This window comes from Cupressus sempervirens, chromosome 4 (assembly GCF_028749045.1).
Source record: "Cupressus sempervirens isolate cs-2001-9-10 chromosome 4, ASM2874904v1, whole genome shotgun sequence".
In the NCBI taxonomy this organism is placed as follows: domain Eukaryota; kingdom Viridiplantae; phylum Streptophyta; class Pinopsida; order Cupressales; family Cupressaceae; genus Cupressus; species Cupressus sempervirens.
In genome coordinates, this window is record NC_143121.1 from 806,483,916 (window position 1) to 806,628,094 (window position 144,179).

The window sequence follows — 144,179 nt, forward strand, 5'->3', positions numbered from 1 at the left end:
GAAGAGAGATTCCCAAATTGAACTAAGATAAGTTTGCAGCATGGTAAGGACTTATGAGGTTACATCTAGCAACTATCAGTGATTTAGGTTATAAGTATCTTGATGTTGAATACAAGATTCCAACTAGAACATTATTAGTTGAAGACATTGCTGAAAAGAAGAATCATAACATCATTATGATTGATATTGCATCTACTCTTAATTATGTTGAATTTGATGAAGTAAAAGACTACAAAATTGCTCATACAATGTGGATCAAAATAAAGGACATTTATGGAGGAGATGAAAATGTAAGAAGAGACAAAGAAGAAAGTCTCAGAGGTCAATTTGATAAGATGAAAACATTGCAAAATATGTTGAAAGAATCAAAGCAAGTGCAAGTGCAATCAAAACATCTAGAGGAGACATTGATGACAAAATAGTTGTAAGCAAGGTACTTAGAAAAATTCTTCCTATATATAAAATTAGAGTATTTTTCATTCAAGAGATTATATGTGATCCAAATAAGAAAATATCGTTAGATGCTCTAGTTGGAATATTGACAGCCTTTGAGTTGGATAACTATGATAATTGTATTCCTAGTTTCAAAGGTATTGAGTCTACATTTGAAGCCAAGATTTCACTAAAGAAAAAGAGTAAGAAATCAAAGGCCAATCAATCAGGAAGTGATGAAGAAACAAAATAAAGTTATGATAGTGATCTTGAAGTTGTTGAAGCCCTACTTGCAGAGAAATATACTAAAGGTAGAGGAAAGTACAAAGTTAAGATTCCTCTAATCTATTTTTCTTGTGAAGAAGTTGGTCACATTGTTGTAAGGTGCCCAAATCGAGAAAACAAGGATGAAAAGAAAAATAATAAGTAAAAAGGAAAGAAGGAATTCAAAAACTACAAGGACTACAAGGACAAAGGTAAGCAATATTATTTTATGGCTAAAGATTCTGATAACAGTGAAGATAAAATTATATTTATTGTTGTAAAAAATGAATCTGATGATGAAGGAGATAAAATGACACTTATCTCTCATGTTAGCAAAAATGATACATGGATTATTGATAGTGGATGCTCTCATCATATGATTGGAGACAAAACAAAGTTTGAACATATGGAACATTATGATGGTGGTAATGTAAGATTTAGAAATAATGAACCTTGTTATATAAAAGCAAAAGGTTGTATCTCTTTAACCAATGAACTTATATGTGATAATTCTTATTGGGTTGAAGGACTAAAGTATAATCTATTGAGTGTGGCATAGTTGAATAACATTGGATTCAAGGTGGAATTTATGAATGGAAAGGCCAAACTACTGGATGAAAAAGGAAATCTGGTTGGATCTGGTAAACAAATAAAAGGTAACCTATTTTATCTTGATCTCAGTGAAAGTTCATGTTTTATTGCTCAAGTAGAAGAAAGCTTTTCATGGCACAAAATATTATGTCATTTAAACTTTGATAATATGGTTAAGATAAGAAAATGTTGCCATTTTTTGCCTCTTGCCAAAAAATTCAAATTTGTATGCCCAACCTATCCAATGGCTAGTTCCCAGAGTTAATATTATTTTAAATGCCCAAGAAATATCAAAGAATTTGAACGATGAAACCTTATGTTTTATTTTCATCAGCCTACAACTTTTCGTGCCATTAGATCTTCCATGATTTATGGTTCCTCGCTTCCTCACATTTTCCAAATGCACGACCCTTAAATAATGTGGGAAAACCTTTTTGCGACACGTGGCAGGTGGGTCGGTGTTCCTTCTATGGGTCACAGGTTGGATAGGGTGGCTGGCTGAGCTGGCAATTCTATTGGTGCCCGCTTCCTCGCATTCTGAGCTTTGCCAGACCTTCTGACAATGCAGGAAAGTGGGTTGTTGACACACGTCCAAGTGGTGTCACGGAGTGTAGTCATGCAGGTTCAAAGAGCGCATGTTTTGAGCACCATCAAATCTTCTCAGATCGAGGGCTGGGACTTCCTCGCATTATCAAGATGTGAGGAAATTAAAAAATGCGAGAAAGCGGGTGGAGGGCACGTGTCCCAAGTGACGTCATTTGCCTGCCCTCTTGGTAGGAAGAAACTTGATGAGCCCTCACCATCCAATGTGATCTGATCCACGGTTGGCATTATGTCACTATGGAAAGTTACACATTGTTTTGCCATAGCGACATAACACTTTGTCGCCATGTGTCTCTGAGGGACCAGTTTCTCTATGGATCACCTGTTGGATTCCATGTGTTGCCAAGTGTGTTACAAACTGTTGAGGTGGTGCCAGGTGTGATGGGCCCAAGGCAAGAAAAAGCATAGATCTTCCATGATCGTTGATCTTGTGCAGATCAACGGTGGGCGTTATCTTGCTATGGAAAGTTGCGAGAATTTTAACCATAGTGACATAGCACCTCGATGACGTGTGGCACGGATGATGTAATGGGCCCACCCTTCTCCAAAGAAATATTATGACTCATCCTCGGTGTCATGTTGTTAGGTGGGTCATAGTACGATGGCAATTTTTCATTAGTCCATTCAACTAGCTCGATGCTCAGTTGTACTTTTTGTTGATCATTGTAGATCTAAAGAAAATCCACGATGGGTGCTATCTCACTATGGAGAACTGCGAGGATGTTATCATTATCGACATAGCGCCATTTTGCCACGTGGATCAGTGGGGCCAAGTATTATAAAGCTGCAGGGATGGTACCAGTTTGGGCTGAGTCAGATGCCAGGTGTGTTGAGGTGTTTCATGGGCCCAGAGGTTTTAAGGAGATAGCGCAGTATCATGGCGAGTCTTCACGATCGTTAGATCTAAGGAAATTGACGATGGGTGCTATCTTGCTATGAGAAAGTGCTCGGAGGATACGCATAGCGAAATAGCGCCTCACTAACATGTGTCCTAGTGGGTTTGGTTAAGGCATTAATGGTTAGTAGCTGGCAATTATTGTGACTATCGTGGTCAGGGTTTGCAAGTTGGCGCAGTTAGTAAAGAAAGAGATGGTCAACTCAAGAAGACTTTGTAGGGTGGCAAAAAGATAGAAGACTGTTGGTCCATGTGGCTCATCCTGGTGCCAAGATAGGTTGACTTGCTGACTCTGCTGATCCATACACCAAAAAATGATAAGAAATCAAATTTTGCCGCATGATTTGATCTCTGTAATCAATCCCAACCAACCCAGAATGAATGCAAGACAAGGAAGAACACTCCACCACCCCTAGTTGATCCATCTACTTAGTCAGAGGAAAGTTATGGCACTGTCTCTATCTTCTCAAGGCTCTATTTTAGTTAACAATAAAATTTCATGGTACCAAAAGGCTATATTTAGATCAAATTTCTTTAGATCCCCATGATTGTTCTTGGTAGAGCCTTGATGGCGATGGTTGTAGGATAGTTTTGGAGGGAAAATCTTAGTTATGCCTGCACTATAAAGGAAATTTTTGTAGATTTTGTTCAGGTCGATCATCCTCTTTTGTTCTCTGTTGTTGCTCTATAATTCTAGTGTAAAATTCCCCTTGCCTCTAAACTGTATTATTTTTGCCTTCTCTTTCAGCCATTGGTGTGAAGTGCAAGAACTCTTTGCTTCCACTAGTGTTTTTTGGAAATCTGTAATCTGCATGACTGTATCTCCCTGGCCTATGAATGATAATATAAGTGAATCTCTCTTCCTTGTGTCATTCATCTTGGTCTTCTGATCTACATGTGATTATTAGATCAAAGCAAGTTTGAATCTATATATCCTTAGTTTCATTCTGGTTCAATAGTGCATATATGGGCAGAGATTGGTCTGAACACTCTATTTTGGTGCATCACCTCTTTAGATTAGATTAGGTAGATTTTTTTTCATACTCTCCTTCTCCCTTTTCCTCTCCAAGAGTAGTTAGGTGCATCCTAATAGTAAGAGGAAGCCGGCCTTCTCTGAAGGCTCAACCTCATAATTCAAGTCCCACAGCTTGGAGCTTGTTTCCATGTTTCACTGGGTTGTCCTCATGCATAGGCTTTGGACAAGGGTGCAAACCTAAGTGACAATAGAAAACATAGAAGAGTAAGAGGTATACCTAGCTTGAGAAAACCTAATATGGGTCTATGCAACAATTGTCAAATTGGTAAGATGGGAAAGACTAGTTACAAAAGCAAGAACTATCATTCTGAAGAATTGTTAGAACTTGTGCATATAGATTTATGTGAACCTATTGGAATAGATAGTTATAGTAGAGATAAGTTTTTCATTCTTTTTGTTGATGATTATTCTAGAATGATGACTGTAATGTATCTAAAAGAAAAATTAGAAGCTCTTCAAAAATTCTAGTGGTATCTAGCAAGAGTAGAAAAAGAAACTAGAAAGAAATTAAAATGTTTGAGATCAGACAGAGGCGGTGAATTCATCTCCAATGAATTCAATGAATTTTGCATTGAAAAAGGAATTAAAAGACAAGTATCATCTCTTGGTACACCTTAGTAGAATGGTATAGCTGAAAGAAGGAACAAATCCGTCATGGATTGTGTAAGAAAATTGATGATAGAAAAGAATGTTGCAATCAAATACTAGAAGGAAGCTATCAGCATCATAGTTCATACCTTGAATAGAGTAAAGTTGCAAAAAGACTCAAATCAAACTCCTTATGAACTGTGGTATGGCTACAAACCTAATGTAAGTTACTTGAAAGTATTTGGTAGCAAATGTTATATTTTGAAAGAATCTAGGAAAGGTAAATTTGATGTGAAAGGTGATGAAGGCATATTTCTAGGATACTCCTACAGAAGTAAAGCATATATGTGTATGAATTTGTCTACTCGTAAGATCATAGAAAGTGCACATGTGAGAATTGGTGAGTTTGCATAAAAGAGCAAAGAAGAAAGAAACGAAGAGCTTGAGGATTACAAAAGATTTTTTTACTATGAACCTAATATCCTACCAAATCTATTTGAAAGAAAGGAGGATTCACCTCCCGAGTCCCTAAAATCTCCAACAACTACCAAGTTGTAGACAATACAACCTGAGTCATAGTCTGAAGGACTTGAGTCACATTCAGAGGCTATCGAGCTAGAGCAATCTGAGTCTGATGGATCCGAGTCATAAAAAATGGGACTCGAGCTTGATACTAAAGTTCATAATGAAATTAGTGAAACTCACTCCAAATCCAAAGAACCTATGTTAGCAAGATATGTCAAAAGGCATCATGCACCTGATCAAATCATTGGAGACAAATAAGACGGAACAATGACAAGAAACAAATTAAAAGGTACATGTTTACTTGTTAAATTTGAACCTAGAAATGTTAAAGATGCATTGGATAATGAAATTTGGATTGAAGTAATGAATGAAGAAATATAATAGATAGAGGAGAACAAAACTTGGACTCTTGTTCCTAGACCCAAGGATAAAAATGTAATTAGCACAAAGTGGGTTTTTAGAAACAAGCTAAATGAAGATAAAGAGAAGTTTCCAGAAACAAAGCAAGGTTGGTATGTAAAGGCTATTCTCAAGAAGAAGGTATTGATTATGGTGAAACTTTTTTGTCTGTTGCAAGATTAGGTGTTAGAAGTTTATTGCTTATGCAGCTCATAGAGGATTTAAAGTTTATCAAATGGATGTAAAATTTTCTTTCCTAAATGGAATTATTGATGAGGAAGTCTACTTTGAATAGCGTGAAGGTTTTGTAGATCCTAGCAAAAGAGACATAGTCTACAAATTACACAAGACATTATATGGTCTCAAGCAAGCTCCCAGAGCTTGGTATGAAAGACTTCATAACTACTTGGTATAGATTAGTTTTCAAAGAACACATGATAATAGTAGTCTATATATCAAAGAAGGACTAGACAAAAGGATTGTATTGAAAAAAAAATTGTTGATGATACTTTATTCACAGGAAATGATGACTTGTGCAAGGCATTTTCAGAAGAAATGAGTAAAGAATTTAAGATGTCTATGTTTGGTGAGATAAAATTATTTGTTGGATTGTAGATTCAATAGAAGAAAGATGGTATCTACATTACTCAATATAAATATATCAAGGAGATACTAAAGAAATTTGGAATGGAAGATTCAAGACCATTCGGAACCCCTATGTCTACTAGACATAAACTTTCCAAAAATGATGATTCCAAAGAGGTAGATCAGACCACATATAGATCAATGATTGGAAAATTATAGTATGTAGTGCGTACAAGGCTTGATATTGCATTAGCAATCAATATGGTGGCAAGATGCAAATCCCAAAGAAAATCACATGATGGCAATCAAGAGAATCATGAGATATCTAAAAAGTACTGAAGAATATGGTTTATGGTACAAAATAAGAGGCATTTTGGATTTAAAGGTAATCACAGATGTTGATTGGGTAGGAAGTATTGATGATAGAAAAAGCACTAGTGGTAGAGCATTCTTTCTTGGTAAAAGACTAGTGTCTTGGACAAGAAAGAAACATAATTGTATCTCTCAATCCACAATAGAGGCAGAATATGTGGCAGTAGTAGTCAATTGCTCTGATATTGTTTGCTCCAAACAACTATTGATAGGTATGAAGGTAGCAATCAAGGATCCAATAGTCATATACTATGATAGCATTAGTGCAATCAATATATCAAAGAATCTAGTGATGTATACTAAAACAAAACACATTGCTATTAAATATTATTTCTTGAGAGAATTGATACAAGATAAAGAAGTTGGATTGGAATATGTGAATAAAAAAGAAAAAATTGTAGACATATTCACCAATCCATTACCTAAGGATGCATTTTTGTATCTAAGAGGTAAGCTAGGGGTCATTCCCCTATCTAAAGCTCACTAAATGAAGTTTAGTGATGCATCAACCAGAGCATGTTGAAGATCAATCAGTTGGTGCAATGTTGACAAGAGCATATTGAAAATGAATGAGTAATTAAGGTACATTATTATTCACTGATTATAGATCTCAATTTTGGCTTGTAATCAATGAATATTAATGCACCTTGTACTTAAGGTGTGACCCTATTAGAGGATTTAATCATTTTGACCTTTGGCTTTTGCTGAATAGAAGAATAGAACTCCTCTCTATAAAATCTTCAAACATCTCCTCCAAGAATTTTTTACTCCCCTCTTTGCAATTTAAAAGCATGTAACTCCTTCACCCTTTCATTGTCTTCTTTCTTCCTATCTATGCAACTTGTGTTACAAATCATTTGATCTATGATTTTCTATTTCAGCATTTTTCTATTCATAGTATAGGTAATACTTTGAGTTGGATAGCCATATGAATATGGCATTAAGAAGCAATCCAAGGAGCCTAGCAAAGGTGGAAGAAACAAAAACCATTCTCCCCAAGTCTATGCAAAAAGGGTCTTCTGTAGCTACGAGATACATTTTCTATCAGTACCTTTCTGCTTGGTGATTGGGATCTGCAATAGGCTACATACATTGGAGATGTTGATGGTCACGATTATTGATTTGGGGACTGGAGTGGGGTTACTCCTACCATTTTTCAGACATACGCCCCTTGGAATGTATGGTTTTCCATTTCTAAAATAGAAAAATGGTTCATTTGAACATTGTAAAGGACTGGGAATGGAAAAGGAATGACATGTGAGCTGGGAATTAGAACTATGGTTTAACTTTTTTACAGACTACCTCCAAAATAGGGCATAATGTGATATGCCTCAAAATTTTTATTATCCATGCATTTTGTCCTTCTGATAAGACTCATAGCAAAGTTGCCTAGTCACTTTGCCTTTGAAGTAATCACCACTTGGGATTGCAACTTTGCAAAAGAAATCTTAGCATTGACTTGTAAGTCTTATAAGATGCAAATCATTAAAACTCAATCTGTTGAAGTTGTGGCTCACCAAATCTATCTGGATAAATGTATTGGAGTTTAAGATAGAAATCTAGTTGATTGAACTCCATCGAGTTAGTGAGATGTGTTCAAAATGGAATGTAGTTAGAGCCTCCCAACTGGCTCACAATAATTGATTTAAAAAAAATTGAACGATACTCATCATTAGAAAGGATCATGACTAATTTTCAAATCCAAGTTGCTCCATAGAATTCCTCCTTAAAAAAATTTTAATCCCCACATTTTCTTATCAGATTGATGCAATTAGGCGAGCCCCAAAGTGGGTCCAGCTAAAAAAATTTGTTTTGAAACACCTGAGCTTTCAAATTGACTCATTGAACACTTGGTACTAAGAAAAATCAAATTTTACCACTTATTGATCATTTTAAAACTCACTTTACAACTTTCTGCAAACTACAACCTTATGTCTAGCTGCCTCTAAGACTGGCCTTAAAAACTAACTAAAACCAACAATCTAACCTTGAGATCCATCATACTAATTCTTTGTTCTGCAATCTCTCACCCTATCAGATCTCATCTCATGATGAATTCAATGTCAAAAGATATTGACCATCAAAGTTTCTTAGTTAGAACTACCTGCAAGTAAACATGTTACAAAATAGGAAAGTGCATTTGGTTTTGGCTTTGAAAATAGGGCAAACAAATACTTGGAAGCATGAAAATAGGAGCATTAGTTTACTTTCATGAGGGGAATATAATTATGTGATTTAGGCTCATGATGGATAATGGGGCGAGTTTGGCTAGCATGCGAAGTTAGGTAATCAGAATTGCAAGACTAGAAACAATGGCAGAACTGTGATTTTTGCAAATGGAATGGACTAGGGAAAGTGTGCAGATGGATTCGTCAAGATTTGAAAATTGGCACACTTGAAGAATTTTTTTAGTAAAATGAATTGATACAAACCATTCAAACTAATCTATCATGGATTCAGATTTATGACATCTTGAGCAGGGGTACTGATCAATCTATGTTTTATCACACTAGTAAAACCTTATAATTTGCATTTGGAATTGCATTTAAAAAATAATCAAATGGATTTTTCATAAGCTCAAATCTAGAACATAGCAACTATGTGACCTTAGAATGTAATGCAAAAGGAATTTTCTCAATATGGTCAACTAAGTCAAAGTTATAATTAGTCAAACAGGGCCTCCTAGAATTCAAGGCAATATGCATCAGCATGACAAAGATAAGTAACCAACTTTGAGGGATTCAAAACCTAGTCAAAACATATCAAAATGACATGAAAATTGAAACACGAGTTCGTTGATATGCATACTAAACACTCCCAAAGAAGTGAGTCATGAAGCATAACTGGGTGTGAAATGTTCAAATGTAAACTAAGCCTTTTGTCACTATTTGACACATGTAAAAAAGCAGATTTGAATAGTGCTCAAAATAAAATTTCATAGAATGACCCGGAATGACAATGTATCATTACAAAACACATGGATATGTTGAATGTAAGGTGTTAGAAACATAAAACACCTCATATGCCTCAAAACAAAGACCAGGTACATAAGTATTAAAATGTGCTTATAGGGCTCAAATGTACTCAAAAGTTTGGAATGGTATTCAAAACTGGAATACAATTTTGATTCCCATCACACAGAATCCTCATCTTCCAGATCCTTTCCCTCTTCCTCTTCCTCGTTGATCTCTATTGTTCTAATCATGGAAATGACTAGAATTAATTCCCCTCTAGTTTTGACTACTACTAGTGGCCTCATCTTTGTTCTTATGATCATTATTTTGGCCTCCATAAGATTGTCTGCCAAATCTTCCACTGTGCCTTCTTCCACCATTGTTATCAAACCTCTTATTCATCTTTTCCTCAACTTGTAGGGAAAAATGGTATGCCTCCTTAATCCTAGTCATTTGAACTAGACTCGGCTCCTCTTGAAACCTTGGCCTCAACCCATAAAGATAACATACAACTTTCTCCTTGTCAGCTTCTATATGGCCTGTTCTAATGAAAACTTGGTATAACTCTTCGGTATACTCTTGAATAGATCTTCCCACTTGCTTCAGCCCTTGCATCTTTTTTAGTTGATCAAGCTCATAATCCACATGAATGAATAATTGTTGCTTCAATTTAGCTATCATCTGGTTCCATCTTGTGATTTTGTCCTTCCCCCTTCTATTTCACTCCAATTGAATCTCCTACAACTAGATATTTGCATGACCATTTAGTTTGAGCTTTTCATATTTGACCCTATTTGGATCTTCAATATCTTCATACTCTAAGTATTCCTCCAATGCATTGATCCAATCGATCAATTTCTCTGGGTTAAGATTTCCCAAAAATGTGGGAACCTCAAAGTTAAGTCTTTTTCCAATCTTGGAAATGGTCCTAAATAACCTTTCTTTTTCTAGGTTCAAAATGACCTCTTCTTCAACATTTTGTTCTTCTTCTTTTTCTTCTTCTTCATCACCACTTTCATCTCTTATGACAAGATTTATTCCTCTTTGCATTTGTTCTTCCAATGCTTGCATCTGTCTCTTAAGGGCTCTAAAACCCTTAGACATAACACATGTGACTCTTCCACCATGCTCTCTTTGTGGAGGAATTTTTGCACTTCCACTAAAACTCTAGTTCAAATTATTTCACAATCGGCAATTTTTTGACACACTCATCCCAAACTATAGTCTTGGTGCAAACTACCTCCCAATTGGTGATTTGTTTACACACTCTGGAACTCCTTCTTTGATACCACTTGATGAAGGGTACTCCCCTTAAATACCATGACAAAAAATAGAAATAGAGAACGTCACAAATTGCGAGAACAAAATGTGGGCTTCTTATTATCATTGCAAATACAGAATTACAAAATCACAATATACAAAACCACATGGGCATCTTCCTTACAATAGTCTGCAAGATAGAGCTGTGACTATCACCTAGAATTTCCCTAGATATCCTAAGGGCCTTCCTTATATAGGTGCTTTTAACCACCCAATAAGGTTGTAGACACTAAGTCCTAACCCTTGAGGCTAATCAACCTCATATGATATTATTCAATTACACTTTATTGCCTATGATTGACTGAAGACAATTTACAAATTACATTTTTGAATGAGTCCACTTCTAGAGACCATAACTAGAAAACTGTTGACCTGATGGGCTATTATAACCCCATTCTAGAATCCTCAGCTAGAGATATACAATAGCTAATTGTGCAAGCATTCATTAGTTGATGTTTAGCCTCATTTTAGAATCATTTAGGCCTTCATTACTAGACCTAAAGTTTGGATACCCAAATTTCATACCAAAAATCTGCAATGAGTGCACCCATACATATGATATGACAATAAAACTCAGCTTGTAGGCTGGCATATCTAAGATGAACCTCCACTTATGAGATTAGAAAGATCTAAGCACATAATACCAACTTACTAAAATTAGCAAGCTCCTTCAAATAGAAACTCTATACAACAAAAGCCCTTATTAAAAATTGGAAAAGTGGAAATAGAAATATTTTTGGGCAATGCAAGATTTCCATTACACCCAGGATACTCATGCATCAATTTTTATTTTCTTTGATCTCTCTCTAAACTACTGATAGTTTTGGAGGCCCAATAATTGCTTGTGGTCCTTGTTTGGACTATTGACAGTCTGGGAAGCCTAATCCTATTTTTTATTCTATTAGGACACACACACACATCCTTATGACTAGGTCATTTTTTTATTCCTCTTTTTGGGTCATGGAGTTCCCTTGAAGTTTAATCATTTGATGGATTAACTAGCATGTCACACACACTTTCCATAACATTCAATACATCTTTGATGGGTTAGCTAGCATGCCACACACACTTGTTAGACCATTCAATGTCATCTCTTATAGTAGCACACCCTTTTTCCTTATTGTTTTTATTTTCTAGTTTACAATAATGAAAAAAAACTTATTGGGAAATTAACTAGACCCCTTTTTGTGTTGTTATTTCTCTTATTTTCATTTGTATATGATGAAGACTCAAGTCTCTTGTGGGATTGAGAGTTTCTTTGTCTCCTAAGTACTAATCAGATCAACTCTTTTCTTGTTATCTACTTTATTGTAATATCTTGAATGGAAACATCCACCTTTTAAGACCTTTTAGCACATGTCACATAGTGGCTTCCTGGACCATGGATGGATTTGTACTTGATGTCCTCTTTCTTTTATTTTCTTCCACCTTTTCTTGAAAACATCTACATTCCCTTTGAGATTTCTAAGGCATTCTTCCCTTCCCTAGGAATAGGTTGACCTTTTCTAGAAGAGGTCAATCCAAGTTGACCTATTCCAGAAGAGGTCAACCTAGGTCAACCTCTTCTCTAGTGATTGTGAGGCTTAGGGCCTAAAATGTCTCAAGGTTCCAAATAATTAACTCACACTCTTTGGTTGACTTGAATTATTCTCTCGACCAAAAAATAATATATACAGAGACTTGGAGGCTTCATTTTGAATATCGAACATACATGCAAGCTACATGTACACTTTTCAATCAAGTCATTCAAGATATTCAAGCATTCAAACATTTAAGCAAGGAGTTTTCATCAAGCATTAAAGGATTTTTTGTGACCATTTCCTCTTCAAGATCTAGCATATTGTTATCCATCAAGGGAGGAGATCTACATTAAGGCATTCATCATCTTCTTAATTTATACACATTTACATCCATGACTCCATGATGTGGTTATGGTAGATCCATTGAAACTTGTGGACATATCCTACATTTACATAACAAATTCAACATTTACAACATACAACAAGGAAAAACTCTCATTAACTGGGCTTTTAACAAGAAAGGTGAATACTTATATTTATCTTGTTTCACTAAAATACATTTACATTTCAATTCAAGGTTTATTCCTCAATCTAGGGCTTGATCAAGGAAAGCCCTCATCCACTCAACAACAAAAAAAATCAATTTTTAGTGTATAGGAGTAGGATGGACAAATTTTGGTTGTAGGTCTTCAAATAACTCCTTGAAATCTTTCTAATGAATCTAGGCTGACCTTGTTACAATGCCCTTAGATGATAATGACTTCACACAAATCCTTTTGGAAGGATTTCCACACAGTCAACCCATTCTCTAAGCCTCGACTGAAAAATTAGTTTCTAAGTTTTTCATTTTCTTCAAAGATCTATAGCCATATTATCAATTTTTGGTTCAAATCCACACTTTTGAAAGCAAAAACACACTTTACTCTATGTATTTCAAGTTGAGTATTTGTTGGTGTAAATAAGTATTTACTATTTACACTTACTTAAGTTTACTTAGGTTAATGCATTATTTTAATATTTATTTATTAGTCACCTAGGAGTATGAACACTCTTGTGAGTTGTCATGTTGACAACACAAGAGTTCTCACCTCTTTTATGCACATGGTGTCTACAACACAGGAGTTAGCACACTAATTAAGCACATGGTGTCTACAACATCTCCACTTGAGATACACCTTGTCATTCTTATCCTTTCATCTAGAATGATGGATAAGATGTGTGCTTAGTTGTCATGCTTATCTTATCTCCTGGTTCTTTCTAGAGACATTCTAAGTGCTTCCTGAGAGGCCTTTATATATAGGCACTCCTAGTGTGTACAATCATCACATACAATAAAGAACAATGTATGAGGACATACTATGATATATTGATCACACTCCTTTTTGGTCTATAGTTGTGCTTGTGTTCGAGTTCTTCAATCTTGGGTGAATCTTTCCCTAAGGAAAATTCTTACATGGTATCAGAGCTATACCAAATTCTTACAGTATTTTATCTTTCATTTTAATTCATAATTTTAGCATTATTTAGTATCTTAATTTAGATTATTTTATATACTTGACATCTAGATTTATATTACTCTTTCAATTAGTTCAATTTTGTATACACATTATCAACACAGGCCAAAGAGAATATTTCCTTATATTGTATTCATTTTATAATTCAAATTTAGTATTGGCATCTCTTTCTATATTTGGCTTTAGAATAATCTAATTTAGATTCAAAAGGCAATCATATTTGGAGTTTCTCTCTTTCTCTACTCATATATTTGAATGCTTTATTATGTAAATTAGAAGCCTACATCCTATTAAAGTGCTTCCACTTTTCACCTAAATAGTATGTACCATGAATAGAGCTCAAATCAAACAAGGCACTCATAAGGAACCTTATGAACTTTGGTTTGGGAATAAACCTACTTTGAAATAATTTAGAATCTTTGGAAGTAAATGCTATATCAAGAGAGAAGATGAGATAGGAAAGTTTGATCCCAAAAGTGATGAAGGTATATTCCTTAGTTATTCTTTGAAAAGAAAGGAATATATATGTTTATAATCAAAGATTTAGGACAATATCTAAGAGTAAAAATTTTAGAGTTGATGAAAAAATCAGGATACAAGAATGGATAATTATTTTTCAAATAATGAAGCAAGTTCTAGTCAAAGGCCTAGCCATCAGAATGAACAAGAACTATTATATGAGATAGATAATGACTTTCAGGTACAAATTGAATAACTTAGAGATGAACCCAAGACTAGAGAAGATAAAAAATACTAGAATATAGAACACCTAGGTATGTTTCAAGAAATCATCCTATTGATCATATCATTGGAAGCATAAACAAAAGAGTGATGAAAATGAATAAGATAAATGAAGAGTTATGTTTGATTTTAGAAGTTGAACCTAAGATAATAGATGAGGCATGTAAAGGTGAATATTGTATGAGTGCAATGAGAGAAGAACTTGATCAAATTGATAACACCAAGATTTGGGAACAACTCCCTAGACCTAAACATAAGAATGTTATTGGCACTAAGTCAGTAATAAAAAATAAGATGAATGAAGAAGGAGAAGAGGTAAGAAACAAAGAAAGGTTGGTATGTAAAGGTTATTCACAATACGAAAGGATTAGTTTTGAAGAAACTTTTTCTCCTATTGCAAGACTTGAAGTGGTAAGAATGTCTTTGGCTAATGCATCTAATAAGAATTTCAAGGTATATCTGATGGATGTTAGGTCAATATTTTTGAATGGCGATCTTGAGGAAGAGGCCTACATAGAATAACCTAATGGATTTCCTCTTATTGAAGAACAAGACATGATTTTCAGACTAAAGAAGACATTATATGGACTCAAAAGTCTCCTTCAGCATGGTATGTGAGATTGGACAAACACTTAATCATTTTGGGATTTAAGAATGGTAATGCACATAGTAACATCTACTTCAAATAGTTTTTAAAATAATTGTAGTATTTGTAAATGATATTATCATTAAAGATAACAATGAGGCTAGCGAGAATTTTTTGAATAAATGAAGAATGAATTTGAGATGAGCATGATTGGAGTGTTGTAATGTGGAGCCTAATTAGACTCAGAGGTTAATTTTTCCCCACTTTATATAGCATGGTTTCCCTCTATATTTTATTATGATGGTTTGGGGGAAGTACCCCCATCCTCTAGGGGTCAAAGGGAAGTGCCCCTTATGGGGTCCTAGGGTTAGTGGACCCAGGCACACTCATTGTCATAATATTGGATAGGTCAAGGGGAAGCACCCCTAAGTTCCAAAAATGAATTTACTATTGTAAAAGACATCAAAAGTTATATTTTTCTATTGGCCGTCTTATTCTAGCTCTACCGTCTTATTCTAGCTCTACTTTGTAAGCATAAAAAATATTGTATAAAATGGCTTAGGGTTAGGCATTTCATAATGTATGATGATATTGTAGCTTCTTGCGGCGGTATTGAGTTGTAAGGGATTACAGATTGTAATAAAGTTGTAATCACTAAATAATAAGAATATTGAACTCATTGTTTGGTGGGCATAGCCCATGGATTGAATGAACCATGTTAAATATGTGTGTCTTGTGATTTATTATTTTCCTAATATTGGTTATATTTGCATGTAATTGTTATTTCTATCTCATTAATCCTAACCTAGAGATAATTTTTTTTATTGAATTAGAGAATTGTAAGATAGTTGGTAGACCCATGGTTATAGGTAGAAAATTCTAAAGGATTAGTTGTTAGAATGATTGGAATAACTAAGAGGGGGGTGAAACATTTATCCTCAGGTCTAGATGTACCAATTCAACTTGTAACAACTTCAAAAAACTTAGTCAAACTCATAAAACTTACACATACAATATACTAATTCATTAGTAATTTAACTTATCATAACATCACTTAGCTCTATGTTTAGTAAATGCTAAATGACATAAACATATAACAGTAAATAGCATGGAATATGAAAACAACATTCACACAAGTATGACATTAGGATTAAACATGGAAACCCAGTTTGGGAAAAACCACCAAGTAACATTTTACCCCCTTTCACTCTTCTAAAATGAGCTTGGTGAAGAGTTAACCCTATTAAAGGTTACAAAACACATTATTAGGTACGACCCTATTAAAGATTTAATCATCTTGTTAGGAGTGACCTTGTTAGATTTCTTTAGAACATTCCATTAGAATGTCACCTTGATTAAAGGATTAACAATATGATTTTTAGGTCAACCTTAATTAAAGGATTGTACTACAACAATGGTTAGAAAGTAACAACTAGGCTGATCTGATAAAATATAACTCACTTTCAAAATTTAGATCTCCATTTGGCTCAATCCTAGCTCATTGACTAGACTTCATCACATTCTTCATCTCTAATATGCTTGGCAACCCTTCAGGCAATCTCGTTATCACCAAATTCTCACTTTTCCTCTACAATTTTGTTCTTCTCTTGTCCTTCAAAATTTTTATAGTCTAACAACCAACAACCAACATAAAATCATCTTTTGTGCCTCCTTAAATAGATGGGCTTGATCTTTTGCCACTTAAACATAACCGTAGATCTTAGAGTTTGATTAGATTCATTGAATTTGTCCATCATTTTTTCCTTCTCCTTTCTTGAAACTTCTAGAAAATTCTCTTTGAATCCTCACCTTAGATCACTTCACAACCTTAATTCATGCATTAAATAATCAAGCTCATCAATCCTTATCTTTTACACATTTTGACCAATTCGTAAATTCAATAGTGTCAGCCTCAAATATTGATTCTTTCACAAACTATTAATTTCTTGACACTCAATCATCACTATGTTCTTCAGCTCATAGTTAGCTTAGTCATTACTGATCTATCTCTCTTGGCTTACATTGGCTTGCTTGGCCTTCACTACACTCAATTGCTATTGCAATTTTCTTCTTCATCTTGCTCAACCATTACCATCACTTGTCTAATTCTATGTTTCTTGGCTATTACTTAAGTTCCTTGATCTTTTTGTTCAACTTCTTCATTGACCATAGGATACTAGGTCAAACTTGTGTTTTACTCAAATTCTTGTCTTCTATCAATCATCTCTTCTACACTACATACAATGATCAAACAACACATTATCTTGTTAAATACTAACTGATACAAGTGCCCATTGTAATTTCATCATAATTACTCCTCTTTACTCAATAAATTTACAAGTTTTTCTTTTTATCTTCTCTTTTCGAATCCTGTTCATCAATCAACTAATATGACACTCTACATTGTTAGAAAATGTCTTACCAGTAAGGCTTGACATCATTGGCAACATACCAATTGTTCCAATTTTAGTTTCCAACAATCTCCCTCTTTGGAATTGATGTAAACGCCTTCCAACAATCTCCCTCTTCGGAATTGATGTAAACACCTTTAGTTACCATGCAATGCCAAAAGTATTCTCTGGATTTTCACTATCAACTCCTTTTGTATTCATTGTGTTAGATCTTCATTAATATCCTTAGTTTCATTCTGATTCGCATCCATGTAATCTTTGACATGATCTCTCTTTTCTTCTTTACACTTCTCCCTCTATGATACCAATTAGGATTCTTCATTGTAATACCAATTGTAATAACTCCCTCTTTGATATATCTCTCATGATGATATATTGACATTCATCTTCTCCCTCACATATCTTTATATATTGGATGCTAACTTAGCACATATCTCCCTCTTGATTTACAACTTGTATTGAATGGTAACTTAACAACATATTCTCCCTCTTTGATAATAATGTCAAAGAAATCATCTTCTATACAGATTATTCACTTTATCACTTTTTGTACTAATTGATTTTTTAAATAATCTCTTCATCTTTCATCTTTGTCCTTGACTTTATCACCATGTACTTACTTATAGCTTCATCAACTCATGCTTCTATCCTTCTTTTCACAGCTTTAGGCATCTTCTAAAAATGTGGTATCTTGCATCAATCTATAAGATATTCTAATAAAATTGATGCAATGTTGCATCTCTTCTTAGTTTGCTTCAAATAGCCGAATGACCCCTAGCTTACCTGTTAGATACAAAAATGAATCATTAGGTAGTTTCTTAGTGAATATATTAGCTATCTATTCCTTTGTATTCACATATTCTAGTCTTACTTCTTTGTCTTGAACAAATTCCATCAAGTAATGATATTTAATTGAATTATTATTTGTCTTTGTGTGCATCATAGGATTCTTGGATATGTTTATAGCACTTGTGTTGTCACAATATATCACCACAAGTTCAGTAATCTCTTCCTTCATCCCTTCCAATAATTGTTTGATCCACACAATGTTTGAACAATTAATTGCTACTGCAACATATTTAGCTTCTATTGTGATTAAGAAATACAATTTTTCTTCTTACTTATCCATGAAATCAATTTCTTTCCTAGAAAGAAAGCTCCTCCACTTATACTCTTTCTTCCATCAATATTTCCAGCCCAATTAAAATTGGTGTAAAATTTCAGCTCAAACTTGTCATTCTTTTTTTACCATAATCCATAGTCTTATGTTCCTTTCAGATATCTCAATATCATTTTCACAACCATCATGTGATTCTCCTTAAAATTAGGAGAAAATCTTGCAACAACACCAATTGCTAATGCAATTTCAGGTCTACTATGAACAAGATTGTTTATATAATAGTCCATAGGTTACACTTTTTAAGAGGAACGAAATTCTCCAAAAATTGAAATGCCAAAAAAATTCTTATGGAGATTTGATAGAAACTCGTTAGGGACTTTTGTTAGAAATTTCTTTACTTCCTATCAAAAGTACCTTTTTAGATACTTCCGATCAAATGTAATGTACTTTTGATCAAAAGTATTTGGTTGAAATCACAAAAAAAATTGAAATTATTTCGATAGAAACTAGTTAAAATAGTTTCAATAGAAACTACTTCCTACAGAAAGTCCCAAGCATGTTTTACAAATGATAAATAATTTGTAAAGAAATCTTGGCTTGGGGACTCAATTTGAGGGCACAAATGGAAAAATTAATACTTGCCCATTTGCATGGAACAAGCAATCAGAACAGGCTTTCTAATGATTATAGATTTAATATATTTTGATTTCATTATGTACATGTTTTTTGGCGTGAATCAAACATAGGTTTACTACCCAAAATAAACCTTTGTATTGGATGATAATGGACAAATAGTGAACAAGACAATAAAAACTCTAAAAAATAACCAAAAACTCCAAATTTGAGTCCTCTTTCTATCTAAAAAATCAATTTCAAAATCAAACAAATACAAAATAAGTTGCATGCATCAAAAATAATGTAAGACTTGTGCTTCTACCTTATACAATTGAATTTTTTTTACAATCAACATAGTACAATTAATTAAACTAAGTAGATTTCACTTAACATAGTAATTGATCAATTAACCATTTATGTTTCAATTTATGTTAAACCATTAACCTTTGTGTAGGACACCAATTGTTACTCGAGTTGATCAAGCAGGATGAGGCGGTCGAGGTGGTTGATGAGGTAGGGCTCCTAGAGCTTCCCATTCGTCCAATGTTGAGGTAAAGAAGAAGGTTTAAATCTAAAGGTTGGTTTAACCGGTTGTGAGATAGTTATAAGCACCCAAAGCTTGGGTGTATCTAAATGCTTCTATAGGAAGATAACCCTAATAAGATAATAGAACTATTTGAATATGATGATAAATACAAAATTGAATGGTGAGTTGTATGTAACATATAACAACTCTAGTGATAAGAAGAAAAAAACAACTTATAGATAGAACTATGTGATTTTGGTTATGTTAAGACCTTGTATAGTGTGAGTGAAATAAAGGATTCTAATTACCAAGTATTTTTCTCTTAGACTTTAGTGTTTGAAGAGCTTATAGAATCACACATAACCCTATGGTATAGAGAAAGAATGCAAACTTAAGCCATTTATGGAAAGGGATTGTGAAATACTTGATATTGATAGAGGTATCAATATTAATTACATTCCCTTATGGTATATAATATTCATGCAACCTATTGAGAGATATGGAGTAAGGATATAATTATATGAGGGAACATGTCAAATCAGGTAGATTGATAATGTAATTTTAGTTGTAAAGGATGATCAATTTTGGATCTTAAAGAGTAAATGTTAATATTTTGGTTAAGTGCCCTATACTTTTCTTTTCCAGTAAAGTAAGGATGGGGGATGTTGTGATAGAACCATGAATTACACTACATTGGTATTGTCCATAATTCTCTATGTATTAGTTTTTATATACTTGAGTTGTATCAAAGATAAGACCTCCTGTGATAGTAAGATTCTTTAGAGCACTCATCCTATATCTATCCTCGCATTGGGACACTACTTTGGGATTACTAGTTCAACACAACCATTAGTGTAGCAAACCCTAGCCTTGGACAAGGTTAGGAAGATAGTTGTATTGATGATATGTAGACTGATGACGATGCCATTCATTTGGCTAGTGGACCACCAACTGAGTGCATATGAAGTCATCTATTAATTTACAAGTCCATCCCCTATACTTGGCCTTCTTGTTATTTATTCAAGAATCTAGTGGTCTAGTCCTTTCCTTTATATGCCTTTAAACCTAATTGGTGAATGCATACTTCTATTTCCAAAATACTTAATTACTATATAACTTTTATCTAAGTGAATTTGTTACCTTTATTTTTTATTTTCTATGCTCTTGCACAACATTTGAACACAGTTTCCTCATCTTGGTTGCATCTAATAACTTGAATCATTCATCATCAGATCACATTATCTTTTGCATCACTTCAATTCTTTCTAATTTTTATTTTTCTAGTTAAGAAAACCTTAGGCACCCTAGTTAACATGTAGATTACAAGTAGTGTGCATAAACTTACATTTTATGTTACTTGGGAATGAAGTTTCCCTTAATATAGTTTTACTAGGTGTAATGTTTTTCTTTTTAAATATATTGTTACTTGGGAATGAAGTTTCCTTATTTTCTTTATTTTTACTATTTTAAGAACTTTTGTCTTGGATCCAATTTATGTTTAATTACTATATTAAAATGGTTTTAAATCTAAGTTATAATTAATGATTATTTAAAAATGGGTGTTGGAGGCACGTCAAAATAGGGGCATAAAACAATGTAATATTATAATCTCATGATGATTATCTTAAAATGGGTTGTTGATGCTACCCATTACATATTTTTCTCTATTTTCTAACTTTCAAGGGAGTGGTCATGAGAAGAATAATTAATTAATGGCTCATTCTTTAACTAGATTAAAATTATTTTAATTTTAAAAAAATATTTAGTTAAATACATTAAGAAATTTTATTGATTTGATATGCATTTTTGAAGAAGTTTTGCATGCACATCAAAATGGGAGAAAAAAAAAGTAAAATTATCCCATATCATTTTCTCTTATGACTTGTGTCTTTTTTTATTAAAGCATTATAAATGCAATAAATAGCCTACAAGTGGCATAAATATTTGTAGCTTATGAAAAATAGATTGAAATTGTAGGAATAATCAAGCACGATAAATATTAATATTTGAAAATTTACGATCTTTGTTCAAATCAACTAAAAAAATCTATAATATTAATAATATTTTATATTTCATTATCACTATTTTATCAAACTCTACTATCTATATTAATTTATATTTCTGAATACATTCAATTTTACGAGCTCAAATAATTTATGTAAAGATTTATTTCCCTTTGTGGGTATTGAAAGAGTATCTAATAAAATAAAATAAATTAAGAAGATAAATATAATGAAAAGAACATTTAATTTCCAATTATGTATAACAAATACCATTCATTCTAATCAGGGAAACATGATCCACATAGCTTTATTACACCCATTCTCTGCGCCAATCATCAAATAGATAAAGCGATCATCTTTCCTCAAGTCAATTATTTTTGTTCTGCACAAAAAGCTCGTACGTTGGAAGAAAAAAAATGAAAGGCATTATCATCAGAGAAGAAACAGATAAAATAAGGGAGCAAACATGGCATCTCCATCAACCTCATCAGGTTCCGGACTTCCACATACTCGCTGGCTCTATGTTTTTTCTTTTTATTTCACGTTCTGTGATATTTCTAAATAAATTGTGCGGTAATTAACGGCCATTGAATTCATAGAAAACAAACTTTCATGTTTGCTCTCTACTTGTAGAAATAAAAGCATTCACAGACACTGGGATTGACTCCCTGGTTTTGCCGTCATCACGTTCCAATTTGTAATTTTATGAATTTAAAAGAAACCAAGAAAGTAAGGGAATTCTGGAATTAGCTAGAGAGGATATGATTAGTAGTTGCAAGGATATTGTATTATGCATACTAAGGTTTTTTAAGGCCGTTTGGAATTACAATTTTCATGCTTATAAGTTAATTTAAAACTTGATTACTCTCTCTTAAGTTGGTAAGTTTCACGTGTTGGGCAGATTTCTTCTTGGATGTCAGGACCCAGGAGTAGCTCTTGCACTGGATTTGAATGTTAGGATCAATGAGCACAGAATTTTGTTAGGAATAACTGGACCCACTGGAATCTTAAAACCTAAAAACAGTCATTGACAAATGCTCGATCTATACTATTACAATCATTAATGTCTTGTTGACAGATTCAGTCAGGTCAATTTTGATACTATAATTTGAAACTGGAGCTTTATTATGAAAGCTTGTTCATTAGTCAGCAGCCTTCAGTGGTAATTGTGTAACTTATAGACCAGAAAATCGTAATAGCCTACTAACATTGTTATCTGAGTTATTTTGGATTTGGTGATAGGAGAGCATTTTCGATATCATCTAACCTACTTAGTTGCTACAAGTTACTTAAATCCCAAATGCATAATCTAATTTCATTATGGTGTGTATCTTATAGGGAACTAGTTGAGAATGTGGTGGGAGTTTTTTGCACACCTAGTCATTTATTTGTCATCATATGTATTATTGGGTTGTGTAGTAGCTGACAGATGGCATGTAAAGCTTTCCAAAATCCTTAAGCAAATTCTAGATTTTATATTTTCTAGTTAGTATTCGTGACGAGTTTGGGATGCACCAAGCCAATATTATCGATGAATACGAGGTAGATAGTCCATTCTAGGGCAGCGGTTGTGGAATTCATTTTTTTCCTTTGGTTGCATGGGTACATGTACCCACCCTTGGTATGTGTACCCGATTACCAGGTACACATACTGCAAGTACCGGGTATTCAGGGGAGAGCATCATAGTTAAAGACCTTGATTAAACTGATTTTTGTTTCAATTTTTTTCTACGTATCAGGTTGTTGTTTATCAAGCTTAATTCAATACGTAATCAATTTGAAACTTATGATTCAATACTGATTAATAGTAAACTTTATCACTGTTCAAGTCAGAAGTTTATCATTTGCAATGTGGCATTGTTCTATGATTTATGATCTTCTTGTTCATGATTAAAGTCTGCTTTCTCTGTTATGCATCTACACATTTTTCATATATTATTATTACAAATATATTGCAATCTAAAACTGAAAACAATACATCACATTTGCAAACTTTATCACTGTTCTTTTGAAAAACCATTGTCATTACTCATATTTCAGATTTTCTATAAATATTAAAATTATTTTCAAAAAAAAGTTTGATGTACCCAAGTATCCATGTCCCCTCTTTTGAAAAATAGTCCTACCTATACCTGTACCCGTACCAGCACCCTAAGTACCTAAGTACCCCCGTCCCTGTGCAACCTTGTTTTTCCCTTTTTCATGGAAACATGTCAGTGTGTAGATGTTGGAATCTCTGCCCTTATAGGATTACAACATTATGAGGCAGCATAAATTTAAACTACAAGTCTCCTTTGGCTAAGCAGCCACATGTAGGGGATCTCGTCTGTCGCAGTCACCAAGTGTCAAACCTAGCCCAAATGCGTCTATGGGGGTTTGAACCTTGGTGGATGGCTTTCTCTATCTTGTGTCATCATCCTCACCAATTGTACTCAACCAATTGAGCTACCATCCTTTGGAATTCATTTTTCATTGTTTGTGATTTTGCTTCTCAAAAGTGGTTTCACTTTGGTTATGGCACAGTGGAAGGATTGGCCTCACTGAGTGACTTGCCAATGGGAGCTCATTTTTTACCGTATGGGGTAAATAGTTTAATGCATACATGCAATAGACAAGAACATGTAATGCAACAGTACTCCTTTTATTATTCGCATATATGCCTAAGAGATTACATAGTGCTTACAATGATGATTACAACCATGATCCAAAGTCCATTCCGAACGGTGTACATATAGCATTCCAAAGGGGTGACTCAACCGTTATTCGTCCTTTCGGATGCTAATCTACCTGTTGGCTATTTTATAACTTTACTGACAACATGCTAATCTACTCGTCGGCTATTTTATAACTTTACCAACAACATCATCCCCCCCAAAAAGAAAAGTCATCTCCGGACGACGATTACAAAATATCCACCCATGCCGCTTTCTCTGCTTCCAACTTCTGGGTACACTGAACCAAGTGTTGCAGTACTGCCTTCAACTGGATGATCAACTCCTCCCGAGCTCTCTATGCATCCACCAAGACAGCCTCGCATCTAACACCTACTCTGAGTGCCTCAAAGCGTATCACCCCTCTCGAAAGGCTTGCTCTATTGTTCCCTACTTCTCGGATTTGGTATGGTCTGACCCATTTCACTTTAAACTTCCCCGGTTTGATTTTGTTCTGTCCACTATACTTCAACACCATCTGTCTCAGTAGAAACTTGTTTAGTTTTAGGTGTTTATCATGCCACACTTTGCGCCTATTCTGCATCACCTCCATGGCCCATTGTGCCTGCAATCTTCGCTCATCAAGTTTATTTAAGTTACACGATCTCTCCCTCAGGATTTCCATATCTCCAATCTTGTTCTCGAAGCTTGGTACCATGAATTCCGTCAGCTACCACTCCTTGCCGTCAATAGTTGTATTCTTGATTTTAGAACCTTCACTCCGTATTGTTGAAGTTTTTATTAAGCCCTTCCTCTTTGTTTCTTGTGCAGACCATACGATGTGTTTTCCTTGTTGCCGGCACCTTTCTAGTAAATTCATGGTGTGTTGTAACCTTTTCTTTCCATGCAGTCTATTTATTGTGTACCGTACGATGGAATCTTTCTTTTTTCTAGGTTCGTACTGTATGTTCTTCCCTTCAGCTTCAGCCGTAACTGCCTTTCCTTCTTTCGCTTCTCTATATTCCTTTGGACATTCATTTCCCTCTTCTTTCTCACCTTCATCGACCCTTAACCCGTTGTCGAGGAGATTACATAGTGCTTACAACGATGATTACAACCATGATCCAAAGTCCATTCCGGACGGTGTACATATACCATTCCAAAGGGGTGACTCAACCGTCACGCGTCCTTTCGGATGCTAATCTACCCGTCGGCTATTTTATAACTTTACCGACAACATGCTAATCTACCCGTCGGCTATTTTATAACTTTACTGACAACACTCATCTATTGGAAATATGCCCCTCTTTTTGTCCTCCTTTAGGTAGTTTAAGTTTACTGAGATGGGGGGGAGTTATCGAGGCAGCACCTTTGAAAATCTGTACTATCACCAATTCAAATCCTACAATATTTAGTGAAACTATGATTTTTTATTTTTTTTAAAAAAAATTGTAAAGAAAACTTAACTGTATCAGCAAATGAAAACTGAAAACAACACTTTAGCGCTAAAGTCTCATTTGCTGATACAACTCTTCTTATGATCATTCTCATCAATTACAATTGCTGATATAAACTGTAGGTTACTCTTAACACTCAGATCTGAATTAAAATAATCATGTCGGCACAATTCCACATGCTATAGTCAAGTTTGGAAACTTCAGAGATCCGATTTATTTGCCCACTGCACTGGAAATGATTACATGTGTATTTTTCTTTTGGTCACAGAAGATTGTACCAAATGTCAATTTGGAAATGCCACAAAACCCTCATATACCTGTTATGAACTGTTGTAGGTTGTGGCAGGGATTTGGGACCTGTGGCAGCTGATAAAATGGCGTAAAACATTGTTTTGTGGCGGCATATAATGTTGGTACAGCACCCCCAAGTCTGATTGAAACCTCCTTGATGATGGTAAACAATATGTAAAGATGACAGATGGGTGCAATGGTGTCTAAAGGCTGTATGGCTGATACAATTCAACCCACAAGTATTGGTTTTCAACTGTTCTGGAATAATGTTTGCAAACAATGAACGTTGTGGGTTCAAATCCTTCATAAATAATTTCTATATTTTTGTGAAACTGGAGTACCTCCAAAAAAGTTGCCAAAACTCTCCAACAACATTAACTAGCTGTTGGTATGACTAACTCCTCAGATCCAGCCCTTCAGAATGCCCAAATTTTGCCAAGAACCTGAAACTCAACATATAGACCCTCAAATATGTATCGGTGATGGAAAGATGATTTTTCCTTGCCAAAAACTCTGTACTACTATTGTGGCATTGTGGTAGGTTGAAAATGTCTTCAGATCCTCAACAAATCAGTACAATAGTGATCCTTGGATGGCTTGAATGATCTGTTAATGGAGATAAGTTTCTCCTTGATATACCTTTTTGAATTGGGCCCTTGGGTCCTAAATTTCTCTCCAAGTTTATAAAAAATACCTTTATTTTAATACCAGTATTTAAAATCACCTTTTATTTTAATTATAATAATATTATTAAGTTGCTTTTAGAATTGGAAATTGTTGGGCCCAACTTAAATAATAGTATTAATTATCTTAATTTGATAGTGGTGACATGACACAATCAGAGTTGCCAATTCTACTCTGAAAAGAGAAAAAAGAAAAAAAGCCATGGTATTTCAAGCTTGAGGCTTTTGTGCACTTTTATCAGATATGCATTATTCAGAATAGTTATTCTTATTGGATTGGACTACTTCTGCTAATTTGACCAATTTTTTTTTTTCTTTGATTGGATTACAATTATTTTTTCAGTTTATTTGCTATTGGATTGGAAATTAGTAAATTACTATTTCTGGTAGATCTATTTTCCTTAAGCATATTAATAATAATTATAACAAATGGAATTCGAGTAGCGAGTTGTGCAGAGAAATTAAAAACTATAGCCCAGCAAGGACATTGCCGATTCTGTGTTTTTGGAATATTTCTTGAGTTCTTTCTTTATGCATCAAGAATGGTAGTGGATTAGAGACAACACACAGTTTTGGTCCATATCAATCCACAATATCCTAAATAACTTTTGTGGTTGCATTTTTGGAACATTCCAACCCCTGATACAAACAATATCTTCTAATTTTTTTGAGGGACATGTTTGCAAAAATGGGTTCATGCTTGGAGTACCTTACAGTTATATGCCATTCGTGCAAGATTCGAAGGACCACACTTTCCAAAATATCTCGCTTGCCCATTATAATTTATACTAGACTTTAGATCATTGTAGTATTTGCACCTCATGCTTGATTTTGGAAAGGACAATTCATCTATCCATTTTGTGTTTTGTATGATGTGATTTTAAAATACAATATTTTTGTATCAAAGTGTGCACTAATATCTTATAGAAGTTTAGTATTCACTATTCTTGCATTATTGTCCTATTGGATCTATTTGTTATTTGTGTGAAACAATGCTCCTTATCAAATCCAGTTGCAACCCTTTATCCATTTGGTCATTTATTGTAGTTCTTGTCAATTTAAAATTTGAAAAACAAATGTCAAAATTAGAAACAAATGGGATGAGTTGCTTTTTCTTTTTGATAGAAGGTGATCAAATATGTCGATACAAGTGTAGGATAGTTTTTAACAAAATGCCATAAGCCTTTTCATAGCTGGATAGAGGGCAGGAAAAACAAGTCCAAAGTACTGAAATTACTAATCCAGACTAAACCAAAGCTAATAGTGACCCCTGTAATGTCCCCATTATAAAATAATTAATTTAATCTCTGTAACGGGCCGATTGATTTATTTTTATCTCAAACCCATTTTATTTTGTTTGTTTTCGTAGTTTGTCTCGCCGTCGGCTAACTTTGTACACCCTCGGAAAGTTTTTCCCGATGGGTATTTAAGCACGGCTCATAGTACTCTGTAGGCATGCTTTGGATTATATCTCTCTGTACTATGGATTCCTGTTGGAGTTTGGCGTTGTTCGCCATTTCGGAAGTGAAAGACCTTCCCTATCTGGCTTGCATGGTTTCGGTGGGATTCAACCCTCACCCTATTCTGTCAGTGTTTCAACTAGTCTTTATCCAACAAATTGGAGTGCTCATATTATTTGCAAATTCTTATTTATCTGATGAATATTCATCCCTACTTGTTCAGTGTTTGCAATTTTCAGTGTTGTACCATTAACGTTTTGTGTTTTGTATGCATCTGGGTGTTTGCATTGTGTTTCCCTTGTAAGACATTCTTTCTCCCTCTATTTTGTACTGTACAGCCAGTACGGCTACTATTGCATTACCCCCTTCATCGTCCATCTCTCATCCTGTGTTTATATGCAAAACTGTAATTCCCTACTACATATGATCTGTACGGCCCACACACCTCTGCTCCCAACCTCCGTACGGCCCTTTCACCCCTTCAGCAGCCACCATTCGGTCTTCCTTTACATCATACATCAAGTTGGACACATATTGGTCACCGTACGGGCACTCTATTAACACCGTACGACCTTTATAGATACCGTACGACTGTCAAAGCAATGTACGGCCATTCCATATACCTCCCGTACTGCATCTTACCGTATAGCTTCCTACTCTTACTGTACGCCAACTGGCCTCCATAACTCACTGTACGAACATTCATATCAGACCGTATGGTCTTCTTCCTGCCTCCATAACACACTATTTGGCGTCTGGATTTAATTTTCCTTGCTCCTACAGGCCGTACGGCCTCATTTTAGGTACTAATACATTGATAGAAAACTCATCGCTAGTGTGGAACACTACAGTGGTATCAGAGCCCTTTGATCTTGCCAGCCTGTGGATAGTGAATGAGAGTTTATAGCTGGAAGAGAAGGACACATTCTGTTGATTGAATGGCTGACGAACGGGAACCAGCAGGCGCCGAACTTGTGGCACTTCTGAGGGAACTTGCCCGGAATCAGGCACAGATCACGGATATGCAGTGACTCATGGAGGAAACCTTCAAGAAGTTGGCGGAGAACAAAATATTTGGAGAACAAAATGGGCATAGGGCGGATTGAGTATCGAGTAAGCCACACCCTTAGCTAGCACGCTCTCAACCTTCCATGCCGACTTTCCCACCACGGACGGAAGCACATCATGGAGAGAGACTACCAACTTTTGAAGAGATAAGAGAGGACTGGAGGAATGCAAACCTTGAAGAGGACATTTCCTACAAAGATTACACAGACCTAAGGATGAGATACTCGAGAGGCAAAAACAGAGGAGGATACTTTAACGATGATCTCAGAAGAAAATTGAGTAAGGTGAATCTGTCTCCATTTGACAGACCGGGTTCCATTTCAGTACAGGCGTGGGTGATGAAAGCCGATACCTGCTTCTAGCTGAATCCGATGCCTGAAGAAGAAGCTATCAAATTTTCCGCATTGCACTTGGAAGGAGTTGCGCACGAATGGTGGCACCACGGCACCATCACATTAGGGCATGATCAAATAAAGACCTATGTGGAATTTACGAAGAGATTAATAGAATGATTCGATGGGAAAGATCTCAAGCTCAATTTCAAAGATTTGGCACAACTAAGGCAAATTGGATCTGTAGATCAGTTCATTTCGGAATTTCAAAGACTTTCTGTGTTGGTCACAGACATCTCCGAAAGAAAGCGGGTTGTGCTCTTAATGGACGGACTGGCAGAACCACTAAAGGGTTGGGTGAAGGGATTCAATCCTTCTACCCTGTCGAAAGCAATCAGTAAGGCACGAAGTATGGCATCATCATTGGCATCGACCTCATCCTCTCGAAGTCACTCACATCCGAAACCACCGACGTTTTCGAGAGACAAACCTCCGCCCAAGAAGCCGTAATTGGATGAAGCTACCCGACAGGAACTTCGAAGGAAGAAATTGTGTTTCAATTGCAAGGGCCCTTGGGAGCCTGGCCACCGATGCCTCGGGAAGGGAAAGATCCATTACATCAAGGTGGTGTCCGATGATGAGGACGAACATGAACAGGAAGAAATGCCGGTTGAAGATGACCAACCTAACACTGACACCAACACAGCCAATTTAAATCGTACAGAGAGGATTGCTGCCTTGGTACAACTCGGGGGATCCATTGCATTGGCTGGTAGTCTGAGGCGCACAGTTTTCCGTGTGTGGGGTACCCTTCAAGAACAAAGGGTTACGGTGATGTTGGATAGTGGAGCTACTTTGAATTTTATAAACTCATCCTTGGTAAAGCGAAGAAATCCATATGGAGGCACACGCGGGCTTTCAGGTCAAGGTAGCCGGAGGGACTTTCCTGCCTTGCATGCACCTTGTCCCTCAGCTAAGCATCACAATGGCGAATCACATAGCGATGGAGGACTTCTTCATAGTGGACCTCACTAACATGGAAGTCATTCTAGGCATACAGTGGATGGAGACACTTGATGAGTACACTTAGAGTTTCAAGCAGATGGATTTCACTTTTGTGGTTGATGGAAAGAAGGTTGTCCTCTGAGGGATGGAAAATGAAGGTCCGAAGGAAGTTTCCGCGCATCGGATGGAGGCAATTTTGCGGCATGATGACGTCGAGTGGGCTGTGCATTATTTTATCTCGGCAGAACCTATGAAGGGGCACCGACAGGATGATGAACTTCAGGATATTTTAAGTAGGCATGAAAAGGTTTTCATGGAAATTCCTCCTGGCATACCACTTCATCGGGGGTTTGAACACACAATAAAGTTGGAATCAGGGGCAAAACCAGTCATAACCACACTGTACCGCCACCCCAAGAAGTTCAAGGATGAGATCGAACGAACGATCCGGGAGTTTCTTGAGAAGGGATGGATCTGTCCCAGCTCTAGCCCGTTCGCGTCATCCGTGGTGTTGGTAAAAAAGAAGGACGAAATGATGCGCATGTGTGTGGACTATTGCACGCTGAACAAAAGGACAATAAAGAACAAGTACCCCATCCCGAGGATATATGAGCTGTTGGATGAACTACATGGCGCGGTCTATTTTTCAAAAATAGACCTTCGTTTCGGATACCATCAAATCCGAATGAGGGAAGAGGATGTGGAGAAAACGGCTTTTCGCTGCCACTAAGGACACTATGAGTTCCTGGTCATGCTGTTTGGTTTAACCAATGCACCTGCTACATTCCAATCGTGCATGAACCACATCTTCAACAAACAGTTGTGTAAGTATCTATTGGTATTCTTTGATGATCTTCTTATTTATAGTAGGACATGGGAGGAGCACCTGAAGCATCTAAACGAAGTTCTAAGTATCATGGAGGATCAGTCCCTTTTCGCCAAACAGTCCAAATGTGAGTTTGGTATGATAGAGATATTATACTTGGGGCATGTCGTTAGTCAATACGGGGTTCAAGTGCATCAGGAAAAGATTCAGGTTATCATTGATTGGCCTCCCCCAAAATCACTCACGGATCTGCGAGGGTTCTTCAGGTTATGCAGGTACTACAGGAGATTTGTCAAAAGTTTTTCTCAACTTAGCGCACCTTTAATGAATCTGATGAAGAAAGGGGCTTTCCAGTGGAGCGAAGAAGCACAACTCACATTTGATAAGCTAAAAGAGGCCATGAGCACTTGCTCGGTTCTTGCACTACTTGACTTCACCCAACCGTTCATTTTGGAATGCGACGCGTCCGAGGAAGGCATTGGAGCGGTTTTGATGTAGGACAAACATCCCATTGCCTATGAGAGCAAGAAGCTTACACTGGCAGAACGCCTGTATTCTATTTATGACAAAGAAATGTTGGCCATCGTACATGCACTAACCAAGTTCCGACAATATCTGGTTGGTGCTAAGTTTGTTGTCCATACGGATCACAATAGCTTGAGATACTTCCTGGAACAACAGGACTTGAACGAACGGAAACAAAAATGGGTAAGCAAGGTTCAGTCTTTTGATTTCGACATTGAATATGTAAAAGGGAAGAACAATGTTGTTGCAGATGCCTTGTCCCGAAAACCCACCATTTGCTCACTAGAACAGATCTCAGTCGACTAGAAGGCACAACTGTTGGTAGAATATTCCAAGAATACATTTGCCTATGAGATAATGGATGGTCACATCCACGATGATTGGTACAGGGTGGTGGATGATATCATCTATTATAAAGATCGGATCTACCTAGTGCCAGGATCCAAACTAAAGTAGAAGATCTTGAAGGAAGTGCACAACTCCCCTCTGGATGGACATCCTAGCTTCCTTAAGACTTACAGAAGTATACGGGAGAGATTTTCATGGAAGGGACTGAAAGGAGACATGTTGCAGCATGTGAGAGAATGCACTGTTTGCCAACAGAACAAATCCGAACACACTCTTCGTACTGGACTGTTATAGCCTTTGCCGATTCCTGAACATAAGTGGGAAAGTATAACAATGGAATTCATAACAGGTCTTCCCAGGGTGAATGGAAAGGGCTGCATCTTCGTAGTGGTTGATAGACTGACAAAGTATGCTCACTTCTTCGCTATTCCCTTAGACCTTCAGGCTGCACAAGTTGCCAAACTGTTTTTCAGAGAAGTCTTTCGCCTGCATGGTTTACCTCGAAACATCATCAACGATCGGGAGGATTCATCAGTATCTTTTGGACAGAACTGTTTTGGATGGCAGGGATAGAATTATCATCGAGCACGAGTTACCACCCGCAGATAGATGGCCAAACTGAAATTGTGAACAAATGGCTCGAAGGCTACCTACGAAACTATGTCTCAGCACAACAACGCGTGTGGGTAAAATGGATCCATCTCGGGGAGTATTGCTACAATACCACGTACCACATGTCGATCAGGATGGCGCCATTCAAAGCTCTGTACGGGCATGAACCACCCTCCTTCATCGACACAATTTTGGGCGACAGTCGTGCTCCAAGAGTGAAGGATTGGCTTAGGAGGGACAGGACATTTTGAGGAGCTTGAAAGAAAACCTACAGCAGGCACAAAATTGACAGAAGGTGTATGCCGACAGACACCGGATAGAGGGGAGTTTTGAAGTGGGGGATCTAGTCTATCTTCGACTTCAGCCATACCGACACTCTTCATTAAAGGGAACAGGAAAGGAGAAATTGAAGCTACGTTTTTATGGTCTCTATCGCGTGATCTGTCGCATTGGTGAGGTAGTGTACGAACTGGACCTTCCGAAGGGTAGCTACATTTACAATGTCTTCCATGTTTCCTATCTAAAGAAGGCTATCGGGCAAAACGTCACAGTCACTACCGACTTTCCACCACTCAGTGAGGAAGGGAAGCTCATTCTGGAAACTGCAGAGATTTTCAAAGTGCGTGAAAAGGTCCTGCAGAACCGCACCGTGGAGAGTACTTGGTATGTTGGTGACACCTACCATTGGACTACGCAACGCAGGAAGGCGAGTACATCCTCCAGCACCTAGCATTGCACTTGCTTGAGGACAAGCAAATTTTGGGACGGGAGGACTGTAATGTCCCCATTATAAAATAATAAATTTAATCTTTGTAACGGGCTGATTGATTTATTTTATCTCGGACCCATTTTATTTTGTTTGTTTTCATAGTTTGTGTCGCCGTCAGCTAACTTTGTACACCCTCGAAAAGTTTTTCCCGACGGGTATTTAAGCACGGCTCATAGTAGTTTGTAGGCATGCTTTGGATTATATCTCTCTGTACTGTGGATTCCTGTTGGAGTTCGACATTGTTCACCATTTCGAAAGTGAAAGACCTTCCCTATCTGGCTTGCACAGTTTCGGTGGGATTCAACCCTCACCCTATTCCGTCGGTGTTTCAACTAGTCTGTATCCGGCAAATTGGAGTGCTCATATTATTTGCAAATTCTTATCTATCTGGTGAATATTCATCCCTACTTGTTCAGTGTTCGCAATTTTCAATGTTGTGCCATTAACGTTCTGTGTTTTGTATGCATCTAGGTGTTTCCATTGTGTTTCTCCTGTACAACATTCTTTCTCCCTCTATTTTGTACCATACGGCTAGTACAGCTACTGTTGCATTACCCCCTTCATCGTCCATCTCTCATCCTGTGTTTATATGCAAAACTGTAATTCCCTACTACATATGATCTATATGGCCCACACACCTCTGCTCCCAACCTTCGTACGGCCCTTTCACCCCTTCAGCAACCACCGTCCGATCTTCCTTTACATCATACGTCAAGTTGGACACATATTGGACACCGTACGGGCACCCTATTAACACCGTCCAACCTTTATAGATACTGTACGACTGTTAAAGCAATGTACAACCATTCCATATACCTCTCGTACGACATCTTACCGTACGGCTTCCTGCTCTTACTGTACGCCAACTGGCCTTCATAACTCACCATACGGACATTCATATCAGACCATATGGTCTTCTTCCTGGCTCCGTAACACACTATCTGGCATTTGGATTGAAATTGCCTTGCTCCTACAGGTCGTACAGCCTCATTTCAGGTACTGATACATTGATAGAAAACTCATCGCTGGTGCGGAACACTACAACCTCGAATATGGAACAAATTAAGATTAGCAAGATAAGTAACGATACATCCAAGAAAGGACATGGTAGTTTAGTAGGATAAACTAGATAGTTCGGACTTTGTACACAGGATAAAAGAAAAAATATTTCCGATAATTTTTTATTCAGAAATCACCTGTGGTGTGATGAGCGAAACCAATTTGGAGGAGAGTTTAAAAGGAGACTTGAGTGGGTTGAATGAGAACACATTGCCTGCCAATAGTCTAGTTCCAAAGCTTAAATGACTTTGTTAAAATGGAAGATCATGGATTGCATGACCATTGACAATTCATGTATATTCAGATGATCATCACAAAACACAATATATAATATTATATGCTCCAAGACTTCTCAAGGACCAATGTTGTTGTCACTTAATGACTATTAACAAGAATAAATATTTCTTTTATGAGTTTTAGGAATGCATCAGTTACACAAGAGCACTAAGCACAATACAATACTACTCAGATGTCCGTAGTTTCCAGTTATTATATTACTTTCACAAAGACAGAGTCTGATATATGTCTAGGACCTAACCCCAGCTATATGTAAAAGTATATTGTAATTGTGGAATCTAAAGGATGAAATCATATTATAAGTCTGAAAATTTACAATTTACATGGTTTCTCTTCGTGATTATGTTACAGTCAACAATTGCTCTTTCTAACAGCATCAATGGCAAGTCTTCACCAATTGCTCCATTCAATTTTGGTGAAGGGGTCCCAAATTACTCAAATTTATAATTTATCAGTCCAGTGCATGTTAAGTTGCTATCAATTTAATTATGAGGTATTTAATGTTTTACGGTTTACCACAATAAACTATATGTTTGGGAACTGGGGCATTTTTAGCTAACTGACATTCACCAATACTGTTAAATTCAACATTCATGAGGACTAATTTTGTCAACACCATGTCATGCTAGCTGTAGGGACATAATTGCCTTGAAAATCACAACATATGTTTGGATCCTGGTTTGAATCACCCAGCATTTATATCAACTATTTTACAATAATATGGGATTCACCAAATTTTTACTCCAGCATGCCACCATTTGTCAAAATTTTGCCAAATTTGATTTTATATAAATACAACTAAAACTTGATTATGTCTTTTACATATTTTGTTCCACTCTCACTGCTGAGTGACTCCATTCTGGAATCTTTAAATCTGTTTTTAGAATGTCATTCTGGACTCCTTATTCTGTTCTCTTTTATGCCCAGTGCTTGCTTAGTGCTTGGTATCCTATTTGTAGTGAGCCCATAGATGACTACAGGTCTCAAAAAGTCAGCAAAATGAAAATGAAATTTTTTTTATTGTTTATAATATAATATTCTTGTTTATTTATCTATTTGGTTTCATTTTTGCATGTGATATTGACTAGTGGGACACATATGCCCCAAAGATATGTATTCTAGGACACAACACTCTATGCTGTAATGAGAGCCAACGGAATAATGAGCAGCAGCCACAGTCAATTGAAATAAAGAGAGAAAATAAAAACATAGAGTTTAGTCCATGAATTGCCCAAATGAAAAGTCTGATTCAAATAGAAGAATGTAATATTGCATGCAAGCTTTGCTATAAATGATTCTTTGTTAAGTTATCTAAGAGTTGATGAAGTTATTGCTAAGTTAACAATGAAACAATTCACGAAATGATATGGGGGTAAAACTCTAATCTTGTTCTATCATGTGAGTGGATGGTAATGATACAACACTGCATGCCAAATTATTAGTATCAAAGGAATGTTTAATCATAAAGATTGCACAATCATGCTGTGAAAACTTTGTCAATAAGACCTCAAAAAAATTGCAATAAACATGTCTGTATCCTAGTGGGCTAAAAGGAAAACACATTATTGTAAAATTTCAAGTACAAAACTTCAAAGAATGTATCTTCCACTTAAAAAATCTCAGCAAATCAATTGATAAAAGGATAACCATTTTCCATAGCAACATGAGTCAAATGGGCATGAATCATGCATAGATTCAAGGTATAAAATGAAGCCACACTCGAAAGCTTTGCTATTAAACCAAACCATCATCCACTTAAAAAATCTCAGCAAATCAATTGATAAAAGGATAACCATTTTCCATAGCAACATGAGTCAAATGGGCATGAATCATGCATAGATTCAAGGTATAAAATCAAGCCACACCTATTAAACCAAACCATCATCCACTTAAAAAATCTCAGCAAATCAATTGATAAAAGGATAACCATTTTCCATAGCAACATGAGTCAAATGGGCATGAATCATGCATAGGTTCAAGGTATAAAATCAAGCCACACCTATTAAACCAAACCATCATCCACTTAAAAAATCTCAGCAAATCAATTGATAAAAGGATAACCATTTTCCATAGCAACATGAGTCAAATGGGCATGAATCATGCATAGATTCAAGGTATAAAATCAAGCCACACTTGAAAGCTTTGCTATTAAACCAAACCATCAAATTTGGCAAAGTACTTACTCATATAAAGTAGATGTAAAAGATGGATACAACACATTTTTCAATGGATATGCATAGTATCGAAATAAGCATGACATCAAAATAAGAGTACAAAATCACAATGACCAAGATTTTGGTGTCATAAAGATTCAACATCTCGGTGCAATTTGGTTTAGAATGGTTAAACTTAAAGCACACACAATATGGATTCATGTTACCAAAATGAACATAAGAAATCATAACCAATGCTAAGCATACCAAATAATTGCAATGGAAACAATATTCTTTATTGATTACCAATAACAAAAAGTTCATCATTCATGTTCCAATGTTCTTAAATAGTGCTCACTTGGTTAGGGAGACCAGCCGACACATCCCCTCGCTACCTAACTACCCAAACCCAATACTAATTATCTTTAATTATATTATTGTTTTATTACACCCTATATTATCTGCACCGTCGCTTCCCCCCCCCCCCCCCCCCCCCGCTCCCCAAAAAAAAAAAAAAAGTAATCTAAACCAAAAGAAACTAGACTTCAAGATGTAGAGTGGGAGGACATCCCTGGACCGGATGCACGTTGGCGTAGAAGTCTTAGATTGCATTCCACCGCCATTTTCTTAGCTTGAACTCCTTGTAGCAGTTGTAAGGCTTCTTGTAGCAGTTGTAAGGCTTCCATCCCACCCTTTTCTGTTGATGGTAATTTCTTTGCTTGGGCTATTTTCTCCACTTCCCACTATTCTTCCATGGTTCTTGTCAACTCCTTGTCTTGCTGAAGTTCTAGGAATGTCCCCTAAACATCTCCTCCATCTGAGCAAGTAACTGCACGAGGGGTGGTTGCTCTATCACTGTAGCTATGGTATGTCCAGCCTTCCATATTTCAGCTACCTCTTCATACCCTACTCCACTCTGCATAAGTAAGCTCCAATTTGTATGACAGTCTTTTTTCATAAATGCCACAAGTGACTTTGCTGCTCTGACAATGGCATCCATATTCTGCCCCTTAGCCCGTTTTATGATCTCCTTAGCGGTTCACTCCATCACCTGTAAGTCCTTGAGAAGTTGTTCAACCTTTTCCTTCCCTGAGAGTGCCTTTTCCTCTGTCCCTACTAGTCTCAAGGGCTCACTCTGTGCTTCCATCTTGTCTTTGTTTTTCATCTCCAACTGGGTTACATATAAACATCAGTTTAATTTTTTAATGCAGCCAAGGGTTTTTGTAGTGCAACCTTGAGAGAATGACAATGTTATATAGACAAAGATGACCTACATGGAACATTACCTCTTCACTTCTCATAATGAAAATGTTAAAAAGGAAACTATAGCATTGTCATATTCATCAAGCAAAGCAATCATATGATATAGAGCCTAGATTAGCATTAAATTCAAACCATTTAGCCAAGAATATGGATTTTTTTTCTCAAGAACAAATTTATAAGGCTATCACTGTAGAAAAAGATAAGACCATCAAATGTTGTTTGGACCAAATAACCAACCAATCTTTACAATAACAATTTAGTTGTGCAGAAAATCAAGATAACAAGTAACACAAAATTAAACTATGATAAAATAGACATAAAAATGAAGTAATATAGCAAGCTAAATATAATCTCAAAATAAAAACCATGCCCCTGTTATAACAGTAAAATACTCTCTTTGGATGGACACCTCACCAAAATAAAATAAATTTAGTATTTTATATCTTAATTTAAATTGAAAGATCCTTGAGGTGTGCACATTGAAAATTTTATTTGACATTTGATGTAGGTAAGTAGACACAAAATTATACCATGTGCAAAAACAAATTGACAATATTGACAGAAGTCTTAGCATTTGAATATGATCAAATGTAAACCATGACAAAGAAAACACAAAAAATGAAGTATGAATAGTGAGGAAATTTATAACCTCACAATATTGACTGTTCACTTTTTAGAACATTAAAATACTCTCTCTTTGGATGGAATGCCAACCAAAATAAGATAGATTTAACATTTTTTATCTTGTTAATTTAAATTGGAATATCCTTCTAAGGTGCACATTGAACATTTATTTAACAATGTATTCATCTATCTGTATCTGTTGGTTCAACTTTGTGTAAATACTATTTATATGGTGTGAACTTATAGAATGCATTTGCAACAGTGTTACAAAAGAACATTACTTACCTTTGACTCAAATGCACCACTTTCCAACTCCTTACAAATTTTCAACTAGTCGTGTCTTCTATGCACGTCCTTACAGAGTCAAACTTTATCACAATGGGTAGGGCTCAAACAAATGAAGGGTCTCAAAGAGATAAACTAGAGAAGAGGCCTATGTTTGGGGTGTTATCGCAAAAGGGTTTTTTGATCCCTTTTAGATTTCTCAAAATGCCCTCTGCAGTTGCTCAGACTGTGGTTTGGAATCCTAGTTTAAATATCCAAGACTGGGATACAAATGCGTAGAGGTCTTACAAACTAGGCCAGTACCAAAATAATAAACCAGTCTTGAGAGAGATGTGTATATCTCAATGAAAAACAGTACAAAACAATCCTAAGACGTAGGAATGTTTGACAAGCCAAGTATGCAAGAAGGGGGAAACTGGCAGATATACTTCCAAGAACTATGTTGAAAGCTTTAGAAATGGTTAAGCAACACAAGCAAAGACAAATTAAAGGAGAGGAAAGTAAGAATATAGAGTCCCACTCCACACTGGTTTCAAAAAATCCTTCAGGGGGATCTCATGTAGCAGACAAGATAAAAGTTGGAGAAAACTGAACCACAAAGACACACAACCTCTTTTCAACACCTTTAACATGGTGTCCGGATCTGTTTGTTAATGAACTAATGTTCATGAAAGAGAGGCTTCAAGCGTTAGAAACAAGGAGTCATGTGGAGGATAGTAGATAAAGGCAGTCATCGAATGCAATCTAAAGCTAACATGTGAAAACAAGTCACTCAGAGAACAGGTTCAAAAACTGCAGTTCAATATGGAAAAGGGGATTACAGGCAATGGAGGAAATAAAAACGAGGATGCAAAGTAAATGAGGGCGAAAGATATGACCCGCAAATTAAATAAATACAATTTGCAATGGAAAACATGAGTTCAAAGAAAACTAGCTTAGGGAACAAATAGAAGAAGTCAAACCATGGACCCAAGTAGTGAAAGGACCATCAAATACACCAAGTGATTTCATAGAAAAGTGCAAATAAGGAGGCAGATTTGAGAGGAGAAAGACATAAACGATAAGGGAGAAAATGCCATCATTAAAGGGTTAAAAGACTATGGAGAAAAGGAGAACATAGAAGATTTGGTAAGAGATTTCCTTAAGGACCATTTAGAGTGGCATGGAATAATCCAACAAGCACAAAGGATTGGTAAATGAATGAAAGATAACATGAGCAAACATGTAAGGGTCATTTTGAAGAACATAGAAGAAAGGAACATGATACCGAGGAATAAGTGGCTCCTCGAAGGCACACCATATACGTTGATGAAGATCTTACCACTTTTCAGCAAGAAGAAAGAAGGAAAGAATGGGAAAAGGTAAAGGAAGCAAGGGAGGATGGAAAGTGGGCATGGTTAAAAAACATTAAGGCCCAAATTATTGAAAGAACATAACATAAGAAATAGAAACTCGAGCCCCCCAAGGAACATCTAGATATAGTTAGTTGGAATTGTAGAGGTTACCCATGGAGAAGAGGACCTGGTTTAGGGCCCATAGCTAAAAGTAAAGACATTATCTTGCTCATGGAGACACATGAACATGATGGATGTAAAGTGCTAGAGTTCGAGGGTTGCGAAAAATTCCAGTTTGGAATGAAAGAATCGATAGTGGCAAAGGACATGGTGGAATCACTATTTTGATTAAAGAGACTTGGGGTAGATGTATTAGAGAAATAAGACCCACACAAACAATACATATGGCTGAAAATCATAGAAAATCAGACTGAGATAAGAGTGATAGCTTGCCACTTTGCACCGAAGGGATAAAAAACATACAAGAAGAAGAACCTAGGTCGAGACAATCCTTACACATCGTTAAAAAAGGATATCTCTAATTTTAATACTCTAGGGAAGTCCTAATAATTGAGGATGTTAATGCTAGGAGAGAAAAAAATCAATTTGTCAATTTGAAAAGAAGCTATAAGGAAAGGAGTGACCCATTATGGTTAGAAGAAGAGAATGAATAGTTTTGGAAGAATATCAGTGGATAGGAAAGACAATGTCAACCATTATGGGGCAGAATTACTAGGCTCATGCAACTTATATAATATGGTACTATGTAATGGTATGAAAGTGTGACCAAATTATGGATGGATTACATGAAAAACATATAATGAGCAAAATGTTGTTGACTATGTTATATGCTCTCATGATCACATTAAAAGAGTTAAAGAGATAGAGATAAGAGAGTGCCCTATAGAGCTAAGGTTAGACCACAATCCAATTTTTTTACACTATCCTTTTACTGGAAGGGGAAGCAAGGAGAAGAAACCCACCTTAAGAAAAAGAAAAGATCCTTATATGGTAATATTATAATGAACCATGAAAATCAGAAAATACTTAGCGATGCTCTTAGAAGGCTGATTTGGAGCCCTAAAAGAGAAGTTGCATACATAGATCAGTGAAGTGTACAAAAAGTTACCATAGTTCCTCTAATTCACAAGGCATTAGAGAAGTTTAAAAGAACCAAACCCAAAAAAGAGGCAAAAAATACTTTCCCAACAAACCCTTGGTTTGATGAAGACTACAAGTTGGCTAAGAGAAAGTTGAGAAAGAGAATGAGTAAAGAGAACAAAAAAGAGTACGAACAGTTGTTAAGAGGTAAAAAAGAATCTTATGTGAGAATGAGAAGGATGGAGCTGATCACCCTAGGTAAACAAAATCCCAAGAAGTTCTGGAAAGAGTTGCAACAAAAGAGAAAGCAGATAGAAAACATTACAGGGCCCCAATGGCTTGAATACGTAAGGATGTTATATGAGAGCAAAAAGGATAAACATAAATCTTTGATAATCAAGACTACAAATGAACTTTTTATTATTGAAGACATCTTCCAAGGCATAAAGAGATTGGTGGTAGAAAAGGCCCAAGACATTGATGTATATCTAAAATGGGGCAGGCATATCTCGGTACCTCATATTTATCTCATCTTTGATGAATTCAATAACGAGGGCTTTCTTGAGAATTAGACAACTAGCATAGTGATCCCTCTCCACAAAAGGACTCATAAATAATCCATCAAATTATTACACTATTATGATTAACTCTTGTTAGCATGAATGTCAATGATATTCCTATGGAGGAGTATACTAGCCTTGTTGGAGCATTGGAGAGATTGATAGCATGACTGTGTGTTGCATTCATGACTGTGTTTGTCATTAATGTCAACAGACTGAGAAGATTAGTAGAGTAACAGACAGTGTTTGAGATCGTATGGATCAAGGATTGAAGATGAGGTCAAGCACAGTTGAGGATATGTTCCATAGAGTGTCTTGATGACGTGGCTAAGAGCACATGTAGAAAGTCGAAGACTAGTAATAGTTATTTGAGATTTACAGAAGACAGTTTACAGACAGAATTCCTGAGAAGTGCTTTTTGGTGATTGGATTATATCTCCCAATAAGGGGATAGAATTTGGGTGAGCAAATTTAGACAGAGGTAGAAGACATCGTGATGATGATGTTAGCGAGTGTGCGAAGTCCAAATTCACACGTGCGAAATATGTGTAAGGACTATGAGCTGTGAGTTATATGTAATTATGAAAAGATGTAATGTAGCATGTTATCTTAATAAGGTCCTATTGTAATTTTAATTGGGAAAGCCTCAAGGCCAACTCAATGAATTATTTTGATGATTTGGTATAAAGGAAAGTTATTTTCCTTGTGATGAAGTGAGAAAGTTGATCAAGTGTGTATGTGATAAGTGAAGAAGATTTGTAAATGTGTGTAAGCGATCAAAAGGACTATTGTGATGTGAGTTTGCAGATCTAGTATTGAGATCTAAGAAGTGTTTGGTGTAGAAAAGACACGATAAGAGGACTAAGAAATAGTTTGAGTTGCTGAGATCAGTTGTATTTTTCTATTATTCTGAAAGGAACAATACAGAGGCTAGTTGGACAATGAGTTCAGTGGTCTTGCCCCTGAAGTTGTTTGGATAGTGGATCTTTCTGCCTTATACAACTCCTAATAGGGATTCAAAGTCTCCTAACAGGGACTTATATGTACTGAATATATTTCATTGGCTCCTAATAGAGTCCATCCTCTTACAAGGAACTTATATATTAGTACATCATCTTATGGGTACCATCCCCACTGGTGTTTTCCCTCTAATCAAGGGTTTCCCTAGTTAACAAATATGGTGTTATTGTGTACGTGTATTTTCTTATGGTTGTTGTTTATATTGATCACATGTTTGAGATTTAATAAGGTTAATAAAAGTAGTATTGATCAGATAACTAATTCAACCCCCCTGTTATCTTGGTGGACTTTACTTTCTAGCAATTGGTATCAGAGCCTTTGGTCTTTGAAGGAAAAACTTAATAGCTTAAGGAGATCAATGGTGGGTCATTTTAGAAAAGAAAGTCCAAAGTTTGATGGATTAAACTATGATAGTTGGAAAGAAAAGATGAAGACACATCTTCTATGCATGGGTCCAGAATATTGATTGATCACTAAGAATCAGAATACTACAGTTGAAGAAACAGAAGTTGAAGAGTGTACTAAAGTTGAAAGAGATTTGCTCATGTGTAACATGCTTGCCAGAGAAGCACTTTTGTCAGTTCTTCCTGAAAATGAGTTCATTTAGTTAAAATCTTTAGGGTTATGTAGTGAGATTTGGAAAGCTTTGGAATCTACTTTTGAAGGTGATAAACATGCTAAAAGGGTTAGATTACAAAATTGGATGTCTATTTCAAAAACCTAAAATGATGGAAGATGAATCTGTAAGAAGTTATAGTGGAAGAATATCAGAAATTGTTGTAGGAATCGAGGCTTGTGAAGGAACTAAAGAAGAAGATGAGATCATATGGAAAATCTTGAAAACTTTGATACCACCACTCAAACAAATAGCATAGATGATTGAGCAGGTAATACCTTGTACATAGAAGTTCACTAGAGAGACTCTTCTTGGAAGATTGGAAGCAACAAAAATAAGCTTGAAACAAGTTGGAGATTGACCTAGAGTGGAGACTACCTTTAGTGCACTAAGTGTTCGACCTAATCTATAAAGGAGTGCTAGCACCAATAGAGATTATGCTAGTAGTAGTAGATCAAGATCTGAAGAAGACAAAGAGATTGAAAAAGAAATTTCCTTGCTTGTAAGAAGAGAACCAAATGGTAAGAAAATCTTTAAATGTTGGACTTGTAATGAATTTGGTCATTATGCTTCTAAATGTCCTAAAAGAGTAAAGAAGTACAAAAAGAATTTCAAGTCTAGAAAGCCTAGAGAATGTTTGTATGCAAATGATGATGAATCAGATGAAAGAGTTTTGAGTGAAAGTGATGATGAGTTAGGGTTTATTGCTAGAAAAGAAGAAAATCTTGAAAAATAAGTTAGAGAAGAAAAAGCCCTGGTGTCACAAGTTGAGAAGAAAGCTGATTGGATTATAGGCAATGGTTGTTCACATCATATGATTGGTGATATGAATAAATCTGTTGAGTTCAACAGTTGTAATGAAGGAATTGTCAGAGTTGGGAACAATGCGGCTTGTCATATTAAGGAAATAGGATCTATTACTCTTGATGGTAAAACTAACACAGATGATGTTTATTTTGTTGATGGAGTCAAACATAATCTTCTAAGTGTTCGACAGTTGGTTGACAAGGGATATCAATTATAGTTCACAGAGAAGACATGTATCATCAAGGATAAGAATTGTAAGATGAATGGCACTGGCACAAGATCCAGAGGTAATTTTTTTAGCTGAATCCTACAAAGATGACATGCTTGGTTGCTAAAGTTGACAATAGCTAGTTTTGGCATAAAAGATTTTGTTATATAAATTTTGATAATATTGTGAAAGAAAATAGTACATTTTCTTTTAGAGATTTGCTTAAAATTGTAAAGCCTACTAATGTTGTATGCAAGGAATGTGGTATGGCTAAGTAGAAGAAAAACTTCTTTCCTAGCAAGAAGTTCGCTACAATAGCAAAGTTGGAGATTGTTCACACAGATTTGAGTGGTCCTACAAAGACTAGAGGATTCTACAGTGAAAGGTACTTTATGATTCTTGTTGATGACTTTACTAGGATGTTGTGGGTAGCATTCCTTAAGGAAAAGTCTAAAGCATTTGAAAAGTTTAAGGTGTTTAAGAATAGAGCTGAAAATGAATTTGGATTAAAGATTAAGTGTTTATGATCTAGTAGAGGTGGAGAATTTACCTCGAATGAGTTTAACAATTTTTTAAAAGTGAATGGTAGTAAAAGACATCTTTTAGCCCCTAAGACACTTAAGTAAAATGGTATAGTTGAGAGAAGAAACGGATCTGTAATAGAAGTAGCAAGAGCTATGTGTTTAAAATGATGTATCAAAGACATTATGGAGCGAAGCAGTTAATACAACAGTGTATACAATGAACAGAGTATAGATGAGAAAAGGTACAAACAAGACTCCTTATGAATTATGGTTTGGACATGCACCATCAGTGAAGTATGTTAGAATTTTTGGAAGCAAGTGTTATATCAAGAGAGATTATGACATTGGTAGGTTTGATTTCAAGAAGCGATGAAGGTATCTTCCTTGGTTACTCATTGAAAAGAAAAGCTTATAGATGTTTTAATTAGAGGACTAAGACTATTGTTGAGAGTGCAAATATGAAAGTGGATTAGAAGTTTGGAGTTCAAGAAATAATACTTTATTATAATTTTGATGAAGGAGCTAATCCTAAGACTAATCAAAATAATGTTGAGTTGTTTATGAAACTAACAATGATTTGCATAATGACATCCAAGTTGTGGAATATAGAGAGGAACCAAGATCTGAACCTAGAGAAGAAGTAAGAGTTGAGATAGTGACACCAAATAAGAATTTGACAAAGGATCACCCTGCTGATCAGACTATTGGAAGCAAAGACAGAGGAGTTATGACAAGAAACAGAGTACATGAAGAGTTATGTTTGATTTCTCAAGCAAAGCCTAGCAACATAGATGAAGCTTGAAAGGATGATCATTGGATTCAAGCAATGAAGGAAGAATTAAATCAAATTGTGAAGAATGAGACATGGGAATTGGTCTCTAGACCTAAGGACAAAAATGTTATAGGAACTAAATGATTTTTCAAAGATAAAATGAATGAACAAGGTGAGGTTGTGAGAAACAAAGCTAGACTAGTATGCAAAGGATATTCACAGCAAGAAGGTATAGATTATGAGGAGGCATTTGTACCTGTTGCTAGAATTGAAGCAGTGAGAATGTTCTTGGCTTATACAACTAACAAGAAATTCGAAGTGTATCAAATGGATATGAGTCAACATTTTTGAATGGAAAACTTGAAGAAGTATATATTGAGTAGCCTAAAGAATATCCTTTGACAGAAGGAGATATGGAATGCAAATTGAAGAAGACATTGTACGGATTAAAGCAAGCACCTAGAACCTGGTATGCGAGGTTGGATAAGTATTTGGAAATATTGGAATTCGCTAAAGGTATTGCAGATTGTAATTTGTAACTAAAAGAAATTGAGAATGGTCTATTGATTGTTGTGATATTTGTGGATGATATAATCTTTGGAGGTGATGATGATGCAATTAACAAATTTGTTGATGAAATAAAGAAGGAATTTGTGATGGGCATTATTGGAGAGATAAAGTATTTCTTGGTTTTGTAGATTGTGGAGAACAATGAAGGTATTTTCATTTCTCAAACTAAGTATTTGAAAGACTTATTGAAGAGATTTGGTTTGGAAAGTTGTAAGCTTGTTGGTACACCTATGGTAACTGGTCATAAGTTATCTAGCAAAGATGAGACACCTACCATTGAGCAGAAGTACAGATCCATGATAGGAGGTTTGCAATATTTGACTCATACAAGACCAAACATAGCTAATGCAATTGGTATTGTTCAGAGATTTCAAGCTGATCCTAAGGAAGCACACTATGCAGCAGTAATGAGGATTTTCAGATATTTGAAGGGTACACTTGATTTTGGGTTATAGTATGACTAATCAAATGACTTTACTATATGTGCATATACTGATGTGGATTGGACAAGCAATATGGATGACAAAAACAGTACAAGTGGTGGAGCATTCTTCTTGGGAGGAAGGTTGGTTTCTTGGCTAAACAAAAAACAAGACTGTATTTCACAAAGTACAACAGAAGTAGAGTATGTAGCAGTAGCAAACAATTGCAATTAGATCATGTGGATGAAACAGAAGTTAAAGGATATTGGGATAGAGATTCCAAAACCTATTATCATTGTTTACCACATAGGGTAAGAAGTTCAACACATGTATAACATGATTTGATTCAGAACAGGTACTTTATTCATGTATGCACTTGCAGATTACAATCCGATTACAATGTCTACAATGATCAATCCTTTCCAAAGTCCATCTCGGACGTGTACATATACCTTTCCGAAGGGGTGACTCAAGCGTCACGCACCCGTTCGGATACTACTCTACCCTTCGGCTACATTATACATTTACCGACAACATCATCCCCCCCCAAAAGAAAGGTCGTCTCCGGACGACAATACAAAAAAATTCATTACACAATTTCGTTAACAACAAAATACATTAACTGACTAACTACAACAAGATAAATCTTCTTCTGCCACATCACTTTCATGTTTGTCTCATGCCTGCACCAAACTGGTCTCCAAACCACGTTGCATCTGTAGCTTCTGCTAACACAATACTGTCTCCTTAGCTGACCTTAATAGCCACCTGTGTTGCTTTCTCTGTTCCAACTCCTGGTTACATTGAGCCAAGTGTTGCCATACTGTCTTCAATTGGATGATCAGCTCCTCCCGAGCTCTCTATGCATCCACCAAGACAACCTCACGTCCAACACTTGCTCCAAGTGCCTCACTCATGCCTACCGTCGCAGCTCCAGGTCTCATCAACTGGTCATACTTCCACGACTGATAATCCGCAATGACTGGGAGTCTAGGGGGCAACGCCCCCAGCCGGGTCGAGGGGCAGTACAATACAGGGCGAGGTCGAGGGGCAACGCCCCTCGCCGCCAATACCAATTTAACACTCCGAAACCCACACAAAATTGCATGGAACACACTATGTCTATCATTTTCTTTCAATTCCACTCTTTCTGGCAACTGCTTATGTCTACCCTTCCCTTTGGCATCATGCATTACTCATTCCGAACTGTTTCAATTTGTCGTCGTTTTCTTTTTTTTTGGCTCTTCCACTTCCTCTTTCCTGCAGACTGCATAATTGTTACCCTTTTGTCATTTTGTGAATAAATGTCACACCGTTATGGCAATTACTATTCACAAATTTTTTTGGCTTCCATATTGTACGGCTTCTACAAATCCTGTGAGCAATTTCTATGGTATGGCTTTATTGGATTCAACCTCCCAGGTGATGGTACAACTTTAGCTGTAACTTTCCCTACTTAGTACGGCTTCCTATTTAGCTCTTATGTACGGCTTGCTCTTGCTTCCTGGCCACAATCCGTATGGTGAAATCTGCTTCTACTTGTTTGAGACCGTACAGTCATGTAAACTTCTTCTCAACTCTTCTTAAGGCCGTACGGCTTGTTTCCACTGCTCTCCAAGTCTGTATGGGATAAGGCCGTACAGTCCTTGCTTCTACTTCATTATATTTTTTCCCATCACATAAGTCTTGGGTCCGTACGGGCATCTAGGGCCGTATGGTCATGTCAAATTTTAAGCTTGCTTTATTATTATTTCCAACATAACTTCGTTTGAGGCCGTACGGTCATCTAGGGGGCTGTATAGTCATCAAAACTCTTACTTTGTTCTTATTTCCTCACTTTGCTTGCTTAGCTTTTTATCATGTTTATTATTATTTTTTTTAAAAAAAAAAAAATCTTTTCCAATAAGATTCTTTTGAGGCCGTACGGTTCTACCTCATAATTTATTTTCATCCTTCTCACTTGTTCTCTGACTATCACATCTGACTTCTTATTTATTGCCACATACTTTTCTTTTCTTTTTTTATAAATAAATTAAACTATCCTAACTTCGCTTCAAAATATACACTTCCTACATATATACATTATTTATAGACATATTTTCTTCGTTCAGCTGTTTGTCGGCGGAGGATCTTTTCTTTCTCTATATATTTTCAACTTTGATCCATTTACGGCATCTGGCATTTCTTTTCCGTCCAGTGTCCACAATTTAATTGCTCCGTTATACCCAACTTCCCGTATCTTGTACGGTCCAACACAATTAACTTAAAATTTTTCAGGCCTTATTTCATTTCGTCCATTATACTTTAGTACTAATTGACCAGGTTGAAATCTATTTAATTTTAAACGCTTCTGACGCCATACCTTCCACCTGTTTTGTGCAACTTCTGTGGCCCATGTTGCATAGTTCTTATTCTTTCGGTACGGCCGCTTCTGTACAGGTACCGCACCTTCGATTAATGGTATCCGGTGGACACATAGCTGTGGTGGTATTCCTTTTAAGTCTTTATACGTCCAAGCTGCTACCTTCAATACTGGGTTCCAATCATCTCCTACAAGAATGTTCTTCATCACCCAAGTTCATTGTTTTCACTGTCGGCTCTTCATACTTTATTGGTTTATCTTTACTGAACGTATGGGCAGGTGTTTCATCCACCTGCGCTTCCCCCTCCTTCAGTTCACTATACTCCTTCGGGAACTCATGGCCTTCTTTTCCCTCCTCGACACTCAAAATATTGTAGCTCGGAAAGACCTCATAGTCTTCCATTTGCCAATGTAGCAATTCGTTTACTGAATCTAGGTCGTCATCAGTTGACCCTCCTATTCTCAACACCCCTTCATCATCTGGTTCCATCCTCTTTTTCCCTTCATCATCACTCTCGCCACCGCCTTCTGAGTCCGACGACGTGGCTTCTTCTCCTACCATTTGTGTATGCAAATCGATTATAAATCTCTTACCTCCCTTCTCCATTGACAAGGTGTTCCTTTTCCAATCATGCTTTACCTTAGCTTGCACTAGCCACCCTCGTCCTAGGATTGCGTCGTACCCTCTTCTCTTTAATGGAATAACTACAAAATCCAGTAAAAATGGTTGTGTCCCAATTGTTACTGGCTGCGCCATTAGAGTGCCCAAGGGTTTTATCCCATGTTGATTTGCTGTAAGTAACTGAAAGGTGGGTGGCCATAGTGTTGGTTGTCCAAGTTTTTTCCAGATATCTTCCGGCATCACATTCACTTCCGATCCTCCATCCACTATTGTATCTGTTAGCACCGTACCCAGAATGCCCATCTCCACCACTGTTGGATGTCTAGCTGCCGTAAGTGCTAGTAACATCGGATCTGTTGTTGCTGCCATGGTTGTTTCCTTACTATCCTTTGATTCCTTCGTCAATCTCGGGGATGGTGTCATATTTATGATAGCTGTACGCAACTGTGGCATGGTGAGAAGAAGATCATTTAATTTAATTGGCACTTCCATTTGCATTATCTGTTTCATCATGTTTTGTTCCGCCAAGCTTCTCTTCGGAGTTTTCGCAGTGTCCTTTACTTGTGACTTCTCCGCTTTCATTTGCTTCTCTATCTCTGTTCGGGCTTTTTGTAATCTCTCCTTTTCTTCTTCCGCATTTGGATATTTTGCTTTCCTCGCCTACTCTCGCGTGATTGCCAGCACGTTCTCATCACATGTTTCGATACTTAATAAATTTACGCCTTGCTTAGGACATTTTGAATCTTCATGGTCCCCTGGACCACACCATCTACACAGTAGCTGCGGTGCTTCTTTCGAAGTATAGTCCCTCACGAAGTGACCCCAAAGATTACATGCCCGGCACTGTATCATTGGCCGTCCATTCGCATCATATTGTATTCTACTCCGGCCTCCATTGTTATTGTTATTGTTTCCACCCCTTCCGCGTCTATTGTTATTTCAATATCCACCTGAAGTTGCATCATTGCCCACGTTGTTGCTATTGTTCGACGCTTCCTGCATTAGTAACACCTGCTGATGTCCTTTTGTTTTCAAGTTAAACGGGCACTCTTTCAAGGAATGCCTCGCCACCTGGCAGATGTCACAAAACTGCTTCTTCGGGCATGAACCCTTCATATGGCCGTCCTCCTTGCAATCTATACACCACAGTTCTCCTTTTACTGTATCTGGATTCTTTTTCAAATTGTTGAATTCTTTCATTATTCGCAGCATGTCTTTCTACAGTGCTTTCACCTTCTTGTTCGATTCCTCATCACTACTACTACTCTCCGAGGATGAATCATCCGAATCAGAGGACTTATGTTTCTTCTTCTTACTCGTCTTCTGTTCGCTTTCCAAATCCATGGCACGAGTATACGCATCGGTGTACGATGCCGGTGGTACAATCTTCATCTTCTTTTTAAGAGCCGGTCGTAGCCCCTCTATGAATCACCGTTTTTTCAACCCATCCGCTGGTTGACTCTCCATCTTTCCGATCAATTCTTTCAGTTGCCTAGCATAGGTTCGGACTGTCTCATTCTTTCCTTGTTTGGTGCTGTAGATTTTTGCCACTATTTCATTATCATCTCGGAGTAATCTGAATTCTGCTATAAATTCTTTTTTAACATTCTCCAATGTATTAAGTTTTTAAGGACTGGTGTCAGAAAACCAATCTATCGCCACACCCCGTAGGGTCACTGGAAATTGTCTTACCCAATCATCCTCATCCGTCACACCATTTGCCATCCATATGGTCTCACACATTTTACAATGTCTAATAGGGTCTGTTGAACCATCACCGTGAAACTTGGGTAACTTTTCTTTAGGGCCAGCCATTGTTACTTGCCTTTGATTCTAAGGTACTTGTGTACCGGCACTGTTCTGAGCTCCCACACTGTTCTAGACTCCCGCGCTATTCTGAGCTCCTGCGGTGTTCTGGACTCCCGCACTGTTCTGTGCTCGTGCGCTGTTCTGGACTCCTGCACTGCTCTGTGCTCCCGCGCTTTTCTGGATAACAGTCTTGTTTCTAGCAACTGCGTTGTTTGGTGAAAAGTCTTTAAGTGACGTTCTATTCTCCGCCTATATCTGTTCGTCCGGTGTATCAAGGACGAAGAGATCACTCCACGCTTGTGCTCCCTCGGCACTCCGAGCCGTGCTAGTTGCTTCCCTTCCATTCAGACACTCTCCCCTCGGCGTATATAGGTTAAGAAATTCTTCCCTTGTTTCCTCCACCAAATTCAAGTGTTGTCGAGTTTCTTCCAGCAATTCCTCGGCACTCCTCAGCCTACTGGGTGAATGCACTCCCTCCGTCTGTGCCTCTTCATGCCTTCAGTGCCCCTCGGCAATCTGCTAAAGTCTCTGTTTGTGCTCTGCTTGCTATGTTAAAATTAAAATTTCTTTTGCTGTACTTAGTTCATTTTTATCTTTTATCTTGTTTCGATCCTTGTTTGGCAAATTCGGCATTAATCTTCATATCATTCGTTCATTCCAAGTACGTCTAGCAACGACGCCAAATGTTTACCACATAGGGTAAGAAGTTCAACACATGTATAACACGATTTGATTCAGAACAGGTACTTTATTCATGTATGCACTTGCAAATTACAATCTGATTACAATGTCTACAATGATCAATCCTTTCCAAAGTCCATCTTGGACGTGTACATATACCTTTCTGAAGGGGTGACTCAAGCGTCACGCGCCCGTTCAAATACTACTCTACCCGTCGGCTACATTATACATTTACCGACAACAATCATACATTGTGAGAACACAAGTATAGTATGTCTAAGAATCCTGTATTACATTCTAGAACGAAGCACATATCTATTAAGTATCATGTTTTGAGAGAGAAGGTTGCAAAGAAATAGATCAGACTGGAATATGTGAATACAAAGGAGCTGATTGCAGATAGATTTACAAAGCCTTTTCCTAAGGATACATTTGAGTATTTGTGAGGTATGGTTGGGGTTATGCCCTTGCCTACTTCAGAGTAGATGATGCAAAGATTGCATCAGTCCAGTGGTACAGAGCACTATTTTTTATCTAGACTGAATGTTGATGCTTCCTTTATGGGGGAGTATCTGTGTTTGAGCAGAGTCGTGAAGGACTTTTGGTAGTTGGTATTGAATGGTGTCTTTGGACACTTGAGCTGATTGAAGACATTCAGTAGCAGAATGACATAATCATGCCTTTGTCATTGATGTCAATGGGGGAGAGAATGCATTAAAAACATCTCCTATGAATGGGGAGAGAAGTATCTCCTTTGAATGGGGGAGAGAGTGCATGAAAAACATCTCCTGGGAATAAGGGAGAGAATGCATAGGAAAGATGAGCAGGGGAGAGAGAGTGCATGAAAAACATCTCCTAGGAATAAGGGATAGAATGCATAGGAAAGATGAGCATATAGAATAGGGGAGAGATATGTCAATAAGGGAAGTATATCAATCAGGGAGCAGCACTACTAGTGAAGAGTTGTTCTTGAGAGATTCAGATTTGATTGATGAAGAGGATTTGAAAAGATGAGCAACAACATCACAGTTGTGTTTGGTATTCTTGGAACTTAGATGTTTTTCATCTATGTTGCCATTAGTGCTAAAGGGGGAGATTATTAGCATGAATGTTGACGACATTCGTATGGGGGAGTATACTAGCATGACTGTCTATTACATTCATGACTATGTTTGTCATTAACATACTGAGAAGATTGGAAAAGTAGCAAACAGTGTTTGAGAGCATACAGATCGAGGATTGAAGATGAGGTCGAGCGCAATTGAGGACATGTTCTACGAAGTATCTTGATGACGTGGCTAAGAGTGCATGTAGAAAGTTGAAGACTGGTAATAGTTATTTGAGATTTATAGAAGACAGTTTATGAACAGAGTTTTGAGAAGTGGTTTCTAATGATTGTTTCTATCTCCTAACAAGGATAGAATTTGGGTGAGCGAAGTTAGACAGAGGTAGAAGACATTGTGATGGTGACATTAAAGTGTGCACAAAGTCAAAAGTCACACGTGTGAAAGATTTGTAAAGAATGTGAACCAACAGTGATATGTAATTATGAAAAGATGTAATGTAGCGTGTTATCTCAATAAGGTCCTATTGTAATTGTAATTGGGAAAGCCTCAAGACTGACTCAATGACTTATTTTGAGGACTTGGTATAAAGGAAACTTATTTTCCTTGTGATGAAGTGAGAAAGTTGATCAAGTGTGATAAGTGAAGAAGATTTGTAAATGCGTGTAAGTGATCAAAGGGATTATTATGATGCGAGTTCGTGGATTTGGTATTAAGATCTAAGAAGTGTTTGGTGCAGAAAAGGCACAATAAGAGGACAGAGCAAAAGTTTGAGTTGTTGAGATCAGTTGTATTTTTTAATTATTCTGAAAGGAATAATATAGAGGCCAATTGGACAATAAATTTGGTGGTCTTGCCCATGAAGCTATTTGGATAGTGGGTCCTTCTGCCTTCTATAGCTCCTAACAGAGTTGGAATTTCTTCATAGGGATTCAAAGTCTCCTAACAGGGATTGATATGTACTGAATGTATTTCATTGGCTTCTAATAGAGTCCATCCTCTTACAAGGAATTTATATATTAGTACATCTTGTGGGTACCATCCCCACCGGGTTTTCCCTCTGATCAAGGGTTTCCCTAGTTAACATATTTGATGCTATTATGTGTGTGTATCTTCTTATGGTTGTTGTTTATATTGATCACATGTTTGAGATTTAATAAGGTTAATAAAATTTGTATTAATCTGATAATTGATTCACTCTTCCCCCCCCCCCCCTCCTTTCTTAGTTGTCGTGGTGGACTTTACTTTCTAACAATCTCCTCCTGGGAAAGCTCTTTGGTAGCATGGTTGAATGCAAGATTAGCATGTGAGTTGAATCAAAAGGTAAAAGAGCTAAGAGGCAAGCAAGGTTTAGACCAAAAAACTCCATTGTTGATCATGGTGTTACACTAAGATTGTTGGTTGACAAAATATGGAACACACAGGGTGCAGAGGCCTTTTGCTGCTTTGTTGACTTTATAAAGGCCTTTGACAAAGTGCCACATAACAAACTTTGGCTTAGAATGGAAGACCAAATTATTCCTATTGAACTTAGAGATGTGACACATAGACTATATGAGAAGGTCATGGCTAAAATCAGAACTACAGTAGGGATGTCAAAGAGCTTTGGTAGTGATATAGGTGTCAAAACAAGGATGCCTCCTCTCATCAACCTTGTTTGGATTATAAATTGATAAGTCAGAAGAATGTTTAGAAAAGAATAACAGCAATGGGGTTCAACTAGCTAAGTATGTGATTAAGATACTCTTATATGTGGATGATCTCATTTTAATTGCATTGCTAAAACTATTGATGGTCCAAGGGAACACTTGAAGGCACTTGGGGCTTTATGTTAGGTGATCAGGATGCAAGTGAACACTAGCAAAGCCTAAGTGATGATTCTCTCTTTGAAAAGAAACAAGAGATAGAAAAACACTTTCCTTTTCAATGGCAGCCCGTTAGAGATTGTGGATGAGTACAAATAACTTCAACAACAAACTCAGTTGGGAAACATGTAGAACAAAAATAATTTAGGGAGGTTGGAAAACACAATATTCTTTACAAAATAGATGTAGCAATGTGGAATTATGGGATTGGAAAACCAAAAGATGCTCTTTGGTTTGTTGGTTACCCCAGTGATCCTTAATGGTTGTGAGATTTGGGGCAGCAGCATGTCAGATGAGAAATGGAGGCAAGTAGAGAGAATCCGAAAGCATTTAATCATCAATAGTCTCAAAGTCAAAACAAAGGTTCCCTATGAGATCCTATAGGCAAAATAGGCATATTCCCTTTAGAGGCCTCATCAATAGTTTGGTTATTAAGCTATTTAAAGAAAGCCCAAAGTATGAAAATTATCATTGAAGATCATCGTTGGCCTAAGTTGATCGTGGAAGAAAGGCTTGACATAAGAAAGAACATGTGGATGAAGCAAATTGTCAAATGGAACGTTAGTATGTATGAATGTCTGATAACAATGATGGAATTAAAAAGTTCGTGAAGAAAGAATTCAGAAGTCTGATATGGTCAAAACAAAATGGATGCAAAAAAGACTATTATATCAAAGAATTTAACCCAATGAGAGACCATGAGGAGAAAGCATACATAGGAGAAAATATCAAAAGGGAGAGCTAAAATGCTCATAGTGCAAGTTAGGACGAACTCTCATCATTTGAGGTGCGAAACGGGTGAATGGATGATACTAAAGGAAGAGTGGTAGGATATAATATGTTTATTTTGCAGCACGGGTGTGGTGGAGGCTGAGTGATATTTTTTCATAGAATGCCCAGCATACAATGACATCCAATCCAGCTCTGGGGATATTCTAAAAACATGCAATTTAGGCACTCTTTTTGAGGAAGCAGAGCTAGAAAGGACAGAAAATTTAGTAATCAGCATGATTGTCGAAGAGCAGTCTTAAAGAAGTAGCTTCAAAATACCTAATGTTCTTGCACTCTTTGTCTAGGGGGTGAGCTGTTTTTTCTAGGTGGTCCCATAGGTTGCTTTGGCCTCATGGACATTATTAAATTCTTTCAGTCATTCATTCATTTGTAGTGTGCCATAAAACTCTTGCACAACCCATTTCTCAAGTTTCAAGGGTTCCATAAAAAAAGGTATAATCGGGATTTTTTGAAAATTTTTACTTCTCTATCTATGAGCTATTGTCCCCTCACGTACAAAGGTCTCTTATAGGTGCTCCAAAGGCCAAGCAACAATACAAAAGAAATGCTAAAAAAACAAAAAAAATCTTGTTCTGCAGAAAGTTATCATTTTAGTGCATTCATACCTTTTGATGTCATAATGATCACACATTCATAAAGATACTTGTAACAACATTTGACCACAAAGAAATTTTATAGTTTGGTTGGCTAAAGAGTGATCAGCTTCTTCATTCTAATTCTTGTCAATACGAGTGTCTAATTTAATGATACTCCACAATTAATATCTACTCCTTGTACCTCTAATCACATGCCTTCTGTTTTTTGATAGAGATCATGATGTCAAGGTATTGTCTTCCTAAGGAACCTCCTCCACCTTCACCTACACCATGTTCACTACTCTATTGGGTTATAAAACCCTAGTAGGTCATCTTCCTGGCTGTGCAAACAAAACTCAGTGTATTGATAGTCAGACTTCAAAGATGCTCGTCATTCCTTTTGTCTCCTTAACTGTAGTTGTGACTATGGCATAGGAGTTTCCATTAGCATACCAACAAACTAGAGTGCTGCCTCTTATGGATATCCTGCATCCAAAGCACACTGATCTTAAACTGTGGCACAAAGGAAGGGGTCATCAGCCACTGTATAACATGATGATATCATTATTTATTTATTACAAATTTTAACTAACTGAATAACTCACTGGGGATATCAGGCAAACCAACATATTTTATACTGTCATATTCCTAACCATACTTTTACTCAAATCGAGATTTGAATTGCAATAGATAATATGGATGGGCATTTGTCTTTAATGAATAGAACCTATAGTTTATCTCCAAACCTTATAGAGAACAAATTCTAATACCCTCTATTATTTCTCGTGCATACCAAATCTCTGCAGCTAGCATGAAAGTCACCAAGAGTGCCAAATTATAATCATTGCTTGAAAAAGAATAATATAGTAATCAATTACAGAAAAAGTAATATCACTTAAAAGTGATTATGGTTTTGAATTACTGACATCAATTACTTTTGAGCTTCACAAATCTAAAGTAATGACTAGGAATATCATGTCACATGCTAAACATTGTGCAGTCAACTCACTCCTACTTATAAATGTTTCTCATTGTAATCGGCAAAAAGTAAGTCATAAAGCTAATGTACTATCTATTACAACCAGAGTTTTTACCTTTATAATTGGCCTATTGACACAGAGAAGTGCGAGTATCTTCTTTCTTGTTTTATTGTGTTGATAAATCATTTTGCTCCCACGATCAGATGCTAATCTTAGGAGACAATTTATTTAAGTTGCTGGAATTAGCATCAGATCTAATTGAGATGATCACTAATTTATGTTTCTTCAACTATTGAATAGAAGGAAACTTGTTCCAATGCTTTCCTTTAAAGCCAGATGCCTTTTTGGAGGGAAAGGAGTTTCCTATAGAAAACCCCTGTAAGATTGAAATGTAATCATGAATCAACAAAATTCATCTAGACTTTATGATGTGCTAATTTCAAGTGCTCGGTGTTGGGCAGTTGAGTCAAGGTGGCTGTTATCCTAAGACACTTTCTTTTGATCATAACTAATCATTTACTGTAAAATTTGCATCTTTATAAGCTCAAATAAATGAATACATCACTGTATTCTAGTTTATATCTTGATTGTGATAGTTGATTTTCAAAATTAATTTTCTTTTTCCTTAAGATTTCTTGAGAATATGGAACCATAGTAGCAATCTCAGCACTTTTTCAAAATCCATTTCAAATTGTTTCTACCATCTGCTTTAACCTTCTGTATTGTGACATATCATTTCCTTCTACTGTTTATGTGGTACTATATTATTATTTTCCTATCCATTGAATATTTTTCTCTTGTTATGTTCTTATGATTCATGTGTATATTCAATAATAAGTCTGTTAAAATAAAGTCTTTGTATTGCATGTCAAAATAATTATCTTAGTAGACTGTGTATCCACAACAGTACTTTTAGCAAGAACAATCATATCTGGTTGTTAGTGCCTTACTCACATATGCACATGCTCTTAAAATCTATTAACATTACAATGTAGGTGATAGAAAAGAAGAATCCAGCACATTGGCTGAGGCTTCAGCTGATACATCCACTTTGGCTGAAGGTGTTAATTCTTCTACATCTGGAGGAAGGAGACACCATGGCAATCGGGAGAATGTAGCAGTACCTAATCCTTTTGATTTCATGGCACTCTCTGGAATTTTAAATGTACTACCTTGGCTGGTTTTCTTTAGTTTTAACTTTTTATATGCTCCATTGCTCTATATTGAACATTTGTGTCATTTATGCCAACAAGTAATGATGATTCTTCTTAGGATCCAAGTATAAAGGAATTGGCACAAGATGTTTCCAAGGATCCAGCCTTTCGGCAGGTTGCACGACAATTGCAGCAAAATGTTACGAGGGTAGGAAATTCTGGTGCACCCCAAATGGATCCAGAAAAGTACGTTAAGAACATGCAAAAGCTAATGCAAAATCCTCAATTTGTGACCATGACAGAGCACCTCCGTCATTCTCTTATGCAGGTGAAAAATTTCAACCATTAAGGCATAGAACAATTGCATCTTTGAAAAAAAAAAAACTCCTTATCACCCAAAATTGCATAATTTAAAAATAAAATCATATTAAAGCTTCTACTAATTGTAGTCGTATGCATTTACCCCTATTATTTTGCCTTTGTTATAGATTCTATTAAACATATAACATGAAATAGAAACAAGTTTAAAGTTGTAACCCTAGCTTTTTATGTTTTACTGAATACCTTAGGTCTTTCCTGATGATTTTTTAATCTTTTAAAAACAAAATTTACTTATGTTCATTACATTGCATTCAACGTATTGGTTAAAAAATTTGCGTTCATACATTAGCAAATAATTCAATCATCTAAAACAAAATCTCTAGGTTAAAAACATGGATAGAAGACAGAAATTATCAACATTTTGGAACACTTAGTGTTCCTTATCAAGAGGGATTCATATGATAGAAAATGGACATAGATCTCTTTATGTAGATTCACAGATAACTCCACTCAAGTACATGAAGCCAAAGGACTTACAAGAGAAAAACATTAAATACAATGGTTGTTCTGAAATTAATCTCACACTAATTAGCTCTTACAAAAATATTAGATGCAATGATTGTTACCAAATTATTCAAATGTTAATTAGCTCTTACAATTTTTGATGTAGCTAGTTGCACAAATAAGTAATTGTTACTGCTAATTGATGATAATTAAAGCCCAGTTTTCTGCAGTAAAGGTTGGGGTGGGAGAAAAGGTAGGATGGGGGCTTCTAAGTAATGTACATAACATGCCAGGGTTCTCCTAATATTCTTGATGACAGGCCTCGAAGCTTGACTTAAACTTGTAATACTATTTCTGTTAATCTGTATCTTCACATTTGTTAAGTCTCAACAAGTTATCCTAAATGTCTTGTCAAATAGTAGTCTTAATAAAAATTACCTAAGTGTCATCAATCAAAGGCATCATGGACTTTATGAGTTTATACATTTTAGGATTTCTAAGGTGGTTTTCAATCATAACAGTTCCTCTTGATGATGGACCACTTAAATTGTCTGAAATATCGGTACTTTATTTTGTTCTAAAAGTAGCTTTTACTCGGAAACTTTGTGCTTGTTAAGGAAGTATTAAATTCTCAATTCAATTACAGTTTATAAATTTGTAAGGGTACATACACAATTATCATTTTTATCTTCCAATTAGATTTTCCTTATATGTGAATTTTAGTTTTTTCTTTCATCTTCTAACTACTCAATTCATGCATTACATTGGCAGATAGGCTTCATATTCTTGTTCTTTCATTTCAGTTTCTAAAAACTTTAATGTATTTTAATGGGTAATTGCCAAATTCTATTCTACTTCAGAACATTTTCACATTTTTCCTATATCCCTTTTTATTTGAAATGCCTTCTATGTGCATTCTGACTTGTAGCTATCATTTTATCACAAAAATTGGAATGCACTCTATTTGTTATACAGTAAACTGTATATAGCTTGGATGCAAGGCTGACCATTCTGTTTTCTCTAGGATCCAGCAGTTGTAAATTTAATTCAGACATTGTCAAACCCTAATCAGAAAGAGCAATTTGAATCACGACTGGCCCAACTTACGAATGATCCTTCTTTGAAGCCTATTTTGGATGAAATTGCAAAAGGTGGACCTCCTGCCATAATGAAGTAAGAAAAAGAAATATTCTTTCCTCATTAATTCTCCATCTCATAGATTTGATTTTCATTGTTTCTTATAGAAGCAGATGCAATGCAAACCATTTTAGTTTTTCTTTAAAAAAATTCCCTCTATGATAATCTTCCTTGCCTAAATCTAATGCAAAACATCATGGTAGAAACAAGACGTGGTCAAGCAAATGATCAAGTTAAACACTGGATAATTGAGTCTTGATTGATGTATGATTTTCTCTTTATTTTTATGCAGGTATTGGAATGATCCTGTAGTGCTAAGTAAACTTGGGCAGGCTTTCCAAGTGGGCAGCTCAGGAGACATGCCAGTTGCCGACCAATCTTCTCAGAAGAAAAAGGAAGAAAAGGAGGAAGTTGCTGGGAAGGACATGTCTCTGCATCATGTTGCCAGCTCTGGTGATATTAAGGTAGAAAATAAATTTGGGTTTCTTAGTCTGCAAATATTATTCATTTATGATAATTGTATTTCATTGTAATCTTTGTAAAATTCCTTTGACAGGAGTTGGAAGTTTTGATAGCAAAAGGTGCAGACAAAGATACGAAGGATTCACAAGGAAGAACAGCCTTACACTTTGCATGTGGTTATGGAAATGTAATAAGTTCCATATTATTCTACACTACTTTTCCAAGCAGCTTGTGAAAGATTTTTCTTACTTATTAGGTTTTATGTAGTTTATGCTTTTTATTGCTGATTATTCCAATCTTTATGCAGGTGCAACATTAATTACTTTTAAAATAAAATTTGGAACAATTTCCTAGCATTTCAAATTAGGAATAATGAAAAATCTGGGACTGCAATAGTAATAACTTGAAATGTGAGGGTAAATGAAAAATTCCATCCAGACATTTTTGATAATTTGGAATTTGAAAATTCAAAGGTCAGCCTTCAAAGATTATGTGAGAATTGGAGATGGTTAGGCATTCTTTAAATATCTGAAACAGGAAAAATTAGTAAACCAGAACAGGTGCTAGAAAAATCTAAAAGCTTAAATGTCCTCATCAGATTTGTTTTTCTGAGAAGCTTTACTAGGAATAGTATGACCTCTTTGCCATTTCTTTATCAACAGGATTCACCATTAAAATATTTGTATCCATGTTCGTACTTCTATGAGATCTAGCAGGGAAGAGTAGAAAAATGCTATCGTAATTGTCACATGAGCTGCATGAAGCCCTGCTAAAAGTTTCTGCAATTATCATCTTAGTTACTGATTTGAGAAACAAATCCAATTCGGACACGTGAATCAGATCTGTGGATTCGCAAATTTTTTTTCCCAATTATGATTCATGGTGGTTTCGTGTATATGCATGTGTGTGTGCGTGCGCGCACGCATAAATATATTATATGCATTATATATACTAAAAATGAGAGAAATATACATAATTCTAAAACTAAATCATTTCAAAGTATGACTCTATGATTCTAAATCATTTCATAGTATGATTCAATGATTCTGGTATGAATCTACGGATCAAATCCACTATGATTATAAGAAAATAATCGAAAAAATTTAAAATTTCAAAAAATCTGGAAGAATCCAGACATATCTAGCCACGGATCTGGATCCGGATCAAATCTGAATCCTGATCCAGCCTCTAGGGCACTATCTTCTTGATAGACGCGAGCTAAGAAAAGTAATAGGATCAATAATCATTGAAATAAGTTAAAGTCACAACATTCATGAACCAGATCTACAAACAAACACTTGTTAGAATATAATTCTGATTTCAGATTAATTTTGGTGGTCTTTGCAACAGAACTTGAAATATTCTTCAAACTAGGCAGATGGTCAACATTCTTGAAGACCCATTACATGAGACAAAGGCAAACAGAAACAGTAGACAATAATAGAAAATTTCTATTGTTATGCTAGATAATATTGGTTATCCGGCAATGCATTAAGTGTCTGCATCAAGTTGGTGTTATTCTTGGGTAGTTATAAGTGCTGGTTTGTTGATGGTTTATTTCCTCTTGACAACCAATGTCATTTTAAATATATAGTATCATCAAGGAACACAGTGTGATGTAGTGAGATCAACAATAATCCTTGGTCAACCATCTCTAGTTTTCTTCTCTATAATAAGTCCATGAGTCAATAAAGACATTTACTCCTATGTTTAATATGCACTATCATCTTTGTTATTACTTCATGTATTTAATTTATCAAATATAGCAGTAAACATTTGGCATTGTTTCCTTAAAAGAAATTGGATTAGAATTGCGTGATTCATGTCCTTAGATCCCAACAAAGATGAAGAGGCCACAAGGTGGTCAAGACCAAGTAATCAGGTGATTTTAAGGATTGTAGAACAAAGAAAATGGAGAAGATTATGAGAAATATTTGAGGAAAATCTAGTCAGATGATTCCCAAGTCATAGCCCTTTCTAAGAACAATGTAAAAGAAGTGCCAATAGGATTTGTCGTTGGGAGGAAATGGAAACTATCAGGCAAGGAAGGCACACATTGTACAAGGAGTGAGGGGGAGGAGATTGCTGGACACTTACCACATCTGGACAAAACATATCTTGACCTTACTAACCAAGAAGACAACCTATACATACAATCAACATTAGATGGGTAGTGCGAATAAGGAAATTTTGACCTCATGCATTCCACTACATTGAGAATCTATACATCTTAGGGGGATCTAAGAATTGGAGGATCCAAATCAAAGACCCCTAGATAGAGAGCAAATGAATGAGCCAAAGCCAAAAAGTAGTCAAAGTGTTGTGGATGCTTGAGGTAGACATGTAGAGTATGTGCACATGGTTGAGAGTGTAAGGAAAACATTAGAAAATAGTAGTTAGAACAATCCACCTAGGTTTATCAAAAGGGAGTAAGCAAGCAAGAAAGATGATGACTTCTAGCAAATCTAAATGTGGATCAACAAGAAATACCAAAGTTCATAGGCAGAAAGTCAAAGGATCTTATGATGCATTTTGAGATGTACAAGATTGTCTAGTTAGCAAGCAGTTAGGTGGATAGAGATTATTGGTCGGGATCATTTCTAGCAACGCTATTGGGTATAGCCATTGATAAGTTCACAGAACTTTAGGATGAATCCGAAGTCTCTCAAGATGCACTGAAGAAGGCATTTAGGTATTGTTGTGTGGTCTTCGCACCATCACCCCATTACAAATGGAGACCCCCTCTTTTCGTTTTGGCAAGTACTTGTCTTTGTCTTAGGTGGTTTTGGTTGGCAACATTTTTTTGAAGTCTCTGAGTCTGGGGTGAGTTTGAGACATTTTGGCTCATTGGGAAGCAAGTTTTGCCCGAGGTTTGTGTGAACATTTTGATGCCACTTGGAGGAATTGTTGTGGCCTAAGTCCAAATGGAGAGTAACAAACATAAGCTTACTTGAAAGTTCTTAGAGTTTAATTATATATTTTATCATGTATGATAGTTCCGATTTTCGTTCTTCTTTTTGTAGGGATCTCCTCCACCTCTTCACCCTCTTTTATTGGTCCTTCTGACCAGGGTGAGTCCTTGGTGATCGATCATTCTGCTTAGCATGGAATTCCTCCATTAGCAGTACATTGCTGACTCTTAGCTGAAAACATGAGATAAAAACTCTGGCATTAAGCCGTTCTTGTAACTCAGGAATCATGAAATAAAATGTTTCACAAACGTATGTAGAACTGTTCATTATGAGAGTCACACTTGTGCATTCTGACTCATTTTTGAAGCTAAATTGTTGACATTTAATCATGAAGAAAGAACAAGAAAGGACGACAGACATGAGCTGAGTACTTATACTTCACTTTTAACATTGAAACATAAAATGCTTGAGGAACAATGGCAGGTTTAGATTTATCAAGATAATTATTGGCATCGATTTTTGAATAAGAATGACAATATGCGATATCAACATAACTTGATCGATGATCAGTGAGACTCAGGAAGTCTTGACCGAGCGGCTCAAGCTATTTGAACTATAGAGACAATGCTAGCAATCTGATACATAAAATCCCATGAGTTAAATGAAACTTGATCTTGAAATGTAAAGAGAGACGAGAGGAAAGAAAAGTTGAATGTCGTCTCGGTAGTGTGAGAAGTTTTAATGTAATGCCACAGCCCAAGGTGGCAGTTTTAAAAACAAGATCCTTGGTTTCTTGAATTCACCAATTTAAAAAGAAGAGGCACCAAATGTACTCAACGTCTCATAGAGATTTATAATTTTAAAACAAATATCAAAGGGCTCCTATGAAGAGTTATTAAAAGAAAGAATCTATAAATATATATAGAAATATAAATATATATATATAAATATATATATATATATATATATATATATATATATATATATATATATATGCGTATCTATTATTTTCAAAATGATGTCACCATACTATTATTATGTCCAAGATCATACCTATTAAAATATGCATATCTATATATGTGCATAATTCAGAGAATTATGATTTATCTTAACCTCATATCCTCTTAATATATATGCATGTATATATTTATACATATTTACTAGAGAAGAACTAGAGATTTAATATCATGGTGTATCATACGTTTATATACATATATGTGTGTGTGTGCATGATGATGAAGAAAAAATGGAGACGTTATCATAAAACAACAAAGGTAATGGTTCTGAACATGAATTTTGATAATGATAGCTATATAATTTATATGTTTGACCAAGTAGCTCATGGTATTGTCCAACGTACACTCTTGCTTGCCTAGTTCTTTACCCTTAGCCATGGTGATTCAAGATTCATACCTATTTGCCTAGTGATGGTGGTGCCCCTGTGCCCAATTCTTTTATGACAATATTTCCACCCCTTTGATGTGCTCCCTACAAGGAGATTCTCAATAATTAAATCATATTACCATAACAAGTTATTAATCATAAACAATTATAACGGCTAACCGCCTTTTCAATTCTCGTGAATTCATGATAAATAATTAACTTTCCAAAATAGCATTAAAATATCATCATAACGGTTAACTAGCATGCCAACTTCATAAGAAATTATAATGATTAACCATCTTACCATTTCACATGATTGTAACTAATTTCACCTGTCAACAAACTTCACATGATACCTCAGCGGTTATATGAACATTTCAAATGGAGCCAAAAATTGGGATGTAACAACGAAGATGCAAATGGTTCAAGTCACCATGAGGAAATTTCGAAGGATGGAGGAAATCACAAATGTTGGGAGATACTCTACAAGCCAAGACTCCAAGCATAGGATGAGGATGATGATGTAGCAATTGGTTGTCTTCTCGAATTAGATAATTTCAATTTCAAGCACAGTCAATCAAATCATGCCAAGTGTCTTATTTTCTCATTGGCTATTAAAATCATTGTAATTTTCTTATTGGCCCATGAATTGGTGCCTTCATTTAATTGGCTATAAATTTGGCATCCCTAATTAGGGTTTGAGGGAAGAAATCTCGGCCCTTGATCTTGAATTGATCTTGACCTTTCATTGTCATCGAACTATTATAAAAAGCTAAGGCCTTCTCATTTATAATTGATGAGATTAGCTTAAGGCATTAGGAGGAGTTTATTAGATTAGCTTAGAGATCGGAGGTAGCAGAGAGCTAGAAGATTAGAGGATAGCTAAGGGAGAGACTTGATCAAATTATTGCTATAATGCTTGCCAAAGTAATTGATAATTCATTGTTGGTTCTTTATAGTGGATTACTTGTTATTGCTTTGGGGCGTTACATGGTTTCCTCGATCTTTCACTTGGAGTAGATTTATTTTCATGTTGAAGTAGTTTAGTTGAATGGATGTTATTGTGCATGTTTTCTTGTTTGACTCCAACAAATTTGGGCCACTAGCCTCTTGTTGATGGTAAAGGCGCCTTGCATGATAAGCCGATGAGAACACTTAACTTCAATTGATGTTCAATCTTTGGTTTGCATCCAAATTATGGGATTGGAGAGAGGATATTGATGTGAAAATCATTTGTGTATTCTTTAGAAGCTTGCACTAGGTGGGTGGAGCCGCTGGTGAGATCACATCTAGTAGAGGTCAAGTCATCCATGATTCCTTGCATTTCTAGTTAGAGATAGAAGTATTAGTCGAAGTTAAGTTTGATTTGAAGTGGATGTGTAAAGATCAAAATCATATTTTCATTGCACGTTGTAAAGCCAAATCTTTAGAAGTGCAAGAGTCAATATCGAATGAATGAATAGCATAAGTCTTATTGTGATAACTAGCATATCACATCATAAAATTGAGTGAAATCCACAATTAAGAAGGAACCTTGAAGTCATTTCATGCTCTTACTTTGCAAGCTTAGCATGAGAGATGACCTTATACCAAGAGAGGATTCAGTGTTTGGTGTTTCTCCTTGAAACATCAAGTATAAGGTAGAACTCGAATACAAGCACAACTGTAGACCAAAAAGGAGTATGATCAATATATCAGAGTATGTCCTCATAGATCACTATGTGTTATGCACCAACACACTAGGAGTGCTTGTATATAAAGGCCTCTTAGGAAGCACCTAGAATGTCTCTAGAAAGAGCCACGAGATAAGATAAGCATGACAACTAAGCACATGTCTTATCTATCATTCTAGATGATAGGATCAGAATGATGAGGTGTATCTCAAGTGGAGATGTTGTAGACACCATGTGCATAAAAGAGGTGCGAACTTTTGTGTTGTCAACATGACAACTCACAAAAGTACACATACTCCTAGGTGACTAATAAATAAATATTAAAATAATGCATTAACCTAAGTAAACTTAAGTAAAGTGTAAATAGTGAATAATTATTTACACCAACATCCCCCCTTAAGTGCAACTTAGGGGAATGCCCTTAAGCTTACGAAAACTAGGATCAAATGCATAATGGGTCCTGGCTACTAGGCCATGTTAGGTGCCCATGCACATAATAAAAATGCAATCTCTCATAAAGTGGAGAAAGAGGGAAAACCTCATGGGAAGAACCCTCCCCCCAAAAAGAGAGATGAAAATAGGATGCATGGATGGATGGAGTAATCAAGACCCCCCCATTACGACATACATCGAGTATATAGAAAAGAGAAATGGGAGAAGAAGAAAACTCCCTAAGAGGGAAAAGTCCCCCCCCCAAAAGGAGAAGGAGACAAGGTAGCCCCCCCCCTAAAGGTAGTATGCCGGTCAGTGAGAAATGCTCCAACGTAGAAGCTGATCCATGACCGCTGAATGATGTTCCTCCCCTTTGGAAGGAAAAAATGCAAGATATAGGTGAGACGCTTCCCCTGGGTGTGGAAAGAATGTCGATGATATAAGGTGTCTCTGAAACTTGTTTCAGTGTCCCTGTGTCGATATTGATGGTGGCTTCCTCCAAAATTGTTGAGAAGAAGTGTAGATCGAGCAAGGATGCATGTAGAACCTGTTTCAAGAAACCAATAGTCTTCTCAAATGACAAAGAGACCTCCTGCAACTACTGTACATAAGGATCCACAATCACATCAGCCTGTAAAGACTGATCATGTAGAGAATGGACATGAGGGATAGAGTGAGCCCTCACAACAATTGTAGAAGGATCATCCTCATCAAAGAGAAGCAGTAGATCATCAAAGAAGTCCTCCAAATCTGTTGTGTATGACTCCATGAACAAACCTGAAATGTCAGTCAAGAAGTCATCACCTAAGGCTAGAACTAGAAGACAAAGTGTACTCTGATGTGTTGAAGTACATGAATCTGTCCCTGCGGCAATAGACGAAAAATTCACCTCAAAAAGAAGACGAATATTATCAATAATGTCTCCCACATCTTCAATGTGAGACTCCATGAACAAGCCTGCAATGGTGGGAAGGAAGTCGTCGCATGAAGATAAAGTAGGAAGACATAAAGGGTCCTGCTGTACTAAATCTGAAGCATCTATGACTGAAACAGGATCAGTAGGAGCAACAGGAGCATCTGGAGGTGTGATCTCATCTAGAGAGGATGTAGCTGCAACTGGAGGTAAAAGGTCTTTGAGGAATGGAGGAATGTTTGCATCTCCATATGTCTCCCAAAGATGGATCCAAATATCATATAAATCTTTTGACTTCAAGTCATCAAGTGAATCCATAACCTCTATATCCATATAGAGAAAGAGTGCACGACAAAGGATGGAACATGTATCCTCATTGTATAAAAGTCCTCTCACATATAGTAGTGCAGTATGCTGACTAAGATATGGGATAACCAATTGACTCCATTCTTGATAGTTATCTGGTGTCAAGGTAATTAAATCTTCCTCTTCCATGATGGACTAATCAATGTAACCCCCAAAATGCAAAAAAAAATCAAAGAAACCCCCCCCTAATGTATGATTCAGGCACTTTATATGTAGTGCATGTGCAAGAGCCAATTTAGGGCCTATTTTTGAAAGCAGTATTTCTATCTACATAACCTATAATCTAATTGCAGATCTAGAAAGTAGACAAAAAAATATGCACTTTCAAAAAAAACAGAACTTGATTATGTGTCCAGATGAACCAATACTAAGCATTTTAAGTGGTAAAAATCGGGATTTGTGAGTTGCAGAAAAATTTAGAAAAAGAGATCTCAAACCACTTGCACCAATGTGTAGATCATGAAATTCTACCCCCAAAAAAAAAAATATTGCTCGCAAAAAGGAGTTCGTATGAGGGAGATATCACTGTTTGAAAATTGCTACTGCTATTATTTTTTCTGAATCGCCGCTAGTGCACCTCCAAAAATCAAATGGCTCTAGATTTTGCCTCAGATGTCCGATTTGGATGAAACAAAATCTGATTTGGGGATTTTTTAACCTTCTGAATGTGATACAAATATCTGATTTGCACTAGCAAGCTTCAATCTTCACCTGCAAAAAATCTCTCCAACTAGCCTAATAGCCAAAAATTTCCTGAAAAATAATGTAGATCCAAAAAGAAATGTAGAGATGCAGATCTGAAAATTCAATGTACAGATCTGAAATGATCATACCAATTTGCAAATCGGTCCTTTGGGTGCCGGTTTGCAAAAAAAATTGCCTCAATTTTGACTATGCCTAGGGTAGGCGAAATTATAGTCAAATTTCACCAAATCGACATTTTGGACACAATGGCGAGGTCAAATCTAGCTCTAGATGCTCCCAATGACTATGATACTCTGGATTCGAGCCGAGGTACCGAAGCAAGAAGATGGTCTCAAATGGCTTTGTGAAAGAGATTCTCCAAGATCTCTGATACCATGTAAGAATTTACTTTAGGGCAAGATTCATTTAAGATCGTAGAACTCAAACACAAGCACAACTGTAGACCAAAAAGGAGTATGATCAATATATCAGAGTATGTCCTCATACATCACTGTGTTATGTACAAACACACTAGGAGTGCTTGTATATAAAGGCCTCTTAGGAAGCACCTAGAATGTCTCTAGAAAGAGCCAGGAGATAAGATAAGCATGACACCTAAGCACATGTCTTACCCATCATTCTAGAGGATAGGATAAGAATGATGAGGTGTATCTCAAGTGGAGATGTAGACACCATGTGCATAAAAGAGGTGCAAACTTCTATGTTGTCAACATGACAACTCACAAGAGTACACATACTCCTAGGTGACTAATAAATAAATATTAAAATAATGCATTAACCTAAGTAAACTTAAGTAAAGTGTAAATAGTGAATAATTATTTACACCAACAGATTTGAAAGTTGTAGTGGAACAAAACTCACATTAATAGAATTTGGCTCTAGGAGTACATGATCAAATTTTTCTTGTGAAATTATCAATAGGAGTGTGCTTTTAAGTATATTTGAGATAGGAGATCTCTTTAAATAATTAAAAAAAAAAAAAAAGTAAAATATTTTGAAAAATCAAAAAACAAGACAAAGAAAAGGTTTCTCAAATGGATAGGTAGGTTGATGTTCTTCCTGTTTGGTTTCATTTGAATGTGAGGTTGCATCCATGTGATTGTCTCAACTTGCAGCAACAGGGAAATGTAGGATACGTGGCACCATTGAGCATGAGAAGACACATTGTTTCATGTTCCTTTTGAAGGTAGACTTGGCATTACGAGGTAGAATTTCTTTTTCACAAGTGTATGAGCCTGTGGTTGTTTTCAATTCAGAAGATGAGTTTCTTGATTTCAAAGAAGATATCTATAGGAAACCAAGATGGAGATATGGAGAAAACACTTGGTGCAGCGTGCATAGCCTTTTATGTTCAAAGTCTACTTGCCCAGCTTGTCAAGGCACTATTGACTTGATCAAGTTTCAAATGGGTTCGTATGAGGAAATATCTATGGGGCCTGGCAAGGATTTCTTCCAACTCACGAGTTGGATGTCTAATAAAGGTGATCATCATCACTCAAGTTGGGAACCAAAGGGTAAAGAAAGAAATTAGTTGCATCAAGGTGACATGGATAAGCTTCATGACAATGGTAATCAAGAGGAAAAACTCACACATCACTTCACTAGAAGGGGGGCAAAAAATTAAGGAAGCAAAAGATTTTATTCAAGGAAGGGGAGGCAGAGAAGACAAAGATCAACATCTTGAAGAGTTAGAAGGTGATCATCACAAGTTCGAGGAGGTGGTCCTTGGTGAAATTTCCCACGTGCTCCAAGGTTGAATTCTTGACGATAAATTACAAGGATTTTCACACCCTTGGGAAGGAAGATAGTTAGGTGGACAAGTTGAACAAGGAATTGCAAGTTATCATAGATGAATCAAGGTATGAAGAGGAATTTGATAAGTCATTACAAGACATCACCGCCCACAAGTTCTTTGGTGGGGTGCTAAGGGATATCATGAAGGGAGATGATCCACTGCCAAATGAATTTCAAGATGATCAAGTTACTGCAAGTGGCATGGTTCACCATCAACTTTGACCTCCAAAAATCTTGCCACTTGATATTGAATTTGATGATAATTAATGAGGATGTTGGATGATCTTCCTTTCAGTTGCGAGGATGCTATGCTTGATAGGATTCTACATGAAGAATTACAAGATGTTTGTAAAGAGAGATCTACATGCAACACCATGGGAGAAGATGATGAAGACCAATTCGGATGGGTGCTACAAATGGATATTGCAATTGAACAACTTGAGGAGATATTTAATGGAGAAATTATCAGCGAATCCTTGATTTTTGAGGATGCACTTAGTAACCTTCAGAGGGCTGTGTCATTCATGCAATACAAGGACAAGCCTCCTAATGCAATATTTTATGGGTTTGACTACAAGTTTGAGCTTGCCTTGGCCACCCATTAGTTCGATGCAGCCGCCAAAGGGGGAATCCAACACCAACTATGACCTCCTAAAGCTGTGGATGATCAACAATGATTTCAATATGAATTACCACTTGAGACATGCTAAAGGGGGAATCCAACACCAACTATGACCTCCTAAAGCTGTGGATGATCAACAATGATTTCAATATGAATTACCACTTGAGACATGCTAGGTTGTTTCTTTCCTTGCTTCTAATATTAAATTTTTTAAAATTGTTTTGATTATGAAGGTTTAGGAAAGAAAACTTGGATTTGGATTGACCATAGACCACATGAATTCCCTTGACTGTTGATCTTGCATGATAATTTTCTTGAGTTGAAAATGGGGTAGTAAATATATTTTCAAAGTACAAGGACAAATTTGCAAAATTAAGAACCATCACCCAAGCCTTGCTACTCTTGAACATCTTGAGAAACCATGTCCGATGAAGTGTATATTAGTTTGGTCTCTACCATCCCTTTCGGACTCTTGTACATAGAGTAGTTTTGTCTTGAACCACTTGGTTCAAGAGGATTAGAGTAGGATTCCTTTCTATTGGTTAGAATTCTTGTTTCCTTGTCAAGCCAAGAAGTTAATTTTCCTTGAGTCATTTGACTTGAGATTTCTTTGAGTGGGGTTATTAGTTGCTTAGCTTTGTTTGCTTTAGGGATTTAGTCTTTAGGTTTTCCTTGAGTCATTTGACCCAAGTATTCTAGTTGTTATTTCCTTTAGTTGTCTAACCTCCTTTAGTTCAATTGCCTGCTTGGTTAGTTTGGCTAGAGGGATCCAAATATGTGAGAAATGTGGGGTGATAGACAACACACTCTGGTATTTCTCCTAGTGGATTTGTTCAGTGTATTTCCTGGATATCTCTTTGTTTGGTTCCTTGAATTGGAGATTGGATTCCTAATAACTTTATCTTGCAAAAAGGATTTGTACTAAATTTGGACTGAATTCATTCGCTAGGTCTAAGTATCCAAGTCTTTCGATTACAAGAGTTTACTTACACTTGATTGCTCTGAGTTCATGGGAGTGTCAAAATGGAGTTGGAATTAGCAAAAATAATATGCTTGCTTTAGTGCCACTGTGGTCTTCCAAACCATGAATGAGCTTCATTGTTTGTAAGCCAAGAATAAAAGATTGAGAAGAAAAGAAAGACAATATCAAAAGAAAAGAGATAAGGAAATAAGGGGAAAATGAGAAAAGAGAAGAAAATGAGGAGGTTTGGCTTTGGGTGTGCAAAAATCTCTATTGGTGCTATAAAAATATTCACTAAAGGTAGAGCAATGCTTGTAGTTGACCACAACATTAACCTCATCAGGGCTATGGACTCCTGACTAGCAACAAGGCTCTATCCAAGATGCTTTTGGAGTAAGGATATCAAAATAGCTAAGTCCAATGGATCTGAGGGGCTTTCTAGGTCCTTGTCGAGCAGGGAATGAATACACTTGCACACATGCATAATCAAAGATGAAGGCGTTTAGCCCAATTTCATGGTTTCATCCATTTGAGTGCATTTCCTAGTTGTTTGATAGGCAGAAGGGGATTTGATCAAAGGTTCCTGGTTCTACACAGGTCTTATCCTTGAAATGTTTAGGAACCTTTCTTTGGGTGCATGCTAGATGTTGTGTACTTTTCACACCATTGCCCTACTGCAAATGGGTACCCCCTCTTTTTGTTTTGGCAAGTAGTAGTCTTTGTCGTAGGCGGTTTTGGTTGGCAACATTTTTTTCATGTCTCCAAGTACAAGGTGAGTTTGAGCAATTTTGGCTCCCTAGGAAGCAATTTTTTCCTGGGACTTGTGTGAGCATTTTGATGCCACTTAGAGGAATTTTCGTGGCCTAAGTCCAAGTGGATAGTGGAATTTTAGTCCGGGAGAGAAGGGTTTGTGTGGTTGATGAAGTTTGTGAAAGAAACTAGTCCTCGCGGAAATTTGTCATCTTCATAAATTTCCCCCCTGGGGAAATTTCACATCTTCAAAAATTTCCCTACCTACCCATTCCTCCGAAGAATCTTATGACTCCTTTCGGCAAAATGAAGTGCAAACGCTTTTGGGGGCCTTTACTCGGTGGCAACTTAAACATAACAATATTAGAACAATAAGCGGGAGGAATCAATAACTTTCCAAAGGATTTTCCTCTTGGGGAAATTTCGCATCTTCAGAAACTTCCCTCTTGGGGAAATTTTGCATCTTTAGAAATTTCCCTACCTCCTCATTTCTCCCAAAAATCTCAAAACTCGGGCCTTTATTTGGTAGTAACTTAAGAATTGCAATTTTAGAACGATGAGGGAGAAATTGTTAATTTTTAATTTTCCAAAGGATTTTCCTCTTGGAGAAATTTTGCATCATCAGAATTTTCCCTCTTTGGGGAAATTTCTCATCGTAGGAAATTTCCCCACATTGTGTCTCCCAAGTTTTGCCATCCTCTAAAGCATTACAAGATCGATTTATGGCATGAGGGCAACACCATGAGCAAGAATAGAGCAAGGAATTCCGAAGGAACATTCAAATGAGGAAATTTTAAGAACGTGGCTTGGGAAAATTTCTCATCTTCAGAAGTTTCCTTGCTTGGGAAATCTTGCGTCTTCAAAAAATTTCGCTCCAAGGGAACTTTCCCATCTCCATAATTTTCCCCAGCCAACTCTCATCCTTTGTTAATTGCCAAAGCCATCCTGCCTCTCCTTAAATTAAAAAAAATTAGAAAAAAATTTGAGGGGAGAGAAAATGATGAAAATTAAAAATAATAATAATAAATGGTTTTGGATTGTGATGAGATTAAAACTCAACTTTGCAAAATGGTTGGATTTTAGTTGGATGGGTGTTTATTATTCATGTGATTTTACTTTTGGATTTTTTCCACAAAGATTAATGCTTTTTCTCCTTTGTTTTGCAAGGTGAATTCAAGAAGGATAAGCTAGAGGACAAGGTGATGGTCAAGGCCTCAACACTTCAAGTAAATACTACAAGGAGATGGCACAAGCCTGAGGACTCAAGTGAGAAGGAAGGATTCATGTTCAAGCTATCAACTTGCAAATTTAGATTGGAATCAACAAGAAAATTAGGAAAGCAAAGAAGATCTAGCTACATGGGACATATTCAAGAAGAATCAAGAAAGATCAAGTTCATAGGTTCACGAAGATGCAAGTGGTTCATGTCAATTCCATGAGGAAATTTTGAAGGATGGAGGAAATCACAAATGTTGGCAGATACCATACAAGCCAAGACTCCAAGTGACATGGCAATTGGTTGTCTCCGATTAGAGAATTCAGTTTCAAGCATAGTCAATCAAATCATGCTAAGTGTCCTATTCTCTCATTGGTTATCAAAATCATTGTAATTTTCTTATTGGCCCACAAATTGATGCCTTCATGTAATTGGTTGTAAATTTGGCAACCTTAATTAGGGTTTGTGGGAAGAAATCTTGGCTCTTGATCTTGAATCAATCATGGCCCTTCATTGTCATTGAACTACTATAAAAGGCTAAGGCCTTCTCCTTTGTAATTGATGAGATTAGCTTAAGGGATTAGGAGGAGCTTATTAGATTAGCTTAGAGATTGGAGGTAGTAGAGAGCTAGAAGATAGAGTATAGCCAAGGGAGGGACTTGATCAAATTGTTGCTATAATGCTTGTCAAAGTAATTGATAATCATTGTTGGTTCTTCATGGTGGATTACTTGTTATTGCTTTGGGGTTTTACATGGTTTCCTCAATCTTACACTTGGATGTTTTCTTGTTTGACTCAAAAAAATCTAGACCACTAGCCTATTGCCGATGGTAAGGGTGCCTTGCGTGGTAAGCCGATGAAAACACTTAACTTCACTTGATGTTTAATCTTTTGTTTGCATCTAGATGATGGGATTGGAGAGAGGATACTGATTTGAAAATCATTTGTGTATTCCTTAGAACCTTGCACTTGGTGGGTGGAGCCGCTAGTGAGATCACATCTAGTAGAGTCCAAGTCATCCATGATTCCTTGCATTTCTAGTTAGAGATAGAATTAGTAGTCAAATTTAAGTTTAATTTGTAGTAGATGTTTGAAGATCAAAATCATATTTTCATTGCATGTTGTAAAGCCAAATCTTTAGAAGTGCAAGAGTTGATATCCATTGAATGAATAACATAAGTCCCTTTGTGATAACCAACATATCACATCATAAAACTAAGTGAAGTCCACGATTAGGAAGGAACCTTGAAGTCATTTCATGATCTTACTTTGCAAGCTTAGCATGAGAGATGACCTTATACCAAGAGAGGATTGAGTGTTTGGTGTTTCTCCTTGAAACACCAAATATTTGATTATGCATGTTGTAGGGGAACTCAACTCACATCGACATGTATGAGTTTGAACCACTACATGATGATGTAATGTTCCAATCCCCCGTAGTTGAAGACGTGTTTCCTCTATTTCCTAATCTCATCCCCGTCAAGTAGTTGGAGGGTGTGGTACGGAAGGTAGGAATGAAGTGTACGGCATCTGAGTTGGTCATATGATGCAAATGAGTGGGCCGCATGATGCAAATGAGTTGGCCGTACAGTGTCTAGGCTTGGGCCGTATGGTTGGTAAAAGGGTGGTCATACAGTATGGAAAAGTAGGTCATACGGTGTTGGGAGGGAGTCTGTACGGTGATGGGGAGGGGATACGGTGTGAAGACTAAGTTGTACGTACGGTAGGAGAATTGAGTCTGGGGTGTTTGGAGCATACGATATGACTGACGACTATGTTCGTATGGTACTAACTTATATAGCAGGCAGTTTGAATGTGGACGTTAAGTATATTTCCAAATAGTATGCATGCCAAACAAAATTGATTAAATTTGCCAATTAACTCAAAACAATAAATGTGGTAACAATTCGAGAACACAGAATATATATAATTGCAGAGAATGATGGCGCTCTAGATGTGCCAAACCCAAAGCAAAGTAGAACACAACAGAATAAGGTGAGGGTTGAATCCCACCGAAACTAGAAAGCCAAGTTGGGAAGATCTTTCACGTCCAAAATGGCGAACAATCCAGAACTCCAACAAGAATTTGCAATACAAATAAACTAATCCAAAATCGCATACCAAATACTACCTACATGTTGTGCTTAAATACCTATTCGGGAAACATTTCCAAGGGTGTACAAAGATAGCCGATGGCCACACCTACCTATGAAACAATTAAATAAAAATGGGTCTGAGATATACTAAATCAATCAACTCATTAACAAAGGTTTGATTAATAATTTATTTTATGACGGGAACATTACAGTCCTCTCATTCCAAACTTTACTTGTCCTCAAGAAAATGCAATGTCGGATGTTGCAGAATGTGTTCGCCTTCCCAGGTTGCATCATCCATTGGCAAGTGTTTGCAGCATACTAAGTATTCCTTCAAAGTATGGTTTCACAGGTTCTTCTCACGTACATCAATGATCTCGTCTGGTTCCAATATGAGCTTCCCTTCTTCATTGAGCGGCGGAAAGTCTGAAGTTACCATGATGTTTTTTCCCATAGCTTTCTTTAGGCAAGAGACATGAAAAACATTATGAATGCGGCTTCCCTCTAGAAGTTCTAGCTCATAGAAAACTTCACTGATGCGGCGAGCTACACGATAAGGGCCATAAAATCGTGGCTTCAGTTTTTCTTTCCCTTTTGCCTTCAATGATGACTGTCTATATGGCGGGAGCCTAAGATAGACCAAGTCTCCCACTTCGAAACTTCTCTCAATTTGGTGTTTGTCAGCATACATCTTTGTTGATTCTATGTCCTTTGTAAGTTTTCTTTCAAATATCTTTGGATGTCTTGCCCTTACTAAAGCCAATCCCTGGGCCTTAGTGCGTGACTATCACCTAGCACCATGTCGACAAATGAAAGGGGTTCAGACTCATATAGTACTTTGAAGGGTGTCATCCTGATGGACATGTGGTAAGTGGTGTTGTAATAGTATTCCCCTAGATGCATCCATTTGACCCATGTCCATTGTTGTGTCGAAACGTAGTTTTGAAGGTAGCCTTCTAGCCACTTATTCACAATCTTTGTTTGTCCATTTGTCTGAGGGTGGTAGCTAGTACTTGGCGATAATTCTGTTCCTGCCAACTGAAACAATTATGTCTAGAAAATACTGATAATTCGACCATCCCAGCCACTAAGAATGTTTTAGAGTAACCCGTGTAGATGAAAGACTTCTCTAAAAAATAATTAGGCTACCTATACGGCCTGGAAATTTGAAGAGATGATGAAGAAATGTGCACACTTCGTTAGTCTATCGACCATGAAGATACAATCCTTTCCGTTCACCTTGGGAAGTCCAATAATGAAGTCCATCAAGATACTTTCCCACTTCTTTTTCGATATAGGCAAAGGTTGCAGTAATTTGACGGGTAGAGTATGTTCAGATTTTTTTTGCTAGTAGACTACACACTCTCTTACATACTGTAATACGTCTCCTTTAAGGCCTTTCCATGAAAATGGTTCCCTGTGTTGTCTGTAAGTTTTGAGGAAACTTGGGTGTCCAGCCAAGGGTGAGGCATGTATCTCCTTCAAGATTTTTTGCTTTAGTTTGGATTCAGGCACTAAGTATATCCGATTCTTATAGTAAATGATGTCATCCACCACTTTGTATCGATCGTCCTAAGTGTTGCCGTCCATTAACTCATAGGCAAATCTATTTTTGGAATATTTCGCCAATAAATGTGCTTTCTAGTCAGCTGAAATCTAAGTCAGTAAATAGATGGTGGGTTTCCTGGACAAGGCATCTACAACCACATTGTTTTTTCCCTTCACATATTCAATGTCGAAATCAAAAGCTTGAACCTTGCTTACCCATTTTTGTTGCCTCTTGTTCAAGTCCCATTGATCCAAAAAATATCTCAAGCTATTATAATCAGTACGGACGACAAACTTGGCACCCACCTGATACTGTTGGAATTTGGTCAGTGCATGTACAATGGCTAACTTCTCTTTGTCATAAATGGAGTATAGACGCTCTGCTTGTGTAAGCTTCTAACTCTCATAGGCTATGGAGTGTTTCTCTTGCATTGGTACCGCATCAATGCCTTCTCTAGATGTGTCACACTCCAGAATGAATGGTTAAGCGAAGTTTGGTAAGGCGAGTACAGGGCAAGTGCTCATTACTTATTTCAACTTATCAAAAGCGTGTTGCACCTTTTCATTCCACTGGAAGGAGCCCTTTTTTGTCAAATTTGTTAATAGTGCACTAAGTTGAGAGAATCCTTTTACAAACCTCTGATAATAACTGCACAGCCCAAAAAAACCTCACAACTCATAGAGCGATTTGGGGTGGGGGGAGGGGGGACAATCAAGGATAGCCTGAATCTTCTCCTAATGAACCTGTACTCCGCATTTACTGACAACGTGCCCCAGGTACAATATTTCTATCATCCAAATTCACAATTGGATTGCTTGGCGAACAAGGATTGAGCCTTCATGATCCTTAGGACTTCATCCAAATGCTTTAGGTATTCTTCCCATGTCTTGCTATAAATAAGGATGTCATCAAAGAATACCAGTAAGTACTCACGCAATTGTTTGTTAAAGATGTGATTCATGCATGACTGAAATGTAGTAGGTGCATTCGTTAATCCGAACGACATGACCAGGAACTCATAATGCCCATAGTGACAACGAAAAGTCATCTTCTCTATGTCTTCTTCCCTCGTGGCTCTGATGGTATTCGAAACGGAGATCTATTTTTGAAAAATAAACCCCACCATGTAATTCATCCAACAATTCATCGATCTTGGGAATCAGATATCTATTTTTTATTATCTTTTTGTTCAATGCACTGTAGTTCACACATGTGCATGATTCTGTCCTTTTTAACCAATACTACTGAGGATGCAAAAGGGCTAAAACTAGGATGGATCCATTCTTGCTTCAGTAGTTCCTAAATCGTCTTTTTTATCTCATCTTTGAATTTCTTGGGGTTGCGGTAAAGTGTCGTTATGATTGGTTTGGTGCTTGTTTCCAATTCGATGGTATGCTCAAACCCATGATGGGGTGGTATGCTAGGAGGAATGTCTATAAAGACTTTATCATGAGTACTCACAATATTTTGAAGATCATTATCCTGGTGAGGTGTCTATTATCCTTTTATGGGCTCTGCTGAAACAAAATAGTGTGCAGCCCATGCAAAGTCATCATGTCGAAAGATTGCCTCCATCTACTGTACCGAAACTTCCTTCGGTCCCTAATTGGCCATCCCATAGAGAACAACCTTTTTCCTGTCAACAACAAAAGTGAAGTCCATCTATTTGAAGCTCTGAGTGTATTCATCAAGTGTCTCCATCCATTGTATGCCCCGAATAACCTCAATATCATCTAGGTCCACTATAAAGAAATCCTCCGTCAGAGTGTGGTTAGCCATGGTGATTCTCAGTTGGGGAACAAGGTGCGTACAAGGCAAAAGTGTCCCTCTAGCGACCTTGACCTGAAATCTTGCATGCATCTCAGTAGGAAAACCTCTTCTTTTTACCAAAGACGAGTTTATGAAGTTTAGCGTGACTCCGCTATCGAGCATCATTATGACCCTCTGTCCTTGAAGGGTTCCTTGTACATGAAACACCATACACCTTGGGCTCCCAACTAAGGCGATGGTTCCTCCACACTGTACCAAAGCTGCAATTCTCTCCATATAGTTCAGGTTAACCATTTTGGTGTCCTCATGGGGGATGGTTGTTTTCAGTAGGTAGATCCTCCTGATCGTCCTCATCATCGGATACTACTTCAATATAGTGTATTTTTCCTTTACCGAGGCATCTGTGCCCTAGCTCCCATGGTCCCTTGCAATTGAAGCATAATTTCTTCCTTTGTAGCTCCTATTTGGTGGCTTCGTCCAACGAAGGTTTCTTTGGTAGAGGTTTGTTATCTCTGTCCTTGGGGAAAACTGGCGGTTTGGAGTGCGCGTAAGCTCGAGAGGATGATGTTGATGATGATGCCATGCTCTGCGCCTTTTTTATAGCTTTTGAAAGGGTGGCAGGATTGAAACCTTTTACCCAACTTTTTAGTGGTTTTGTCAGTCCATCCATAAAGAGCACTATCCGTCTCCTTTCGGAAATGTCCGTGACCAAAACATAGAGTTTCTGCAATTTCGTGATGTACTGGTCAACCGATCCAGTTTGCCTTAGTTGTGCCAATTCTTTGAAATTAAGTTCCAGATCTTTACCATCAAATCGATCTATCAATCTTTCAGTGAATTCCACATAAGTATGTATTTGGTCATGCCCTAGTGTGATGGTGTCGTGATGCCACCAATTGTGCGCCACTCCCTCCAAGTGTAGCGCTGCAAATTTGATTGCTTCTTCCTCTAGCATTGGATTAAGTTGGAATTAAGTATTGGCCTTCATTACCCATGTTTGAGCATATATAGATCCGGATCCGTCAAATGGTGACAAATTTACCTTACTCAACTTTCTTTTGAGATCATCATTAAAATATATCCTCGATTTTCGCCTTCAGAATATCTCATTCTTAGTTCTATATAATCTTTGTAGGATATATCCTCCTCCAAATTTGCATTCTTCCAGTCTTCTCTCAACTATCCTTGAACTTCCTCAAAGCTTGCCTACTGTGTTACCTCTGTTCATGGAGGGAAAGATGGCATGGAAGGTCAAGAGCATGCTGGATGAGAGTTTGCCTTACTTGATGCCAAGTCCGCACTGTGACCATTTTGTTCATCAGATATTTTATTGTCTTCCAATTTCCTTAGAGTTTCTTCCACAAGTCGCTAAGTGTCATCGATCTGTGCCTAATTCCTCAAAAGATCTTTTAGGAGTGCCAAGAGTTCAATAGTAGTGGGTTCTTGTTCTGCCATTCTATTAACCAAATGGAATCTTCTTCTCTTTCGGCTATAAACTCTCATTCACTGTCCACAGGCTGGCAGGATGGTTAGCTTTGATACCATTGTAATTTTTCAATCCCCCGCAATTGAAGACGTGCTTCCTTTGTGGCTTAATTCCATCCCCGTCAAGTAGCTGGAGGGTGTAGTACGAAAGGCAGGAAGTGTACAATGTCTGGGTTGGTTGTACGATGCAAATGAGATTGGCCGCACGGTGCAAATGAGTTGGTTGTATGGTGTCTAGGCTTGGGCTGTACGGTTGGTATAAGGGTGGTCGTACGGTATGGAAAAGTATGTCGTACGGTGTTGGGAGGGAGTCCATACAGTGATGGGGAGGGGATATGGTGTGAAGATTAGGTTGTTCGTATGGCAGGAGAATTAAGTCTGAGGTGTTTGGGGCGTACAGTATGACTAACGGCTATGTCCATACAGTACTAACCTGTATAGCAAGTTGTTCAAATGCGGAGGTTAAGTATATTTCCAAATAGTATGCATGCCAAATAAGATTGATTAGATTTGCCAGTTAACTCATAACAATAAATGTGGTAACAGTTCCAAAACACAGAATATGTATAATAGCAAACAATGATGGCACTCCAAATGTGCCAGACCCGAAGCAAAGTAGAACACAACAGAATAGGGTGAGGGTTGAATCCCACCGAAACTAGAAAGTCAAGTAGGGAAGATCTTTCACGTCCGAAATGGGGAATAATCCACAACTCCAATAAGAATTCGTAGTGAAAAGAAAATAATTCAAAATCGCATACCAAATACTATCTACATGTCATGGTTAAATACCCATCAGGGAATCCTTTCCGAGGGTTTACAAAGATAGCCAACGGCCACACCTACCTACAAAAACAATTAAATAAAAATGGGTCCGAGATATACTAAATCAATCAGCCCATTAACAAAAGTTTGATTAATAATTTATTTTATGATAGGAACATTACAGATGATGTCATAGTTGAAAAACTTGCCAAAGCCAAAAACTCGCCAAGCCCCCCAAAAGTTTAATCAAGAAAAACTAGGCCATTTTAAAAAAAAACTCAGGAACCTAAAAAATTGCTAAAATTTAATTCAAAATACATTTTTTGCAAATTTCAATGAGAAGATGCATCTAATGAGTTAATTAAAGAGAACACAAGAGAAACAAGCAAGAGTTTAGATATATATAAATGCACAGTGGGTACAAAATCACATTCTCATGCGGAATGTTGATGGCAGGAAGCATAATAGTAAATAGTTTGTGTCAAACTAGAAGTAAAAACATCATTGCAATTAAATCTTCCTCTTCCTAGCTCTACTAGCATATTGCAATTCTCTATTTTACATAATATATATAGGATTTTTGCCTTTTGTTTTTAACAAAAACAAAAAAAATAAAATTTAAAAAATTTGAAAACAAAAGAAAATTGAAAAAAGAATTTTTCTAAAAGCCTTGCCGATTTTTTGCAAAAACTCAGCGATTAATCAGCGATTTTTTCTCTAGTTGAGTCGCAATTAAATTTGGGAAAAATTCGCCAATCCCAAAAACTCGATGATTAGTAGAAACTCGCCGACGGATGAGATCATTGATGAGATTTACAACACCATATAGGGGAAGGACGACAGTGTACAATCTTACAATCATATGCTCAAGAAGTTGGTAGTAAGGACAGCCAACCGATTTGTGACTTGAAGAAGAGGGTGTTCATCAAGGGATTGATCCCCTTTTTGCACAAGAAGATGAAAATAGTGCTTTTGTCCTTGTATTCTTTGGTTATATTCAAGTGATGAACACCAGAGTGAACAAAACATCCTCCTAAGGGAAGAGGAAGACAAATGATGATGAGAGCCCCAAAGGTAGTAGCAATGAAGTGTATACATGCACACACACATCCAAAATGGTTGAAGCCCTATAATTGGATATGATGAGAATGATTAAAAATTGAAGGCAGAGAAAAAAATTGATAAAGAATACAAAGGATTATGGTTTAATAGAGTGCTAAATTTAGGCCCACATGAACAATAATTGTCCTAGAAAGATGCTTTGTGAGGCTTTCTAGTTGATGAGTCATTTAATAAAGGAGTGCCCATAATTTGAAGAATAGAACTGCACAAGTACTCTTCACATAGGGAGAATCTTCTCCATTGAAGCCACATAATGCATTGCCCGATGACTATGAAAATCAATGAGGGCGCAATCAAATATAATACAACTACAAAGGACGTCCTATCATAAAATGCCAACAATGTAGCATATGGGGACACTTTGCAAAAGACTTCTAGAACAAGAAAGACAAGGACAACTATTGTACAAATGGTATAGACTAGATGTTCATGAAGTCATTGACCCCCTAAGGAAACAGTTGCATTAATATGTTGGACATGGAGGAACAAGACAAGGTAGTTCTAGAAATCAGGAGAGCACAAATGAAGAAGATGTACCCTGACCCTCAAATAGAGAAGGAATGACTTTGAGAAGCTAGAGAGGAAGTAGAACAAGAAATGGTGAAGGAATAAAGAACCTCCAATGGAACTACAAGCACATCATTGTAGTTAGAGTCACAAAAGCACATAGCTCAACAAGTTCTATAGACAACCATACCCATCGAGGTGAGAGACCTTCGAGTTCAAACAATGCCATAACTAAGAGCGGTAATTACCAACATAGTCGATGATGACCAAAGATAGCAACAAGAAGAACCAAGTAAAAGCATGATAGTAGAGTGTCCACCTAAAGGAAAACAAGTCATTGACCTAGTACTACACATATACCATCCTTGAGGGAGGCTCCAAGTAAACATACTACCAGAAGACACTTGGAAGTGTCTTGGGAAACCAACTTTCTAGTCACCTTCACTTGGTAGGTGTCAACCAACATGAAATCAATGAGGTGGGGACACCATGGCGCAAAAGGTAATGATCAAGACCCAACAATTCCTCTTGAATTTTGTGGTCATCTTGTTCTAGAGGAAAGTGTATGATACATTATTTTGGAGACGGCCAATAACAACCAAAGCTGATCAGAATTGGAAAAAGAATACGATCTCCATTGAGAACAAGGGTCAAAATTATGTAATTGATTTAAAGAACCAAGCCATTAGTGAGGAAAAAGCCTCCTTGAATTCATTAGATTTAGGTTTTGGAGAGGAAATTACAAAGAGTCAAGTTTAGATGGAACCAAATGATGAAGCAATTTTGGAGTTAGGGTTATGTGTTGAAGATGCATCAAAATTCTCCCCATGGTCTATTTCATTGGCAAATGGAGGATTACGAGGTGTTTCCATCAATTTGTAATTTTGTGTAATTTTTTGAAACCACAACTCTTGGTGAACAGAAGCCAATGAAAGCGTGTGAAATTGTGGATGATAAATCTGATAATACAAAGATGGAGAAATGAAAGAAAAAACAATGGGAGTCGAAGAAAGTTAAAATATCAAAAAGGCAAAATATGGAGTTGGCTAGTGAGATTTTGTAAAAAAAATGAGGCATTAAACTAGTACACTCGTAAGTTGTATGATCCTTGAAAAAAATCCATCCGCAAAATGCTAGCATTGTACAATTTCATTTTTGTAGTGCAAACTAAAAGCTTCAATATTGTATGGCCTCAGTTGGACTCCAACACAATAGCATCATATGGTGACCTCTAGCTCAAATCGTATGACATTTTTTGGGTACACAAGTATTGACATTTGCATGGTAAAAGGCCTTTTGGGACTCACATGGTTGGTAGTTCACACTCAACATAGGTGTATAGCAATGAGAAAATTTGAGTATGGTTGCCTTTATATCAAACCGTGTAGACTATTCATGGACAACACCCTCCTCTATTTTCCATATGGGCTTCACAACCATTGCACTTCCATTCCGTACGACACTCAATACTTAGGGTACAACTTCTAAGGAGTTATATCGTATGACATCGAAGTCTTCATCCCACATGGTGATCAATACTTAGAATATGACCTTTGGATAATTATACCATAATGCACCCAAATCTTCATTTCGAATTACTTTTGCAAGAATTCATTGTACGATAGCTTAATATTGTGCAACAAAATGGAGTTATCGTACAATGACTGGAGTTTTGCATTGTGTGGTGGTGAAAGCTAGACATTCATACTATATGGCTTCACTGTGGCATTCTCCCTTTACAAATTATCATATGATCTTTGAAGTCCTTTTTTGCACATAGCTAAAATTTCTATTTTTGGGCTTTGTCAACACTACTTTTGTGCAAGGGGAATTGCCCCCACATCCCCATTTGATTTTCAAAGCACACCACATCTTTGAACTGCATAGTACAAGTTATTCCCTCCGCTGTTGTTATTAGTCTTCTTAGATACTTGATCCTTACTTGTTGTCTAGATGACAACTTTTTCTTTGGGTGGGAGGGGATGATGTCATCAATGTACAATACCTATTGTTATGTTTGGTACTATTGGTTTTCCAACAATGTATTAATTTTTTATACCAAGTTGTTTTCATTCTCATAAGCCAAGGTTGGATTGAAACAGGGGTACTTGGAGACTGGTACCGGCATGACTACTTTTCAAAATAGGAAAGGAGGCTTCTTGGAGATGCCAATTCTTTTAATATATTTTAGTTCTTTATAGAAAATCTTAAAATAGCAGTGTAACACAGGGACTCGCACCCACCTCCCAAACCTTGAAGTATCTGTCCTTGAGACATCCCTGCACCGGGTACTTGCACACCCAAGTACCCCCACCTCCATCATTCCGCAACCATGCTTCCGCTGGAATGGGTACTTGGATTTTTATTTGAATTTTGTTTTTTGAATGTTACTATTGGGTATGTAATATGTTACTATGTTGAATGTTCAATTGTTCTAGTGCATGTTGCAATTTTGATATGTTCAAGTATTTTAATTTGGTATGTTCTACTGAAAAATCATTTCATAACAAGCATTTCAAGTTCTATATGTATACTTTTCAACACCCATCCTTGCTCTGTCCTCCCCTTGTCACCATCCCTTGGCCGTCCCCCCGCCGTCCCGAAAATGAGGCCCATTTTCTCCCCATCCCAAAAACTCGTCCTGACGTACCCCAGTACTGGGGTTACATTGGAAAATAGGTGTATATTGTATAGCTAAATATGAAAATAGAAAGTGTATAAGGAAATTGAGGGCGATAGCCTAAACCAAGAATTACTTGAGTCTTTCAACATTGCAAATCCTTTTGCTATTCCACATGATTATATGTATGGAATCTAAATATAGACTATATATGAGGGTATGAATCTACACATTCTAACAAGAATAAAGAAAGAAAGTGTGTATCATAGGATATTCCAGACTCTCAATGATCTAATAGAATTCACCACCGTTGTCTACATCACAAAGTCTACATAAACAATTTTGAAGAACAACAAGAATATTGAAAATATGAATATCTTTTGCGTTTTTCATCGAATTCCAAACAACTAAATGGCAAATACTTAAGGTCTTGTTGGCTCACATTGACTCCTATCCTTTATTGGCTCTTATCTTCCCTTTTGTTGTGTGCTTATTTTCCAACTTCCTAGTGCATTCAACTTTTAACTTTTAGGGATTTTTGTTTTGTTTGTGTGGAATTTGGTATTTTTTGTGAGGAAGACAGTGAGAGTCTTTGAGAAATCACAATTCAAAGTCTCTTGCAGTTGGAGACATCTCTATCAAAGTCTCTATGAGACGTCCCTAGGGGTTGAAAACGGTTCTCCATGCAACTTATAAGTGTTGATTGGTTGATGGATGTGTTCCTCTTGGAAACTATTAGATTCATTAAATATATTGTGTGTCGTCAAGGTAGTATGAGGTTGTGGGATCAACTATAATCCTTGCGTGTCCATGTCTTCTTTTCTTCTCTATAAAAATTTCATAAGTGAGTAAAGACATATTTGACTCCTATATCTGGTATGCATTGTCATCTTTGTTATTACTTTATGTATTTAATTTATCACATAGGACATTAAACAATAAAGAGAGAAGATCTTGTGTAATCCAAAAAATGAAATGGTTGACTACATAAAGTGTAGAGATGATTAAGTGATTGTCAAATCATCTTTAACTACAACTAAATGCATTCTCCCTTACAACTAATTTCTGTAAAGCATGACTCTACGTTTTAATATTCCACATTTATTTCCTATGGAAATACACTTTTAATAATACAAATACATATCAGTTACATTTCTCATGATGATGCAAACTGCGTTCCTTAATAGAAATATGAGAAATTTAAATTAGGAGGGATTGATTTTGGGGGTAACAAAAAGTAGAGTAGCAAAGAAATGACTTCACTAAATTAAGCAGCATGAATAACAATGGTTGGGAGTATATTTGACATATTGGTGAGATGAGAAAAAGAATGAATAAAGACCAACTAGAAAATCAATACTTCAAAAATTTGCGAAGGCATACCAATAGCTAGCATAGTTATGGTGAAAGGAGAAGATGGAGGACTGACTTTGTCCATAAACATGGTCAATGCTAGAGAGTGGATGAAGATAGAGGGCAGTGGTGAGAAAAAGGGAGAATTTTTCTTCCGAATGAGGAAATAATAGAAGACAATAGATTCTCGAAACTCCATGGGCCACATCAAACAAAAGACACATTTCTGGTGGGAGAATCAAATGCAAAATACAACAAAGAAATAATGGAGAAAAAAAATGATTATGATTGACCCTTTCAAATATCTCAAAAGATATTCCAAGCCTTGCAATCTTAGGCTAGAAATTGATGATTTGATCTTGGGCCTCTCTACCTTCCAACTCAAAGAATGTGCCTTCCTTGCCATTGGGGATAATCACTGAGCTTCCAAAGATAGATTTCGTTCTTGGACCCAAAACAATTGGTGAAAGAAGTAAAGATTCAGATTTCATCCTAAAGGTTTTTCTTTTATAGAATGACTGAAGTAGAGAAAAGAATGGAAATTATGGAGAGAAAACCATGGATGGTGAATGTCATTGAAATTTAACTAGGAAATGGGGAATCAACTTTTGATCCAATAAAATATACATTCCAAAACTTCAATGTGGATTCACCTTTACAAACTTCTTTTGAGATACTGGGGCCATAGAGTCCTTGCAAGTATTGAAAATTCAATAGGCAACTTCATTAAGGGAAACAAGAATATGTCAGAAAGAGAGAGGTGTATTTATGCAAGAATGAGCATTTACACAAGATGTTGAGAGCCCTTTCCTGGAGAAATTAGAAGGCGTGTGGATTTAGATGATTGAATAATAAGGATGCTTGTAGCATGTGAAAGATGCAAGAATTCAAGGCATATAATAGAAAAATGCAAAAGAGAGACTAAAGATGCTTGTAACCACTTTTATGGAAGTGGTGCACAAACCCTCAAAGGATACACCACCAACTAAAGTACTAAAAATCAGTTACAACCAAGGGAATGACTGAAATATGGGACAACAAAGGAATCCTCTAAGGAAGGTTCAACATTTTAGTTAATCTTGGAACCATTAAGTATAACTCCGACAAGAAAGGTCATTCTGGTCAACAATGATGATATAGAAACGCTAGAGAAGAAACTAGAAGATGATCGCAATAGATAAGATGTTGACAGTCTAGACAAAAACATAATAAGGCAGATGGAATTACACATAAGTAAACCTAACTGTTGGGAACAAAAAGGCAGGTCCTAGTTCCAGTCTAGACTCTGCTGGGATTCAGACAAGGTCCACTCCAGGGCCTGGCTGTTTGGTTTGGGTAAGTCTGAAATGCACCTGGGTTGAATGGTCAGGCCCAAGGTTGCCTGACCAACAGCCAGGCAACCTTAGTGTTTCTCCACGTTTATGGGATAGAGATGAGGTTTTTGGACAGTAATTTTGGGAACGAAAAATAATTCCTGAATTTTGGGGACAGCAAGGATGACTATCAATTTAACTCAAAAGAACTAAAAAGTATGTGGCATTTAAAAAAGTAAATAGAATGTGCTGCATTTCCAACAAAATTGTAGCCTTTTGAGGCTTTAATGATCTTTAACATTTATTTCCTTTAAGTACCTTTTTAATTTTATGCTCCAAATGCAGCAGGCTATCCAGTCCTAAAAGAACGGAACACCCCAGACAATTTTCAGGATGTTGGGGACATCACCTGGGCCCCTAGGAATGTGTTTCTGTGCAAAACTGAATTTTTCTACAATACCCCACCCATGTTTTCATAAACAAATGCACGTATGGAAAACCAAAAATATAAATGGAATTGAATTACTAACTAATTGATTTCAACTCCAGGATATAAATGCAATTTAATTCATATTCTGGTAGTGCTAAATTGATCTTGATCTTGATTCTGCGTAATGCATTATCCATCTGTATTTTTTTCCTACATTTTTGCTAAATTATGGTTGTACATATTCAAAGCCAAATAGCAACCCTGAGGAAAAAATGTCAACCACCAGCAGCATAGATTTTTTGATTTTCACATCAATATTAAAAGGCCTGTTTACTGTGTCCAGCTCTGGTTTTTTGCTTATTCTGGATCTTCTGTTGTAATTTGTATAAAATCACCAATAATTCTTCACTGTTTATCAGTTTTAGTATAAATTCAAAACAAAATACTAATAGAAAGAAGAGTAAATAAAGTAACTGATGAGAGAGGCCGATTTGACTTTCAGGCAAAGTGTGTACAAGTATTGCTTGAAGCAGGTGCTTCAGTTGATGCTGTTGATAAGAACAACAATACTCCTCTTCATTATGCCTCTGGTTACGGGCAATATGAATGTGCTGAACTTCTACTTAAGAAAGGAGCTGCAGTGTGAGTTTCTTTCTCCTGTGGATTCTTGTATCATCAAATCTCTGATATTTCCTTTTACTTAGAAATATGAAACAACTAACAAATAGAAGCATTAAAAAACATCTCTAACTTCTGTAGTATAGCATCTACAGCTTCTCTCAATCCCATACTAACATAATATAAAGGATTAATAAAAAATATCAGGGAGGATAAATCATAAAACATTGTTTGTGTGCTTCATGTGTTATTGAATATTCAGATGATTCTTGACTGTTTGAATAAAAAGCTAAATTGTATTGATTATACATGGACAGGACTATGGTCAATTTGGAAGAGAAAACACCATTGGATGTTGCGAAGCTGAATAAGCGCCCACAAGTGTTGAAGCTCCTTGAGAAATATGCATTTTGTAATTAACCTGAGATGATATGGGTAAATATAGTTCATAATGTCAGGACAACATTATTTCACTTGGCCAGTTCTTTACTACATTGGGTCTTTCACGGATACAACTCATGCAAGCGAATTTAATCTGTGCCTAGATCTATCAGTTATAGGAAGTCCAATGCAAACAGTGTATGAGGTAAATATGGTTGGTAATGTCAGGACAACATTGTTCCATTTGACCAGTTCTTTACTCCATTGGGCCTTTCATGGATGCAACCCATGCAAGTGAATTTAATCTGTAATTAGATCTATCAGTCATAGGAAGTCCATTTCAAACAGTGTATTAGGGAGATATGGTTAATAATGTCAGGACAACATTGTTCCATTTCAGTTCTTTTCTTCATTGGGGCTGTCATGGATACAATTTATGCAAGTAAAATTTTATGTGTACTTAGATTCATCAATTATAGGACGTCCATTGCAAACATTATGTGTTTATTTGTATAAGCAATTTGCATGTTATGTTGTGGTGATTTTTAACAGTCACATATGGATAAACTACACCAACAGGTGTCCCCTCAGATGAAGTGGACTTAGAATACACTGAAGAAAAAACTAATAAAAAGTCTGCTGTAAGTGATAAAATAGTACAATGAGATGTTAGACGACCATAGGACAAGTAAAATTCAAACACTTAGATGAGCATCAAATAATATAATAATTTAATAGTAACGAAGACTTCTACATATAATCTGGGCTGACCTATGTTCCAGCATTTCGAGTACGGGGACGCATTTCCAGGACATTTCCTAGAGGACCAAAAATGGAGGTCGGCAGAATACAAATTCTAAAATGTGTGCGTGTGTATTTTTCAAATGAATTTTCAAAATGTATCAATATATTATATGGTTTTTTATGTTCTATAACTTTTGACGACAACATTTATGGTGAAAACAGAAAATGTCTTGTCTGAGAAACAAAATAAGCCTGCATCTCCAACACTTTGATGCATGCATGAAACATAGATTCAACTTAGTGCCAGCTTAGAACCATCAGTTTATGTCAAAGCCCAGTTCGATTTGTCTTTCCTTCCCTCTCTTAAGAAAACCATTGACTTGTATCGGGCTTTAAAATATTCCAGCATTTTAGGGACAGGGACGGGACGGTAGGGGATGTGTTCCAGGATGTTTCCTAGAGGGCCAAAAATAGGGGTCGTGTCCACATGTAAATAGGGGCGGACAGCTGTATACAGAACACAGTACCAATTACACAAATTGTCCCAGTGCTCTTTATATCACATGGAGTTTGATATTGGTGTTAGGCTTCAATTTCTGTGCCCTTTTTTTCCAACCTATTTAAATTAATCAAGCATAACAAAGCATTCCGTTTAGTAAAAAACTGAGCCAGCTCAAACGAAATATTGGGACTTCCTTACGCTCCAACGTTCAAGACAATACATTATTCTTACTCTGTTTTGGGTTGCAATTTCTAATGAGATATATTTCCATGAGCAAATGATTCTGTCATAATGAATCCAACAATGTACTTATGATGAGCATACAATACAGTTTGGGGGTAAAAATTCTTCATGTGAATTGTACTCAGTCATGGGTTCTACTCCTGCTTACTGCAGGGTGATTATTAGTGTGATCCACTGCCCATCACCCAAGAGACCTAGTGAGAGCTCGTTCTATTAAAAAGAGTGAAGTTCTAGGTCATTAGACTAACCTGTCGATTTGACTCCTGCATAGTGCAGGTCATTATTGGTAGGATCCACTGCCCATCACCCAAGGGACCTATCGGGAGCTTGCTCTATCAATAAAGAGTTAAGTTCTAGGTAGTTGGACTAACCTATCAATTCAACTCCTGCTTGGTGGAGGGTGATTATCAGTGGGATCCACTGCCCACCACCTAGGAGGGCACTGGCTAAATAGCTACGAAAATGCACCCGGCTGTTAGCTAGTGCCCTTTACACCGTCAATGTACTTTCCATCAATTGTACGCCAACGCCACTTGATGGAAAGTACATTGACGGTGTAAATGGCACTGGCTAACAGTTGGGTGCATTTTCGTGGCTATTTAGCTAGTGCCACCCAGGAGACCTAGTGGGAGCTTCTAGTTCGTTAGACTAACTTGTCAATTCCTCGTAGTTTTAAAAAAATGTGCATAGACCCTATCAATTCCTCTTAGTATGGGAAAAAAGGTACTTAGACCCTGTCCATTCCTCGTAATTAAAAAACATTGGCGCTGGCTAATCTCTAGACAAAATGCACCAAAGACAAAAAACAGTCAATTTTTCCATTTTTTTTGTTGTTTTATACCACAATATGAAGACCGTGAAGAACAAATGCTGGAAATTTCATAAAAATCAATTTGGTATAGTACATTTTGTATGGAGGATAGCTGCGTCCAAAAACATCTACCTAGACTGTCCGTTCTTAGATTACAACTTGCCAATCTCCCTACCACATCATTCACACTTAGAAAACTGTCTTATTTCCCAAAAAGAAAACTACAATTTCAGTTGAACAAAAGCTTTTAAACCTAACAATGGCTTGCTAGACTGTTAGTGATGATTTTTAAAAGAAACAAAATCATGTATGATAATACAATATACAGACATGTAAGCTTTCCTAGCTTGTTTTGAATTTTTTTGGTAATTTTACAACATACATGCATTAATTTAGGTATTACACTGTAACCACCCCACACTTCATCAAAATTCCAATTTTGTACTTGCATGTGATCAATAATCTGTCGCTCTTGGAAATAGAAATTTCCCCATCAAGATGCGACAAAATGTGTTACCAGTTTCATACTGACAAGCACATGCTAGTTATCCTCAACTACTCCTTCCATATAAGTGGCACTATCCTTGTCCTTTGATGTGCCTATAAAGGGAAAGGTTGCATGAAAACAAAACTAGCTTATATATATTATATATATATATATAATAAGCTGAGAGATATCCTTCTCAAGGCATCTATTGCACCGAGTCAGATTATGAAAATAGGCGCCTCGAGAAGGATATCTCTCGGCTTAATATATATATATATATATATATATATATAAAAGCTAGTATTAGTCAGGACAAAAAATGAAAGACATTATTATTGTTATTCTATAAGAGTAAATTATAGTTATTAAAAACATGATATTTTATATGTTCACTTCAAAAATATATTTAATACAATCAATTCCCTTTGAAAATAAAAAATGTATTACCACATGTATAATAATTAATAAAATAAAAACATTCTTAAAGTAATTAAAATTAAATTTAAAATTGAAATTACTCTCTCTCTCTCTCTCTCTCTCTCTCTCTCTCTCTCTCTCCCCCCCCATGTCTATCTATTCCATGCCCTAATTATTATCTTTCTCTCTACCTCATTGGTCTTCCAATCTCAATTCTCTCTCTCTCTCTCTCTCTACCTCATCTCTCCACTTCTCGTGCCTTTTTCCCAAATCCGTCCCCTTGTTATCTCTCCCCTTCTATACAATCTCTCTCTCTCTCTCTCTCTCTCTCTCTCTCTCTCTCTCTCTCTCTCTCTATGCCCCCCACCTTGCTTCCTCTCCCTCTCCCTCTCTCTTTCCTTTTTCTCCCCTCTTCATTCCCCCATCATCATGTCCATCTATCCCCTACTGTAATTATTCTCTCTCTCTCTCTCTCTCCCTCCCTCCCTCCCTCCCTCTAGTGTTTCACCCTCCCTCTTCTCACACTCTCATTTTCTCTCTCTCCCTCTCCCTCTCCCTCTCATTTTCTCTCTCTCCCACACATATCTATCTTCCTAATTTATCACTTTAATGCTCTCCCCTTCCTCCTCTCACAATATCTTCCTGTGCTCTCTCTCTCTCTCTCTCTCTCTCTCTCTCACACACACACACACACACCTCCCCTATCTCATGCCTCTTTATCTGTTAAATTATCTATCTATCTATCTATCTATCTATCTATCTATCTATCTATCTATATATATATATATATATATATATATATATATATATATATATATATATATATATATATATATATATATATATATATATATATATATATCATGCCTCTCGCCCTCACCCTCTTATCTCCCCTATCTCTCTCTATCATTGTCATCCCCTCCTATTATTACCACCCACTCTCATTGTCTCATGTTTCTTTACCTCTCATAATCTCTCTTGGTGTCTACTTCATGTCTTACCCTCATCTCCTTGTCTTTTTTTTTTTCTTTCTATCTATCCCATCTCTTTCCCTATTGCACTTGTCTCTTTCTACCTCATCTCCATGTATCCTATCTCCTACCCCCTCATACCATTTATCCCCTAATTACCATATACATTTGTATTATCATCATCATCATCATCTCTCTCTCTTGTGTGCGCGCGCGCACACACATGTCTCCCCTCTCTCATGCCTCTTTAACTGTAGAATTATCTCTCTATGGATATATCATCTCTCTCGCCCTCTCCTTCTTCTCCCCCTATCTCTCTCTATCTCTATCATCCCCTCCTATTACTACCACCCATTGTCATTATCTCATTTTTATTTATCTCTCACAATCTCTCCTGGTGTTTACTTCATGTCTTACCCTCATCTCCTTATCTTATTTTTTTCTATATACCCCATCTCTTTCCCTATCACAATTGTCTCTTTCTACCTCATCTCCATGTATCATATCTCCTACCCCTCATACCATTTCTACCCTAATTACCATATACATTTGTATCATCATCATTCTCTCTCTCTCTCTCTCTCTCTCTCTCTCTCTCACACACACACACACACACACACACACACACACACACATCTCCCCTCCCTCATGCCTCTTTATCTCTAACATTATCTTTCTATGTCTATCTCACGTCTCTCACCCTCTCCCACTTCTCTCCCCTATCTTTCTCTATCTTTTTCATCCTCTCCTATTATTACCACCCACTCTCATTATCTCATGTTTCTTTACCTCTCACAATCTCTCTTGGTGTCTACTTCATGTCTTACCCTCATCTCCTTGTCTTGTTTTTTTCTATCTACCCCATGTCTTTCCCTATCACAATTGTCTCTTTCTACCTCATCTCCATGTATCATATCTCCTATCCCATCATATCATTTCTCCCCTAATTATAGTATACATTTGTATCATCATCTCTCTCTCTCTCTCTCTCTCTCTCTCTCTCTCTCTCTCTCTCACACACACACACACACACACACACACACATCTCCCCTCCCTCATGCCTCTTTATCTCTAAAATTATCTCTCTATGGCTATCTCATCTCTCTTGTCCTCCCCCTCTTCTCTCCACAAATCTCTCTCTATCTCTTTCATCCCCTCCTATTATTACCACCCACTCTCATTGTCTCATGTTGTTACCTCTCACAATCTCTCTTGGTGTCTACTTCACGTCTTACCCTCATCTCCTTGTCTTATTTTTTTCTATTTACCCCATCTATTTCCCTATCATAATTGTCCCTTTCTACCTGATCTCCATGTATCATATCTCCCGCCCCCTCATACCATTTCTCCCCTAATTACCATATACATTTGTATCATCATCGTCTCTCTCTCTCTCTCTCTCTCTCTCTCTCTCTCTCTCTCTCTCTCTCTCTCTCTCCACTCATCACCAATTCTATCTATTCAATGCCCTAATATTTATTTTTTCTATCTATCCCATCTCTTTCCATGTCCCTATTTTCCCTTTCTACCTCATCTCCATGTATCCTATCTCCTACCCCCTCATACCATTTTCCCCCTAATTACCATATGCATATCTCTCTCTCTCTCTCTCTTCACTCTCATTTTCTTTCTCTCCCTCTCCCTCTCCCTCTTGTGTTTCACCCTCTCTCTCTTCTCACACTCTCATTTTCTCTCTCTCCCACACATATCTATCTCCTCTCCTCTCACAATATCTTTGTGCTCTCTCTCTCTCTCTCTCTCTCTCTCTCTCTCTCTCTCTCTCTCTCTCTCTCTCTCTCTCATTTACTACCACCTCTTACCCTCCCCTTCTACTCTCCCTCACACATGCCTCTCTCTCACTCTCTCTCCCTCTCGTGTGTCACCCTCTCCCTCTTCTCACATTCTCTAATTTTTTGTCTCTCCCATACATATCTATCTCCCTAATTTATCACTTTAATGCTCCCCCCTCCTCTCACAATATCTTCATGTGTTCTCTCTCTCTCTCTCTCTCTCTCTCTCTCTCTCTCTCTCTCTCTCATCTCCTTATTAATCAATATTTTTCTCTCAAATGCATGTCTCTTGCCCTTTATCCCCTTATCTCACACTCTCTCATGCATCTCTTCCCTCATATCACTTTATCTTTCAAATTTTCTCTCTATATCTACCTCATGTTTCTCGCACTTCCCCCTACCCCTCTAATATTTTCTCCTTTTATTACCACCTACTTTCTTTGTCTCGTGTATATTTATCTCTCGCCCTCTCTCATAGTGTCTACTTTAAGTGTCACCCTCTTTCCCTTGTCTCATTCCCTGTCACATGTCACACACTTGTTTTCAAAATTGATTACATGTATATGCTTTGAATTTATTTATAAAACTTAATTTTATTTGTAAACCTAAATTTTATTTCAAAGCATCCTCTTAACATTCAAAATTTAACATTACTTCTAAACCTTCATTTAAGTTTATCTTTAGAGGTATGACTACATTCTAAAGTTTGTCCAAATTTATAAATTTCAACCTTAGTTATAATTTTTTATGTAATATCTAACTCTTTGTTCCAATTTTTTAAAATAATTAAATATTTATACAAAACTAAGTCTTAAAATTTAAAAATTAATTGATTATATTACAAATTAAGTGGTGTTTATGATTAACTTAAAATAATTAATAAATTATGTCCACTTAAACATACTAAAAGATCTTGTATGCAAAGATTTCTAAAGTAGAATTATATAATATTTTTATAATTTCTAACTTAGAAACTATTCCATAAATTTTTTTTTTTACAATTTATGACAAAAATTAAACATTTGAAAATTCTTGGCAGTTATCTAACAATGCTTTATTTCATGCTTGGTTTAGTTCAAAATGTAATAATTATAATCATGTTAGCTTCTATTAAAACTCTTATAAATTCTAATTCTAATAGTTTAGAGGTTTATAGTTATAGATGATCTTTTATAAAAGAGATGCCTAATTTTAACTACTTTTAATATGAACATTTTTTCAATTCACTCTAGTAATGTTTTAAAGTAGCCCCTACAAAATATATTTAAATTAGAAGTAGCCTCAATGCAATAGGCACCTCAAAAGGATATCTCTCGGTTTATATATATATATATATATATATATATATATATATATAAGCTAGTTGTAATATTCTTAACTTGATTGTTTACTTACATCATGAAAGTTTAGTTTTATTTATCAACTTTAATTTTAATTTGATGATTTAATTTTAATTCAATTATTTTAAAATAATAAATATTTATATAAGTACACAAATTATGAAATTCAAATTTTGATTGATGGTGGTACAATTTCAGGCTATAATTAACTTAAAATAAAATTGTAATTATGAAAAAATAAAGTTTGTCCACTCAAATAAAATTGGATATTTTTAACAGTTTTATAATTTATAATTTATAATTATAAATATCATGATTTTATTAATTAAAATTTTCCTAAGCTAAAGTCTTCCTAAAATAAGATTTTCATACAAACTCAAAAATTCTTTAAAAGATTCTTTATCAAATTTATATAATAGAAATTGAAATCAATTTTATGATGTTATTAATAAATTCAACCTCTTAAGAAAATCAAATAGATAACAAATAAATGAAATTCAGTTACCAGATTTTCTATCGAAAAATAATAGATATTTAAGGGAAAACAATCCAAACCTCTTAGGTTTTTATCAACATGTTCTCTTAGCTCTAAAATGACTATCCATGGAAATAAAATCCAATCACTTCCTTATGCTATGCAAATTCATCCTATAATTGAAAGAATTATTGGAAATATGGATTTCAACAACCAAATGAATGAATCCTCATGAATGACTCCTCACTTGCCTCCAATCTACTTGCAATCAATTTATTCTGCATCTCTAGCAAACTTGTCATGCTGCTAAAGAAGACATATACACCACCGAGCTCTCTCTTTTTCCATCCATCCAACCACTTGCCTTCCTCTATGTTATCAGGGCTTCCCCTTGCACCAATAGGAAGATAGGGGATGATCAAATGAGGTGCCCTAAAATAGTTTAGAGGTGGTTGATATAGAGAGGTGCTAGTCTAACATGTATTCCCAGAGAGGCATTGATAAAGATGACAAACACCCCTGATGGATGGAAAAATGCTACACGAGTATGCCCACATTGGCTGTCATCTCCACACTCCATCCTAGGAATAAATCGTTGATATTTTAGATGACAAGCAGAGGAATCATATACTTCTATGCAATGATTGGGAATACCAGTACGAGGGGTCTCTTCCTCTTTATCTTCATTTCTATTTTAATGCTTGAATGCAAATGTAACTATTATTATAATCATGCACTAATCTTTTGAGACTGTTCATTTGAATTGTAACTGTAAAAAATGCAATGGTTCTTTTTAATATATAATCATTTCTTGTTGCAAGACATGCAAACAACTATCTAATTTAATGAAAATGTTAAAAAGTTTATATTGATGAATGCTTCCAATGTAGAAAGCCTCTTGGCTTAATAAGTGATTAGGAATTTTGTGTTTTTGGTTTTGAAAGGTGGTCTATCCTTGCAATTGCCATACCTGCAGTTTTTCTTAATGTATTCTTGGTGATAAAGATCATTCAAAACAGTTAGTGATTGCTTTGGTTATGGAAATACTAAAGCTTTAGGCACCTGATAGCTCTAATCTTGAACAAGATTGTAAATGGTGATAGTTTGTGCCTTCCAAACTCATTCAACATTGTATTTTAGATGTTCATTTCAAGTACAGGAAAGGGTGTGTTTTCATTAATTTTTTAATTAAAATAAATGAAAAAACATTCACATTTTTATTAATGCCGATAGGCATTCTACAATGGAAAAATGGGTGAGTGAGATGGTGTGAGCGTGTTAATGTTAACTTTTACTCTTTTAGGTTAAATTTGACAACCATCTACATGTCAAAAGTTTAAATCTTATTATAAACAAAATATACTTTTAAAAATAATTTAATAAATACCACATAAAATATTTGTTTAAATTATAATATATGGAGATATAAATCATTCATTTTTTTAGAAATTAAAATAAAAAGCTTAAGTTAGTAAAAAAACTAAATAAATGAAGATAAAGGAAATATAAATGAACCAATTGTAGATTTTTAGTAGTAGACTCCCAATGTCTAACAAAAAATAAATTGATGAAATCAGTTTTTGATTGAAAAGTATTGATGTGATAATAAAAGGTTATCCCCTAATGCTAAAGATGTTTTGAAATTAAGAGTATGAGCCAAAGCTTCAAGGTCCACATCCAAAAAGACCATTTATACGTGACTTAAGTAACAAACAAATTAGCTCAGTCGATAATAATTTAAAAAAACCTTAGTATATAAAAATTAACAAGGAAAAAATCTCCTATTGTAAAACTCGTGTTTGATTTTATTCTTATTATGATGTATTTTTACACATGCACTCTATCATGCATACTAACAAAATCATGTGGGTGTGTGGAACTAACATGTCACCTCAAACAATAAAGAATTTTATATCAATTTTGTTTTGTAAACCACCTAATGAGAGATTATTTCTTTTACATGTGTGTGTTTTGGTGTATGTGATATATGTTGCAACCTTGCACTATTAAGTGTTCATGCTCGCATAAGTATACTTCAAATGATTTTATATAGAAATTAGATGATGTAAAAACATTTTAAAAATGTTATCCATTTTAAAGGATGGAAAGGTTGGAAGAAAATATTATCTAATCATTAAATTTAGTGTACACGAATATAATAATAAATCTGAGAGTAAGGTCACACTCAAATATGTAAAACACTCTCTAAATACTGATCACTTGATGGAGAGTTTTACATATGCAATAAAATATTTCTAGTTGGTACTATGAAGTATCCTATTATCCTTAAGGGTGCCATTGTAATTGTGTCGATCAAAATCTTTGCAAAGGAATCAATAGGCAAAAATTGGTTTGACTCTTTTCTTTACTTCTATCATTAAAAGTGACTCTTGAAACCACCTCTCAACCCTCGATTAGTTACACTATCTAAATACACATAGAATCAAGATTTAGTGAGACTTCTTGGAATGTTGTACATAAAAGGACCGTAAAAGTACAAAGTTGTGTCACTTTTCAGGGTGACTTATCAAAACAATTGAATTTGAGTATTTCTATACAAAGATCATATTTTCTCAAACATATGATCTAGATAAATTTATTCTAGCTATGATATATATGGTCTCACACTTTTCCAATTGGAAGTATCTATTAAATGCATGTTTTATACTTGTTTATATCCAATTACTAAAGAAATAATATTATTTCAGAAAACTAACATTTCAATAACTCTTACTATTTTCTATTATATTTTTTTAGTAAAATAAAAACACCATTTTATAGAGCTGAAAGTCAAGAATATTCTCATATAGGGTTTATCATTTTTTTTAATTAGATATAGCATATTGTAACTACAAACTTCTACAAGCACACATTTTAACACTCGAAAAGATGTCGATTTTGAGAAAGAAAAAAATATTAAATCATATAAAAAAAAATTAAAATTATATAATGTTCTAGAGGAAAGAGTCCTCTTTCAGAATGTATAATTTTTCTTCTAGTTAGAATATATTTATTTTGAAAAATGTGGTGGGAGATGAAAACTATTGATTTTGGGTGAGTTGAAATTTGAATCACTATAAAAGAGAAAATACAAGTCTAAAGTCAATTTTTTTTTTTTGATTGTTCTAGCTATATGTGATATCTATAACATAGTCTGAGTTCAAATAGAAATAAGTTTATTTTCATATAGCATTGTGGTGGGAACTAAACCCCTAATTTTTAGCATTTTTCAGCAACTAAAAAATTGTCTATAAAAATTAGAAAAATATATCATTTCTTATTCCAAATAATTGTTAAAAATTATAATCCTAAACTTCAACCATTTCTACACATTTCATTAGTTTACTTTATTTTCAAATTCTAAATAATAATACTAGTTTTATGTCATTGAAGGTGAATAGTTATACTTTTGTTAGCCTTTTCCTTTACAAAACGATGACACAGGTTGGTGATAGTTTGTGCCTTCCAAACTCATTCAACATTGTATTTTAGATGTTCATTTCAAGTATAGGTAAGGGCATGTTTTCATTAATTTTTTAATTAAAGATAAATTGAAAAAACATTCACATTTTTATTTTATTTTTCCATTTGATTGTTCTTTAGGCAATATGAGCAAATTTTCTATTTTGAATTTCTTTTAAAGTAAAGCTTGCATGATGTTTCTCAAATATTATATTGATTTTAATATTTTAATATTAATTTTATTTTTTGTTTGAAGAAGATTAACTAGTTTTCTATTATTTGTAATATTTAAATAGTTATATTTTAGTAAATAAGTTGTTTTGATGTTCTTTTTTTATAGATTGAGTGAATAATTTTTTTTCCATATTTTTTACAATTTATTTTTATTATTAATTATTATTATATTTTCAATTAGAGTGATCATACATTAAACATGGTACAGATTGTGTATTTTTTAGAATTAAATAATATTTTAGTGTGGTATAAATTGTTCTATAGATAAGATTTTTTATAATTATATTTTAAAAAATAGTTTAAAATCATATATCTTGATATTTGTTAAATGTTAAAAACTTGAAAATTATTCCAATGATTTCGATATTAGATTGTGTCTTGCAAATGTCAACATTTCATATCACATTTCTCCATCCACCATAGGATGACAAAAGAGAGTTAAAGGTAATTTTTTTTTATTAGTAGAAATGATTAAGAAGTTCCTTTATTTAGGTAATTGATTGGAACAATAAGCTTAAGTAATTAGTCATGTAGTTAAAGGAATATTTTATAGAAATTAAAATTTATTTTAAGCCATACAATACACTTGGAGCAAAGTGTAAAAAAAAATTTGTCTTTTCAAATTGAAAAGTAGACTTAGTGCTGCAAAGTTAATCATACATCTCAAAATCTAGATCATTAGGGGTGACTAAGCCCACAATTTGTTTTTGTGAAAATTAACTTTGTTGCTTTGTTTCTTTCATGAAAGAAAGAAACAAACCAATGACTAACCATAATACTCTTATAGAAGATAGATGTAGTTTTTTCTACAAAAACCCTTAGCTAAACCTTTAGAATCAATAAATATGAGTCCCTTCATTTTTAAGAGGCCCAACACCCTTCTAGATAGGGTAGAAAATATTACATGAAATGTGAAAATGGGATTAAATCTCTTACATCCTAAAGATATATGGTATTGTGTCATCTTAAAATGGATGCACTTGTCTGTTAAGACCTTTTAGCTCTCTCTCCATAATGCCTTCTTTGGACCATGGATATGTCTGTGCTCAATCTACTTTTCTCCTCTCTTCTTCTATTTTCCATCTTATTTCTCCTAGTTTCTGCCTGAGGGACCAAGTTGATCCAGATTGGCTTGCTCTAGACTAGGTTGACCCAATCGACTAGTCCTCCCAAGTCGACCTAGTCCCCAAAAATTTTGGGGCTCAGAGCTTGAAAGGCCTAAGGAGTTTAATTAGTTTTATTTTGTTCTCCCATCATCTTGTATTATTTTCTCGCTTGAAAACTCATATATAATGAGACTTGGAGGCTTCATTTTGAGATCTCATCTCATTCATTCATGCACTCAAGTAATTCAAGGTCTTGCTCTCAACTTTAGATTTTTTCCTTTTACATTCAAGTAGTTCAAGCATTCAAGTAAGGAGATTTATATCAAGCATTGAAGAATCCTTTGTGAGCATTTCCTCTTCAAGATCTAGCTTATTGTTGGCCATCAAGGGAGGAGATCTACATTGAGGCATTCATCTTCTTAAATGATGCACATTTATATCCATGGCACCAACATGGGGTTATGGTAGATCCATTGCAAAGTGTAGAGATACCCTACATTCCTAATTCAAGTTCTATGATACATTTACATACAAAATCCTTACAAACAAGGGTTTAAAGAAAGGTGAATCCTGATGTTTATCTTGTTTTTCAGTCATTTACGTTTACATCTCTCATTTACAATAAATTCCTTGACATAGGGTGATAGGCCAACACTAGGGCAAATAATAATAAGAATTTATGATTTATGATGAAGTTTGGTTGGTCTATAAATGTCAATCTAAGAGCGTAAATTTGTGAAAGGTGTTCGAGCAATATGCCATCAAGGGATGATAGTTGTGAAATAGGGGATTATGAATGCAACTCCAACACTCCAAAACAAACTTGCAACAAATCGAAATCATTCTGTGATAGGAACTGTCACTTCTAGTGATAGAAACTAAAACACTTAACTCTTAAAGTAATCTATTCTAACAAACTAGACTAATACATGAAGATGAAATTAAGATCCCAAAACTTACAGTAAATAAATAATACACTAAGATATGATATTTAAAAGTATTATGATTTATAACTAACCAACATATGAAAATTAAATGGATTTAAAAATATTGTCTAGTAGATAATTTGTATGAAGATTCTATATTGAATCTCATTACTTTAACTGTAGTTGTAATCAAATAGAATAACCATTTCATATTGCTTAGAATTTAAAAGCTGATTTAATCATATGTATTGTATAATAATCCACCAAATAATATATAAGATATAACACGCAAAATACAAACTTCTAACTAATGCAAAATATAAAACAACCTCACCAAATGTTCCAAGAGTGTGCCCTTCCTCTGGTTTGTAAGGTGAGTGAAGAGAAAGATGTCTTTTACGTGGGTCTGATCAACAGAATGAATATTCTATTCCTTAGATGAGAAATGGAGAATAATACATTTCATCTACATTGGGTTACTTATATATATATACACAACTGTAACAATTATACAACTATTGTGATGATATGGACCATACAAATAATAGCTAGCTAGTATAACAATACACTAGAAATTGAATGCAATCTTACAGTTTTGTGCCAAGAATAACCAACATTTTGTAGCAATGATATTATCTTCAACCAATGTGGTTTGCAAATAATATTTGAAATAGTTTGGAATATATTGATTTTGATTTCCACGTGAGGCTTAGAAATATTTCAACTGTGAGATCATTGTCTGGTTTAATTGTGCACCACTCACAACAACAAAGAAATGTGCTATTAGTTGAGACTTTTCTATTTGTTGGTAATTCTTGATTGTTCTTAACCATAGGCTACCACATTACATGGCTATAATATATATTCATTAATTTTTATGCCAACTTTACTATGGGTGGAAATGGAAATAAGAATGGAAGATATTCTTCTCCATCTATCAAGTGTGTCTTTTATTTCAAGCTAAAGCTTGTAGGTTTCCTCATCAAATCTTATTGAAAATGCAACAAGATGTTCTCATCAAGTAAGGGATAGGAGGATTTGTTCCACACAGTAGCACACAGTGAAAATAAGGATTAGTGAAAAGCAATCACTAATGAATTTTCCATATTTTAGTCTGAAACCTTATTAAATACTACTTACATATATTAAATCATATGCAACATAAAATGGTAAAATGGAACAAAATGGGATGAAAATGAAATGTAGAAATAAGTAGGAAAGTGTATGAAAAGGATTAAAATATGACATTAAATAGGTTATAATTGGCTCTCATCATAGGGCATGACCAAGCCAAGCCCTCATCAAACCCCAACCACAAAACCTTTCTTTCTATGTTGATTTGCAGGGTGGCAGTGAAAAGGATTACAGATCTGGAACTTACTTTTTAGAAGCTTTCTGGAGTCATTAGTTACAAATCATCAGACAATGTCAACCTAGTGGAAAGGCACCATTCCAAGTCGACCTAGACCTTTAGTATCTTTTTTTGAGGAGATTTTGGGTTTTATTCCTCCCATCATTTTATTCTGAGATCCACAATTGGAAGTTCAAAAATAGTTCAAATCTATGAGTTTTGGAGATGAAATATCTCTTGCTCTATTCATTTCCAGATGATTCTTTCATATTTTATTTCCTTTAATATATTCTCCCTAGATATATATCTTACTTGGGCTAATTGTATACACATAGCATTGAAATTTACATTACTTAAGAAATTAGTTATATTTCACATTTACATTATCTTATCAAGGGCCAAAGATTATATTTCCTTATATTTTATTCCTCTTTATAATATGAATTTAATATTAGCAAGCTTCTTCCGTTGGGTCCTATCTAATCTAATTTGGATTAGAAGTAGAATCATATTTGGAAATTTCCCTCTTTCCTTCACATATCTATTTGAATGGCTCAGTGGTCCTCAAAATAGGGATACCTATAATCTTGTTAAATCACCTCACTTTTCCCCTTGAACATTTTGGTGAACCTGACATGAACCCCCTTCTTTTTGGTGTTAGGTTGTTTTATGTGCCTTTTTCTTTTTGAGCTAGATTGAGTGATTTATTTTCTTGATCATGTCCTTGATTACATCTACATGGTTAGATCTCATTAGGTTTTTCTTTTTCGATCTCCTCTTTTATGAGCTTAATTACATAAAGTCCAACCTATAACATTCCCATTAGGTGAAGTCATAGACTCATGAGCTCCTTTGATCATGAATTCCCTTCTAGAACTCATAATGATTCTTACATATTTTCTCATCCTATAATAGAGCATAACTCTTCTCACTCATCCCATGATGAAGATGATGCTTTAAAATTTCCTCTTGCACAAGTTGATAAGCTTTCTAGTGAGTTTGATAAATTGGAAATGTGGCTTGCTCAAGAAAATTATAATCTCGATAATGTTGCTATTGTTGAAGCTCTTAAGAAGCTTGCTAATTGTAATCACCCAAAAATGGTCACCTAGACTATTAGCCCCCTTCTTAGCATTTTGGTTGAAATATTTAATTATTAACCTAGACCAAATCTTCAAAATATCAATTTGTTTGATTTTATCCTATAGTTTGTGAAGGATTTGAGAAAATACATAAAACAAATACACAAAGCCCTCAAATACCTACATGTAGTAAACTTGTCACATAGAAGAAAAAGATAAGAAGAGGCAAGGGTTTGCTTTGAAAATATGCAAATTGTATTTTCAAAAAAAGAAAAGATGTAGATTATTACAAAAGATCAATCCTTATAAAAGGAGACCGAAACTCAAAAGGGTAACCTAAAAGGTAAAAGCTATTTAATAATTACTACTTAATTATTAAATAGAGAATGAAAAAGGTGCACAAAGTGAAATCTTAAGAAGGGAGAAAAGATAATTTAATTAATAAAATAAAATTACCCTTTTTCTCTAACACCCCCCTTAAGATGAGCAATAATGCAGTTACAAACAATGCAAAATGAGCAAGGAAACTAAAATGCAAAGCTGAAAGAAAACTTGGGTCTTGGCAACAAGGCTTGATAAGGTACTCACTCACAACCAAATCTCTATGAAATAGAGAAATAGAGAAAACCTAGCAGGAAAATCCTACTCCAAAAAGAGATAGCTAAAAACCTAGTGAAGGACAAAAAAAGCCTCCAACTAGAGGAATGTTCCAGAAAATAGGAACAAAGAGCGATCATGAAGAAACATCAATGAAGCATGAAGAAGTTGCAAACTCTATAAAAAATAAATTTCTGATTTGTAGAACCTCCTCTGAAATAGAACCTAACAACGTAGAGAAGACTATAATTTTCATTGAATCAAGAGGCACACAAAGGAAAACAACTAAACTAAAAAATACAGATGGCATGAAACACCAAAGTCTAAAGAGCTGATCAATCAAACCAAGGAAGCATGCAAATCAACAGAAGAACCCCCCCTTAAATAAATAAGGGTGAGGTGATAGACAACTGAGAAAGTGGGCAATATCTCCTACAAAATAGAAAGAAACAAGAATATCGAGAGTAGGGAAGAAATATAAACACCTATAAAGGCATGTGTCATCGACACATCATGGGGCTAATGTCGTGGAAGGGATACTCACTTGAAAAAGGAAGAGGGAACTAAAAGAAAAACAACTATCCCCCAATGGCACTTTATAATGTAGTGTGAGTACAATAAGTCACAATGATGAGAAAGATCCTGAAAATGTAAGGAGTGACACTTTATCTCAATGCATTTGCATAAACATGCTTTAAAATGATATCAACAATGATCAGAAAGGGCAAAGAGTTGTTATAACAACTAGTACGACCCAAAAGAAGAAATCCCATGCCACAAAAATGATCCTCAGACTTAAAACACCCAAGATATCTATCGTAGTGTAATAAAGAAAAAACCATAATAGAAAGATCTTGGAGTAGAATTTGGAAGACAAACTAGTATTTCTAGAAAGAGTACTAAACCAACTTTCCAAAAATATAACATTTTCAAAAAATAGATTTGGGATTCTAAAGATATGCCCTTTGGAGTGAAAAATAGAACATCTAGCTTTGACTACCCAAACAAGAAACCAAATTGCATCAAAACACAAAAATTCTTGTGCCATTGTCTGTCTCAGAACTAGCTTTCTATCACTTCTTTCAAATCGAGTAAAGACCTCTGTATGCTCAAGATACGACCAAAAAACCAACAATATGTCAAAAGAGGAGCTGAAGGGCAAGTAGGAGGGATGATGTAGTGTTGACATCATATTGACACCATCATTTTACTACTTTAAACAAAAAAGACTGCCATGTGGCATCCATGTGGTACTGGGCCCAAAGAAAGGTGATGTGGCACCTGACACGTGGCAGGTGCTAACATGGCACCAGTGCCATGTGGTAGGTACCTATGGAACCACGTGGGTGGTGGATGGTTGGCGGTAGTACCACTAGTGGTGAAACCATGGTGGAACATCGGTAGCAGGACTAGTGATGGTAGTAGACTGGTTGTGGCAGTGATGTCATAAAGGCACAATGGTACCAAAATTTTTTGAGGAGTACTAGAAAATCATGAGTGGCATCAAAAAATTGTGAGCAGTGTTGGGAAGGTGCAATGGCATCAAAAATTTTTGCAGCATACCAAAAAGAAGGATTGTAGGCTAGAGAATCCTTCTGTGGGCTGAATTTCCCTTTTGCAGTGCGAGAAACAGGTTCACGGGCCAAAAAATGGCCTGGGGCCAATTTTTTTTGCAATTTCCTTATAGTGCATGTAGAGTGTCATATGACCTTTTGATCAAAAAAATTTTGCCTCCTAGATCAACATTGTCTAATATGGACAAACTTTATATGGAAATAGGGTTTTAACACCTTTCAGATCCATCCATGAAGTTTGTTTGGCCTCAAATTGCTCCAAAAATTAGTGACCACCCAAATTTTCTCAATAAATGCCCAAAAAAAATCTAGATCTAATCTATCCAACCCTCATTCTCATTTTTATCCAAATACCAAACAAGCTACAACATATCAAGCTTTGATATCATGAAGGATTTGAGCAAATACATAAAACAAATCCACGAAACCCTTAAATATCTACATATAGAAAACCTATCATAGAGACGAAAAATACAAGAAGAGGCAAGGGTTTGCTCTGAAAATATGCAAATTGTATTCTGAGAAAAAGAAAAGATGTAGATTATTACAAAAAATCAATCCTTATAAAAGGAGATCAAAACCCGAAATGGTAACCTAAAAAGTAACAAAGGGTAACCTACAAGGTAAAAGCTATTTAATAATTACTAATAAATTATCAAATAGAGAATGCAAATGGTACATAAAGTGAAATATTAAGAAGGGAAAAAAGGTAATTTAATTAGTGAAATTAAATTAACCTTTTTCTCTAATAGTTTGAACACTATATCCTAAGTTCATATTTGATTAAAAAGAACATGTCCCCTTTAATTAAATAAAAGATCCCTTATACCACCTTATCCTAAGTTGCACACATAGAGCATTTTCCCCAATTTAAAAATAAAATAAAAGACTTTTGCCTCATATGGAGATGCAAAAGTGAACTATTTCTCATTGGTGGAAATGATCTTACACATGGATCATGCTAAAAGTCAACCCTCACCCTTGATCATATGCCTCTAGATTTTGATCTCTACAATCCGTACATCTTTAAAAGGAAGAGCTCTCTCCACATCTACTTATCTAAACTCAAATTATTGTTATGTTGTAGGTTTTCTCTACATTTCTTAGAGCATTTGTGGAGAACTTATATCTTCTCTCTCTCATTCTTGCATAACATCTTAGTCTAGTTTTATAATGCATTAGCTTAGTTTATTTTGTGCAATAGAATAGCTCATATAGTTTAATAATAAGTATTTGTAACACCCACATGTTATTTTAGTTACATTCTTTGCATCTCATTTAGCTAGTTGCATTGTTGCATTGCATTCCATAGAAATTCTTGGACACTAGCATTCTTGCTCTTGTCTTAGAATCTCCCATTTCATGATTTATTCACAAGGGGTTGCATTCCTTAGGATTAGCTAAGAGCCATCTTATTTCTCATTGCATTCCTTTGCACTCCATGACTAGGGAGCTCTAGGTTGTCATCCAAGCTTCCCAATCTATGGGATTCTTTAGATAGAATGGTTTAGAGAAGTGCACAATTTGAGTGTACATTAATAACGATTATAATAATCTTTCTATCTTACATGTGTTAGTGTAAATAATTATTATTTACACTTTAATTAATTTTACTTAGGATGAATGCATTATTTTATTATTTATTAGGTTAGACACCTAAGAGTTTGCATACTCATATGAGTTGTCTTGTTGACAACACAGGAGTACGCAACTCTAATTTAGCACATGGTGTCTACAACACTAGAGTTTGCATAATCAACTGAGTTATCATGTTGACAACATAGTTGTTCACACTCTTAATTAAGTACATGGTGTCTACAACATAATTTTACATGACACACCTTTGTAGGCTTATCCTCTCATCATCGCACTAACTCATGTTCTTAATGGAGGATAACCCATTCTTGGTGGACATGTTCTTAGTTGTGGAGCTTATCATATTGCTAACTCTTAGAAATTCTAGATGCATCATAGAGGCCTTTATATACAGACATCTCTAGTGTACATATCATATCAATTACAATGAATTGAATATCATATTGTTATTCTGATCATACTTAGTTGGTCTGTTTGTGCTAGTTATTGTGCTTCTTGGTCTTGGGTGAATTTTTTCCTAAGGAAAATTCTTACATGGTATCAGAGCTATACCAAATTCTTACATGGTATCAGAGCCATAAAGACATTATTTCATAGCCATTGGAGATCGATCTTGCTTCACCTCTCTGAGGACACCTTGACTCAAATCTAGAGAATCCTTAGATATTGGGAGTGTCTAAATCCAAAACGGACCTCACCATTGCATCTAGAACATCGATTTGGTGAAAATTGAATATAAATTTACCTATATTGGGCCATTATCAATTTTGAGGCAATTTTTTTTTACAGACTGACACCCGAAGGCCCGATTTGCAAGTTTGGTATGGCTATTTATTAGATTTGTTTATTTTTTTTCAGATTTGAATTTGTCTCTACAATTTTAATTTCCAAATTTGTACCTTCAAATATTTTTTGGGCCCATCAGGCTTGTAGAGAATTTTTTTTTGTAGGAACTAGGTGGTGAAACCCTGGCCCCTGCAGGGAATATTTTATCATAGTACAGGAAATATTCTATTATAGTTTGGCATATTCCATTTTTAAATCAATGTCAATTCCCTTACTAAATTTTGGCACGAGCAGGTGCATTATAATATTCTTGACATTACCACCTTGCATGTTTTGGCCAACACAGGCGGCTTGTTTTGTTTTATTTAATTGCAACATTTTTTTTAAGGGATTCTAGATTCACTCTTTTAGTGAATGTGGGATTGGACATCTCACATTCACTACGTCGGATTTCCCAACTTTTGGGAACATTATGGACTTACCAGCCCTCACGATACCCTACTAGCAATAACAAAATTCTTGGTCGTCGTTTGTTACTTCTCTGACAATGACTATAATTCTTGGCGTCGAAGATCAATCTAGCCACCGTGCCATGAACACCCCACCACGTGGCATCCTAGCTGACCTGCCACATGGTAGACAATCTTGCCACCATGTCATGTAGACCCTAGGACAATTGTTACCACTTGCGGCATCCAGTCACTCACTGTGTTAGCAAACCCAATCACTGTCATGTAAGGAATTTTGTACTACTAGCTCAAACTATGCCACGTGTACCTACCATATAGTTCTAGTTAGTAAGCCACGCAAACAGTCATATCTGCTAGCTCAGCTTGTCTATACGACCATACTGCCATGTCATCTAGGGGACTTTCAATTTTTTTGACATTATAAATTCATGGTCTTAAATTTGACAGCCATTTGACCATCATTTCTAGGCCAAATTAAGCTGCTACAATGGCCATTTGGATGTCAAATTTAACCTTGTAGTTTACTACTCAAAAACCTCTCTAGATTTAGTTTAGATTTGACAGTCTAACTTTGGAAGGCCATATCTCAATCATTCGGGCTCCAAATTAGGTACATTTTTTTAAATTTTGGCTAGAATTTCCTAAAATTTTGGCTAGAATTTCCTAAAATTTTCATTGGTTTTGTTCTTTTCTAGTTTTTGTGCATGGATTTGTCAAAAATTTCAATTTTTGGTGACTATACCTATCCAATCCTGCATTTTGCAACTTCAATTACTCCATATGGGCTTATCTGGACATATAAAGAGGTTCCATTTTTTTTGAAAGTGAATATTTTTCATCTACTTTCTAGATCTATAATCAGATTATAGGCTTGTGTGGATAGAAATATTACTTTTAGAAATAGGTCATTTCTTTGCATTATATTGCTTCAAAATTATTGTATTTCTAAGCTACATTGTAAAGTTCTAGATTTGAACTATAAAAGGAGGTTGTAAATTGAAAATTAGTAGTCCACTAAGTTCATTTGGCCCATTGTAATCACACTACTTATAAAGTGCCAAATCATTTATTAGGGGGGGTTGATTGATTATTCCTGCATTTTGGGGGGTTCATTGATTGATCTCATGGAGTCTTGTCACATATGTCAGTTTGGTTTAAGACTTGCATTGACAAAAAGGAACTATAATAAATGGAGTGCTTTAATCATTGATCATCTAAGGAGAGAGCATAAGGACATATTTCCTTTTATATGTTCCAAAGAACTGCTCTCTTACCCTGATACCAAACTTTGTAACATAATTTTGTCAGTTGTTATTTTCAGTATTAGTTCTGATTTCTTTCATGTCATTAGAAAGCTCATTGACCCTTATGATATTTGGATGGCTCTTTGGAAAGGATATGGTGATCCTACAGTTCGTCCATTTCTAGAGGACACTCTACCTTTAGTCACTCTAGTTATGGTAGCTCCAACTCTAGATGAAATCACACATTCTGATACTCTTGTTGATTCTACTAATCTAGTTCCAACTATAGATACTTTTAATTCAGTGTAGCAGGTATTACCATGTCTTCATACTTCAATTTTGTGGAATGACTTCCTTCCAGACATTGCAGGGTTGTCTATGGAGTCTCACATTGAAGATGTGGGAGACATCATCGATGACATCAATCTTCTCTTTGTTGAGGAGACTTCTTCACTCATTGTGAGGGCACACTCTGACCCTCAACCACTTGATTATTCTGACATGATTGTGGCTTCTTTATAGTAGTTGGAGGAGGACTCTTTCACTTATGAGGAGACATATCAGTTTGTGGAGATTGTATTCCAATTTCCTCAGACATCATATTTTTTGAGCATTCTTCCTACCAATTGCAGAGTATTCTCTATCACACCTACGGCACCATTTCTTCCCACACAGAGGACAATCATTCAACTTTCACAGTGCAACTTCTTCAGTCATCAAGGAGCTTCTTTCATGGGTGTACCTACATCATTAAGGGGAGGCAACATTGCTTCTCTTCCTCCATCTTCCTATAAGGATGCTTCATCATCTTTGGAGCTTGATTTAACATCATACATGGACATGCTTCCTTGTTTGCCACCTTCTTGTGGGCATTCTCCAAATTGGTTCATGGCATCTTCATTCCTAAAGGAATTATCAACATTTCAGCAGACTTCATAGGTAGCATCCACCACATCCTACATCTCAATCCCTCTTCCATCTTCCTATCCATAGTGGGAAGCATACTTGCACCTTTACTTGGTGTATTTTCTTCCTAAAGGGAGAAACATTTTTTGTTGGCATTGGATTTTCTTTTGTCTTTAGACACTTATCATTTAGAGATCCTTCACTAAGGGGGGGATTTCATCAAGGGATTCTCTATTGTATATGCATGACGTATGTCATAATGGGGGGTCTTGATTACTCCATCCATTCATGCATCTTTTTTATTTTGTACTTTTCTCTCTTTCTGGGGGAGGGTTTTTCCCATGAGGTTTTCCCTCTTTCTCTAGTTGTAGAGAGATTTCATTGCATTTCAGCATTACATTTGTACATGGGTACCTAACATGGCTTAGTAGCTGGGACCCATTATGCATTTCATCATAGCTTTTGTGAGCTTAAGTACATTCCCCTAAATTGCACTTAAGGGGGGATGTTAGTGTAAATAATTATTATTTACACTTTACTTAAGTTTACTTAGGATGAATGCATTATTTTATTATTTATTAGGTTAGACACCTAAGAGTTTGCATACTCATATGAGTTGTCATGTTGACAAAATAGGAGTAAGCAACTCTAATTTAGCACATGATGTCTACAACACTAGAGTTTGTATAATCAACTAAGTTGTCATGTTGACAACATAGTTGTTCACACTCTTAATTAAGCACATGGTGTCTACAACATAATTTTATGTGACACACCTTTGTAGACTTATCCTCTCATCATCACACTAACTCATGTGCTTAATGTAGGATAACCCATTCTTGGTGGACATGTTCTTAGTTGTGGAGCTTATCATATTGCTAACTCCTAGACATTTTAGCTACATCATAGAGGCCTTTATATATAGGCACCTCTATTGTACATATGATATCAATTACAATAAATTGAATATCATATTATTATTTTGATCATACTTTGTTGGTCTATTTGTGCTAGTTATTGTGCTTCTTGGTCTTGGGTGAATTTTTCCCTAAGGAAAATTCTTACATGGTATCAGAGCTATACCAAATTCTTATAGCATGGTATATCTCACCTTATTAACATTCATCCTAAGTCTTTGACAAAATGTGTTCAAGAGTTAGGATATCCTCTTCCTTCCACAATCATTGAACATTCTATTCTTATTTCTACCACCTTTTCCAACATACCTGCATATGCTCTACTTCTTATGACTACTTCTATACTAGTGTCCACTCCTTTAAGTGTTGGTTTTCCTAGCCTTCCACTTCTTGTGAGTGTTCTTCCTACTTTCATTCCTTCTTCATTACCTTCATATAATGTGGCTCATTTTACCTATCTAAACCCTTTACTCATTCTTTCTCACCCTTTGCCAACATCCTTGCATATACCTTCCACTTCTTATAACTTTCCTAATCCATTTAGTATCCCTATGTTGACTAGCATTTCTTCCAACCCTACCATTAGTACCTTGGTTCAAACCATCACTGCTTTACAACAACAACTATCTTAATTAACTCAATCTAAGTACAATATTCCTACATGTGATGTTTCTAATCCTCTTTCTTTGGATATCCTTCATGCTTTTATCTCATAACATGCTGAGGTACCTCATCTTGAGACTTATAATGGTAAGGGAGATCCCATAATTTATGTTAAAACTTTCCAGACTATATGTAGTGATTCTGCTCATGACTATAGGCTTATGGATAAGTTTTTTCCACATACTTTTAGGGATAGAGCCTTGCAATGGTATTGATCTCTACCTCTTTATTCTATTGATTCTTTTCAAACTCTTTCTAATGATATCATTCAACAATTTTAGAATAATGTTGGTCCACAATTTCTTTAACAGATGTGATGCGTTGTAAGCAAAATGTTAAAGAGAAAGTTACTGAATGTTTTGTTAGATTTAAACATTTTTATGCTCAAATTTCTTATCATGTGTTTGATCATGATATTCAATGTATCTTTATTTATAACTTACAAAAAGACATTAGGGATAAGATTCTCCTTACTAAGTATACCTCCTTTCACACCTATGTGCAGTGCTTCACCATTACCAGTTACAAGTGAGTCAACTTGAGAGCTCTACTTCGATGGCTCATGTTTCTAGTAATAAAAATGTTTCCTCTATAAATCCAAACAAATTCTCTAAACTCAACAATTTCATCAAAATCAATTCTACAGATATAGCTGATGACCAAGTGGCTACTACATCTAGAGGTACAACTACTTTTTCCTTTGTGTATCATCATAATAGTTAGTATAATCAATTATATGAACCTTTTTCATAAGTGATGAGTAAATTTATTCATGCTAAAGTTCTTAACCTTCCTCCTATTCATTCTATTGATCCTAGTAAGCCGTTGCCTAAGTAATTTGATTTGAATGTCTTTTGTCAATATCATCGTCAACTAGGTCATCATTCTCAAAAGTGTTATGGTTTGAAAAGTGCTATTCAAGACCTTATTTATTTTAAGGTTATATCTATTGATTCTCAAGTTAATAACATGAATATATCTATTTCACCACCTAATCAAAATTTATTGATTTACACTAATCAATAAATTCTTGGGCGAATTTGGCAATGTAGATGCTCCTCAGTCTTTAGCTCTTAGTCAAAGAGGTTTTAGGCACGCATGGGCCCGTATTGAGTACCTAAAATATCTTTGTGGATGACCTCCATCAATTTTTATTTTTTATTGATTTACACTAATCATTTACCTTCACACTCAATGAATTTTATTAATCAATCTTCTTGAGCTTCTGATCACCATATTAGATATGATGAGAAGATCAAGAAGCAAATCACTTGGTTAATCATGTTGAGTTGGATCCTCAACCTCTGATTTCTTCTCCACTTGAACTTAAATAAACACCTATTATTAGCTTTAGTCAGTCTAATATGTTTAAAGCACCTAATATCCTCTTTACATCACTACTAGAGTTTCTCATATTCTCTTTCATGGTACTTTGGTTGATCCTTCCTCTGTTGTGAATGTTATCATCAAAGAACACCTTTTAAACATAAGGTTGCATAGAGATACTTATCATTCAACTCCTTGATGGATTCAAACTTGTAATGGTTTTCTTTATCATCTTAAAGGTTCTATCACCTTACATGATACTCTTTTAGGGAAAGTTGTTTATACTACCTTTGTTGTTATTCCTACTTCTAATCAATTTTAAATTAAGTTTAGTATTCCATGGATTTATTCAATGCAAGTTGTAGCTTCTCCTATTCATAAATGCCTTAAATTTACCCATGATGGAGACATTATTACTATTAATCACTCTCTTTATAAACCATCACATCCTAGATATTGTGCTGAGATTTATTTTATTGTCCATCTCATCCTAAAAAATCTTCTACTCATCCAAATCATCTCTATAGAAGCTATCAAAGATATAAAATAGATAAGACCATGTAACTTAGTATTCCAAAGGGTTGTTTACATGTGCCTGTCTTTCCTACTTCAACTACTCCTTCTACTTCTGAACTTGATTTACCTTCTACATATATTCCCTCAACTACTATATCTGAACTTGTTGATGTTCTCTCTTTGAAACCTATGGTAGTTGATCCTAATCCTCCTACTATATCTCATAAGACTATTTCTAATCAACATACTCATTAGTGTCTCAAGAACTGTCAAGATAAAGCTAAGGCTAAAGCTCATTCTCTTGCCTCTCAACTTATGTCTTCATCTCAACCTTTACCTTCCTTTGATCAAACCATGAATGCATCTTTGGAGAAAGCTAAACAAGGTAACACTATGCATATGGATAAACATGATGATTATGTTGTATTTTAGATTATATTAATCTAGATATGAAAGATACTTTAGATGATGAATATGTTAGTAATGGTGAAGAATTAATTGATATGGATAATGATTTTCCTAACATGCTTTCTACACAACTAATAGTCACTCTTAGTAATGTGCATAGTGACTCCCAAAGTCCTTTCTTAGAATTTTCTATGATTCCTACTATAATGGATATTTTTCCTCTTGTGAGTCACCATCCTTCCCCTAGCATTTCAAACTAAGATGGGGGGCATGTGTAATACTTAATGTGGACTTCATTTATTATGGTAGTCTTTGTGTTCTTGTGTTTTGCTTTCCCCCACGTGTTTTCATTTTTTGTGTTGTTTAGATTGCTTTAGATGATCCTTGTTTCTTTGTTGAGCTCAAGAGGATAAAGTGATCACTTTATTGTATACATTATCCTATATTTTGTTACATGTTATGTTGTACTTGTGCTATTGTCTATACTAATGATCTTGTATAGTCTACTTGGTCACTTATGATATGGTAGCATCAATTCTTTTTGGTCTCCATGTTATTAGCCCAACAAGACTCTTCTTTGTAGCACTTTTGTTTCTTTTACTCTATTATGTCATAGTTCTACCTCCTTTGGGGAATGATGATATTTTCATACTTAATATAATATTACATATTATCATATGATCTTACTAGCCCCAAAGTTAGTAGATCCCTATGTACTCTTTGTTTTTGCTATGTGCTTATTTTCCTTAATATTTTTCTCTTCTTGGGGGCATGCCATAGTGGAAAATTTATTTAGTAGATGCATGTATGCTTATTAGGGATAAGTTTGAGAAATCCCCTCCCTAAAAAAATTATTAAATGCTAGAAAATCTATCATTTTTTTTGGAGAAAAAAATGATTTCCCTTGGCGATTTTTTTTCAATGTACAACTTTAATTTTATTGGTTATTTTTTTCTACCGTGGAAGAATTTCATAAAAATGGGTCAATTAATTCATTTTTTTTGGTGAAATACATAATTTAGGAAGTGATTTTTTCCTCTTGTATGGAAAGAATATATAAATTATAAGGCGATGTTTTTCCATTTGATGGAAAAAATACATAATGTATGAGGTGATTTTTCCCCTTAGTTGGAAAGGGTACATAATTTTTGAGGCCATTTCATTGCTTTTAATGTAAAAATGCATTGGTGAATTTTGTACAACTTGTTTTCAAAGCATGTGAAATATGACAATTAATTTCCTTCTAGCATTAAATACATGCTTTATCAAACCAAGTTTCTGGCAAGAATGAGAACATGTACTTAGAGTGTAAGGTTTTCTCTAGATTAACAAGTGAAGTTGGTAAAGTTGATGAGCATGGGGCTTGCTATTCTCATCCAATAGGACAAGTATCAAACCTTGTAGTGCACCCATAGAAAGTTGGATATGAAGAAGATCAATATGATATTATTAGTAGCATGTTGAATATTGTGTGAGATCTCTTAATAAATTATCCCAAGTATATTAGTGATCAATGTGAATTGGAGTAGGAGGTAGAAAGGGAGGAGTTATACTAGGCATTTCATAATTTGTGACGATAAAAGAGGCTCAATCCACATGCTGCAATCATAGAACATATTGACAATTTATTGGAAATATTTTGAGCTATACGATAGGTACTTCACTAATTTTCTTGTTTTCCAAATCATTTTGTAATTTTTTTGGGAAAATTCTACAAATTAGTTATTAATTACCAAAGATTCTAAAGCTTGTATGGACCCCTTCATTTTCTATAAGATGGGGTACCAAGACTCTTTGGGAGGTATTTAAAGGATACACAACATATAATAGGTATACTTATAAGTTATTGTACTCTATTGAATTTTCATAGAACATAAGTTTGTATATGCTCTTATAAGGTTATGCAACTATTTCAATTTTCTGGCTTGATTGTACTAAGATTTTTCAAATTAATATAAATTTAGACTATTTTATGCCTCACTTGATGATTGTTAATCAATATATTTTTTTCCTGCAAATTTTCTCTTGAAAGGTCCTCCCTATTTTGAAAAAGCACATATTAAAATGTGCTGTGTAAAAAATGCCAAATGGAAATTGGTAATAAATACAACATAGTGGAGTTGTACTGAACAATGGTGTATCATTCGATGATTATATATCAATGGTGGAAGTTTTATTTTGGGTCAGATGCCTAGAATGAAACCTCGATCTAATTTTCATTTTCATAATGGTGAAAAGTGTCCACTATCCTCGCTGCCACCTCCACTTTGCACTTGTAGTGTGAGTTCACATTAATTAGATATCCCATTGCTATTAGTTACATTCCCTCTACCATTTTCTTCATTTGCTTCACTTTTACTTTAGTACTAAAGAAAAATTATAAACTTTAATCTTGCATATATGGGAAATACTTCCAAAGATTTTCCATTAATAGAATGTAACTTTAAGGACTAAGGGATATAGAAGGTTAAATGAATGCCATGATAGTCGATCTTATTAAGTTATTAGTAGGAAATTTTCTTCATCATTTATCAAATTTTTTTTCAAAGTGACTATGATAGTATTTGGTGCTGATAATTTTTGTCTAGTTTAGGAAAAATTTGTCTGGTTTAGGTGAATTATCAATGCCTCTAGTGTTGGTGGTACAAATTGTTCAGTTTAGATAAATTATCTACAATAGAAACTCTAATAAGATTGAGGTGCAAATTGGAAGAGCCACAAAGGGCATTTATGGGCCCTTTTCCTAATGAAAACCTAAATGAAATTTGCAATGATGTTAGTCCTTTTGTCTTTGAGGCCCTGAAAATGGTGCCCAACCATGAATTTCTAGAGAATGATAATAGGTACCATGTCAACATGAACATTACTTCCCAATTTCTAGCATCACTCCTTGATCTTAGAGGACAAAAGGCAAACATGTTTATGCTGTTGAGGAATACATTCAAAGAAATGTATCTGGGTGATGACATTAATGTCATTGCACATGTAGAATTATGGGTAGGTAGCCCTTGGGATTTTCAATTGTGTAATCTTTTACAACCTAAAAAATGTGGCAATGCAACCTTTTTTGTTGGAACTCACTATTAGGTAGTTGAGGCACCACAAGAAAGGGGTGTAATGTGGAAGAGGCTTTTTAAGAAAATAGTTTTATCTAGATATTGAGATTGTGGAGGGCCCTAAGAAGAATGTGTATCTTGATAAATTTATAGATTTAATCCTTAAACAATAATTCTACATTGATGATGGGCACCACCACTAGGGTTTTCTAGGGTTGATTAATTAGAACTATTGCATTTTGGGTTTTTTTTAATGGATTAAAAGTGAATATACATCATTCCTCATGAACATTGTAATTAATGTTTAAATATTAATGAAAATATGCAGTTTCATTTCAAGTTTTTTTAATGGATTATGGACTTATAGACTCCTTAAAAGATTTGGAAATGTATTTTTAAAGTTAAATATGATCAATCTTTCATCTTTAAAAGTTTTGCATTTTCAATGAAGTTAATCCCTTTAAAAGTTTTTATTGTTGTTCCCCGTAAAGAAGACATCTATACAATTTACTCAAGCTGAAAATTACATTATTATTATTAATACTAATACAAAAACCAATTAATGTTTTTGCTTATGAAGTTTAATACCATAAATAGTGAACATTCTTGTAATCCATTTGATTTAATTAAATTTGAAGGCTCGAATCATAATTTAGACAAAAGTTTAGATTCAGAATTTATTTTTTCAATTGTCTCCCACAAGGAAGACACATGTCCATGTTTTTTCAAGATAGTTTGACATCATGCATTTCTTCTTAAGGTTTCTTTTCTTTTTGGTGGTTCACATTTACTCTTACTTGTCACATCTCTCACTAGATGGCCTCTTTACCAAGAATGTCATCATACCCTTCTTTATTTCTTTCATGTCAAGGGAAGTAATTTTTAAAAGATTTTCTCAGTGATTAGATTGCATGGATTTATGGCATTTATAGTGATAGGTTGGAAAACATACCTTCACCTATTTATCTTGAGGATTGGCTTTCTAGGCTCCACTCGTCTACAATGGATACTCTAATCAAGCTTTCTTTCCCCTCTCGACTCAAGGCTTTTGATAGACCGATCAAAATAGAGTGCATTATGCCAATTGTCAAATTTTAGAACAGGGTCATTTTGGCTTGTTGTCCTATGATGCTTTGGGACCCAATTTGTTAAAAGTCCTAATAGATTCTGGTCTAGCCTTGATATTATATCCATGTTTATTGGGGTTTCTCACTATTTTTATGTAGATCATGATCACATAGGCACCTTATGTAGGGAATTGTTTGAGGATGTTTTTCTTGGTGACTTGGACACTACCCGCTAAAATATTAGGGATGACCAGACCTTACCATCCCATTAGAAAAAAAATATAACATGATTTATGTTCATGGGGAACCTACTTTCACCAACCCAATCATCTTCACAAAGAACCCAACTAGCTTTTGGGCTGAAAATAATTCCTACAAGAGGAACCTGTGTTTCCTCATCTATTTTTGCACGATCATTGAGTCCTTAGAAGAAGATTGATTGGAGCGGTACTTCATGGAGGAGGATATCATGTAGGAAAAAACCCTCATGACTACTATTGAGGACATTTGGGAGGACTTTAGAGTGGACTAGTGATCATCTTGTGCCTTTTGTTTTAACTTAATTTATATAGCTTGTTGAAATTCAAGCTCTAAAACTCTACTTAAGTTTTTATTTTATTTAACTTTACTCCTACTACTTATTTAAATATTAGCATTATCATTAATCTTGCATAGAAAATTCTAAATAAATATGTTGACTATGGAATCATGGATGGTTTTATTGGAAGTTTGTTTTGAGTTGTTGCCAAGTATAATGATGAACATTGCTCTCTATTTTGATTTTCCTAGAACATTTAGTTATTTAAGGGATTTTATATCGGTCAAATTTAGGTGAAATCCCTGAATGATATTAATTTACTCCTATTAAAATTATAACTAGAGTTTGGATTTATTATACTCTAACCCTATTCGATTTTATTTTGGCATGGTAGTTGCTCTTTGATGTGGCAGATGGACTGAAGGCAGATAGAGGGTTAGCATTAAGGTGTCACTTCAACATTGTAATGAGTCTCTTTTAAAATTAAATATCATTTGTGTTGGAAATATTCAAGATATGAAAAGTTACTGAGAGGGGAGGGGTGAATCAGTAACTTTTATAATTTCAAACAATAAAACAGCATACTGATATATTCACCATTCATCCAAGTAACCTACTGTAAGCATGAAACAAAATCATTTGCAACACTTGAACACACAGATTTGGTGACCCAAAAACCTTCCAAATAGAAAGTAAAACTGGGGTGGGGATGAAACCCACAAAGCTTCATTACTGCAGTATGAAGTTCGCCAGTTAAGGCTTACAATGACCACTTCTGGTGATCTGCCCTGTTAGGAGCACAAACGGTTGCTAGATCCACCTTGTTAGAGGATTTACAAACATACAATAAAGTATGCACTCTGTTAGGAGATTTACAAAAGACTGTTAAGTCTACCTTGTTAAAGGATTTACAAAAACTGATTCATCTATTAGAATGAAATAGTGGATATGATTACAACTGATTGTTGATAAGATCCGCTATGCTCTGATTCACCTTGATGTGATAGATAAAACTTTTCTGCTCCAAAACTTGACCTTGCTGAATACCTTCACAACTCAGCACACATACTTTCGCACGCATGTATTTCTTTCACACTTTCACATTTTCATTCATTACCATTACATTTGAATGATACAATACATTGCATATATATACCATCCAAATAAACAATACATGCAAGGTCGGCCAAAACAACAAGTGCAAATCTCTATACAAAGTCGGCCCAAGGTAAAAACTCAGGTTCACTGAACTGACTCGGTGTCCTTCTGATACTCGGCGTCCACTGCGTTACTTGGCATCGTCATGCACTCGATAGAAGTGAAGGCATAGTCCATACTAAACACTTCAAGTAGTTCTGAACTCGGTAACCACTGACGACTCGGTAGAAGAGATGTCACTCGATGAACAATTCTATCTGAACTGTAGCTTGGTGATCAAAGGAAACACTCGATAGAACCTTGTGACTCGGTGATAGTTAGTTTCCTTGATAACCGTCTGAGCTCGGTAAAATTAATTTCCTTGATAACCTCAGGAGCTCGGTTATCACGAAGTTCTCGGTCAATACTAAGTACATCTTGACTCAGTCAAAACTGATTCCTTTCTTTAACTCGAACACTCGGTAAACACTGAGAACTAGGTAAAGCTTGGCTTACAAAGGAATGTCCGGTGAGAGCTCGGTAAGCATTCAGAATCCAATAAGTGTTGTAACTAATGACAAAAATGTATCATAATGCCAAAAATCTCCCCCTTTGGCATTAGTGACAAAAACACTTATGAGACAAAATTTATCTGACATGTTGATGACTGATTCTGAATATACATAGCTTCGTTATATACAACTCCCCCATAGAATGTACATACAGTATTTACATGAGCTGTATATCTCTTCCTTCGTACAATTTTTCCGAAAATACTTATTCACCCATAGTATACATATCCAACAATAATCTCCCCCTTTTTGACAATAATGCCAAAGAATAAAAGAATATATATACTTATATAGAAACACCAAAATGAGAGATGAACTCTGAATGTACCTGAAGAATAAGCTGGAGAGTCTTATCCCAATTCTCTTGCAAAATTTTGCAGGTGGAAAGAGCTACTTGAACTTCAGCCGAAAGTTCAATCACATGGTCTGCAATGGAGAAGTTATTATCATGGATTAATGTCTTTGAATGTGAAATGTGCTTCTGCATTGAATCCATGATGGGAAGGATCATGTTTTGGATATCTATCAATGTAGATCAGATCCTTGCCTCTTCTCTCAATAGCTCTGCCTGCTTCTCTGACAAAAATTTGATCCTGAGGTGATGAGATGAGCTTGAACTGGGGTCAAGCTTCAAGTTCTGTGTGCTCACCTTCAGATCCTCATCAATTTTATTTAGTTTCTCTCTTATTCCCTTAGTGTACTCGGTAACATCACAAAGCTTAGCAAAAAGAGATGTTACATTATTAAAAGAATTTTCCATATCTGCCAAAACTGAGGTTAATGCAACCTGATTTATTGCAATGTTCTGGGCAATGTGCCCCAACACCTTATTATCAAATTTCTTTGCTACACGCTCAATCAACTTTTCTTGTCCAGAGGCATCTTCATTGAATTTATTAACTGCCTCTTCCAATTGAATCAAAATGTGTTGAGAAGTATCAACATCAACACCTATAGCCTCAGTAATTATGTTTTGGGCATCCTCAATTATCCTGTATTCCTTATCCCTTTCCGATCTTAACTGCATCTGAGTAGCCTTTTTCTCAATAAGTTGACTAGCATACCTCATTTCTTCAATGGTAGCATTATCAAAGTCAATCTTTGGAATTACTATCTCTGTGTCCAAGTCAATGTCTTCAGGAATTTCCTTTCCAGTGATCATAAGTCTTAATGGTTGCTTTTGTTTGACTTCTAAGATGACTGGTTTGACCTTTGGAATAGACACAATAGTAGAGACAAAAGGACTAGCAGTAAAAATTGGGATGCTTGAGGGTTGAGTGTCAATAGGAGTATGTACAGGGTCAAAAATTTGAGTACTGGCCAAAAATGGTGATACACTCGGTAATATAGTATCTAAGCTCACTGTGCCTGAAGTAGATGGCAACAAAATTGTAGAACAAATTAGAGTAGTCAAAATTGGAGAACTCACCGCAATACCAACTGATGATGATGGAGTCAAGGAGGCCAACTCGGTAGATGAAGAGGGGTGCAGCTCGGTAGATGAAGAGGGATGCAGCTCGGTAGATGAAGTGGTAGTCACTTCCACTGATGATACCTGGAGCTGAGATATGGCAGGTGTAGATGGTAAATCTGGTGTAGATGAACCTGCTGAAGCTAACTCCAACCTTGATGATGTCACAAGTTTAGCTGGGGAGTGAGGAAGGGATGCAATAACTGCTGCTGCAATTTTTACCGAATCATCCTCCTTATCTTCCTCTTCAGCTTCTTCCTCTTTTTCTTCTTCCTCTTTCTCTTCCATCATTGCATGCAACTCTCCTGGTGTAACTGTGATGGATGGAGTGCTATCTGATTCATCACTGCTGCTTCTGCTGTCATCATCCTTTATTTCTACTGGGTCTACACTGGGCTTATGTAGATGATAGATGTTTTTCCACATGTTTGTAGCATCATTTACAACATGCTCTATATCTTTGATCAAAATCAAACAAGTGTGGAATCTGATCATCATTTTACCTTTATAGGTTTTCAATTCAGATTTTACCTCTGCTCCAGTGAGACTAGGCCGAAGATTCTTCAGGGATTGCTCATATATATCTTTTACCGTCTTGGTGGCTAACTCCCATCTTGACTGTACTCTCTCCAGTAGTTCTTTAGAGATATGAGGAGCAATCTAGTCCGGGGAGTATTTCCATTTTCCCATTTTGTTAAGTACCAGTTCCTCAATCTGCATTTTCTCTGCATCAGTCCTTGTCTCAAATTTCAATGCCTTGAAATTTGTGATGCCAGCTCCTTCTTCCAATGATTTGAGCCTTTGCTCAAATGTAGGTGTAGGCTTGACCAATACAGGTTCCTGAATACCTTTTCTTGTCCTCCGAGTAAATACTACAGTAGGCTGCTTCTTGGCCTTGGTAATGATTACCTTGCCTTTCTTCTTTGCCGGTTTCTCTTCTTCTGATTCTTCTTCTCCTTCTTCTTCTTCTTCACTTTCTTTATCTTCACCTTTTCCCTCAGTGAGCATAAGAGGACCCATTGCAGTTTTCAGTTTGGCCACTTTCCTCTTACCTTTGCTGATGGCCTGTGGAATTTTGATTTCCAGTTCAATTCTGGTTTTTGCTTCATCATAAGTACCAAAAATCCGTTGCCTTGGGTGTACTGGCTCATTTACCAGTGCTTCAATGATATCCCTTGTTTCATCAATATTTACCTCATATGGAAGAGGTTTCACCCATGCAACTCGGGGTCTAACTGCCTATATGTACACCTTGTCACAGTCAACCATAAAAAATATGTCATCTTTATATTCTTCAACAAGCCTAGGAGGAATTCTGAATCGGTTATTCATCCTCTCCTTAAAGTCTTCAAAATAGTTATCCATGATACTATCAAAATTTTCTCCCATCTCTGCTATAAACTCATTAATCTGATACAAAATTGGGACCTCTTTTCTCCATTCTACGGTTCCCTTTGATGGAAAGAATTTTTGTACATAAAATAGTAAACATATTAACAGAGATCCAAATTTATAGGGGTTATTCTTCGATGTCCTTATACTGTCCATGTTCTTGTTTAACTGCTTCAACATTACTTCTGACAGATCAAACTCAAGATTCTTCTTTACAATTTTCAGGGCCAAATCCACAGCTTCACACGGTACACTATTTAACCTGCTGGAACTATATAACTTATATGCAATAATATGTATGCCAAATCTTAGTTTTGGATCTGTTACAGTGTTAACCTTCAAACCTCTACCATCCCACTCGGCTAGGGTTTGCCTCTGTAGCTCATCCCGTCCTAGGGTTTTGGTGGTTTTGGCTTTGCTGAGCATCGGGAGACCCGTGATTTTGTGAATCATCTTCTTGGTTATCAAAATGGGTTGTTCCAACCACAACTGACCATTATGCACTCGACTCAAGATATACCTAATCCATTTGGTTTGGAAGTTTCTAGGCATATGTGCGATGTGAGTCAAACCTTTAGTTTCCAAATGCTTGTGCTCGATTTTGAGAGAACCATTTACACATAACTCTGCTAGGGCATTATCCATGTCCAATGTCCCTATTTCTTGAATAGCACACTTAAAATGAGTGCGAATTTTGTTCACGAGGAGTACCTTGGGTGGAATCTGTGATTGAGCTCCATTGGGATCGAGCGATTTAGCGATGGCAGGAACGAGCTTGAATGTAGGTGCCTTCCATTTCGTTCCCTTCACAAGCATTTCGGAACCCTTCTTCGCCTTGCTCCTGCTGGTGCTTGCGGATGCCATTGCTGCTCGGTGAGTAAAAAGGTTTCGTAAGAATACTTCGCTGGAAAATCTCTTCAAATCGCTTGAACTCACTTGAAAGCCTTTTTTTGTGTAAATCTCGAATTCGCGGTGAAAAATGAGGTCAAAATCTGCCCTTTTGATGAAAAATTTGCCATTAATGTTCAGTACGGAGGTAGCCGCGATCGACAGACTATCATCGACTAGCTCAGCTTAAACTTCGCAACTCGGTGACCAAAAGAAAATAGGTTAAACCGACCTTAACTCAGTAAGAGAAGAACCAACCATGCTCGGTAAGTGCAACTTGGTGAAAGAAGCCTTATTGCACCCGACTGAGCTTGGTAAGGTCATGTACCGACCATGATCCTGATGTATCTGAAATACTGATTTGATCATATTTTCATTCTAGGACTGCTTAGGATATTGCTTTGTAGATACAGTCCTGGTCTTATCCTGATGAGTCTTAATTGGAAATGGTAGAGTCACTCACTTCTTGAGTGACCATTCCATCACTTGAATTATCTAGCTCGGTAGACTTAGGAATTCATTGCTGCTTCATTTGCTTCCGAATATTGTCTACTTTGATTTTCTTCTCATCCTCGACTTTCTTTATGTTCATGTAGTTTTTAGATATATGACCAAGTTCTGTACATGTATAACATCTTACAGTGGTATCCCTTTTTCTTAGGTGATGCCTTGCACAGTTTATGCCAGTATGACCATATTCTCCACAATAATGACATCTGCACCAAGTGTTGTAGTCCCAACCAAATATTGCTTTGACAAGTTGTTCAGCTGGATTAAATGATTTGGATTTGCATTGTGATGCCTTATGACCTTGCTTTTGGCATTTGTGACATTTACCTTCAAATTTCAGTTTCTCTTTGCATTCATTGGCTTTGTGTCCATGCTGATTGCAATTGTAGCACTTTCCATTAAATTTGCCTTTTCCATTGCTCCAACATCTGTTAGATGTATGACCTAACTTACCACAGTGGCTGCAAGTAGGTCTTTGATTCTTTTGAGTACCCTGTTTGGAGGATTCACCTTCTTCCTTGTATCCAAGGCCTGCTTTACCATTTTGTTTATGAAAGTTTTTTTCATTTTGCAGATTCAATTGATCCATGTCCTTTTGAGATTTTACCATTCTCTCATTGACTTGTTTTTTAGAGATTAGATCACTTTGTAAGCTTGCATTGATTTTCCTTTCAGTAGTTAAGTCATTTCTCAAATTCTCATTCTCAGATCTTAGATTCATAATTTCTTCATTTGCATTAGATAATTGAGTTACAAGATTTTCAAGCTGAGAGGATTGATTATTCCTTACCTCTAAGTCTTCAGCTGCCTTGTTCTTTTGCTCCAAGATTTCACATAGCCTAATGGACTAGATTTCTTGTTCCCTTTTGAGCTTTCTTACTTCTTCCTGCAGAGATCCATTCTTTTCTAAAAGTTCTTTGATTGCTTTGTCAGCTTCATCTGAACTACTTGATGGTGAGAGATCTTCAATCTTTTCTTCAACATACTGATGGTCATTCATTTTCCTTGCAAGTTCTTTTCTTCTTTTCAAGGATTGTGAAAGATGCTCTTTTGCTTCATTGAGTTGAGCCATGGCCATTTTCAGATCTAGCTTTTCATTCTCAATAGATTTGTCAAGTCTGAATATCTCCGTTGTCCTTGATCTTTTCTCAAGCTGTGAAAATTTTATCTTGAGAACCTTATTGCTCTGATACCAATTTTTGGAAATATTCAAGATATGACAAGTTACTGAGAGGGGAGGGGTGAATCAGTAACTTTTATAATTTCAAACAATAAAACTGCATACTGATATATTCACCATTCATCCAAGTAACCTACTGTAAGCATGAAACAAAATCATTTGCAACACTTGAACACACAGATTTGGTGACCCAGAAACCTTCCAAATAGAAAGTAAAACTGGGGTGGGGATGAAACCCACAAAGCTTCGTTACTGCAGTATGAAGTTGGCCGGTTAAGGCTTACAATGACCACTTCTGGTGATCTGCCCTGTTAGGAGCACAAAGGATTGCTAGATCCACCTTGTTAGAGGATTTACAAACATACAATAAAGTATGCACTCTGTTAGGAGATTTACAAAAGACTGTTAAGTCTACCTTGTTAAAGGATTTACAAAAACTGATTCACCTGTTAGAATGAAACAGTGGATCTGATTACAACTGATTGCTGATAAGATCCGCTATGCTCTGATTCACCTTGATGTGATAGATAAAACTTTTTTGCTCCAAAACTTGACCTTGCTAAATACCTTCACAACTCAGCACACATACTTTCGCACACATGTATTTCTTTCACACTTTCACATTTTCATTCATTACCATTACATTTGAATGATACAATACATTGCATATATATACCATCCAAATAAACAATACATGCAAGGTCGGCCAAAACAAAAAGTGCAAATCTCTATACAAAGTCGGGCCAAGGTAAAAACTCGGGTTCACTGAACTGACTCGGTGTCCTTTTGATACTCGGTGTCCACTGCGTTACTCGACATCGTCATGCACTCGATAGAAGTGAAGGCATAGTCCATACTAAACACTTCGAGTAGTTCTAAACTCGGTAACCACTGGAGACTCGGTAGAAGAGATGTCACTCGGTGAACACTTCTATCTGAACTGTAGCTCGGTGATCAAAGGAAACACTCGATAGAACCTTGTGACTCGGTGATAGTTAGTTTCCTTGATAACCGTCTGATCTCGGTAAAATTAATTTCCTTGATAACCTTAGGAGCTCGGTTATCACGAAGTTCTCAGTCAATACTAAGTACATCTTCACTTGGTCAAAACTGATTCCTTTCTTTACCTCGAACACTCGGTAAACACTGAGAACTAGGTAAAGCTTGGCTTACAAAGGAATGTCCGGTGAGAGCTCGGTAAGCATTCAGAATCCAATAAGTGTTGTAACTAATGACAAAAATGTATCATAATGCCAACAATTTGTAAATAACCTTTAATGAACCATTCTCATTCTCATTAAATTCACTATAATAGGGGTTATGTCCCCTAATATTTCTTGTAAAATAGGGGACGCCCTCTTCAAGTCCCATTTAGGGAATATGTATGTATACAAGACTTTGGTCTTAGGTATACTAAAGGTTTTATTTACCCCATTCTTTTTTCCCCAGTGCATGCACTTTGAATGGGGCTGTATGGAAATATTTTGATATTAATAAAATGGGCATTTTTGGGTAGATCCTAAGGACTAAATGGTTTATAGATCACTTATTGTAACTATAGATTGTAGAATTTAGGGTTTAATTTTAAATCATGCATGCATTTTTGGAAGGATAAATTGTTAATAGTGAGTAGTTATTGGTTATATTCTAGAAATTTAGCTAATTTGCAAAGTAAATTATAGAATTACTTAAGTTACTTAAAATTTTTAAAGGCCAAACTATCAAGATCTACAAAATAAATATCAAAGTATCACCATGTTACCAAACTTTTAGTCTATCCCTTTTAAGCTTCTAGCTCAAGAAGTTTGCAATGCAATTATGTTCAAGTTCTTGTATAGATAGCCCCTAGGTGGCTATCTTCTCATCAAACATCTTAAGGTTTCCCTTTCTCATTCTTTCTAGGTTTCCCCTACTCCACTTCCCCCTTCTGCCCCCATGTGGGATTCTTTTTGTTCCACTGCATTAAAGTCTTAGGTGATCTAGGATTGGGAGGGTTAGTTGTTTCATTTTATCAATCATAAGAAAGCTCTAATTTGATTTTGTAGTTCATTCCTACCACAATCAACTATTTTCTCTAGATTCCATCCATTTCTACTTATTTTCCATCTTTGGAAAACTTAATGAAGTAAGGCCCCAAAGAATGAGAAACAATGGCACTCACGAATGTATAAAGGACTAAGAGAAGAAAAATATGTTGCTAAGAAACTCTTAGATCAAAGATCTGAAGTTAGAGTTTAGTTCTATGTAGAGAAACAAAACTTCATGTTTTTAGTTACTCAATCTCTGGGAGCAAACATCTTCTAGTGTGTTTTTGAAGATTAAGATCATATCCTGATAATTGATGCTATCTCAGATCAAAGGTGGTGATTTAATGAATATGCTATGAGTATAAAGTAAGATAATCTGTGCTCCATTTAGAAGATTCCATGTGCTTAGTGGGACCTAGGTGCAATTTTATAAAGAAGTTAATCTGAGCCCTTGGTATGCATTACTAAATGATGAATCCATGACCAACAATTCATCTCAAGGATATATAAGGAAAGGTGGTCACGGTAAAGAAAAATATTTCTAAGTGCTTCTCCCTTCGAAAAGAGGAGATGTCAATGGTGCTTTTTCATCTAATTGAAACATTCTAGGTTTCCTTTCTAGAGGATAAGAAAGGTAATGAAATCTAAAGTTGAATATAAATCTATTCTATGGAGATGCTAGAAAGATGCTTTTGATCAAGTCAGTTGCAAGGTGAGCCCAATACAAGGGAAATAAAATGTTCACATGCTCAAGGTAGGGAATTTTCTTTGGGGCGTCTCTAAGCTAAGTTAAGAAATCAAGAGAAAAAGACTTGCATAGAAAAGAAATAGGTAAAGTACTCAAGGTACGAAAGGAGTAGTCCATGCAGTGTGCCCCTGAACCATAGGAAATCAAAGGAAAAAGTAAGCTTACAAAAAAGAAAGGTTTTATCTCTCTCCCCACATTGAATGGATTAAAGTACAAGTCTTTGCTCTAGATTCCCAAGTAAACAAATCCAGAAAGGAAATAATCTCACTACTATGGGAGATTAAAGTGAATTTTATGGTGGTCAGATTTATGAGCTATCATATGGGTGGAATGTGTTTCAAATAGCCATTTATCTACCTAATTTATGACAAATCTAACCATTATGGTTGTTAATTATGAGTTACTTCATTCGTGTGATGCCAACAATCCAATTTTTGTATTTATACGATCGAACTTTTTCCAAACAAGGTCGCTTATTTTACAATGACTATTTAGTTGAAATAATTCCTTTCTTTGGGTGAAGTTATAAGCTAATGGTAGTTAGAGTTGTTGGGTATGATTATTTAATTAGATTAGAGAGTGAGCTAAAGAACTTTTCTGATACCTCTTTCAAGTTTTACTTTCTTGGTAATTTTAATAGAAGATTAAACACTGAGCCCCTCCATCCAATCACATAGAAATTGAAGAAAAGTGGTTTAGTCAAATCTGTTGGTTTTTCCATGTTTGTGCATGCAATAGAATTGGTGAATGAATGCATTGAAAGGTGTAACCCAAAAACAAAGAAAATTTTGTTCCCTAACTAATCTATTATGCTTTTAGTACATAGAGAATTAATGTAGTCTACATTCATATTTCTAATGAAGGAGTAGTATTGTGAATTAGAATTTTCTTCTTCTACATCAATATTCAATGAGAAGAAGACTCTGAGAAGTGAGGACATGTAGAGAATTTGGTTCCATACTCCTTATTAAAAAAAGAGTAAAATGTCAAGGACTCTCTTTGTAACCAATTTGAAGAGGGAAATTGTAGTTATCTTATCTTTGTTGCTAAGATTAAAGGGTAAAGAAGAAGTCCTAGATTTCATTGAGCATCACTTTTATGTTGTTCAAGCCATCTGTGCTGATGAACTACAAGTTTATTGGGCCCAAATCATATGTAAAGAGCTAGCCTCCTGGCTAAATTTGGTGAAAGCATTCATGCAATTTTACATGTCATCATACCTAATATATGCTTTAGCCATGCATCATCTTTGGCCTGGTCTTCCTAGAATTGGAGACTATGTTTATGACACTAAGGTATATGAATTCTATCCTCATCTATAGCTAGAAGAGAGCTTTGAGTAATACATAAAGGTGAATGACACCTTCATAATGAGGCTATGTTGAGAGTTGAAAGGGTGTCCTAAGTAGAGATTCTCACCTAAAGCTATATTAGTAGTGAGCTAGTTCAGATGTTGCTTTATTCAATTTCCATCATTCTTTTACCTAAGGATTGGAGCATTTGATAGTTTTCTAAAAAGACTTCCCAAGTATCCTAAAGATAAAGTAGTGCTTATTGAATTATGTAAGTAGATTCTAGATGTGAATACCCTATGTTCCAATGTAAAGAAGATAGCTAGCATCTCCTTCCCAATTATGGTAGGACCATATTCTTGTGCATCGAGGTTTGATACCTAGAATTTGGTGAAAGACTTTGAGATTAAGGTCAAATTGATTGACTATGAAGTTCTAAGGCCCCAATACAATATTGTTAATTTTTTCAAAGAACATATAAAGCTAGGATATTCTTATAGTAATGTTCTAGATATCAAGGATTATTATAATGAGTACCAAACTAGAGAGAGATATTGGTCTAGGCTAACTATTGATGAAATCAAGTTATCTAATGATAAAATTGATGTTATTGATATTAAAAATGATGGTTTTTATATACAACCCTCCACTTATGAACAAATCAAGGACACTCCTATAGTGTTAATTCTACCTAATTTTCTTGTCATTGATACAATGGAAATTCTCATGGATGACATCATCAAAAGGATAGAAAAGTGGGTAGAATGCACCCGAGCAAGGAGGAAGAGAACTAGAGCTACTAGTTCTACCACTAGAGTAGCATATGGAACTTCTTAGTCATCACCAACTGCCACTTCCACCACTATTGCGACATCAACATTAATTGGACCTAATCAATCTATTGGCAAAGGAGGAGATCAAACTCCTAAAAAGAAGATACAAGTTCCTCCGACTTGTGGAGGAGGATCTCTACTAAACACTAGAAAAGTAGGAGATAAGGAGGTAGAGAAAGACATAGATCAAGAGAAGGAGAAATAAATAGTCAAGGACTCCTCCTTTGTTCTTCTCATCAACCTAGATGGTGACAACAATCCTTTGGATGGGCAAGGGAAAGATGCATCTCAACAAGATAAAACTCTAGCCCTTTCATTTACTAAAGCAATTGCCTTTCCTTTTTCTAGCAGGAGCAAAGTGACACCCCTAGTGGTGAGGAAGCTCTTTGATCTGAAATCCCTATAGTCAACACTCAATGTCCTTTCAATCAAGTCTTGGTTGGAAGAGACCATTGATAGAAAGAAGAGGAGATGCAAGGATAGTACTCCATCTAAAGACATTATCGTGCAAGCAACCTAGTTCCAGCCCATGTCAAAGAAAGAAAAGAAGTAGAAGACCAATGCAACATTGGAAACAAACTTAACTTCCAAAAATTTTCTTGTGGAGATTATAGAACCCTAAAAAGAAGGAAAGTTTCACAAATTAACTCCAAATGATTTTCAAATCAAAACTATTGTCTTGAGAATTCTAGTGTATGACTCTATGGTCAATATTTAGAAATCAACTAATAAAAAGATAGAAGATAAGATGGAGGAGTTAAGGTCGAAGAAAGAGGTACTAAAGCCCTTAAATAGATATTTTATGGATTACATTAGAGTTGGACTTGGAAGCACACCTTCAAGCACATCTAATCCAAGTGCAGAGGAGAATAAGAACCTATTGCTTAAGCTACATCAAGAGAGGCAATTTGGTCAAATTGGTCATGCCTAGATAGATGAACTCAAGGCCCAAGGTCCTCCCCTCATAGAGAATCTTGGAAATATGTTGTTAGATGTAAATAGATTGAGAGAAGTAGTGTCAAAGCACCAAGATTCAATGAAGAAAGAATCATAAAACTTAACAAAGCAATTAGCTTTGTTACAAGAGGTGATTGACATGAAGACCAACATGGCTATGAATCATGGGATACTTAAATCCAACAAAGAGTCATTGCTTCATTGGAAAAAATCTTTGGTATTCAAATATGAGAGTTTGATGAAGTCTGATAATGAATTGAAGCATATCTTTCTGTGATTTGGTAAAGAAGGAAATTGATAAAATATTTGAATATTTAAAGGTCCTACATATTGAATCTTATGTCACCAATAATCATTAGCTGGTGGAAGTTGAGTGAATGAAAACTAAGTTTTTAGCATTTATTGAAGAAACTTCTAATCTATCAAACTTCCAAGTGGCAGAGCTTTTAGAACTCACAACAGTGGATTGTGTCCTAAAATGTGTAGTAGAGAATCTCAAATTAAAGATTTCCAGAGTAGAAGATCTAACAAAAATGCATGACTTTTGGATGGTTAAGGCTAATAACATCCTTATTCCCAGTGTCATGGAGTTGAAGAATGCAATCAAAGAAATGAAGGCCTATAGAGAAAATTCATTACATTACTCTAAAGAAGAACTAATGCTCTGTCAGAAGTGTTACATATGTCTTCCCTGCAATGTGATAAGTGTTATCTCTCTCTCTCTCTCTCTCTCTCTCTCTCTCTCTCTCATTTGATATTATAGCCATATTTGGCATTCTTCTCATGGACTTAGACTATGTAATAGATGATAACTTAGTCAATCCTATTTTTGGCACTTATCTATTAAGAGATGCTTTGCAATGTAATAATAAAATGTAACTGGCCATTCTTAAAAAGGCCTATAAATATAACTTTTTGAAGAGTAAATAAGATTGAAAAATTATTATGTGGGCAAACCCCTATAGCTAAGACTATTGTGTGAGACTCTACATCTACATTTTAATGTTGTTGTTCATTTAAGTCTTTTATTGTTCTTGGGATGAAACATATTGTTAATGAAAACTGTAAGATTACAAAAAAATTGGGTTTTGTTTCTTTCTTTTCAGTGATTGTAAGCTTTACTTTCCTCATTTACAATATTCTTTCAATTCCTCTATTCTATACAAGTTAGTTCATATGCATTTCATTTTTGTGTGAGAAGTTTTGGACTTGATTAATAAAAGGGATTGAATAGGAACCAATCTGAGCATTGTCAAATCTTAGTAACTTAGGCAATTCGGGTATTGTCTATTTGACCATTCTTTCTCCTCTTATGTAGTGTGCATTGGTAGATAGTCATGTATTGTCGCATCTTGCATTCAAAAGATAGAATAGATTGTAGTTTAGGTGTTAGATGAGCTTAACAATGACTTACATACATTCATATTTGTGGAGGTTGTGAGTTATAATATGAAATTAGCCTAGATTGCTTGAAGTGTTAGGCAATCTGGTTATACCTCTTCTACTCTCTAGTTAAGAGCATACCCCAAATTAGTTGATCTAATAAAAACAAATTCTTTACAACTCTTTTCACCACAAGGGAGATGTACCTTTCAATTCAGGGGTCTTTGATAGATTACTACACTGATTCATTCTATTGTTAGCTATTTTGTTTTCCATCACACTAGGCATATTAAGAGTCAAGGTATAAACCAAATCCAAGGAAGACAAACTATTAACCAACACACCATTGACCCAACAATAACATAAATCACATAAACAAGTATTGCAAAGATATGTTAGATCTAATGTACTAATCAAAATGATAAAATTGAAAGTAAATGACAAATACATAACACAAAAAATTGACCATTAGATCACAAAAAAATTATGATATGAGGGCTATACTAGGGGTTTTCTTTACATTGTTCTTTTTTCCTTGATGCCTACACTTTGAATGGGGTTATATGGAAATATTTTGATATTAATAAAATGGGAATTTGACACATTCTATGGAAAGTTCTTATAAATATTTTGTCTCTTATGGGAATTCTATGGGCATTGGGAATTGACCATTAGATCACCAAAAATCAATGGTGTCTGGTGGATTTTGGGCCAAAAGGATATTGAACCCCAAAATCTTGACAGGTGTTAAAATATTAAAAATATATAAAATATAACTTAATTTTTATAATGGTCCACCTTTCATATCAAGTAGTTTTTTAGGTAGGAAGGGGAAACAAGGACAAAACTTTACCATAGTCTCTCACAATGATGATACATGGATTGTTAGATCTGTCACTGCAAAGCAATAGGGATAAACATCATCACAACCTTATGTCAACCATTAGATCACAAAAGATCAATGATGTGAGGTGTGTTTCAAGCTAAAAGGGAAACAAACATTGCATTTTATAATAATGTTCCCATAATGAAGACACATGTCCACTTTATCATATCACTACATATTGTGTTTTAATCAACAACTATGAGTACAAGCTTCAACTCGTAGCTATAGTATGTATGATCAAGAATGTATGTACTAATAGAAATAAATACCTAGTACGTGTCACATACCAAAAACTATGTCTTTGTGTAAAGTTGTTTCCACTTGTGTCTTCATTGATCAATAATAGTTTTGCTACTCTAAACTTGTAGCAATGATATTTTAGAATCTAAATCATAGAAAGGCTTCTTGGTTAAGGAATGCAACATAGTCTATTGACTCTTTCACCACTTTTAGTCTTTTAGTTCTCTTCTCAAATTCAATTTTTGGGTAAGATCCCAAGGACTAAATGGTTTACAAATAATTGTACTATAACTATAGATTGTAGAATTTATGGTTTAATTTTAATTCATGCATGTAACTTTGTAAGCCTAAATCATTAGTAGTGAGTAGTTATTGGTTAAATTCTACAATTCAAGCTAATTTACAAAGTAAATTATAGAATTACATAATTTACTTTAAATTTGTAAAGACCAAAAGGAGTTAGAGTTTAATTTTAATTACCACTATAAATTGTAATTTGCGATTGTGAATAGTTATTCAAATTTGCAACTGGTTCAAATGATGAGAAGAAACATGAAGTGTACAACACAAAACTAGGGAAAAAAAAAAAGATTTGATGAACTTCTTTGAGCTACTTAAAACACAAGGTTTCACTAATGAATTTCATGATATTTATGATCCTATTATATATGGGAAAAATATCATGGAAATTAGGTTTTTACTTGAAAGCAAGTGGAAAAATCTAAAAAAGGATGAAAAGTATTCTAAGTATAATGCCAATGTAGGGACCATAACATATAAATTGGTAGTGTGGCCTACTGGAATAGCCCATTTGGCATTTCCCCCACTATTCCCTTATCCAAAACTTGTCATGCTCTATGCCAAAAAAATGATGAAAATAGAAAGAAAATTGTTAATAAAAATATTTAGGAGGTAATTTCGTCCATAATAGAGATTGAATTTTCTAATCTATTGGGAGTAACATGGGTAGCACAAAACTCAAAAATCCACATTGACTTGAAAAATATGGCAGAGTCATATGAGAGATTACCAAAAAATAAAAAAGATTCCTATGTTAGAGGACTAATGTTATCCCCATCCAATGTTCAAAGTGATAATAAGCCTCCTTATAAATTTGATAATTTTTCGCAATGGGTTTAGGATACTATATCCTTGCCATCATTTTGTTTGGGGTTGGACAGTAATGGGGAAGTGGATGCCAACATTCTAGAAATGATTTAAAATATTAATTGTCAAGCAGTACCAGTATGATATAATTTTATTAGGAACATTTTTTCATTGCATGGAAGAACAATTGTTAATGATTAAAAGTGGTTCCCAGAAGATATTTAGATTCACTCCCTACTTGTGTTATCTTTTTCTATCAAAGCATCATCAAATATTTCAAAGTGACCAACATAAGCTTAATGTTCAAGATCAAGTATACCAATGATCACCTATTATAAGGATGAGTGACAATAGAAGGAACTACAAGGATTTTGTTGACTTCTTCTTGGCACCTGTGTGTCATATAATTGTATACACTTTAATGCCTAGATTGCCTAAGTCTTGTAGAAATTGCATTCAACTGGGAAGTCAAATACAATTGGTTGATTGCTACTTCATGGAGGACTACATTGTGTTAAGGTTTTATGGTTCAATGGTAGAACCCTTCAAACTTCCAATACATTAGACACAAAGGGTTTTTGCATTGGAATATGTACGAAAGATACAAATTAGTGTAGATGTACTATTTTGTGGTTAGAAAAAGAAAATACATGGTTTTTCCTTTTTTTTTCTCATGTGGAGGCTTCACATTTGATACACCAACATTCCAAGTATGTGTTTTTAACAATGTTTAATTTTGATGTTAATGCTTACTGGCTGTATGATCTAGTAAATGTAATTAACTCAAAGCTTGTACAATATGGGTACAAACCAACCAAGTATGTACATGAGAGTATCCCATTGATTGAAAGATTTAGAAACATGGACTCTTGGGAAGCCGTTACAAAAAAGTTGGAAAAATGCGCTACTGAAAGCAATGTTTCAATTTAGGAATTGTTAGCATAAATTAGAGAATTGCACAATTAGAAAATAAAATTGGAGCCCATCACATCCTGCAATTTCTACAAGAAAGTGGATAACCCAAGTAAAATGCCTATTCCAAGAGAAATAGAGACTAACTACGGCCTTCAAGGTTGGATTGAACAAAAATTAGAGAGTTTTGGATAATGAGGAAGAATCTTGGTGAGCTAAAGACCTTTGTAGAGTTTGATTCTTTGGATAAGGATAAAATGTTTAGCTAATTATGGGATGAAGAACATCCAGAAATATTATTACCACTACTTGGGGATGGGTCATAAGATGATCAGAATGAGTCTTTTATAGATCCCCAAGCTACTCCAACTACAAGTACAATCTTACTCCTTTCATCATTTTTTGTACTCAATATAGAGAGAATGAAAACTTATGGTAGAGGGGCTGACTTGATACAAAAGATGGGTTATTTAGGTGTTGGTGGGGTGGGATCATGTGGTGAAGGAATTTGGTTTCCACCTCAAACATTAGCTCCACCAAAATGTGGTGTTGTTCTAGTTCTTGGGGGTGAATCATCTCTATTAGGTTCCTCCATAAGTGGTAGTGCCATTACTAGTTTTCCTAGTTTTGTCTCACATTCAATTCAAACTCTACCTACCACTGCCCCTATTTCTAGTTGTGTAAAAAGGAAATTATAAGTTGATATGGGTCAAGTTCAACTAGGTAGTGAGAAGAAGAAAATGCTTATGCCAACGATTGTCATTACCAATCCAATGATGAGATCGACAACTGCCACTAATACAATTCCTTAATGAAAAAACCATTAGATTAGTCCAAAAACTCCACTAACTAGTGACAATAGGACATGATTAGGAATGGATCAAAGTCTAATAATTAGAATGTTAGGCATAGGTAGAACTGGAGACAACTACATCAATGCGAGTGTTATTTCTCCTTTCAAACATCATTTTATGTTTGCAAGCCCAAATTTTAGTTTCAATGATTTTGCTACAAAATTTTAACAAACCAAAATAAAAAAAGAGAAAAGAAAGGCACTAAAGAAGGAAGCAATTGTCATAGCTTGTGATGAAGAGCCTGCATCAACTAGGATATTTCCATCTTATTACCCAAATAAAGATTTGATGGAGTTCGTGATTGTTGTGCCCCTAGAGACAGATAATAATCCATTGAAGAGCTAGATAGATCCATCACAATTATAGGTTAGCACCCTATCAATGGATTTCTCCAAAGTAAAAAAATGTGGACAAAGTCAGTGTGACCAAAAAGACTAACAATATCATCTACACTTCACTATTCAAGTTGGAGAGACATAAAAAGAAGCTAGAGAAGACTATTGAAAAGTTAAAAGCACACCTTGGAAACCAAAAGGCACAAGAGAAAGAAACGATTGAAAAGTGTAGAGAATTACATAAACTAATAAAAGATGATTCCTTTAAAGAAGAAATTGAATAGAAACAAAATGGAGGAAGAACTAGAAATTATGAAGAAACAATTGGAAAAAAGAAAGAAAAATGAAAAAAATGGTGATGTAAACATGCAATAAGTAGAAGAACTAAAAAAAAGTGAGGGAAAAATTGGAAGAAACAAATAAAAAACTGGAGAAAGAAAAAGATTCCATGATAATTTTGTTCAAACAAGTGGATTTTGTGGCATAGCTAAACAATAAATCAAGTAAGGATTTGGAGAATGTGAGGGAAAAAGAAAAAAAATGGGAATACAAATCATAGGAAATAAGGAACAAGGTGAAGCAATTTGTCAAAATTACAGGGATAGCAAAATGAAGTAAATAAAACAACAAAAAACTATGAAAATAGCTTGAATCAATCAATGGACAAAATGAAAAATACAATGAAGCAAATAAACGAAACCATTTGGGAGTGAATTAAAGAAAATGGTGATAAGTTGTGTGATTGGTTTGAATTGTATGATAGTCTTACTGTATTTTATCAGAAGATTAGAGAACATGTTAAGAAGAGGATTAATATTTTTTAGAAGGAGATCACTGCAAGAAAGATTTTAAAATAAATCAACACAAACAATGATAGGTGTTTGGAAAGTAAGGAAATTCATGATTGTGTTACTACAACACTATAGAAAAGCTATATCATTCAAAAAAATCATAAATTGAGGGAAGCAGATGAATATTTGACATCATTTTAGAGAAATCTCACCAAGATGATTGATAAAACAAAAGAAATGAAGGGTCTTGGTTTGTTGAATCAATTTGCAACTGCAAAATCAACGTAATTCATTGGAAGGAAAGCTTACCTAAAAGAGTTGGAGGACACAATGAGGTATGAAGTAGTCAAATTTTCAAGGGACACAAATCCTCAAGGCATTGCGGATTGCATCAAATAATTAGAAAATCTAAGGGTACTATTGGATGCTTTCTTGCATTCAAATATATCTTCCAAATATGAATTTCTAAGAAAGTTGCATGTCATTTAGCATAACATAACAAGTGTCCAACTTCTAGTAGAAGCATAATGGGACATCCTAAAAACACTGGCAGAATCATCTCATAGTTGATCTATCATAGTATGTGAAATTACTTTTAATCATTGATTCATTCCTGTAGTGTTGTATTGTATACTTTATTTCTATTTGTAATGGTTAGATAGGAGTTTCAAGTTTGTACTTTGTTGCTTGAACATGATAAATGTAGTGAAATGTAGATGGTAACATGCCAAATAGGCCTCTCAAAGGAAAAAGAGACTCTAATACTAAATTTGATGCTACTCTTCCCATTAGGAAAATTGAATTGAAGCTATTGTTGCTCCCTTCTTACTATAAAAGGGAATCTAGGGTCATTTTCTATTGCTAAGGTTTATAAGTTATGACTATGTAAAATCGGCTTGTTGAATTGTATCAATTATCATATATCTATAATATATATAAGGTAATTACATTCAATATGAATTGTATCATATGAATTGCAATTTTCTAATGCTATATGTAATGCCCCGCCAAGGGACCCAAAAGAAAAGAGCTAAAGTTTTACTAAGTTTGGTAACACTTTTTTTTGAAGTAAGAAACTATAACATGCACATCAAACACATAGTAGTGGAAGTAATAACATACAATCAACTAAAGAATACATAACAAGTTACATTTCTTAAGGATCCCATGATGTTGAATTACATTTAAATCTAATCTAATACTAAGTCTATCAACTACCACATTCACATGAAAGAATAATTAGAAAGTCCAATGTCCATATTATACATTTGTTCCAAATGCCTTGTGGCAAATGAATTTTGGAATGCTCAGTCATCCACTGTACATGTCACAGGGTATGAAACGCTTAAAAGAATATACATAAGTAAAGATACATCCTTTTCAGATCCATGATACAAGTGCAATAAAGTAAATGAAACCATAACTTACATGATACATCCATCCATTATAAAAGATATAACATCCATCATAGAAGATATAACATCCATCACAAAACATAGCTAACTATGTGTGTGGTTCCTCCCAACCATCAATAGCATCATAAGACCATCGTGGGCCCTAGCCATCCCCTACGCGTAATATCCCAAGTCACGGATAAGATCATCGATACTATAGTAACAAGGATGTCACTACTAAACATACTACAACATAATCATAAGGAATTCTAACATGCTAATCATCAATATAAGTAAATGCATCAGCAAATGACATCATCTAAACATGATAAATAAACATACCAAGAAGCTCCAGCCAC

General features: G+C 35.6%; 1 protein-coding gene across 4 annotated transcripts; it reads left to right on the plus strand.

The window, feature by feature from the left end:
• Positions 1–21,935: 21,935 nt before the first annotated feature.
• On the plus strand, positions 21,936–91,802 carry LOC149563846 (ankyrin repeat domain-containing protein 2B-like). 4 transcript variants are annotated; one of them, XM_089826972.1, is made up of 9 exons: positions 21,974–22,091; positions 26,045–26,238; positions 58,988–59,157; positions 59,265–59,474; positions 60,996–61,144; positions 61,401–61,572; positions 61,665–61,757; positions 90,810–90,949; positions 91,243–91,802. In XM_089826972.1, exons 2-9 carry the CDS (start codon positions 26,187–26,189, stop codon positions 91,343–91,345), a joined length of 1,089 nt encoding a protein of 362 aa, XP_089683098.1. In that variant the 5' UTR covers positions 21,974–22,091; positions 26,045–26,186; the 3' UTR covers positions 91,346–91,802. The 4 variants fall into 4 exon arrangements, with proteins under 4 accessions (XP_089683099.1, XP_089683101.1, XP_089683098.1 ...); XM_089826973.1 differs by lacking the exon at positions 26,045–26,238 and having other exon boundaries at positions 21,936–22,091; XM_089826975.1 differs by lacking the exon at positions 26,045–26,238 and having other exon boundaries at positions 21,952–22,091; positions 59,054–59,157.
• The last annotated feature ends 52,377 nt before the right edge of the window (positions 91,803–144,179 follow it).

What these genes read in the sequence shown, in the direction of transcription:
- LOC149563846 (XM_089826972.1), top strand. Translation starts at nt 26,187, where the DNA reads ATGGGTGCAATGGTGTCTAAAGGCTGTATGGCTGATACAATTCAACCC. An exon ending in CCAGCTCTGGTGATATTAAG is followed by an intron (nt 61,573 to 61,664) that starts GTAGAAAATAAA and finishes TTCCTTTGACAG; the next exon opens with GAGTTGGAAGTTTTGATAGC. An exon ending in CTTAAGAAAGGAGCTGCAGT is followed by an intron (nt 90,950 to 91,242) that starts GTGAGTTTCTTT and finishes ATACATGGACAG; the next exon opens with GACTATGGTCAATTTGGAAG.